The 115,700-nt window shown below is 36.7% G+C and overlaps 1 protein-coding gene across 1 annotated transcript; it reads right to left on the bottom strand.

Annotated features, from left to right (window-relative positions):
• Window positions 1-1,782: 1,782 nt before the first annotated feature.
• On the bottom strand, window positions 1,783-113,042 carry LOC127413725 (inactive heparanase-2-like). Its single transcript, XM_051651102.1, has 12 exons — window positions 112,619-113,042; window positions 109,009-109,163; window positions 107,575-107,736; window positions 59,411-59,584; window positions 54,938-55,109; window positions 48,467-48,514; window positions 29,855-29,948; window positions 26,739-26,845; window positions 26,538-26,652; window positions 15,460-15,605; window positions 11,233-11,379; window positions 1,783-4,100 (listed from the first exon to the last, which is right to left on the bottom strand). Exons 1-12 carry the CDS (start codon window positions 112,867-112,869, stop codon window positions 3,938-3,940), a joined length of 1,734 nt encoding a protein of 577 aa, XP_051507062.1. The 5' UTR covers window positions 112,870-113,042; the 3' UTR covers window positions 1,783-3,937.
• Window positions 113,043-115,700: the final 2,658 nt, after the last annotated feature.

The raw sequence follows: 115,700 nt of genomic DNA, 5'->3' as shown, positions 1-115,700 counted from the left end.
GTCGTAAGTTCTAACTATGTTCCCATTTTAACTTTGATTTCCCCTCTTGATGCGTTTGGGAGCTAAACCGTCATGAATAAGTGGCCAAATGACATACAATGTTCTACCCAAGTGCATATACTATGAGCAACTCGTTACATTTGAAATAAAACAGGATTTTCATTGCTAAACATGAACATGAGCCTGTCCTTTATCTTGATTAAATATCTGCTGTATGTTTTACACAAAGTACAAGAATTATCTTCAAATGTGGACTGACTTAAATAAAAGTATGTTTCCAAATATGTTTGTATATACAGGTGCATCTCAATAAATTAGAATGTCGTGGAAAAGTTCATTTATTTCAGTAATTCAACTCAAATTGTGAAACTCGTGTATTAAATAAATTCAATGCACACAGACTGAAGTAGTTTAAGTCTTTGGTTCTTTTAATTGTGATGATTTTGGCTCACATTTAACAAAAACCCACCAATTCACCATCTCAAAAAATTAGAATACATCATAAGACCAATAAAAAAAAACATTTTTAGTGAATTGTTGGCCTTCTGGAAAGTATGTTCATTTACTGTATATGTACTCAATACTTGGTAGGGGCTCCTTTTGCTTTAATTACGGCCTCAATTCGGCGTGGCATGGAGGTGATCAGTTTGTGGCACTGCTGAGGTGGTATGGAAGCCCAGGTTTCTTTGACAGTGGCCTTCAGCTCATCTGCATTTTTTGGTCTCTTGTTTCTCATTTTCCTCTTGACAATACCCCATAGATTCTCTATGGGGTTCAGGTCTGGTGAGTTTGCTGGCCAGTCAAGCACACCAACACCATGGTCATTTAACCAACTTTTGGTGCTTTTGGCAGTGTGGGCAGGTGCCAAATCCTGCTGGAAAATGAAATCAGCATCTTTAAAAAGCTGGTCAGCAGAAGGAAGCATGAAGTGCTCCAAAATTTCTTGGTAAACGACTTTGGTTTTCAAAAAACACAATGGACCAACACCAGTAGATGACACTGCACCCCAAATCATCACAGACTGTGGAAACTTAACACTGGACTTCAAGCAACTTGGGCTATGAGCTTCTCCACCCTTCCTCCAGACTCTAGGACCTTGGTTTCCAAATGAAATACAAAACTTGCTCTCATCTGAAAAGAGGACTTTGGAACATTGGGCAACAGTCCAGTTCTTCTTCTCCTTAGCCCAGGTAAGACGCCTCTGACGTTGTCTGTGGTTCAGGAGTGGCTTAACAAGAGGAATACGACAACTGTAGCCAAATTCCTTGACACATCTGTGTGTGGTGGCTTTTGATGCCTTGACCCCAGCCTCAGTCCATTCCTTGTGAAGTTCACCCAAATTCTTGAATCAGTTTTGCTTGACAATCATAAGGCTGCGGTTCTCTCGGTTGGTTGTGCATCTTTTTCTTACACACTTTTTCCTTCCACTCAACTTTCTGTTAACATGCTTGGATACAGCACTCTGTGAACAGCCAGCTTCTTTGGCAATGAATGTTTGTGGCTTACCCTCCTTGTGAAAGGTGTCAATGATTGTCTTCTGGACAACTGTCAGATCAGCAGTCTTCCCCATGATTGTGTAGCCTAGTGAACCAAACTGAGAGACCATTTTGAAGGCTCAGGAAACCTTTGCAGGTGTTTTGAGTTGATTAGCTGATTGGCATGTCACCATATTCTAATTTTTTGAGATAGTGAATTGGTGGGTTTTTGTTAAATGTGAGCCAAAATCATCACAATTAAAAGAACCAAAGACTTAAAGTACTTCAGTCTGTGTGCACTGAATTTATTTAATACACGAGTTTCACAATTTGAGTTGAATTACTGAAATAAATGAACTTTTCCATGACATTCTAATTTATTGAGATGCACCTGTATACTGTACACTCATAACCACACATATACAGTTATATAAATAATATTTATAATGTAAGGAAGCACACAACTTAAATCAAATATCAAAAATTAGTGTATGTACATTTATTAACACAACAAAATGGTTTGTATCGGTACAACAAAATTTGTCACTTATCATGCTTAATAGTAATTAATCAGCTAGCAGCACAAAGGAATCGCTGTACACATGATTTACAGTGGTCCCAAAAGTATTAAGACACTTATAAATGCAGATTTCATTGTATTAAATAACAAAATATCAAATTTAGCAATTACCTCATTTTTAGGGTGTGGTGGTGGCGTAGTGGGCTAAAGCACATAACTGGTAGTTCAATCCCCACAGCCATCACCATTGTGTCCTTGAGCAAGGCACTTAACTCCAGGTTGCTCCAGGGGGATTGTCCCTGTAATAAGTGCACTGTAAGTCGCTTTGGATAAAAGCATCTGCCAAATGCATAAATGTAAATGTAGTTGTTGACACTAAGTTCCACTAAGAGTCCAAATATTGTTTGTCTTCATTTTGAACAGTATATCTATTGTTTTATGTTTAAAATTTCTTTTGTGAAATGTTTTGCTTGAAAACTGTGCTTAAGCTATTATTCTTTACAATAAACACTTGATTTGATATTTTGTTATCTAATGCAATGACATTGATATATTTTAAGGGTGGTTTAAGTTTTCAAATAATTTTAGAGCCACTGTAGTTTTGAATATAGCAATGGAAGACATCTGGTTTAGAGATGTGAGCTCAGGAGTGGTGTACATTTGTGGCATGATGATGAAGTGGAGAACCAGATATTATGGACATGAAGGACACCAACGGACAGCAAATGAGAACATTTCCTGAGCTCCTCCACAAACTCCATATAATCCACAATTCTTCATAAACCGAAAATGGTACCTTCAGAAACTCATTGATCTTTCCTTTCAGCCTTCAATATCGTCTAAGCTAAAATGGGAAGTCAAACACTTAAACATGACAAAATAGAGCAGTACTTCTCAGCGCACCAATGAATATTGTATATTGTGTGTATTATATGATTCCTTTCAAATTAAGCAATGAAATATCAGGACGTTTTATTAAATAGTTGTGCCTTCCCGTAGTCTCTTCATTATCATACAGTTACATTTTATCAAGCAGCAACTAAAAAAAAAAAATAATAATAATTATATATATATATATATATATATATATATATATATATATATATATATATACACACACACACACACACACACACACACACACACACACACACACACACAAATAGCGTAGAGAACCCAAGATTATTCCACTGAAAGCTTCTTCCAGGGCTTGTTTTCAGTTTATAAAAAAATCTGCAAGTTATGATGATACAAATTTAGAAGTGGAGCTTAAGATTTACTATGCTGTGATGAAGAAGAGAGATTAGGGATCTAGATTGACCCTGTACCCTGTGAGTGGCTTTAGCCCTCAGTATCTTCCTGTGTAAAGAAAAGTACACTGCAGTTCAGATGTATTTGTGAAAGATCGGCACAATGCCATTCAGATGAATGGCCATCCTTTATTGGTCCCGTATTCCTAACTCCAACCCTAACCATTACCTAACTACAAATCCAAGGGAAATGATTGGTTGAAAAGAATTTTGTTCATGCCCCTACCTCAGCCCAGCGCTCAAATCTGATTGGTTGATAGGAATGTTACTTTAGGGCCAACATGGATCTGGATCCAGGAACATTGGCACTAGGTTTGTAGCTTACAATAACAAAATGAAATCAAAAGCAAAAAAAAAAAACAAACAAAAAACCCTCAAACGGCCACGACAGCAATAACAACACAAACAACTGACAGAAAATACATTCACTTTCCACAAGTCAAGCTTTTCTTGTAGAAAGAAAAAAGAAAAAAAAGAAAATAGGAGAAATGTTGTCGAAAGGCGATCAGTGCAACCCTTGCTTGAAAGAAGGGCGGGTCTTCTCCACATTTCCTTGGAATAATTAACAGAGAAGAATGCAACGAGGGGCTGATGCATTGAACAGAAGATCATCTGAGGTCGGTCAGTGTGTGTCATCTGCGGCAGGCATAAGCATTAATGTTCTTGATGACATAGAACCCAATGGACACGGGTGGCATAGCTATCGTTTGTCCTGCCCTGAGTGTCCGTGGTTTGAGCTCGGGGAACGTCTCATTGTCCACCATAAGCAAAGGTTCACCGTTCAGCTGCACAGACCTGCAGAGCAAAGGTATATGTCTTATGATCCTGGAGCAGAAGGGATGGACATCATATCAACACACTGTACCATCTGTCACACTGTCCACTTCGAACGCAATTCTCTATTCCTCATAAGATCTTAATGTTTTATTATTATTATTATTAGTATTGTAATTTTTATTAGTATTTTTAACAATGTCCACAACAAAAAAAGGACAGTTGTTGCATTGCTTACAGACCATGAAAGAAAAACACACAAAACAACAACAAAAAAACGTCAATGCTTCAAGTATGCATGAAAAAATTTGTATTTTTTGGCTTGTAGCTATACAAATAATTACGTTTAAATCAAATATCAGTCCAAGTCACATTCTGGCCAGACACTGGTTTCAGGGCACAGTTACATCAAGCACAATCTGGGGTGCTGTCATGTCTTTGCAGAAAGGATAACTCCCTGATCATGCACTAGAGGGCGCTACTGCAGAGATACCAGAGACTCATAGAATGAGACGGGGTCTATTATTTGTCAGAATGGAATATTAGCATACTAAGCAGTATACACTGTATGCTGTTCATGCTAAATTTTTCAAGAAGTAGTATGCTACATCGTTGTCACACAATCTTCACCTTTACTGTCACATGGCTTATTGTCTTGGATACAGTAAGTTGTTGTCTTGTATATAATGAGTTATTTTGAAGTCCACAAATAATGAGAAAAGACAAAAATGGTAAAAAATCATGGAGGATATTACTTCACACTGAAAATGGGAGGTCAATACATATTTTGACAAAGGTAGAACTGTAGGTAGAATCTGGGTATTCTATGCACACAGAAAATTTGCACACTATGCACAATATACTGTATATTATATAGCTACTGCAGAAATAGTAAGTGTAACATATACTGTATACAGCCATTGATTTTAATCATCAACATCTTCATCACCATCACTCTAAACGCCAAAGACAGCGGAAGAATAAACAACATTCCAATGCCATTGGTGTCAATGGCTCACAGAAATAAAAATATCTCACATGAAAGAGGTGTAAATAAACTACATGATTATCAATACAGTAAACAAGAACCTAAGCAAATGGTTAATATGCATATTGTTGTAACATATGAAGCCCTATCTGACACTGATTGTAGAAAGCAAAAAACGTAATTAGTTAAACTAGTCAAGCATTCCTTTAGAAAGAGTGGTTGGATACACTAAGCTACTGGCATAAAGTAGGCAGGTTAACTATATGTAGGGGGGAAATACCTTGCTAAATATAGCCTATAACTATCCAATTATAATCTAATCAGTGCTGTGTTTTTCTGGCACAAAAAAAAAACAAAAGAAAAACAAAAAGGGTTTTTGAATGAATGAAAAGTCTTAATTAGGGTAAGACTTAGGGCATTAAACTTGAACAGATCAATTTTGAATAGACTTTATAAAACTGAACTTAATTTATTGATTAATTTAAATATTAAAAAAAAAAAAAACCACAGTGATGAACAACAGCATTTGGCTATTACAAATAATATCTAAAATGCTGTGCAGAGAGTCAAATCAATGGACAATTTTTTAATCGGTTCCTTTACATGAACTGTCCGAACGAACGGATTCACCAATAATCAGACTTTCCATTGCCACACATGAGAGAGGGCGCTTTAGGAGAGCGCTTTTGAGATTATTACTGGTTACTGCTCGGTCGACAGTAAAACACAGCTGAACTACTGTCACATTTCTGCAAAATGTATTTAAGTTAGTTGCATCGCATTACTACCCAACACTGGATGAAACAGACTGAACTGATCAGGAAGCTGAGTTTGCTCTGGGCCTGAAAGCCTTCTGAACTAGAGAGTGACAGCAAGCAATAGACGCAACAGTGAGGAGGGATTGTTGATCCTCACGATCATCTTTTCCCCAAGGGAGGATTTATGCTCAGGAGTTCAAAGAGAGAGGTATGTTACAACACAGTCAGTGGTGTTTTGCTCTGGGCCTCTGCAGATCAAGATCTGCATTTCATTTAGATATCATGTAAATTAAATTAAAGTCTCCTGATAGTTCCATATGCTGCAGCCCCTGGTGTGTTAGAGATATGATGAATTGAAAAGGCAAACCTTCCAAGGCACTAAGAGATCACTGAACATCAGTGATGATCAAACAGTAGCTCTGGGTTTAAAAGGTTCTCGACCTTAGGTTCGAAACACAATACCTTCTCAGACTCAAATACTCCACTGAGATAAACTTTTACACAAAACAAATTGATAAGTGAATAGGCAAATAAATTGTACCTATGCATTAATTATTTTTTTATTTACAAAATATTAATGATAAACAATGAGTAGATGTGTCCAACCTTTGACTGGTAGTGTCTGTCCCTTTACTCTGAGCACACTTTGACTGAGCACATCTAAAATACACCAACTTTTGAGAAGACTTTGTGTAGAGGATTCTGTTGCTGGGGGTTATCAAGGGTTTAAAGGTGCTGTAAGCAATTTTAGCATTCTGAAGCTTTCACGTGACTGAGCCGTTGAATTAGCCACGGCCCCCTCATTCCAAAACCCCCCTCCAAAGATAATTTTGAGACCAAAACTGAGCAAAAGAGCAGCATTGTTTGTTCCTGTGAAAGTCAAATTCAACAGTGGCACAATAACGCCATCAACTGAAAAACATTATGAATCATAACTTCAGTGATCTGCTTCAAATACAACACTATGAGAACGAGCAAAATGATTGACAGGTGAAAAGCGTCAATGTCCGCAGTCCACAGACACATTTTTGTTTGCTGTTTACAAAGTCTACAGCTGTCACAGAGATCGGTGAGATATCTCAGGACACTTATTTCATTAATATCTTTAAGAGAGTAAGAAAATTGATTGCATACTTTTCCATGAAAAAATTCACTTACAGCACCTTTAAGTCAGTCAGCTATACTGTATGTTGGTTGTCCAGTGCCAACAGCACAAAAATGGGTTTACAGATAATGTAAAAGAAGCACATGACATTACCTCAGACATCAACAACATAGATTTAAATAGCAATATTCACACGATCTGACTGATCTGAATGTCTGTGGAGGCTGGTGGATCCTATTAGGTCAGAAGTATAAAAATCCAAGTACTATATACAATATTTGTAATGACTTCTAAGATAATGCAAATGTTCTGTCTCTCATACAGCAATAGTGTTTGAATTCAATGTATCTGATGCACAACCCTCTTTATTTTGCATTTCTCTTTATACATATTGTATGTTTGTATTGTTTAATGTGTTGATGTATGCTTTTTATATGTTCTATTTTGCTTTTACACTGTAAAACACCTTGAGAAGTTACCTTTAAAGGAACTGTACAAAAATCATTATAACTTAAGAATTTTGGCGAGATCCTTGCACACCAGCTTGAAAGTCACTTCAAAATTGAGATTTTGCTGTTCTGTTAAAACATCTAAGTTAAAATGTTATAATGAGCAGAGCTAAATGGTAATTTCATTAAAGCAGCAAAAAAGCAAAATATGCTACATGCCAACTTTGGAACTTTTTATTGCAGCACTTTTAATGTTACCATCTCCTTAGTATAAATCACTTATTGTAGCATTCCTCATTTAGATGAAAGCGCCTGCCAAATGGATAATGTCAGGTAAGTGTATGCTACCTAACCTTCTGAATACATCTCTCTCTCTCTCTTTCTCTTTGCATCACAATTATAGAAATGTGATGCAAAACTGAGACAAGGACAGATTTGCCAAAAATTGTGGGGAATATTATAACCTTGAAAACAGCAACTCTATACAGTCTGAGAGTGTTTAAGTGTGACCCCACAAAATGAGCATTTAATTTCCCAGCAAATGTGTTACAGAGGATTTAAGCATTTGTGTCATGTGTCATGAGTTAACATTATAGTCTGCCTGTATATGTTACTTACTGAATTTGGTCTGGAACACACTGATTCGGCCCATATGGAGCTTCGGGCATTTCTGAAGAGACAAATATTCTGCATTTTTCACCATTTCTGACTGCACAGAAAAATATATAGTGGTATTCACTTGACTAATTAACCTAATGACTGTAGTGACCATCTTGCTGAAATGAGAGCAAAGTAGTTGACAGAGTTTACGGAAAAATTACCAATGAGAAATGTGTGTATTCAGTGGGCTTTATGAGCACTTTTCTTTCAAACATTTCTTTGTAATCGGAAAAAGATGGAAGCGCCAAACACTTTCATAAATTAGTTTTCATAAATATCAAGCATGGCAAGTGGATGGTTTAAGATTATTAACCGTGGGAATGGGTCTGTCAAAACACACATGATTATGGGTTTGTTTTCATACTGGCCTATGATAGATTGCTCACTGTGATATAACTGGCAATTACTCTCTGCTTCTTCAGAATATTCCTTTCTATGTTTTTCTCTCTTTAGAAAAACAGAGACTTTTCAGTGTCAAATCATCAATCTGAAATAACGCCATATCTATTTTGGTTTATCAGCATTTGCTTTAGCAGAATCCTTCATTCAATTTTCCTCCTGTTGTGGAACGTAAGAATTTTAGTGCAGACTTATTCAAAGAGGTTCTATTTCACTGATCAACACCACGATCACAGTGTTTTCAAAGTGTTATGCTTAACTCCCAATAATAGACCTTAAGCTCATATAGAAGTGGCCCTCTGGATCCCAGAATTTCTCAAAAGAAAACTACGAGGAGAGAAAAAGTGGTTGAAATTCAAGCTGAAAGCTGCTGACAAAACTCTTGCCAACATCTGCCTCGAAGGAAGTTGCATTTCACTGTATGCTCCGTTCAAATTGGGTTTCAATAAACCAAGACAAGTTTATTACGCTAATTCAATTGGATTGTCCATATTTAATGGACGTTTTGATGTTTTGCTCTTGGCGTACAATTATCTCGAGTGGAAAACTCAAAACAGAACACTCGCTGGGTGTTTTTGTCTGCAGATATTGAAAAAGATGTGTTTCTTAACCGCTGAAACAGTAAAAATACAATCTGTGAAACATATAACAGTGAAATAACGTATTTCTGATCAGCAAGCAAAGTTTGAAACTTGAGTCACGCGTACTGAACAAGGAAACAACACATTTTTAAACATTATTAAATTTATTCCTGCAACAGGGTAACCTGTAGTTTATTAAAAAAAAAAAAAACTACAATCAAAAGGGACTTTGACTTAACTTGGACACTGTCAAAGGATTGTGAAGGAAATTATTCTAAAAAATGTTTGTTGTTGTTGTTTTGTTTAGGTTTTCACGTCTTGTGGTTTGAAGTTGTTTCACATGACAGCATGAAATATTACGAAATATGATGAAATATTATGTTAACCTGTCAAGAGTTACAAAATTTCAGATTTCTGTGATAAAGAGCCCCACAAATAGATACATCTGCTGTGATAATCTGATTTCGACTAAATAAAACAGGAACACATTAACAGCTGAAATCCTGGTTTATTTGACCAAAGGTGTAATGATAGGTGCTCAGGATGTGGACATTTTTGTTTCAGCTGTACTTTGGCTTTATCAGACAAGCGAACACCAATAAGATCTCTGTACAATGGTGAGAGAAAATCCTCATAGCCCACTTAAAAACCTGAGGGGATAAACGGACCATGTGCTGTGTTTTTATGACCCAGGTCTCTCTTTTGCCCTTTCCACAGACACTCAGCCAGTTAGGCTAGTGCCAGTGAAACGGGATCCTCCATTGGTGAAAGAGTTGAATATTTTGTTAGAAAACAGTTAGCTAAGCTCTTTGTGTAGATGGTCAAAGAGCAGCAGATTTATCTCTGAGTTAATATGTTTAGTAAAGTAACAACATTCCCATGTTTATTATTACAGTAAACCAAGAACAGAAGCGTCAACTGTATTCTTAGCAAGGTCAGAGATCTGTAATAGCTAGTATTATGTTTATAAAATTAATATATATATATATATATATATTCATTTTATAAACATAATACTAGCTATTACAGATCTCTGACCTTGCTATGAATACAGTTGATGCTTCTGTTAAATAGATCTAATTTAAATAGATTTGGGTTCAGGACCCAGATTTTACACTGGACATCAAATGGCAACACAATACGGAACAAAAATTGTTTACAAAAGTAACAAATATGACATTAAAATGAAGAAACACTGATTTGTATTTTTTATATATATATATATATATATATATATATATATATATATATACATATTGGAATATTGATAATAATAATATAGTATAAGTATAAAATATAATTAGTAGTCTTAATAATAGTAGAAGTAGTGGGGATTGTAGTAGTATTTCAATTTAACCATTATTATAATAATATTATAAAAAATATAAAAATAATACAAATCAGTGTTTCTTCATTTTAATGTCATATTTGTTACTTTTGTAAACAATTTTTGTTCCGTATTGTGTTGCCACTTGATGTCCAGTGTAAAATCTGGGTCCTGAACCCAAATCTATTTAAATAACATAATTATATGTTATATATAATATTACTATAAATTAATAACTAAAATATATATAAAAAATATTTTACTATTTAATATAATTATTATATATTTAATTATATTATAAAACAATAAAATGACAATTTTGTAAATGCATGAGCAACAACAGAACTGTGATTTATAAGACTATAGAATAAACGCTTCCATTGATATTTCATTAGTATAAGCCTTAAAATGAAGGGACAGATTAATTTAAGATAAAATACAGTAGAGTTTAATTGGATGCTCAGCCTTTGATGTGAACAACAAAAAAATGAAATACATTAAAAAGTTGATATTACTATTTATTTGAATAACCTAACTATGAACAATTATATGTTTTGTTGCATTTTATTGTTTACATTTAGCAGTGTTTTTGCCCTGTTGTCAATAACCCTATCAAAACATACAAACCCATTTGTAACCCCATTTTTGGGTCGCAAACCGCCAGTTGAGAACCACTGATAAAAATAATGCAACATGGAACCTTTCAGAAGAAGAGGTTGCATGCAAAATAACTGAACTACTCAAAATTAATTCTAATTCATCAGTTTCCCTCAACAAAGGCATTTGGAAATGATTGGAAATAGATTGTATACAGTTGTATCATATTGTATTCCAAATTTTGTGTCCACTCTTTTTGAATGTTTGTCAAATATAAATATGAACTTACATGGAGTGAAGTCCATCTGTGCCGAAGGGCTGTAACAGGTACTGGTGAACAGTTTTATTTCGTAACGTACCGGCCAGCTTGATTTTCTTTCGTGAACGATGCAGGTTGATGATGTAGATTGTTATAGATCCTCTGACATATTCGTGACTGCAATGAAAAGTGAAAAATTGAAGAGAAGAATCCATTAAAAATGTCCAACTCACCAACTTACTTAGCTTAAAGTACTCATATTATTTCAAATATTTTCATTACAACATTTTGAAAACAGTCAAAAATCTTAGAATAAACCATTTGTGCTATGCTTACATTTGTAAAAGGATTTAAAACCTTTCACAAACTTTTTATGCTCCTGTAGCTCATCTGGTGAAGCAGGGCGCAAGCAATGCCGATGCCATGGGTTCGATTCCCAAGTAATCCACATGCTGATAAAAGTATAGCCTGAATGTACTGTAAGTCACTTTGGATAAAGAAACTGCCAAATAAATAAATGTCAAATGATTATATGCTTTTGCATTACTACTGCTGGGTAAATCTCAAGAGTTTTAACTTCTTGCTGCTGATGCAATAGACTAAAATCACATTAGATCACAATCAAGACATTTGAAAGACATATTGGCAGACAGTGAAGCTGAAACGTGACTAAATTTCCTAATTAACCATCTGAATTTCAATATCCATTCTGTTTTCTCGCATAATCTGGATGATGTTGACAGAAACATCAAGTCTGTTCCAAGAATTCCATTTTCAAGAGACAGTGTGTTATATTTTGTAAGAGTCAAAAACCTCAGGTGATTTAATTTCAGTATACAACCAAATTATGAAGTATATACACTGGCGGCCAAAAGTTTGGAATAATGTAAAAATGTCGCTGTTTCAGAAGGAAACTGGTACTTTAATTCACCAAAGTGGCATTCAACTGATCACAAAGTATAGTCAGGACATTACTGATGTAAAAAACAGCAGCATCACTATTTGAAAAAAGTCATTTTTGATCAGATCTAGACAGGCCCCATTTCCAGCAGCCATCACTCCAACACCTTATCCTTGAGTAATCATGCTAAATTGCTATTTTGGTACTAGAAAATCACTTGCCATTATATCAAACACTGCTGAAAGCTATTTGGTTCAATAAATGAAGCTTAACATTGTCTTTGTGTTTGTTTTTGAGTTGCCACAGTATGCAATAGACTGGTATGTCTTAAGGTCAATATTAGGTCAAAAATGGCAAAAAAAAACCCAAAAAAAAAAAAAAACAGCTTTCTCTAGAAACTCATCAGTCAATCATTGATTTGAGGAATGAAGGCTATACAATGCTTGAAATTGCCAAAAAACTGAAGATTTCATACAAAGGTGTACACTACAGTCTTCAAAGACAAAGGACAAGTGGCTCTAACAAGGACAGAAAGAGATGTGGAAGTCCAGATGTACAACTAAACAAGAGGATAAGTACATCAGAGTCTCTAGTTTGAGAAATAGACACCTCACATGTCTTCAGCTGACAGCTTCATTGAATTCTACCTGCTCAACACCAGTTTCATGTACAAAGGTAAAGAGAAGACTCAGGGGTGCAGGCCTTATGGGAAGAATTGCAAAGAAAAAGCCACTTTTGAAACAGAAAAACAAAAAGAAAAGGTTAGAGTGGGCAAAGAAACACAGACATTGGACAACAGATAATTGGAAAATAGTGTTATAGAACTTAACCCCATTGAGCTTTTGTGAGATCAGCTAGACTGTAAGGTGTGTTAGAAGTGCCCAACAAGACAACCACATCTATGGCAAGTGCTACAGGAAGCGTGAGGTGAAATGTCAGTATCTGGACAAACTGACAGCTAGAATGCCAAGTATCTGCAAAGCTGTCATTGCTGGACATGGAGGATTTTTTGATGAAAACTCTTTGAAAAAGTTTTTTTTATTGTAATAGTACATTTTCACATTATTAATGTCCTGACTATACACTGTGATCAGCTGAATGCCACTGTGGTGAATAAAAGTATAAATGTCATTCCATAAAAGCAAATTCTGTACATTATTCCAAACGTTTGGCCATCAGTGTAAACAAGGGAGGCCCCAGGACTACGTCATTTAAAAGAGATTATTGTTTTAATATAACAACTGTAAAAGCATTACCTCCCACCCAAATTCACAAGGGTAACAAAAACTTATGTTACAGTGACTCCAACACACTGGTCCTTCTTTTCACGATAAAACTTCTGAAGAGCAGGCTTTAGAGAATATTAACTGAAGATAAGTGTCTGGCAACATGATTAGGCAAACATGATCAAATCCAATAAGGATTCTAATGCAAAGGCAAGGAAAACACAGCTGTAGTGAATACCACATGTTGTAAAGGGGCAACTGGGCAGGTCAGAGCTTGGCTTTTGTCAGAAAGGCCTGTTAGTAATCTCACCAATCACAAGCAACCCGGGCCATGTGCATCTTTACACCTTGGCATGCAGTGAATAGAGTTCAAGGAACTATAACAATCGTACAAACGGCAAAAACATAGGGTAAAACTGGGGAAAAGACAAGCCAGGTCTCTATAATGAAAACATCTCTCATGTCATGTGATACATATGTGGTGTCCCGGTTTGAATGGACTTTGGTAACTTGGGGAGATATTTTCCAGAAGGGCGCATTAGATCAGACGAAAAGATCGAAAAACGATAAACAATTTCCAAGGCTTTGAAACAATGCCTCTCCAGCATTCGCATGGGGAACGTAAACATGTAATCCTTTGTTTGATGTCAACGAATGGTCCTGGGGTAATGTGGAATGAAGAAACCACTCAAAGCACCAAAAAAAAGGAGGCCTGTTTTGTATAAGGGTGTTTTGATGGATTAGCAAAGATACAGAAAGCATGTTCATGACTTGTTTGACCAGCCGTCACTAATAGAACAAGAAACTTGTAAGAATCTGGAATGATGAGACCAGGATATTTGCACACTGATGCAAAAAATAAGACTTTGGAACTTAATTTCCTTTCTACACTGACACAGAGAAAGTTTGTGGAATCAAATTAAATTACTGTTGACATTACATTACAGGAGTCTAATGTTAATAAAATATGATCCTATTTAATGAAATCGCCTGTATATCAATAACGAAAATGTCAAAGCATGTTACCTTGCAACTAGACAAGCAAAGAAAATCCAATGAACTGCAGCAGTGTGCAGGAATTCTTGGTTATGCATTTAAAAATATATTGCCCTTTTAAATTGCTTTAAATGTAAATAGCTTGCCCTTTTTAATAGGGTAGCTTGACTATAGTTTAATAGCTTAGTATATAAGCTACTTAGCTTGTGGTTTGGGCAGTTACAGGACCAAAGTAGCTGTTTTCTTTCAAGGTTTTTTTTTTTTTTTTTCATTTCTGTTGTTTTGCTGGAAAATTGTCCTAATGGAGGAATCCTGAAGCCAGGGGCCTGTAGCACTGACACAGACCTGTAACTGAGCTGGGAGACATGACGATCAGTGGACCGTAAACCTACACTTCTGGTGAAAAGCTGGCAGGTCCCGCTCACATCATTCTGGGGTAATAGATAATCATCAAAGGGAATGATGGCACTTTTTATCTGGCTTGGGTACAGACCTTCCTATTGTCCCTTAGTTCTCCTCCCCCCCTGCCTAAAACAACCTTCTCACCTGCAGGAGCCTCTGGTGCCTTTCAACGCCTCTCAGACTGTAGAAAGAGACTCTGCACACTTGACAATTGATACTTGTTAAATTTTATGGGCTTTCACTCTGAAAGAGTGGCTGTCTGGACTCCCTAATTTATGATTTTGAGAATGAGGAGGTATGCCTAAAATCCTCCACTACTGGTGTGTTCTCAGATGATAATGCTCCAGGTCATTATGTCATACAGTATAAGACACAATTGACATACATTTGAACCTGTTATGGCATGGCACACATTAATACAATCAACATTCGCTCTGTCCTTGTGTGCATTACAGATCTGTTCCAAAACCAAGTAAGCATCATAAGGCATACAGTGTGCTAAGTATTTTTTTGATGATTTTTTGTGTATCATGTAGTTAGCTAAGCAACACACTAATGTCAAACTCTATTGGAATCATTTGTGAATCGAGTTTCCCAATGGATGGATGGATGAACTGATGGATGGATGAATGGATGGATGGAAGCAAGCATGAATGGATGGATGGATGGATGGATGGATGGATGGATGGAAGGAAGGAAGCATAAATGGATGGATGGATGGATGGAACCTACTTGTGAAAGCTGGTGCAGTGTGCATAGATGCGGAGTTTGTCTCGGATCACTCGTCCAGGGCGTGGTTTTCTCTGTAGGCCTGCAACGTGCACTGCAAGCACCCTGGGGCCCACCAGACGTTTAAAGAGCAGAGATAACCAGTAATCCTACAATACCAACACACAGAACATTACAAAATGTAACAAGATGTTACTAAAGTAAAGGAATTACTGAGCCATGTTTACTGGAAATGGGCCATGTCAACACGCATGTTAAGTTAAGCTATTCTGCCATGGAGTCCTGTTAGTGTAATGCACCTTTGCACAAGAAACATGATTGATGCAAGATGGTTCTGGTTTACATAAACAGGGCAGATGTGTCATTTCTTTGCCAGGAGAAATCAAATTGATTCCAGCGTCCCTCATCTTTCATAGGAGTTTTAATTTTAGACTTGTTTGTAGACATTACGTGCGTTACTTGTACCTGCCTTCACTTTTATAAGGATGATTATTATTTTTTTTTTTTTTTTTTTCAGAGGTAGAAACAATCCACATGGGCCTCTGTCTTTTATTGGGAGAGACATTTTCTTGGATGCTGGAATGGAGAAATATAACCATAGTCTTTCTTTGAAAGCATTTCCTGTTAAAACCGAAAAACAAAAAAGCAAACACTCTTTCTCCTCGACCAAAAAAAAAACTAAAAAAAAAAAAAAACTAAATGGCTCATACAATAGATTTGGGAGAAATACAATATAGTTTTTGCTTTTCTATACCCTGGGGAACACAGTGAATTTTCAGCCATGCTTCAATGTACATTTACAAAACAACAAAAATCTATGCTTTGCTAAATGCAACTAAGAAACTGCTTAAATATACAAGAAAACTTCAAAAATGTCAAAATAATGTTATAATTAAAGCTTCCTTTCAAGTATTCTCAGAACACCTGCTTTAAAGGAATATTCCAGGATCAATACAAGTTAAGCTCAATTGACAACATTTGTGGCATAATATTAATAACAACAAAAATGTATTTTGAAATCACAAATGGAGGTAAGAGTGAGGCACTCACAATGAAAGTGAATGTGGCCAATTTTTGGAGGTTTAAAGGCAGAAATTTGAAGCTTATATTTTTATAAAAGCACTTATATGAATTCTGTTAAAAAATTTATTATTTGAGCAGTAAAGTTGTTTAAATCGTAATTTTTACAGTCAATTTAGAGTTTTAGGGATAGTTGACATTACATGTTAAGGCAACAAAGTTGTAAAATTGGCTATAACTTTACACAGAAAAGGTTAATCAGCAATTTTATCACACTAATCATGTTTACATGCATACTGTTTATGTCTTGTGGCTATACTTTTGAAACAGTGAATATTTTAACGCACAAAAATTGGCCCCTATTCACTTCCATTGTCAGTGCCTCTCTTTAACACAGATTTTTGCTTTTTTTAAAGGAAAGGGGCAAGTCAAAATACATTTTTGTGGTAATCAGTATTATGCCACAAATGCTGTTGATTGAGCATATCTTGTATTGAACCTGGAATATTCCTTCACATCTTTTTGCTTTTAAATAAGTTTTGTACTCTTTGTAATCTAACATAATCTTAAAAGGGAAAGAATACCCAAAAATGAAAACTCTGTCATCATTTCCTTATCCTCATGTTGTTCCAACCCATAAGCCTTGCTTTCTCCCTTGGAACACAAGAGGAGAAGTTAGACGGAGTGCCAGCTTCAGTCACCATTTACTTTCATTGTATGGTAAAACAATAAAAATGCAATAAAAGCAAATGGAGACTGAATCTAACATACTGTAATACAGGTTTGGAACAACATGAGGGTGACTAAATGATAACAGAAACTTTGAACTATCCCTTTAAAGGAGCTAAATATGTTACTGACAAGAAATGTTATCATGTGTAGCACTGTGTAATCTGCATTGTGTTGAAATAACATTCTGAAAATTCTTGCCATCAAGTTCCCATTTATTGAATCTGGTCAACAAAGAAACATATATTTGATGGCTCTTGCATCATATGCACAGCCGTTGCAGCAATGCACAACGCGCTAAGAAAACTCATGCATACTGGGAAGAAGCGCATACCCCCCAAATCCGGCCAAATATGGTCATGGCAAGTGGAATCACAAAAGATTAATATAAATGTACACCTGATACACATGCAACATCTTCTGGTCCAAAAGTATTAGCATATCAAATCTAATATGATCCAGCAAAACCATAATCACTACACAAAGGAATGTGTAAACTACAAAGAAAAAAGTACGTACAGTACAATATGCATAATGAAACCAGCAAACTGTTGTTTTTGTGTTTACTGGTACAGTAAGTATTTTTTATTTGTATTTTTTTTGGTGCAGAATAACGTACAATGACGCTACCAGAATTTCGCTAGAAGGACTACTATAGATCACACCTAATACAATTCTAAAGTTAAATAATTCCTAAGTTCCTAAATTCAACACCTAATTGAACTGGTTCAAAACAGCATGTGTGCATCAGGAAGTTCCCATGCAATCCTGCATATGGCAGCATTTAAAGGCTTCTTTGCCAGGGAAACTTTAACTTAATTTGCTCCGGCAGTGTACATTGCGCAGCATCTGCTATAGGCAGTGGGAAAAAGAGACTCTGGGATGGGCGGGTTTCTTTCGACTGCAATTTTACAAAAAAACAAAAAAAACAACAAAAAAAAAAAACCTTAAAACATAAATCTGAAGCATTGTTAAAGTCAATGTGAAACCCTATTCACAAACCACTTGAAACAGGATATTGAATAAGATAAAAATGTAGTTCAGGGCAGGGATTTTATTCATCATGGATTGATTGGATTACAAAAAGTGGATGAGAGTGGAGCCAAACCTAATGAGAGTTTGCTAAAACGCTGCCTAAATCGCTTTTTGGCTATTGGTTAAACATTATCCACTAGCCTGTGTGGCCTTGGTAACATTAGCTGAAAAGTCATTTTATATGCAAATGAATAGTTGCATATTTTATTAACTCTACCACCTAACCCAAACCCCAACCCTAAACCTAACCGTCAGTGGAGCAAAAAAAAATAATAATAATTCTGTCGATTTCACACGATTCACACGATTTCTTGTGCAATTATGCTGACTGGGAGGGTACAGTCAACATGGTGATAAACCTCAAGAGTGCATCGCCAAGCTGCAGGCTACTTCCTTTCTCACAGAAGAACCCACACCAGATACCAGTAGAAAGTGTTTCACAGCCTGCCCAGTAAAACTGAAATCTGCAGTGACTGCAATGACTGAATACTTAAGAAGCCACTTAATAATGAATAAACTGAATAAGTCAAACCACTAAAGACTTGAGTAATCAAAGGATATGAGCAATAACTGGTCTGTAATACCAACAGGATATAAGCAAACTCAACCGTCCTGAAATGCCAGACAGACACAGACATTAACATAATGTGAGAGTATGCTATTAAACCACACAATATACTGGGAGCAATGAGAAGCCACCAATTCCAGTAACGTTTAAAGGTGAAGTGTGCAATTTCTGCACCACAAACCATAATTAAAAACAAAACAAAAAACAATGGAATCTTTCTAAACAGATTTTCCAATGGAATCTCTCTAAACAAATTTTCCAAACACTCCAATCACTAGAGCTGGAGTACTCGAGTTCGTACTTGGACTCGTGTCCAAGTCACGAATCCAATTTTAATGGACTTAGACTTTTCACGGACTCAGATGCATTTTTACACGGACTTGACTCGGACTTGAGCCTTTAGTCCAGCCGAGTCCATGGCATTTAATATGCAATGACAAACAAACAAGCAAACAAATAACATAACATAGGATGACCATACATCCTCTTTTTCCCGGACATGTCCTCTTTTTCAGACCTGAAAAAAGCATCCGGCCGGGATTTCAAAATTGCCTCTAAATGTCCGGGATTTGGTTTTGTCTTCATAATGATGTGCTCTCTACAGTTAGTACTATCATACATTCTGTGTATTTGATACTGCACATCAGTTTTCACACATTTATGTCCTTACGTGTGATTATTCTGGCTGAGAGTGGCAGCACACACGCTTTCAAAGTAGTTTCTCTCTCTAGACCCACGTGCATGCTGTATATGTGTGCACGAAAGAGATCACCACACATGCTCTGCCACTCTCATCCAGAAATATCAATAACATAAGTACACTTTTAAAAGTACGTTCCCCAACTCTGCAAATTATTAAATAGAACAGATGTTTTATCAGACACACGCTTCTACGCACAGCTATTTCTAACTGAAAATGTTGAGACAAATTCAAATATGCTACGTATTAGGGATATTCAAACTAATTTGATGGATGAAATAGACCATGGAAATTGTACAACTCAGTCCATTACATATTTGTAGTGCAACCTCTGCGTTTTACCTGTAAAGCTGGCACTTGCGTTTGGCAAAAAAATGGCAAAAAAGTCAGAAAATACAATGAAGAACAGAAGTGAGGGGAGAAGTCTCTATTCACCTATTATCCATACTAAATATAATGTGAAAAGAACAACACGTCAGCTCAAGGAGAGTTTGTCATTAAATGTTTTATCTTAACTTAAGGGAAGTAGGCAACACCTGGACACAGCAGGAGGACTGAAAAGTGTGAAGTGTAGTAGAATAAAAATACATTTCTAATGGTATCTGAACTTTTCTGTTTTTATTTTCTGTTTATTTTAATGGGCATTATTAAATTATTAAACACATTAAAGGTGCAATATGTAACATTTTTCATGTAATATTCACCTTTTTTTTATTCTTGCCAATGTGTGAATGGCTTGTAACGCAGCTTAAAAAATGAGCCCTTCCCGGACTTCCTAGGTTGCCTATTAAAGCCTGTAGACTGATTTTCATGAAGGGAGTGGGTCGTTTTTGCCGGGAAAATCCAAAGGATGTGACGTTTATGCGCGCTCCCGAGAGCCTTGCCTCAGACAGTAGCTTCTCTTCCGCTATTCAACAGCATCAACAGACAATCTGCAACACTAGGTAACGTTATCTTAGAGATGAAATCCAGCAAACGTCTGACTCCCAGCACAACACCGACTCCACACAAACTCTGAGTAAGACAAAAAAACAAAAACAAAACATTTATCTACTGAATCCTGTCTGGCTAAGCGGGAACGTGATCGTGGTCAAGTGTGGTCATGGAAAACTAGAGTGAACATCGGCAGGGCATTTGATTCCTGGAGGGACCTTCGTTCGGTTTTGGGGATCAAAACTGACCCTGAATTGGTGTTCTTCTTATTTGGACAGGTAAGCTTACATAACTGCAAAGCATGTGAAATATAGTGCCATAAGGATTGATCTGTGTAATTTTAGCTAACTTGATCTTGCCTGCTAACGCTGACAAATTGCATGCTACCTTGCTTCGTAACTTTCAAATTACGAAAGTGACTTTATACTAAAAGTCAGGTTAATGTCAATGTTAATCTGTAATTATTCAGCAAGGTAAACTACAATAATACATGAAATGAATGCTAGACAGTGTTCAAGATAATGCAAAAAGCTCCATTCATTAGTGTAACGTAACTTGGTTATACAGAAAATATATACATTCTATAATTATAAAACAATAGCGCAGATATATCAAAATGACAGTTGTGATGGAATCACATCAATACTGAATTGTGTCAACATATTTATAATGTACAGTCTATTTTATAAACAGTTACTGTCATCATCCACCAAATTTAGCTAACAGCTATTGATAAAGCTGGCTAGCTAGCTAACGCCAACATAGGCTATCGTATAAATGCAGTCAATGTATCATGCAAAGAAAAAGTGATTACTTCAATCTACAGTCTGGCATAGTCAGACCTATATCCACACTTTGTTTTAGCCCTGTTCCAGCACTGGAGAGTCAAATATAATATACAGTCTCAAATTTTGTAGTAAAACGATCATAACTGTGTAATTTTAATTATGCTACCTCATCTGTCAGCATGATTTCGGTGGATCATGTGCGCGCGAGCACGAGCAAAAGGTAACTGGCTGCAGTTCACTTAACGGCCACAGGTGTCATAAATAACAATGGTTTCTGAATCTTACATACTGCACCTTTAAATATATTTAATTAATTACATTACATGTATTTCACCCATATTTTTAGAGAAAACTAAACTAAATTGAATGGACAAATTGAAAATGAATAAAAAAAATAAATAAAATAAAACAAAAAAATAAATTAAAATTCAAAATAATCACAACTCTGGTTGTAATGACTAACGCAGCTTTCAATTTATTTAGTCTATGTTTGAGTGGAGGAGAAAAAGCAACAAATAATTGAAATGCCAACAGAACGCAATAAGAACTGTGTTGAAGGACAGTTTTGTCTTCATACACCTAAAGCATATGCTTTCATTCTGAAACCAATTCGAAGTTTGTTCAGCAGCATACTAATCATAAAATGTATATATGAAATGCAACAGAGGTGTTTTTGTTGCATTTATATTGACAAATTGTTTTTCTTAGTTGTGAAGGTTAAAATAAAATTGATGTTGAGTTTACAGTTGCAATTTTAAGTCAGATTCATGAACAGATTAATTTGGGCTTGGACTCGGACTGTTATGGACTCGGTCTTGAGTCCGACTCGGCCCAATTTGGACTTGGACTCGACTGTTTAAAGAATCAGGCTTGACTTGGACTTGACTAATGTGAACTCTAACCCAACACTACCAGTCACCCCCTTCTGGAACAGGAAGGTCTAAAATACCTTAAGAGAGCTTTCCGTTAGACTTCCCATTTATCTCAATTGCAGTCCTTAAAGGAATAGTTCACTGAAAAATGAAAATTCTCCCATCATTTTCTCACCCTCATGCCATCTCAGATGTGTGTGACTTTTTGTCTTCTGCAGAACACAAACAAAGATTTTTAGAAGAATATCTCAGCACTGGGGTTCCATTCAATGCAAGTAAATGGTGGCCAGAACTCTGAAGGTTCAAATATCACATAAAGGCATCATTAAAGTAATCCGTACAACTCCAGTGGTTTAATCAATGTCGTCTGAAGCGATCCAATCAGTTTTGGGTGAGAACAAACCCCCAAAAATGTAATTCTTTTTCACTGTATGTCTTGCCATTGCAGTCTTTAAGCATGATCATGATTTCAACATCAATTACATTTCCTAGTGCTTGATGGATGCGCAGAGCGCTAGATGGCGCTATAGCTTGAAATCACGATCGCCAAGGAGACTGCTGTCATGATTTATAGTGCAAAAGGAATTACATTTTGGTCTGTTCTCGCCTAAAACTTGGATTGCTTCAGAAGGCATTGATTAAACTACTGGAGTCATGTGGATTACTTTATGCTGCCTTTATGTGATATTTGTACCTTCAGAGTTTTGGCCACCATTCACTTGCATTGAATGGACCTACAGAGCTAAAATATTCTTCTAAAAATCTTCATTTGTGTTCTGCAGAAGAAAGAAAGTCATACACATCTGAGATGGCATGAGGGTGAATAAATAATGAGAGAATTTTCATTTTTGGGTGAACTCTCCCTTTAACTGGCGCATGCAGACCTGAAAGTATGCGCCCTGGATCCTGCCATTATTGCATCATTGATTTTTTTTTTTTTAAGAGCCTTCCAAATAAATCTGTGAGACATCTAATATAATATAATATAATATAATATAATATAATATAATATAATATAATATAATATAATATGTTTTTCAATGTTTATGTTGCTAAAAACTATTATTTCTTAAATTATTTTATTAATATTATTCTTAATATTTGAATATATGGATCTATTTGAATGGATGTCAATGAAGAAACATGCTTAAAAAAAAAAAAATACACAAAAATAACTACAGACTTCACCTTTGAGTTCTGAAAGGAGAATATTATTCAACAGATCTAATTATTATTTGCTAAAAGAGACTGGTGTGAAAACACAAGACAGATAACACAAGAAACAGAGACAGATGGAAAGAAGAAATGAGAAAAAAAAAAGAGATTTTGTGCTTAGGTGTCAAGGGATAGAAACTGGGACATGATTCAGTAAGGGATTAAAGAGAAAAGGTTGGACCATAAATTTTCCACGCAAGCTGACAGGTTGCGGCTGTTGCGAATTCTCACAGTGGGATGTCTGGCATTTCCCACAGACATCCAGCTATGTTTAAAGCATTGTGATCTCAGCAGGGGGCGATTGGTCCTTGGAATTACGAGAGATACTAAACGAAAAGTAGGAAAAAAAGATGACCGTTTCAAAATTTGTGAGGAGCATTTGACGAAACTGCAGCCCAAAGTGCATTTTATGGAAAGATGGTCATTCTGGCTTGTGCTGGTAGGAAGACTTCATGGTGAGATTTTGGCAGTGTTTTATAATCATTATATCTTTCTTTGTTTTAATGGCTTGCAATTGCTTAATGTTTTGCATTGTATTCCCATTGGAACAGGCCTGTTTAACAGCTTTACACAAAATAAGATATTCTCACATCTCTTAGCCTTCAATAAATCGTTTTTATATCTTGGCTGATGTCTTCTACTGACCGTACAATATCTACAGAGATATTGAACGTTCTGTGCTGTGCGTATGTTATCCTAGGCAGGTCAGTCTGGCTCTCCACTGCTGGTGAGCTATAAAGGAAAAGAGGCCAGGAGCATATAATGTATCTGTCAGCATCTAGAGTAAGGTTTGCATGCATGGATCTGACGGTAAGGCTGTATGCTAATAAACCTGACTGGCTTTCTGTCAAGGTTGAAAGCAGATTAAAGCTACTCAGAATTTGTGGAGTAAAAAGTTATTTTATCGACATAAAAAACAAAAAGGAACTATCCTGGTAAAAATTAATCTGTTAACAGTGTGGTTCAAATGTCCCCATAGAAAATCTGCAAAGATAAACAAGAAAATAAAAAGTTTTAGGACATACAAAAATGTATATTATGATTTAAAATAAAGAAGAAATACTTAAGATTCTGTACTATTTCTAGGTTACTAATCAAATAATCAAATTTTCGACATTAACCATGTTAACCCCTTGGTATGAAACATCAGATTTTCTTGCTTTCATTGAAGAGCACAAGATGCTCTTTGGAACATTCTCAAATCATTCCAGACAACATACTAAATACTGAAATTAATGTAACATTTTCACCTCAACTTTCGAATCAAATTGTTATGTTGCATTTTTTTTTACTAGTGGTCTCAGACTTTTGGACAGCATCAGATTTGTTAGATTTTCAAGCTCTCAATTTGTTGTCACAGAGGTGAAATACCTTGAGTGTTTCAAAGTCATAGTCGTGGCCTTGTCTGCGGGTTCTCAAATCAAACTGAAATTTAAAAGTCTTCTGTCTGTCATGTCTCTAGGTGTCTGACCTGTGGACACTGTGAAAGGTCTCTACTGAGGTCTACATAATTCAGGATAAAGTTGTCAGTGGTCGAGAGGGTGTGGCTACCTGTAGAGTGCCCTTGTCTCAGGTTAGAGTGATGTCAGCACACATGTAGAGGGGGTGGAAGACAGGTGACACTGTCCTGGGCTAGAATTTCAGTGCAGTTTGCCTCAAATGCCCATTATTCAACACCACTAAACACCTTTCATCTTGGCTAATAGGTCCCATGGGAAAAGCTGTAAGGTGCATGGGCTGCATGCTAAAGAGATTTACTAATTTTTTTGACCAAAGTTTTGAGTTATTTGCTTTCTTATGATGTGATCCTTTTAATGATAATTTGCATTGTGTTGTGCGTAACTAACCCCAAGTTTCTCAAGGTGAACTGTCAATGTCAGTAATATACTGTAAATCGTTTTAGATAAAAGCCTCAGCAAAATGTACATATTGCTATTACCAACGGACCGACCGACTGACGGCCGACAAACCGACAGACAGATAGATTGATATAGATGGACAGACAGACAGACAGAAAGACAGACAGATGGACAGATACTATAATTTAATATAATATAATACATAAGGAATGTAGGGTTTTATTACAAACTATTCAACTACAAGAAATAGCTAGAGTAAAATAGAAATGTGAAAAGAATCAAAGCATGTTCAAAAACACTTTAATTGAGGAATTCCTGGAATGTCAGATTAAAGTCCACTTCACAAGAAAAATAAAGTAAAATAAATTGAACGGCAAAGTATTTTTTTACTGAGGCATTTCCAGGGTTGGGAGGGTTACTTTTGAAATGTATTCCACTACAGATTACAGAATACATGCTGTAAAATGTCATTTGTAATGTATTCCGTTAGATTACTCAAGGTCAGTAACGTATTCTAAATACTTTGGATTACTTCTTCAGCACTGGTAGAGTTTTTCATTTGTTTTGACAATAAAAACTCTGCCAGTAAAATACATTCTCTGAAAAACCTAAATATCTTATGCAGTGTTGTTTCTAAAACAAGATGAATCAAATTGATCTTGTTTTAAGGATTTTTAGATATGTTTACAGGAAAACAATAAAAAATTATCAAGAATACGAATTCCAACATGAATTTTTTTGATAAAAAAAAATTATCATGCCTGGTAACGTGCATGTAAAATGGCTAGAAATAATATTTTAGCTTAGCATAAAGCTGACAATTTACACAAGTTTTATTTCTATTTCTTCTGCTCTAAACTTACTTCAAACTTACTTCTCTGTCTGTTCGTATGAACGTAACACATCATAAGAAAGTGTTTCACCACTGTTCAAATGCACTTTGGATCGCATCATTTATATGTATAAATGTTTTCCATCTGAAAGGACTAAATATTAAATGAAACAAATGACAATAAAATGCAAAGTAATCTCTTCAGTAATCAAACTACTTTTTGAATGTAACTCTATTCTAATTACCAGTGATTTAAACTGTAACTGTAGTGGAATACAGTTACTAATATTTTGTATTTTAAATACATAATCCTGTTACATGTATTCTGTTACTCCCCAACCCTGGGCATTTCAGGGTTAAGAACTAGGTAGTTTTCACAACAAGGTAACAAGCGAATGGTGTTATTTTGCATAACCTTTAGTGCATGTGTTGTATAATTTGAATATGTCTGCTAGTTATGTCTGACTGTGAAATAGCTTTGACTGATTTTGATTTGGTGACTGTTTACGTGTTTACATGTTTAAACTTACAGGTAAAGGGTTGAAATGCTGGTCGACAAGGTGACTGTATCCATAATCAAAAAAAGAATGTCGGAGTACAACATCAATCCCATGAGCTGCAGCAATACCAAGAGTGTTGAGCCACCTATAGCAAATCCAGAGATCAATCACTGTTGAACATTACCACAATAGCACTGTTTAGACTTGACCACATTAAGATGCTCTACTTACAGAAAACCAGCAGCAAACGTGTCTGACAAATTATTGGTGCCCCCTGCCCAAGAAGGACCAACTCCACCTAGCCACACACGCTTCTCAGGAGCGTGAGTTTGAACAATCTGAGAATGGAGAAAAACAATGATTTAAAAACATCAGTAACTGAGTGATGGACAGTTGTTCAGTTATTAGTCTTAAGTAAACAGACTTTTGACTATTGGCATAAAGTCTGGGGCTGGATTCACAAAAACATTCTTAAAGGGATAGTTCAACCAAAAATAAAAATGCCAGATGACATCCCAGATGTGCATGACTTTCTTCTACAGAACACACATTTTTATTTTTAGAAGAATAATTCAGCTCTGTAGGTCCATACAATGCACGTGAATGGGTGCCAAAATGTTGACGCTCCAAAAAGCACATTCAGTGGTTTAATCCATATTTTCAGAAGTGATATGATAGGTGTTGTTGAGATCAATATTTAAGTTCTTTTTTGCTAGAAATTCTTCTCCCTGCCCAGTATGGGGCAATATGCATGAAGAATATGAATCACCAAAAACACAAGAAGAAGGATGTGAAAGTGAATGTTGAAGTGAAGATTAACAGAGCATGGAGGAGAGTTTATAGAAAAAAGGGACTTAAATATTAATCTGTTTCTCAACCACACCTATCATATCACTTCTGAAGACATTGATTTAACTACTGGAGTCTTATGGATTACTTTTATGCTGACTTATGGGAGTTTTGGAGCTTCAAACTTTTGGCACCCATTCACTTTCATTGTATGGACCAAAAGAGCTGAGAAATTCTTCTAAAAATCTTCATTTGAGTTCAGCGGATGAAAGAAAGTCATACACATCTGGGATGGCATAAGGGTGAGTAAATGATGAGAGAATTTTCATTTTTGGGTGAACTATTCTTTTAAGAAACAAATAAAGAAAGTTCTTAGGATAAATGATAAAAAGTAAATCTGCAATCAGTTATAATTTTGAGAACAACTTGAAATGTGTAGTTGAAAATATACCTTGTTTACCTACAAATGTCTCAAATCAAATTTTGGTTATCTTTCAAAAATTCGACACCATGTTCATAGTAGCAGTCAGGAACCTTGTAAACACAACTTTGTTTCCCAGAATACACATACAACCCATGCTAAAACTCCTAACTCATTCAAGTTGACTAAATCAGCCATTTTTTGTGCAATATGCATCAGACTGAAGAAAACTATAGGTATGGACTGTATTGGAGCTTAGTCAAGATCCTAATTTAGCAGCACAATACACAACTGATTCATGCCCAGCTGCAGGGTCAGAGTCTGGCTGTAATAGAATAGGTGTTGAGTATATTAGGCGTATTTCATTATAAGCCAGAAAAGAGCTCTCCTCTCACATGTTGACACTGGTTCTAATTCTGACACATTCTGAACCTCAGCACCTGATTTTGCAAATGACTGCCAGAGAAACCAATGCTGACGCATGAATCAGCTTTCAGAATAAATCTGTAAACTGTCACAACCAGTGGGAGGGTACGTAAAGTATGCCGCCAAACCAACTGCAGACACCTGCATGTCCAAACAAAAAAAGAGAAAGATGTTCATTTGATCCCATCACATTACTTGCCAAAGAATGGTGTGAATCCTTTCATTTACTACTTTTTTTTTTTATTGTAGCCAGTGGGTTGTGAAGAAACAACACAGAATATAAAAATATCTTTAGGGGTTTTATTCTGACGGCTGTTGATGGGGCCGTGTAAAAAAAAAAAAAGGAAAAAAAAAAAAGAATAAAGACAATACAAAAAATGAAATACAGTAATGAAATGCGGCAGAGGCTAATATCCAAATGAAAATACACACAGGGCATTAGCCTACCCATATGCTTCAGCATACATCACCTTAATACATGCTTATATCATTCACAGCATTTTACACATTTAACACATGCTTAAATCACTCAAAGCATGTTATGCATTTTTAACCAGGCTTTAAGGACATGTATAACACCTTAAAACAATAGAATTCTCACAACACGTTTTCACATATAACACCTATTACACTTATTCACTAAACCGGAAAACACTGGGCTATAAATCATTAAATAAGAAATCATTAATTCAAAATGTACATACCCAGTCCTTGCATGTGCACCAAAACGTGGTCAAACTCCACACATGCAATCCATATGTATCCTTCAAAAATTATCCATAACAAACACTCAATTTTAACAAACAATTCTTCTGAACACATATTTAATGGAATTTATAAGATCTATATTTAAGTCATTTTTTGCTTGAAATTCTTCTCCCTGCCCAGTAGGGGGCGATATGCATGAAGAATGTGAATCACCAAAAACACAAGAAGAAGAATGAAAAAGTGATCTGTTTCTCACCCACACCTATCATATTGCTTCTGAAGACATGGATTAAACCACTGGATTACTTTTATGCAAATTTATGCAATTTTTGGAGCTTCAAAATTTTGGCACCCATTCACTTGCATTGTATAGCCCAAAACAGCTGAGAAATTCTTCTAAAAATCTTCATTTGAGTTCAGCAGATGAAAGAAAGTCATACACATCTGGGATGGCATAAGGGTGAGTAAATCATGAGAGAATTTTCATTTTTGGGTGAACTATTCCTTTAAGTGATAACCCTGCCCCCTTGATTGCCTTGTTTCATCAGTTACACCTGCCCTGGATATCATGATTAAAATATGATTACTGTTGTAAAAATATAGTAAATTTTGTGGTTATGATTTTACAACAAATACCGTAGTTGATCTATATGTAGCAAAACTATTGCAAATGTTGTTTTACTACACATACTATAGTTCAACTATGGTTACTGTAGTAAAATCATGGTTAATTTGTGTAAGGGATGGATAGAGCTACTGTGAAGGAACTCAAAATAATTGTGAGGGAAAGCGAAATTACTTATAAATTAAGTAGTTATATACAGTAAGTAGAAAATAAAAGTAGATAAGTAGAAAATAAATTCCCTCCCTGTCCTCTAAGGGGCTCCGTACAGTATTTTCCCATTGCGAGAGCAGAATAAAAAGAAAAAGCCATGAACATGCAACACAGCGCTTGGTAAGATTAAAAAAGCTCTTGGTTCAGAAGTTCTTGTGAAAATCTTACCTTTAACACCTTGGTAATCTGCTCAGACAGGGTGTCCAGAAGTCTTGTCTTCATAAAGTCTTCCACTTTGGTTACACGCCTGTCAATGTAGTAACTACACAGATAAGAGAACAGCTTTGTAAGTCTTTCGTTTAGCTTCAGGAACAAAAATGTCTTAAAATAAATAAAACATTGCTGTCCACACACTGAATTGGAATACTCGGAGTTAGCGGTGTGCTGAAACGTCTTCTCCTGTTGGTCTGGTTTTTAATTGACTTGCACTCTGCACTTTTTCAACATGCAATTTAAAAAATGATAAATAATGTATTTTTGCTGGACTTTTTGTAGACTGTTTTACTGTACTGTATTAACATTACAAAATTATATTTATAGTTTAGTAAATGAATGAACAACAGCAGAAGTGTGACTATCCAATCTAAAGCATCAAACAAAAACTGAGCCAAATATTGTATTTGGATTAGCTATATAGTGAATTTGTGCAACAACAAAAAAAGGAGTTTGACAGGATGCACAGACTTTGATGTCAAGAACAAAGATTTAACAAGAACATTTTCTCCTCTCTTGTAAAAGTTGATAAATCCATTTATTTTGCTATGCTGACTATGCATGATTAAGTGGTTAGTGGTTACACGATTAAGGTTCACGTGTTGACTCACGTGCTATGCTGAACTCGTACCCCAGTCTTCTGCGTTCAGAGCCCAACACTTTAGTTGATCTACCGCGCAAGTTAGTCATGTTGGAATAAGCCTGTAAATGTATGATACATTTACTGTAAATGATAGTTCACTAAGAAATGATCAATGACGCAATAATGGCAGGATCCAGGGTGCATACTTTCGGGTCTGCATGCACCAGTTAATAAGAGTTCACCCAAAAATAAAAATTCTCTCATCATTAGCTCACCTTCATGCCATCCCAGATGTGTATGACTTTCTTTCTTCTGCAGAAAACAAATTAAGATTTTTAGAAGAATATCTCAGCTCTGTAGGTCCATACAATGCAAGTGAATGGTGGCCAGAATTTTTAATCTCCAAAAATCACAGTCAGCATAAAAGTAATCCATAACACTACAGTAGTTAAATATATATCTTCTGAAGTGATATGGTAGGTTTGAGTGAGAAACTGATCAATACTAAAGTCCTATTTTACTATAAATCGCCACTTTCACTTTCACTTCAAAATTCTTCTTTTGTTTTTTGGTGATTCACATTCTTCATGCATATCACCCCCTATTGGTCGGGGCTGGTCAAAGGTGGAGATTATAGTAAAAATAGACTTCAATATTGATCTGTTTGTCACCCACACCTATCATATCGCTTAAGAAGACATGGATTTAACCACTAACCACTTGTATGGATTACTTTTATGCTGACTTTTGTGTGATTTTTAGAGATTTGAAATTCTGGCCACCATTTACTTGCACTGTATGGACATACAGAGCTGAGATATTCCTCTAAAAATCTTCCTTTGTGTTCTGCAGAAGAAAGAAAGTCAAGAAAAATAAGAATGAAAAATAGCTGTTTATGAACTATTAATCTGCCATTTTTACTTGTGATTTGTGTGCAAGTGAAAAGTCATGTTGCTGTTTCGTTTCTAGTGTTTATTTCACCAGAAAACTGCTGTGATATGTAGAACAAGGCACATACAACTCATTTTGCAAAAATGTAGTCATAGTAACATAATTTTATGGGACCAGGCTGACCCTAACAGAGCAGACTAGGAACCTATTGGGTAACAACCCATCAGTTGTTGTGACGCCAGCAATGCCAAGGTCTTTTTGACTCCCAGGAAACACAAGTGTTGTTTAAATGTACACATTGAAAGCACTTCATGTTGTGTTGGATTAAAGCATCTACCAAATCAGTTGTTGTAAATGTATTGAGAAGCTGAGACTTCGTATTTGAGCTATACTGATTCAACACCGCAATTCAACAACTGATTCTTAAAATTCCATCCAAACATTATTTCAATGTCAGTGACAAAATAGTTTCCCTTGAAACAAGGCCTAAGACTGGAAAAACATCAAACAAAAACAAACACCAAAAAGCCAAAAGCCATCAATCTTGATGTTACCAGTACAATATGAAATAACACTATCCATATTTTCACTACCCACTTCAGTGAACAAAATTCAAAAATATAAATTAAAGGTATAAAAGGTCAGACTTTAGGTTTATACACAAAATAACTACCAGATTTAGTCTGTGAATTATATTGAGATGTCAAAGAAGACAGCGTTGACAAGATGCAGAGCTCTTTTCGGTCAAAGAGTCGGCGCAGTGAGTGAGAAAGAGAGGAGCTAGAGATGAAGTAGCTGAGGGCTGGCCATCTGGAGGAGGGTGTGGGAAGAGGGAAGTGGAGGGCCCCAGTGAACTGCAGTGCTTTCAAGCAATATGTCTGCAGATCTTGACATATCTGAAGAAATGGTGGTTCTCTGTGGACACTGACCCTCAAAATTTATAGTCTCTCTGGGATTAAAGCTGCTCAAGTGTGGAGGCAACAAATCTTCATTATCCTTGGATCTTGATCAGCAGTCAACAACTCTCAAACTCCCTACCATTATATTGAGCTAATGGGTCTCCATTTGTGGTGTTTTAGCATCAATTTGTGAGGGACATTAGTGGTCTCAATAACTTCTGAATTTAGCATTCCATAAACAAAGGATATGTTTGGAGAACAGGAGAAGAGGGAGAAAGAGGAATTTTCTGTGGTGTTTCATTTCAGTAGCAATTTTGTTTCTTCTAAAATTCCTTAAATAAAAATAGAAGCAAAAGAGCTAAATTCTTGACACACAGTAAGATTTTGGAGCACATTTTAAAATTAAAGTGGATAGCATATAGCTCAGGTCATTTATGTTTAAACTGATATTGAAATCTCTGACTTCTGATTGTAGACTTTGGTATATTGGCAAATCTGGGCACAGTATGTGACATTGCTGAGATGTCTTCTAAAATTCTAGAGGAGAGACAAGTGAGATTTTTATTTTACTCTAGTTAACAATCCGAGAAGCAAAGATTTAAACAAAAGTCTTCACTTGTTGTCCAATTAAGACTAAAATGCCTCGGGTTTTTAATCACCTCTTTTACCTCATCCATTTTTTTGGAGTTATGCCCCCACTTCTGTAGTGTTCCTCAACCTTTCCCTCATGAATCGTCTAACAATAAAAAATGCCAAAACTGAAAACAAATAAATAAATAATAATAATAATAATTCTAACTGTTTAACTATCAAAAGTATATAGGGTTCCCTTTCGATGAAACATTGACGTTGCATATTTACGCAAATGGGACTACATCAGTGAGTCACATAGTCTAAAGCCTGTATACAATCATGCCAATTTACTGGCTGATGGCGCTGAAATGACACCCATAGTGAACCGTGTAGCAGAATCCATATAGGCAGATACTTGGCGCCATTTTGCCAGATTTTCTTATTTCAGTGCACAAATTTGTCTAAGCCTGTGTTGGTTAATAATAATTAATAACAATAATTCCTTACATTTATATAGTGCTTTTCTAGGCACTCAAAGCACTTTACATAGTATAGGGGAAATCTCCTCAACCACCAGTGTCCAGCATCCACCTGGATGATGCAACAACAGCCATAGTGCACCAGTACACTCACCACACACCAGCTATTGGTGGAGAGGAGAGAGTAGAGTTTTAGAGCCAATTAATGGATGAGGATTATTAGGAGGCCATGATAGGGGAAACAGGGGGAATTTGGCCAGGACACCAAGGTTACACCCCTATTCTTTATGAGAAGTGCCCTGGGATTTTTTATGACCACAGAGAGTCATAACCTCAGTTTAAAGTCTCATTTGAAAGATTGTGCCTTTTTACTGTATAGTGTCCCTGTCATTATACTGGGGAATTAGAACCCACACAGATGACAGGGAGAGCACACCCTGCTGGCCTCCCTAATACCTCTTCTAGCAGCAACCTTAGTTTCCCCTGGAGGTCTCCCATCCAGGTACTGGCCAGGCTCAACCCTGCTTAGCTATAGTGGGCAACCAGGCAAGAGCTACAGGGTGATATGGCTGCTGGCCATATGGAGGTTACGGGAGGTTACTAGCATCTCACACCGAAGCGAGGACTATGTTCTTCCTTTTGAGTGACAACACGTGAGGACGTCATTGGAAATGAGCAATTTGTGTGCGGATTCAACTGCATTGTTAAACAGGTCCAATGGTGCTTCATCGAGGCTCTGTCAAACCATGCGGTCTCTGAAAGGAGCCATATGAGCCTTGAGGCTTTGGCTCTTGTTAGAGCGCCATTACACGTCACTGTGATGAGGAGGAGGGCATGGCCGGGCTGTGAGGATACACGCCCGGTGCTGAATTGCCTAATCAGCAAGAGGGAGATAAGGGAAGAGCCGGGGATGCCAGAGAGAGAGAGAGACACATGCGGCCACTCTGTGTGTGTGTTTATGCTGCTGTGTTTTCAGTTTGATGGTTTGTTTGATTAAAGATTTGTTGATTGTTACTCCGGTTCCCACATCCTCCTTTCCCAAACTGTTAAACTAGTGCTGAAACCCGGAAGAGGAGGAAGAGCATGCTGTCCGGGAGAACTCGCAGCTGTTGTCTGCCAGGAGGATGAGCCATTGCTATCCACCAGGGGATGGAGTCGCTGCCGTCCACCAGGAGCTGGAGGAACCACTGCCATCCGCCAGGAAGTGGAGGAGTCGTTGCTGTCCGCCAGGGGATGGAGGAGTGGTTGTCGTCCGCCAGGGGGCAGAAGAATGGCTGAGGACCGGGTGGGAGGTGTGCCCGTGGGAGCCGAAGAAGAGCATTTCTTTTCTCTCTCACTCCTCTCTCTCTCTGTCTCTCCCACTTGCTCTTTATCTCTCCCCCTCCCTCCCCTCATCTCTCTTAGATTCTCAGGAGGCGGGGAGGACCATCGGGTGGCAGAACAGCCGGAAGGGCAGCGTCTCCCCTCCAGAGATGTGGGGGATAAGCCAGTCTGGATGGCACCCCGGTCTGAATCGGCCGGTGGAAGAGTGTGACGAGGAGGAGGGCATGGCCAGGCCGTGAGGATACATGCCCGGTGCTGAGTTGCCTAATCAGCAGGAGGGAGATAAGGGAAGAGCCAGGAATGCCAGAGAAAGTGAGAGAGAGAAAGAGAGAGACAGACATGCGGCCTCATCACACAGGCAGTTTTCCATCAAGGAAACGCTGGTTTGGAGGTGTTTCAACGTAGAAACGATGGAAAAGGTAGGCACTTGTTTAAAAATACCTAATTTCTTCTATTTTGTCACCCTAGAGAGTTCTCAGAAATGTAATGAGACACAGGGCGCAGCCCCAGCCTCTCTTTCTTTCTTTCCTGTTTTCGGAGCGCTGTTGTACGCTCCCGTGTGATTGGTGCTCAAGCCCGGGGACTTAAGAGGCTCAAAAAAAGAGCATTTTTCTCCATTACAATACTGTGAACCAATGCATGGGGTGCTTCGTCAGTGTCACATCAGGAGATGGCGAGTGTGTGGGCAAAAATGTTGGGTGAAGAGATGCAAATGCTATCTCTGTCCCTGTTCAATGGAGGCACGATTAGATGTGTTAGTTCTGTACTAATTGATTCTGCAGTCTTTCCGTTGTTAAGGAGTTGTGTTTTGAGTTCTCCATTGGTCACACTCTTGCTTCTCCTCGTGCGTGTCCACCGTTTGATACGCATCGGACACTTGAGATTTAGCGTGTATGAACGATCGAGTAGGCCATGATTTGTGTATGGAGGACCAAACATATCATAATTTATGTATGGATTGGATTATAGTTTCTGTTTAAGAAACCATTGGGTCATACTTAATATGGAGGCCAACTGGTATCAAAATCCTATGGAGGCCAATTGGTATCAAAATTTGCCTATTAAAGGTAGGTTAAGGCTCAGTTGACATTCTGTTTTCCCCGACACTTACGCTGGAGAGCGAGTTTAAAAAAAAATAATGTTAATTTTTTTCACATGTTCTCACATTCTTCCCTTTCTAATGATAGGGAAGATGGGCTATCTTGCATTCCCTGCTGTAAATACATTCAGATTGACCCATTTTTTATATTTGCCTGATTGAATTCGGCCTCTGTCCCCATGTCATGGGTCTTGGGACAGGCATAACGAAATTTGATGTATAATAAGCACAAGTATTCATGAATCACACACTCTTAAATGTCACACTCTGTTTCCCCCATAATAAATTCTGGGGCCATTGCGTCAAACCTGCTTGCTCTCAATTCCTCCCATGTTTGCACATTCTTCCCTGTTCTAATACTAGGGAAGATGGTTTATCTGGCGTCATCTGCTGTGAATACATTCAGAGTGACCCCTTTTTAGTCTTGTCCGATCAGATTCAGCCTCTGTCCCTATAGCCAAGGGTCTCGGGACAGGCATAACGAAATTCGATGTATAATAAGCTCAAGTGTTCACAAATCACACTTTCATAAATGTCAAACGCTTTTTCCCTCCATGTTTGCACATTCTTCCCCGCTTTATACTAGGGAAGATGGTTTATCTGGCGTCCTCTGCTGTAAATACATTCAGAGTGACATCTTTTTATAATTGCCTGTTCCATCCCTATGGCCAAGGGTTTCGGGACAGGCATAACAGTATTTGATGTAGAATTAGCACAAGTGCTCTCCCCCAATGTACATACATCCTTTCCCGTTCAAAACACCAGGAAAGAGATTTTTTTTTCTGTAAACATTCCTGTTGTAAGCACACTTCAGAATGACAGTCATTATGCCTAAATACAATTAAGGCAAACATTGTTAAACACCATTCAACCAGCCACAATGATGATGGCATGATTGTTTATTCCCTCCACTGTATCGCTGGTTGTAAGCCAGTCACCAAAGGTAAGCCAAGAGCGCCATCTAGTGGTTACTTGTTGCGCTGCAAAAGAGAGTCATGCATTAATTCCTTTGTCTGCCCATTTTACGGCTTGGCAGCAGTTATATGGTACTCCTAATTTGGTAATTCGAACGAGAGAGAATGCGCTTTTTTTTCTTACAGTATAATGTCACAAGTGCTGCCGGGGGACTGGTTTGTGACAACAGATTTGAAAGATGCTTATTTCCATATTCATATTACGCCAAGGCAGGCATTTTCCCAGGTTTGCTTTTGGGGGCAAAGCGTACCAATTTTGCATCCTTCTTTACGGACTTGCGTTAGCACCTCATACATTCACAAAATGCATGGATGCAGCACTGACACCCTTGAGGCATCATGGCATCCACATTTTGAATTATCTCAAAGATCCCCCACTGTGGTTGATAACATCTTAAATGCTAGAAATCCATCAACAAGAAGGGTGTATACATGTAAATGGTGTATTTTCGCCTCTTTGTGAGCAACGTGGAGTGAGGATCCAGTCCACTGCCCAGTTGGTTCAGTGCTGGATTTTTTTGTGAGAGCATTTGGGGGCCGGGGTTACCCCAGCAATGCTTAAAGTGTATGTAGCTGCTATAGCGGCTGAACATGTCCTGGTGAATGGAGTTTCTATTTGAAGACATCCTCTTGTCTCTCATTTTATGCGTGGTGCGCACAGGCTTATACATTTTCGTCTCGTCCGCGTCCCTTTATGAGGTTTATCTGTGGTGTTAGAGTCACTCTCAGGTGCTCCGTTCAAGCCTTTAGCATCAGAATCTAATAAATTTCGGACTCTTAAAATAGCCTGTTATTAGCATTGGCTTTGTTTAAGAGGGCTGGTGATTTGTATGCCCTGTCGATCAATCTCTTATGTATGGAATTTGCACCAGGGTTATCTAAGGTCATACTGAGACCTCGTTTGGGCTATTTGCCTAAAGTCATCTCTACGTACTTTCGCTCACAGATTGTTTATTTGAAGTCCTTTTGTCCTTCGCCATTTGAGTCGGAAGTGCAGAAAAGGTTGCATATGCTGTGCCCAGTACGGGTTCTGCAGGTTTATGATGACCTTACTAGCCAATGGCGTAAGTCAGACCAGGTGTTTGTATGCTTTGGTGGCCACAACAGGGGTGTTTCGGTTTCCAAGCAGAGACTGTCTCATTGGATTGTGGATGCAAATTCGAACGCTAAGAGGAGCATGGTTTGTGTTCGCCTTTGGGTATTCGAGCCCATTCTACGAGGAGTATGGCATCCCCTTGGGCATTGGCTAGATTTGTGCCTTTGGAAGACATTTGTATGGCGGCAGGAGGTCCTCTCCGCATTATTTTGTTAGGTTTTATAATTTGGACAAGAGTTTGACTCCTGCTTCCCAAGTTCTTTCTGTTCTTTCTTGAGATTTCCATGCTTGCCACATGGGCTTAGAGAGTTGGCAGCTACTGTTCGCATGGCGTGATTGTATCTCGTCCCATTTGCGTAATTACTAGGGATGTGCCCGAAGCCGAATACCTTATTCGGAAAGGCACAAATAATGACTTCAAAATCAATAACAGATTCATCTGAATAATATAAAAAATATTTGTATGACTGATTATCCAAAAAGCACAAGGATAAAGCATACATTTTAAATAAGCATATCCAAAATGACAAAAAATTTATGAATCTGGGCAACCAATATTTCTAAAGTGTAAACCTTATGAATGAAAATGCACATGGTGTGATTTCAGATCGGATGGGTGCGGTCATAACTCAGTTTGCAGTCTCTGTTAATTGTGCATGTCTGGAGATTGTCAAGTGTAACATTAATGTTTCACACATGATTCTCATGTATTTGTTTATAGCTTAAACCTGAGCATGATGTTAAATTCCTGACCTGAAGTGATTTATATTCACATCAACAATTAAGGTATTTAACTGGTTAAGACTTTATTCCAAAAAAAAAAAGTTTAAATGCTCCAAAAAGGTTTAAGTGCTCCACAGAGTATTCATCTATTAGGAATATTCCTCCTTATGTAAAACGAAGAAACTGAAACATGCTCAATCTTCTTCTTCTTCTTCTTTAAACTGTGTTAAATTTTAAAATGTTAAGTGTTCTTGAACTCTGGTAAAGCTCTTTATAAATTAAAAATTATTATTATTATTATTATTATTATTATTATTATTTAACTAAATAATGGTGTCCTATCATATAATTCCCTGATAGACTTATGGGACTTTCACCTGTTTGTAGGCTATATTGATTTTATTTTAAATTATTTTAATATTTGAATTTGTATTTATTATTCACTGCAAAAATGCATGCTTGATACCCCTTGCCTCCAGAATAATGTTGTTATACATGCACAGAAAAAAACGAAAATTCTGTTTCATGAATATATTAATATCTGAAATACCAGGAGAAAACATATTCCACAGTTAATGTAGCCTACAAATTCAGCTTCATCTGGTAAGAAAAAAAAAAGAATAAAATAAAATATTTTATTAATTCAATTTAATACATTTATTTTATTCTATTTATTTTTTTAAATAATAACTGTATAAAAATAAAACTACTACTACTACTACTACTTCTACTACTACTACTACTAATAATAATAATAATAATAATTATTATTATTATTATTATTAGGCTATTATTATGAAAAGGAATATACAAGGCATTTTTTATTAACAGAAACTATAAATGCAAGAGTAACACTTAAAAATGGGCGTTTCATTTAGTTTTGACGCACTTCCAGTTTAAGCCCTGCCCACACCTGGTTCTATCTGAATACAGAGACAGATACAGATAATTTTGTCATATGAACAGATACAGAAACAAATACAGATAATGGCTCCACTGCACACCCCTAGTAATTTCACAATGTTGATGTTTCATCAAAAGGGAACGTCTCTGTTATGAACGTAACCTTTATTCCCTGCGAGGGAACGAGACGTTGCGTAGCTAGCCATACTCTCTAGTTACTGCATAGGTTCGTGCCTCTTGCAGAAAATATGGCGAAATGGTGCCAAGCATCTGCCTATATGGATTCCGTGATGCAGTCCCTATGGGTGTCGCTTCAGCGCCATCAGCCAATGAACTGGCGTGATTATATACATGCTTCAGACCACGCAACTTACTGACGTAGACCCATTTGCATAATTACGCAACATCTCATTCCCTCTCAGGGAATCAAGGCTACGTTCGTAACCGAGGCGTTTTTAGTGACCCCGGCCGTGGTATGTAATAGTTTTGCAGTTATTTTTTCCACTTCTATAAATCATATTTTTATGATTATTTCATATCTACAGTATTTAAGTTTACTATCACAGGATATTTATTTATTTATATATTAAAAGACAAATGAGTGTCATTTTCATACAAATTGTAGTACTATACATATAAATACACCCACATTTAAGGGTTAATCTAATTGCTGTCTAGGAGAAACAAATGAGATATGAAAAAACCCATGAAATAAAAGTTTTATGTATTTCCTATTGAAAAAGGAATTTGGCTGGGACAAACGCAAGTGGTCTTTTTTTTTTTTTTTCTTACATCTTGCCTGTTCAACCGAGGAGAAAGAGAAACATCTGGATTTTGAATGAGTATTCTTAGGGTTTTTCCTAAGTTTAACCCCTAACTCAAACCTAAACCTAACCATAACATGTAAACCCTTTCCCAAACCCTAAACCGAACCATGCTTTTAATAGGAAGGTACAGTAACATTTGTTTTCTTACCACAGAAGAAGGAAACCATTGGAGTTTGGAACTAGATGAGGGAAGCGTACAAGTTATTGACATATTGTACATCAGTCATTTGTGTTGAATTAATAAATATGTAATTTGTTCACAAATTAAATATTTTCCTTTCTTAAAATAAAGTGTTAGATAGGGGGCTAGCTAAAATCTGATGCCTGTATTGCATCGATTTGATATTCTGTTTGTTGATTTATTGGTCAAAAAGTCATACCTTTTCATACGAGCCAAGTTGTATGATATATTATCATTTTGCCATATTGTACATATATGACATAACTTGCAACTTAACGGAAAAGTTCACACAAAAAATAAAAATGGAAAAATTACTTGTTTTAACTGCTACACAATGTTTAAACATAAGCTATTTTACATAATGTAAACAGAAATTTAAGAGGCATAATTCTACCATCTAACTTTTAAATGCCACATGAGCTTTTCACAGAGGTTGTGAGGGATATTATTCCTAGATTCCTCCTTTGTTGTAAAATGATAATTATGCGTCAGAGCGTGTGAGAACATATGGCTTGAGTTTGACTGAGTGGGTGGTGTTTTTGTTTAAATTCTCCTCTCTGACACGCTTTCTTACTTCCGTTTCCTTTAATTAGGGTTGACCTCTGGATTAATGAGTCTGCTCGGCCCACCCTCTCTCTGTACATGCAGGGGGGCTGCCTAATTGAGGGGGAAATGCAAACTTGTTTATGCCCTTATAACTTTTAATGACCGCAGCTATTGCATGCACTTGATAAAACACTTTGAGTTGCTCATTACTGAAATAATACAAAGCCGCTCAGCATGGAACTAATTAAAGTCATTGAAATCACATCCAGCCGTCATTGGGCTTAGAGATAAAAGAAAGGCTATTCATTAATGAGGTTGTTTTTGATTGTTAAATATTAATTCCTGCAAGGTTTGCCACATTGCACAATGGAGTGTTGAGCAAGTCAAGCTCTAAAATAAAAAAGACTCAACAAGAAAAATAAAATTTGACTTGCATTTCCAAAAGGAAATGTCAGTGCTTGCAGTGAAATAAAAGAATATTGTTAAATGGTACATTTTTTCTCTCATCTGCACACAAAAATATACTCTAATTAACTTATAAATGGTTAAATAAATGCAGGAAAGACCCATCACAATTCAGTATGCAAAGAGATTGAAAGAGGACCAATCGGAATTCAGCATTAAGCCAGCGCCACACTAGCCAATTTGTCCAGTGATTTTCAGGTGTGAGCTTCATTAACATAATCACTGGCTAGGCAGAGGGACATGAAGTGCATATAGCGTCTGCCAGCGGGAGGTCGTTTATCACTTGACCGTCGGGACTCCCTGCTGAGTTCATGGCTTCAAAAAAAAAAAAAACAATGTCTTGTTTTCTCCTCAAGTGACCAATGAGCTTCTTCTTTTACTGAAAAACTGACAAGACTTGAAGCTGATCTAAACATTTTCATCGCACTCAGCTGCATATCATCACAAACGCTGATTGTAATCCATAGTGATTCTGTCACCAAGCGTTTTTCCTGCCTTTCTTTCCTACACTTAAATAACATCAGAAAGGGGAGCCACAACAGTCTGTTTTTATTGAATGTAATAACTTTACTCACTGAAAGCTGCATATGGACATACGCGTTCTATGGCAAGCCTCGATGGAGATAAATACCCAATCAAACTCTTCGCAACGTAAAGTTACTCCATGAATCACATCCTAGGGGCGTTTTCACATCTGGCTCATTTGGAGCATTTGTTTCGGAACCTCGTGCCTTTTCTCCCTTGGTTTGATTCATAAAGCATATATGAACACGACAACTGCACTCGGATCTGCACCAAAACAATCGGTCTGAGACCACCTGGACAGAGAACAAATCTGTAGGTCAGCTCGTCACTGTACTTCATCATCAGAATGCGGACATGGCCTTTTGCCGGCTATAGATATACTGTAGGTAGATCTTTACGATCGCTTCTTTCTTTTATATAGCAGCAGAACAGACACAGGTAGGATGGTGTCAGCAACTTTTTAACAGATAAAAAAGTGGTTTCACTCGTTCTGTGTATGTGTGTGTGCAAGTGTGTGTGTGTTTGTGTGTATGTGTGAGAAGGAGAGAGTCTTTTCAATGAAGAAATATTGCAAAAGCAAATACCGCAAAAAGCAAATAATGACTGATAAATTAAACACAAAGGCAATTTTACAGGTTTGAAAATGTCCTAAATCACTCTATTGTAATTGTTTATGCTCACGTGATACACCTATTGTTATTTAGGTGAGTTCCACATGACAGGGTATCAGAGAAAGAGAGTTGCGGTGGGTTGGTATGTTTGTCACCCCTCCACCATTTTGTATCGTCAGGTTCGTCATACCTCGGCTGAAGAGAGTGTGATCTCAGCAAAATAGTCCACTTGTGTGACACCCTCTGCCAAAATCGTAATTGTTTGGAGTCTGATAGTGTGGCACCGGCTTTAGCTGGTTAAAGCTGGTCTTAACTGGTCTCCCCATTCCCAAAACCCATCTAAACAAAGCCAGCCAACTGACGAGGCTGGGAGACCTTTTAAATCACTCTCCTTTTTTTCAGCAGGGTAATATTAAATTTCTTAAAAGTATAAATTTGACATAAAATAGATGACAGTCCTAAGACTGAAATTATCTACAATACAAAAGTTTGAATGGAGTCTGTATGTTAAGTAGTTTGGGCAGAATTAATTGCAGACGTTTAATGTTTGGGGTTAGGGGTTTAAAAAAAAAAAAAATATCCGTAACCAGAATGTTTGAGGAATATCAACATAGTTCTGCCTTGCAAGCACTGTATAAAAACCGCCCTGCATATTTTGCTGAAGCTCTCTGAATGCAGCATCTGTGATTTCTCATGATATCACACAGGAAAACCTCTTGCTGACCTGCAAGTCTCTGGTTTGTTTGTCTCCAGCAGTCGGCAGTGATTGCTCGGGTTGGACTTGAGCTCGGTGCTGTGGTCACAGAGTGCACAGCAGAATCTTGTCTCCAGACAAGCTTGGAGCTTCACCTCCAGCTGACACCTGAAGAGCCAAGCATCAGCCATAGATACAGCCAGCTGTCCATGCTTCCAGCCAAATTCCATCTAAAAGACTGTATTCCATGCAATGCACAGTCAAGAGTCACCACTAGGGAGAGCTGTGTCAGACTGATCAGTGAAAATAAACTGGAGGAAGCTCCTCTGTTAACCCTGATAACAACTTCCTTTATCAAACAAATGACCTGGCAGTACACCATTTCCTCGTCTAATGCGTCAAAATGGGAAGTTGCGGCTCCTTAGAAGTGTAATTCTTCTGAACTGTTTTTATTGAACGTAATTTCTTTACTCACTGAAATCTGCATATAGGCATATGTGTTCTATGGCAAGCCTCGATGGGTATAAATACCCAATCAAACTCTTCGCAAGGTAAATTTACTCCATGAATCACATCCTAGGGGCGTTTTCACACCTAGCTCATTTGGAGCATTTGTTTCGGAACCTCGTGCCTTTTCTCCCTTGGTTCGATTAATAAAGGCATATATGAACATGACAATTGCTCTCGGATCTGCACCAAAACAATCGGTCTGAGACCACCTGGACAGAACATATCTGTAGGTCAGCTCGTCACTGTACTTCATCAAAATGCGGACATGGCTTTTGCTGGCTATAGATATAAGTAGATTTTCACGATCGCTTCTTTCTTTTAGATAGCGGCAGAACAGACACAGGTAGGATGGTGTCAGCAACTTTTTAACAGATAAAAAGGTGGTTTCACTCATTCTGTGTATGTGTGTGTGCAAGTGTGTCTGTGTTTGTGTGTATGCATGAAAGGGAGAGAGAGAGAGAGAGAGAGAGAGCTCCATGACGTGAGAACAGGTACTTTTCAATGCAGAAATACTGCAAAAGCAAATACTGCAAAAGCAACTAATGACTGATAAAAAATAACCACAAAGGCAATTTTACAGGTTTGGTCCATTTGAAAATATAATCTTGTGAAAGCCAACAGGACCATGAAGAAAATGCAACATTGTAACAATTTTATCCAAACCCACAATAAACATTTATGTAAGGGTTTAGGGGATCTTTTTGGACTGGTCTTTTAGTTTGTTCTTGCTTTAGTTAAAGAACCATTGATGAAGCACCACATCCATGTGTTCCTTCTCTCATTCTCCTTTTTCAGGTATTAACAACAAAACACACAGCAGACACACATTTCCCTAATGAGTATAGAGATGATTTAACATAATATTGATGGGTTATGAGCGTTTTAATGTTGGTTAATGTGTTATTAAGAGAGTTTTATGTGTTCAGTGTATCTAAGCACATGGTTAGCATGCATGTGCAGCAATTAGCACGCCATGCCGCAATATGCAATAAGTGGTGAAGATAAATGTGTAATTTTAATAAAAGTGAGTTTCAAATGTCTGTTGAGTGTAATATGTGATCCTAAACTTAGCCTACATATTCGGTGAGAATAACCATTTTATGCATGTGAACTGCGAGTTAAGTTTCATTGTGTTGTATTGAATGCAGTATGTGCCTTTTGAGTAACTTGAGTACTAAGAGCCGGTGGATTAAGAGTTTTACAATAAATGTTTAACTGGTCAAAATGGATTTATTTAGCTAAAAAACATACTTTAAATTTAATTTCACTAGAGAGAAAATGTGTTAATTGCTTGTGTCTTTCAAATGATATGCTTGAATTTCACATACAAGGTCAATGTTTAAACATGTTAAATTTATGCAATATTTGTTTTATGCATTTTTGTCATGTTATTGCGACATACGCTATTGTAAAATGTTTACATGTAATATCGAAATTCATTCCGATGTAAAGAACCACTGATGAAGCACCTGCAATAATTGTAATGCAAGTGCTTTTAAAAATTATAAGCTTCACATTTCTGTGTTTAAACCCTCCAAAAATTGGCCCCATTAGCTTCCATTGGAAGTGCCTCAATGGAACCCAGAATTTTTGCTTTTTTTAAAGGAGGAACGAGTCAAATTTTATTTTTGTGGTAATCAACATTATACCACAAATGCTGTAGATTAAACTTAACTTATAGTGAAACCGGAACATTCCTTTAAAACAGTACATAACCAATGCCTAAAATGCTGAATTCTCTGTAGAAATTAAATCATATGTTGAACAGAAAATTGTTAATTAATTTAAATGTTTCATTCACAATTATTTTCACAAACTGCCAAATCACACGCAGGATTGTAGGATATTTTAAGCAGTATTGTGGGATGTGTCAGCACTCAGGTATACTAGAACTCCTTGGTTATTTGTTTCTTTAAGTGAGTTTCTGGTTTAATAGTGTCTTGAAACTTAGTTTAGCTGGAGTCCATTTAAATACTTGTGATAAAACAGAACACCCAACCTAGGACCTATGTAAGAAAGACATGAGGAGAACATGAAACAAGAACTTCAAAATAAAACAAAACAGGACTATCACACTAAAAGACAGACGAGAATTAAACCAGAGGTTCCACGTCCCTTTTGCTCGAAACATACTTTACATGCAACACTTCAATACACTTCTAATCAAACCCATTTCACCCTCCAATGGACAAACACAACAGCAAAATACCCTCTCAAAGTCAGAAACTTAGCCCTCACCTCATAATAAATTAATAGGTTTTAGGGTTTTGACAGAAGAGGTGGTTTAGAGATTGTAACTATACTGCTCTAATCCCCTAAAAGAGTCTTTACCTTCTGCCTCACAGGTAGCTGGTAACTGATCTCACTTATTGAAACTCATTGCAGATGTTCGGAATAGCATACTACCATGCTATGTTTTCATTACGCAGTGTGTATACTCTGTACAATATGTGAATTTTCCAAAATACGCAGTAAACAACCGATGCTATGTTTGAATAGCATCATAACACTATTCTTACTATACTTGTAGTATATTGTATGTAGTATATAGTATTGACAGTATGCAAATTTTACGCATTCCTATTACAGTTGTTAAAATGTGCAGTGTTCCAAATTGCACACTGCAATGCGTATGACTTGACCTTCTGTTTCCACTGTAAAGAATGAACCGGAGATAATTACATCCATGTTTTTAACATCTCTTTTTTGACCAATGAAATGGTCAAACTTTTCCCTATAATATATATATATATATATATATATATATATATATATATATATATATATATATATTATACAAAATTGAAACAAACTGTCATTTTATTTCCTAGAAATATTCATTGTTGGATAATGTACTTAAAAACATTTATTCAGTGTTTACTGTGCAGTATCCAGTGAGCGCGCTAGTCATATTTAATTTAAACGTAGCCATCAACTCTCATAATTATGAAGCACTCATACATTTCTGGCAGAAGTTCACAGGATGAATAGATGTATAATACAAATGTTTTGGCTGATGGTGTGGAAAAAATGTTGATTGTTTTAATTCAAAGAAAAAAGTACTATATAATTAAACCAGCTGTTGACATCTTTTACAATGCTTTTCAGTAACGGTGCTTAACTACTAGATTAGAGGAAAAGGCTCAAATTAGAGGTCTGCATGTGTTTGCTGGGAGTGTAAATTTACCTTCCAGCGTATTATCCCACCTTACAGGTGTTAGAAATTAAGGCAGACATGGGGGAAAGCAGACATTAAGTTTGATAAACAACAGAACAGAAAGGCGGACAAAAGGTCTAATTTCCAATGGTTCTTGGATTATGTTTAAGGGGGGATGACTTTATGTGATGTAAAAACTAATCATATCGGTGGTTGACCAATATGATTTTTCAATGGCCCATGATGATATCTAGAGAGCAAGGTTGCTGATGGCCAGTATAAAGCAAATGCTGTATATGATATAGAATACCATTTATTATAGCAAATGAGATGTACACAAAATAGTTGAATGGTAAAATACAAATTTAATACTTTACACAATATATACTCTAAATTCCCTCAAAATGTTTTGGAACATTTACAAAAAATATCGGAAAATATGTATAATCCATTGACAAGGCTGTCGATTTTGGAAATGACACCTGGGTTAACTAGCACTTCACACTTATCGCCCATTGCCAAAAATCTTGAAATGGACAAATATCAAACAATTAATTGGCCTGGCCAATATATCAGTCTATCAATATTAAAAACTATTCTGCATAACAAATTAGATTATTTAATTTACTGATTCAGTTTATCAAAATGTAATTGTCCATCAACTATGACCAAGAGGATTTTGGCATTAAAATCAACATGAAATCAACACTTATTTATTGAAACTATTATTAATGTATGTTGCTGGTCTTATTGTGTATGATCCATTAGTGCACATCATTCCAAAAGACAAAATGTTTGTCTTCATAATCCTTTACGAAAATGTAATAACTTGCTCAGCCTCTGAAATGACTTTCCTTCTGGTATTACCATTCATGTATTACGACCAATTTTCACGGTCCAATCAATTCCTGATGGATCAAATCAAGCCCTGCCCTGTATTTTTTCTCTTTGAATGTCCTGTTTCACTCAGAAGTATGACAGATTACGATAACACTTTACAGTTAGGTTCCAGTTGTAAACATCAGTTAACAACATTAGTAAACATGAACTAACAATGAACAATACTTTTACAACATTTATTTATTAATCTTGGTTAATGTAATTAAAGCATATAATAATACATTTTTAAAATGAAAAGTTGTATATGTTGACATTAGTTAATGCACTATAACATGAACTAACAATGAACAATTGGATTTTTATTAACTAACATTAACAAAGATTTAAAAAATGCTGTAAAAATGTATTGTTCATTGTTAGTTAATGATATCTAATGTATTAACTAATGTTAACGAATGAAACTTTATTGTAAAGCGCAACTCAGATTACAGAAGTAAAATGGGTTTCGAATGCTATCTCATGTTGACTTTTAACATTCTGTTTTGAAATAGTTACTTAACTCCATACCACAAAAATGTTTACTTAATTCTTCAGAGAGATGATGTCAAAGTTTCCATAAACAATGGGGAATAATGAAAGGTTATAATGTAAAAAGGTAAAATACCTACTGTTGCCACGTTACTGCATCAACCACAGAACCACCGTTTTTTATGAACCTGTGAAGAAAAGAAAAATGTACTGTTGTTAAGTTGTTGGGGAGGACATTGCTTTGCAAAAACAAATTATTTACTGCAGCTATTTCAGACAGCTCCATCACCGTAAACAACTCTCAGCCAGCAGTGCAGCCAACAACACGACCACAGTGTTAACAAGAGGTGTCTGTTTATTTCGCTAGTGACACTGAACTATCAGGCTGTGTGTAAATTGGCACAGAGAGGACAGTTTAACCAGGGTCCTGTGTAATCACAATCAGATAGGGAACAGCACTACTTTTTAAGGAGTGAAATTTTGTCTAAAGAGAGTTTACAGTCTAAACGCTTATTCCTAAAAAGGCAAAGAAAAGTTCATCATAGAAAAACTGCGACCACCCTTTTTTTCTCCGAAACTCTTACAATTCCCCTTTCCCCTGTCTCTCTCTGTCCGTTGAGCTGAAACTGCATTTATCATTTCCATCTGAACTGAGACTGGTAGCAGCAAGGGGTGGCGTCTCTTTCTGAAGAAGACCTTCGACAGAGGACTTGTGGTTGCAATACCAAGTTTCATTTTAGCCTGCCAAAGTTATTACTACTCAAAACCCTGCAGGAAAACACTTGAAAGTCTTTAATGGAAAGTGGAATGGCACACCAAAACTACACACTACAAATCATACAGAGCAGAGAACCTGATGCCAAAAATATGGTAGATATTGTAAGAAATTGTAAGTCTCCTTTTGCCCAGGTTTTCCACCTTAAAATATAGTTTGAGGACATTTCAGGACGTCCTTGAGTACATTTGGAAAATCGATTCATAATGCAAACACTGCTTTTTAAAAACGTAACAAAAAAGCTCAATGTTTTCTATTAGGGTTAGTCTAGTTTTTTTTTTTTTTTTTTTTTTTTAAATAATAGAAGTCTATGGTACTTATTTACATAGCGAATTAAAGGGGTGGGACTACTGTAAGCTGCTGGTTGCCAGAATGTGAAAGCTCTGGTCACAGATGTGTCTGGCTCTGTCACACTGGAACTACAACCAATAAGTAACTGCTTACAAAACCCATTATCCCATAAAATAAGGCTTTGATGAACTCCACAAAAGCACAAAGAATGTTAAATGAATATTCACAAATAAAATCCAGAGGTAGCCTATTTTTGTCAGATGGTGTTTTGCATGCTTTTCAAAAACATAATTTGGCAAGTTAAAATAATTACAACTCACTACATTACAACAAATTCAAAATTAGAAAAACGTGGCCTTCATACTAAGCTCACGAATGTTGACAAAGTTAAAAGCACTTTAATGAGCTCCTGTCGTAAATATATACATGTGTACATGCATAAGGTTGGTAGTTTTACTTAATCACTCTTTTTAAGCCACTTATTAGACACTTTTATCATTTTGAAATGAAGTTTTGCCATACATTCAGTCATAGGATTTGCTGTTATTTACTTGTGAGTTGAGTGTCAAGAACTGGTTCTTAATCGGAACCAGTTCCATTTTGTAAAAACATTTCTGGGACTGACTGATTTTCATTAAATTCAGTTCCATTTTAGATCTTTCTCACAAGTACTATTAGAATCGTTAATATAGAAACATTTTAGAAATGTTCTTGATTCAATATAAATTAAGATGAATCAACAGCATTTGTGGCATTATGTTAATTATTACAAACAATTATATTTACTAAAAAATATATAAAAAAGAATTTATTAGTAATAAAATTAATAATAAACAATTCCAACCCTCATTTATTAAACAAATAAATAAATTGCGCTTATAGTAAGGTCCTAACACAATGGAAGTGGGGCCATAAACATTAATTCACACTGTTTCAAAAGTATAGCCACAAGACTTAAACATTATATGTGTTAACAAAATAATGTTGGTAATGATAATCATCATCATAATGATGATCAATGTGATAAATGCACTTGCTAAACTTATCTGTGTAAAATTATATTCAATATTACAACTAACGCCGGAAAACCCTGTAATCTGGTAAATGGCGTAACACAGGTTAATCCCTGATTTTATCACTCTAAAATCATGTTAACATATATACATTTTAAAGTCTTCCTTTCATGTTCCTTTACAGGAATGGGGTCCATGAAGGTATTATCCACTTGATAAATGACACATATAGACATTTCTTAAATATTATATAAAAGTATATATTTCTAAATGTATTTCTAAATGTGGTTAATTTGTTCTATAGACCATTCCAAGGATTATTCGTCAGTTTAAGGAAATTACGCCTTTGCCTGTTTAACATTTCCTGCTAGTTGTCAAACTCATTCAAAACAACAGCGGGAGACGCTTCATTCATAATGACTTTAATATGATTAACATTACTAGTGGTCGACCGATATCAGAATCAGAATCAGCTTTATTGCCAAGTATGCTTACACATACAAGGAATTTGTCTTGGTGACAATATCGCAGAGGCCGATAAAACGGCCGATATTCTGAATTTTTTAATTATCGGCATTAGCTGATAAATTTTCCCCATTTGTGGAAGCACACACCTTACCTCTGGTAGGTGACCAACATTTCTGCCAACTGTTTGTAAGTTTGAAAGACAAACTGAATATAGATCGTTCCCATTACAAAGAATGAAGCTCTCTGCTGAAGAAATAATTGTGAGCATCTAAATTATGATGCAATTTCATCACCTCTCTCGTGTAAACGCTCAGTATCAACAACACATCTGGATAAGTCACTTCAGGTAAACGTTTGTTGTTCTTTAAGAGAATATATTAACTCAGAGCCTTATTTAAAGGATCCTGTAATGATACCGGAAGTGTTCCCAGGCCAGTTGCGTTCTAATTCCTTTGTTGAAATCCTATAAATGTTCTATAGCATTATTTAAAACGTATGTTTGAAAGAAACCTCTCATATCACCTTATGTTGATTTGGTTACTTCTATAGATTGTAAAACCATCATTAATAGGATCCAACGGTGCTCATGGCACCCTTTAAGGAAGCTTTTTTCTGGTCCCAAAATATATCAAGGTAAAAAAATATATACTATATTTTTATTGAATATTGATATAGCAACATACTGTAATTTGTGTGAAAAGAAATAATAACGAAAGGTTGTTTAGAGTAAAATTTCGTTTTTTTAAAAAGGTGAGAGAGACTTTTACCCCACATTTGGGGTAAAAGGCTCCCTCACTTGGGTTAAAAAGGCCCCCAGGGAGTTTAAATTGATATTTTGTCGACACTGGGGCAATAGTGATAGGGCACAATCTGTCAGCTAATGCAAATAAACAGCAAGATGATTTTTTGAGTAACAAATTAAGATGATGCTTACTCAAAATAATTACTTCAGAAAAAAAGTCAACAATTTCCTGTTAATTTCAAACACATTTGGCCTTTTATTACATCTAAAGAATTCTATAAACAAACTAATCTCTATTATGATTAGATGAGTCAATGTGAGCCCTCTTTGAACATTTTTCATAGGAAATCTATTCCCCCTCTTAAGAAAACAGTGTGTTTAATAGGGGCCTTTACACTACAACAGGGGGACTGTTTACCCCAAATTCTATCCTTTTTTAATTGAATGACCTTAAACAAAACTGAAAATAATAAATAAGTATTTTGTCTCAAAAGAAGTGTGTTAATTTCAGGGATTTTCATTAGCTACATAACTTTGCATAATTTAAAAAAAAAAATGATAAAATTTTTATCAAATTGCCTCAAAATCAGCCTATAGACAGCACACGCAAAGATCTCATGGAACAGGAACATTTTCCAGTGCATAGTGACAAACAGGTGTTTAGGAAAGTGCTGTGGTAGTTTTTGTTGCTATTTAGTGTTTTGGGAGAAAATCAAAAGAGCCTTTTACCCTGCGGAGCCTGTAGCTCCATTGTACCCTAATATAAATCTCTCTGTCAGACAATAAATAAATCCAGGACATTTCAAAGGAAGTAAGGTAATTAACAGAGAAACTATGGCAATACTAGCATGATGTAATAATGTTTGATAATGTTACTACAGAAGATGTACAGTATTACTAAGAAAATAGCATATTTATATTAGGGGGTTCCTGGGTTGGCTGAGAGTCTGGGTCAGAAATGGTTGACAACCGGAATCAAAATCAAAACTGTTAAATTCCTAAGGATTCCCATACCTAATGTGAGTCATTCTGAAATTCCAGCAATAACAAAAGCTGAATCCCTCTTGTGTTTTTCTAGTAGGGTCGCATATTTTCAGTAACTTCAAGGACAAATTGAGAGCCACAGTATTAAAGCCTCTGCTCTATCTGTGCTCTTCCAGGAAAGAGAGAGGAACAGGCAGCATGCAGGTGGAACATTGCTCTGTCACGCCATTAATAGAGTGACACTTTATTTATCTGACAGTGCATTTCAATGGTGCTACAGGTCCCTGGACTAACATAAACACACCTCATGTACTCCTCTAGGCAGACAGACATCAGTACCATGCTTTCTTAAACAATCTCTCTTTCTTAAAGGAGATCTCTCCCGGCGAAGAGCCAGGAAAATGTAACACAAATCAGAAAACGCTCTTTTCACACTGTTTTCTACGCAGGTGCTAAGCGACAAGAGACAACTAATTTTTATGTCCACACTAACAGTGAAAATGCTACACATTGCGACATAATCACAGATCTAATCAGAAAATATTTGATGTTCCAGGTTCAATACAAGTTAAGCTCAATCGACAGCATTTGTGGCATAATGTTGATTACCACAAAAAATGATACAATATATATATATATATATATAAAGCAAAAATCACAGTTACTGTGAGGCACTTACAATGGAAGTGAAAGGGGCGAGTCCATAAACGTTAAAATACACATTGTTTCAAAAGTATAGCAACAATGTGTAAACATTATAGACATGTTAACATGATTTTAGTGTGATAAATTCACTTACTAACCTTATCAGGGTACGTTATATCCAACATTGCTCTGACGACAACACCAGAAAACGCTGTGAGCAATTTTATCACACTAAAACATGTTAACATGTATAATGGTTATGTTTTGTGGCTATACTCTTAAAACAGTGTGTATTTTAGTAAATCTGAAGATATTTGATGTTTAATATACAGTTATGTAGAGAAGGATTTCGGACAAACGAGTTTTCATAGTGAAACAGGGCTACCCACTACACAAATAGAAACCAAGCGATCTACGTGTCCTGGCACAGATGCGGCTTCTAACAAGAACATTTTAAAGGAGTAGTTCACCAAAAAATGAAATTTCTCTTATCATTTACTCACCCTCATGCCATCCCAGATGTGTATGACTTTCTTTCTTCTGCAGAACACAAACGAAGATTTTTGGAAGAATATTTCAGCTCTGTAGGTCCATACAGTGCAAGTAAATGGGTACCACAATTTTGAAGCTACAAAAAGCACATATAGCCATCATAAAAGTAATCCATTAGACTCCAGTGGATTCATTAATGTCAATTAAAACTAGGTGTGTGTAAGAAAAAGATAAATATTTAAAACTTTAACTATACATCTTCGCTTCCGGCAAGTTATAGTATGCACGTTCACTAGGGTCGAGGTTACGCTGACTCTCATGTGACATAAGCGCATTGGCAAGTTCAGGTGAGAATTGACGCGTGAAATACAAAAAATAAGGAAGTGCAGTGTTGTTTACAACAGAGGAGGAGGAATGTTATGCAGAAGCTGAATTGGTTTTGCTATAGATTTGAATTTCTATCCGTTTCTTTTTCAAAATGGTGCTTGTGTGTGCTTATCCTGGATGCCTCAACCTACTGAAAACATTAGATTATGTCCACTGGTATCATCGTAAGGGGAAAGACTAACTTTTCACAGATTTCCTATCAATGAACCTGAGTGACTGAAGCTATGGCTGCTCGCTGTTCACTGGGATATCAAAACACTCATTGAGTCACTCAAAATATTGGGCAGTGAACATTTTTCCTCTGCCAATTTCAGGCCAGCCTAGAGAACCGACGATATCGACATGACAACGCACTTCCATCACACGAGAGGCAGCTTGAACACGACCCTCTCATGAACGCACATAACACAGCTGGCTGGAAGCAAAGATTTATAGTAAAAAAGTTTAAAATATTGATCTATTTTTTTACACACACACCTAGCGTTTTGCTTCAGAAGACATTAATTAATCCACTGGAGTTGTATGGATTACTTTTATGATGGCTAGATGTGTTTTTTGGAGCTTCAATATTTTGGAACCCATTCACTTGTGTTGTATGGACCTACAGAGCTGAGATATTCTTCTAAAAATCTTCATTTGTGTTCTGCAGAAGACAGAAAGTCATACACATCTGGAATGGCATGAAGGTAAGTAAATGATGATAGAATTTTAATTTTAGGGTGAACTAATCCTTTAAATTGCACTTTATGTCAAAGAGGTTGCCAACCCCTGCTCTAATATATTTAAACTTTTACAATAAAACAGAGTTACTCACCCGTCTAGTAACAGGATTGCATTTTTACGAGGACGGCCGACGTTGGGTCCGTAGAGGTTTGCTCGGCTATAGAAACGCACCGACTGCAGTAACGTCCTCAGAAGAGTGTAATCCTGAGCCAATCTAGAGCTGTTGACTGATCCAGAAGCCATTGTGCGGTAACTGTTTGGCTCTGTGAAAGAATTAAGAAATGAGAGATGAGACTGTGGTTTTTTTAGTTACGAATGAGAGATTCATTCATTTTAGACCTTGTAAAGTGAGCTGGCAACAAATGACAAATGAATATGCAAACTTTCCTTGAGTTTTGACTTTTGTTGACATGAAATACTTTTGGGATGTTGACATGTTCTTAGGTATGCATGCTATAGTCCATTCAATACTATTTTAAACTAAATTTTGCTACTTCTAAAATGCCACATTTTTAGGACACTGTGTCAAGTCAAAAGTAGTGAAAACTTTGAAAATCCCATCTCAAGATTCCTGTATTTTGTTGTGATTTGTCCACCTGTTGTGCATCCTCTAAAGAGAGCAGTTCTTATTCTGTGGCTGCGCTGCTTGTGCTTGTTGAAGCGTGCCGTCACCTTCACTCGGTTCGCAAAAATAGATGTACTTCAAGCTTCAATTGCTCGTATGATACGAACATCTGTACTTTTATTGCAGAATTTAAATACGCATCAGGGGGCATGATTAATTGAGTTAATTTTTCTCTAAACATTATAAACATTTTTTATATAATAAATCACACTAAATTAATGCATTAAATCGACAGCCCAGCTCACTATACTTTTTGTGTATAGACAGTTAAAGTCAGAAGTTTACATACACCATAGCCAAATACATTTAAACTCAGTTTTTCACAATTCCTGACATTTAATCCTAAAAAACATTCCTTGTCTTAGGTTAGTTAGGATCACTACTTTATTTTATGAATGTGAAATGTCAGAATAATAGTAGAGATAATGATTTATTTCAGCTTTTATTTCTTTCATCACATTCCATGTGGGTCAGAAGTTTACATAAAATGTGTTAGTATTTGGTAGCATTGCCATTGTTTAACTTGGGACAAACATTTTGGGTAGCCTTCCGCAAGCTTCTCACAATAAGTTGCTGGAATTTTGGCCTATTCCTCCAGACAGAACTGGTGTAACTGAGTCAGGTTTGTGGGCCTCCTTGCTCGCACATGCTTTTTCAGTTCAGCCCACATATTTTCTATCGGATTGAGGTCAGGGCTTTGTGATGGTTACTCCAATACCTTGACTTTGTTGTTCTTAAGCCATTTTGCCACAACTTTCGAGGTCCATTTGGAACACCTATTTGCGACTGAGCTTTAACTTCCTGACTGATGTCTTGAGATGTTGCTTCAATATATCCACATCATTTTCCTTCCTCATGATGCCATCTATTTTGTGAAGTGCACCAGTCCCTCCTGCAGCAAAGCACCCCCACAACATGATGCTGCCACCCCCATGCTTCATGGTTGGGATGGTGTTCTTAGGCTTGCAATCCTCACCCTTTTTCCTCCAAACATAATGATGGTCATTATGGCCAAACAGTTAAATTTTTGTTTCATCAAACCAGAGGACATTTCCTCAAATAGTAAGATCTTTGTTCTCATGTGTACTTGCAAACTGTAGTCTGGCTTTTTTATGGCAGTTTTGGAGTAGTTACTTCTTCCTTGCTGAGCAGCCTTTCAGGTTATGTCGATATAGGACTCGTTTTACTGTGGATATAGATACTTATCTACCTGTTTCCTCCAGCATCTTCACAAGGTCCTTTGCTGTTGTTCTGGGATTGATTTGCACTTTTCGCACCAAACTACGTCCATCTCTAGGAGACAGAATGCGTCTCCTTCCTGAGCGGTATGATAGCTGCGTGGTCCCATGGTGTTTATACTTGTGTACTATTGTTTGTACAGATGAATGTGGTACCTTCAGGCATTTAGAAATTGCTCCCAAGTATGAACCAGACTTGTGGAGGTCCCCAAATGTTTTTTTTTTTTTTGTTTGTTTTTTTTTTTGTTTTGTTTTTTGAGGTCTTGGCTGATTTCTTTTGATTTTCCCATGATGTCTAGCAAAGAGGCACTGAGTTTGAAGGTAGGCCTTAAAATATATCCACAGGTACACCTCCAAGTCAGTACACCTCCTATCAGAAGCTAATTGGTTATTTGTCTAAAGGCTTGACATAATTTTAACGGAGTGGTGGTGGCATAGTGGGCTAAAGCACTGAACTGGTAAGCAGAAGGTTGTTGGTTCAATCCCCACAGCCATCACCACTGTGTCCTTGAGCAAGACACTTAACTCCAGGTTGCTCCAGGGGGACTGTCCCTGTATTAAGGGCACTGTAAGTCGCTATGGATAAAAGTGTCTGCCAAATGCATAAATGTAAATTTTCTGGAATTTTCCAAGCTGCTTAAAGGCATAGTTAACTTAGTGTATGTAAACTTCTGACCCACTGGAATTGTGTAAATAATTTTTGGAAAAATTACTCATGTCATGCACAAAGTAGACTTGCCAAAACTATAGTTTGCTAATATGAAATCTGTGGAGTGGTTAAAAAATGAGTTTTAATGACTTCAACCTAAGTGTACGTAAACTTCTGACTTCAACTGTAGCCTACCGTATATAGTATCATTCCACTACTGCTAACTTTTTACAGATTGTCCTATTTATTATCGTTTACTCCCTGCTAATGTTGTTATATGTCTGCACTGTGTTTCCTGAAGGAACTATATTTCTGTCTTAACCACTGCTCTGTAGTGTGTTAAAAATGCCAATAAACCTGACCTTGACTTTGACTAATATAGGGTACAACTGGGCTAAAGGCACCCCTTAAAATAATTTTGCTTTTTTCTTGTCACAAAATGTTTCAAGGTAAAAAAATTTTATTATTGTTATTGATGTAACAACATAATTTGTGTGAAAATAAATTGTTTCGGTTAAAATTCAGTAAAAAAAAAAAAAAAGGTGGTGAGGCAGCCTTTTACCCCACACTTGAGGAAAAGGCTCCTAAGGAGTTTAAAGTAATATTGTGTAGATACCGGGGCAATAATTTTAGGGCACAATTTGTCAACTAATGCAAATAATTTTGAGACAGCAAGATGCTTTTTGGGTAACAAATTAAGATGATGCTTACTCAAAATAACTACTTTGGCATTTTATTACATCTCAAGTATTTTATAAACAAATTAATCGCTATTATGACTAAATGAGTCAATGTGAGCCCATTTTGAACATTTTTCATAACAAATCTATTCCCCCCACTTAAGAAAAACAATGAGTTTAACTTTTTCATGAGTAGGGTCTAAATTCCCCTCAGTTCCCCTGGAGTGAGTTATTTTTGCACGTGACACTGCACAGCCGGTAGAGGGGGGCAGAGTGTAGACAAGTATTTTATAAATGTTATTATAATTTTTGATTTCTTGTCATAAAAAAATCAAATAAAATACTGTATAAAATAATATAGTAAACGTGAACAAATGGGTTATGTCTGCTGTACTGTATTTGTTTTATTTATTTCGTTTTTATAGCTGTAAAAAACAAATGAACAAATAATATCAGCAGTCCAGTTTGCCTATATGCGCTGTTTGACTCAGACATTGTGTGTGCGTGTGTGTAATAAGCACTAACGTAAACAGACTTGGCTGCGTGCATCAGATAATAACGCTCGATCAGCATGTTTTCACTGTGAGTATATGTGTTTTAAACTGTTATCATGGTGCTTTTGTGATAGTTTGACTGTCTGTTTCAGAAAACAAACATATTATATGCCTGAAAAGTTTGAGTTGCTGTTTGTTTAAATGAAAACCGCATCTGCACCTAATAAGTAGACGTAGCTGCGTGCATGGGAAGATTGCACATTTAGATGTGATGGCTGTGCAAATATAAGCTGTGAACTGTTATCGTGGTACTTTGGTGACAATTAGGTTGTTTTTTACATAAAATAAACATAGTTTGATGTATTGACTGTGCATATACTGTAAGAGCTGTAAACTTTTTATTTTGGTATTGTGGTGAGGAGTTGGATGTATGTATATAAAATAAACATATTCTAAGGTTTAAAAGACTGTGTAAATAACTGTTTGAGCAAATATAAATTACAAATGCTTGACCAGTGCAATCATGTATTTTCTGTCTCATTTAATGAAGAGAATCCACGTAAAGATCGCACTTGGTGCTGTTTTGATGTTCATAGATAGAACTTTTATCAATGGGAAAGTTCGTTGCATGTCTGGCAAAGAACAATTGATGAATGAGAGTTTAGAGTAGATTACCAGGCTACCAGGTGTCCTTTTGGATTCTGCTTTGTTAAAATTTCTCCTGACATAAGCCCTATCCGGACGGGATTCGTTTTAAAGGGCAAGGTGGAGTAATGCTAAAATTACCAGAGCTTTTAATCCTGTCCGAATCGACCAAATGTATGACAACTCAATAACTCAAATGATGATTTTTAAAATCTGCAGCAGGTAGGTCTCACCATTGCCGAGCTCCCAGGAGATGTTGTATTTTTTGCCGGCACTGTATTTGAGTAGACTCAGGGCACTGGATGTGTTCCATGAGTTGTCTGGATTTCTGTGTAAAGCGTTCAGTCCAAAGATCAGGTGCAGCCCCGCACAATCAGCAAAGTTGTACAGTTTGTCTAAAGACCTGGCTGGGAAAAAGCCAAACACAGCTGTAACTTAGATACTTTCACTTTCAATCATGTTTACCATTTTAACATTTCACTTTTTAATTCCTTTAAACTGTTTGAAGATATCTGAACTTTTGTAGATTTTATTTAATGTACATTTCAATTCCACTCAAGTTTAGTGTAGTCTAGTCTAGTGCGGAGTAATATTTCTCAAGTGTCTACAACAATGATTAATCTGTGTGTACAACAGCAAAAATCCTTCAAAAAGGGTTCCCACAAGTTTTGACCAATGAATTTCAATAACTCTTTCAGTTGTTCATGTTTACTGCTTAAAGGAATAGTTCACCAAAAAATTAAAATTCTCTCATGATTTACTCACCCACCTGGCATCCCAGATGTTTATGACTTTTTTTCTTCTGCAGAACACATTATAATTTTTAGAAGAATATCTCAGCTCTGAAGGTCTATACAATGCAAGTGAATGGGAGCCAAAATTTTGAAGCTCCATAATCCACATAAAGGGATCATAAAAGTAATCCATATGACTCCAGTGGTTCAATCCATGTGTTCAGACACAATATGATAGGTGTGGGTGAGAAACAGATCAATATTTAAGTCATTTGTATGCACAAAGAAAGAGAATCACCAAAAACAGAAGGAGAGAGTGAAAGTGAAGGAAAAATGACTTAAATATTGATCTGTTTCTCACCCACACCTATCATACTGCTTCAGAAGATATGGATTTAAACACCAGAGTCATCTAGAGTAATTTTATGTTGCCCTTATGTGGATTTTGGAGCTTCAAATTAATGGCACCCTATCACTTGCATTGTATGGACCTACAGAGCTGAGATATTCTTTTAAAAATCTTCATTTGAGTTCAGCAGATGAAAGAAAGTCATACACATCTGGGATGGCATGAGGGTGAGTAAATGACAAGAGAATTTTCATTTTTCAAAATAATTTATGATTGTACCCACAAAGAGCAATTTCTATCCAATTAAAGGTTGTAGAGCTGAGTATAAGTACCAGTAGATTTTTATTTATTTATTTACTTTTCCATGCCAGAAAATAACAATTCTAAAAATCCCTGATATTTCCAGGTTTTCCATAACAGTGGAAACCCTGTTCAAAGTTATTATGCATTATGTACTGTAGATACAGTTAACTTGTATTTAGATATGAATTAAGTAATTGGACACATTTTCACTAGGAAGAACCACTTGATTTAATATATATATATATATATATATATATATATATACAGTATATATATAATTTCTCAAAAATCATGCATAAAAAACAAGTCTCAAGTCTCAAACAATAAAATTAGGTCATTGTGACAAGGAGGAGGGCGGGGCCGTGACTACGCATGCCCGGCCCCCAATCGGGCTAATTAGCCTCCTCCTTTCCACTGAAACCTGTTACATTGGTGCTGAAGCCCGGGAAGGAGGAGGGATGTGCGGTCGCAGAGTCCTTGCCACTACCGTCCACCCCAAAGGAGCAGCCACGGCCATCCGCCGGAGGACGGAGGAGTTGCTACCGGCTGCCTGGACATGGAGGAACGGCCGCCATCCGCGAGGGGAGGAGGGGCTCACTGTCAGCCGCCTGGAGTGGTAGAGCCGCTGCCAGGGGCGGAGGAGTTCCCTACCAGTTGCCAAAACACAGAGGGGCATTCCGTCCACCAGGGGACAGAGGACTGGCTCCGGTCCACCCGGGGAGGAGCGGCAGTTGTCCGCCAGAGGGTGGAGGAGTGATCGAGGACCAGGCGACGGCGTGTCTGGGAACCGGCAAGTAAGTTTTTCCTCTCTCTCACTGTCGCTCTGCATTGGCCTTTCCCTCTCTCTTTTTGTTGTTTTGTTTTTCCCTCCCCATGTCTCACTCCCAGGTCGCAGAAGGCGGGGAAGGCCTGCTGGCAGGCGGGGGATGTACATCATGCCTCCTGAGGCAAAGGAGGGAGGAGTGTGACAAGGAAGAGGGTGGGGCCGGGTGACTATGCATGCCCGGCCCCCAATCAGGCTAAGCAGCCGAGGAGAGGTATAGTTGCAGCGAGATGCGGCAGTTCGGGAGAGAGAGAGCTACAGGCAGCTGCCCTGTATGCATTTATGTTTGTGTGTCTTTGTGTTTAAGTTTATTAAAAATATTACTTTGATGCTTCGTCCGGTTCCCACCTCCTCCTTTCCATTGAACCCTGTTACAGTCATATTAAATAGTCTTAAAACATATCAATGGGATTGAGAAAACTTCTGTAGCAGTACCTTGTATTGACTATGACCTGCAGGACAACAGTAATTCATTCTCGACACAATGTACAAACAGAGCAGCTTAAGGAATGAAAAACAGAAATGTCAAGGAAAGTTTTTTAAACTTCAAATCTGCCTGACAGTCATGTTAAATCTGATTTTGCCCAATAGACAGCCATTGGCTCGTGTTTGGAAATTCTATCGGTTAAGAGCGGTAACAATAAACACAAATATTTCACTACCCTTTGACTTCATTTCCTGTGTTTAAAAGGAAGCAGATGAAACCAAGAGAGACACAGGGGAGCCCCATCTTGACAATGATGATACATTCTGTGCTCAGGGTCATTCATATGAAGTGGGTACTGGGTACCCACAGTAATTTCTGTGTCTAATGTCAATGTCAAGTCAAATGTCATATTTATGAGTCATATTTGTATAGATACATTTTATTTAGCTTTAGATACAATATTTAAAAATGCATTTTAGAGAAAAAATAAATGATATGGCGCCTTTAAAAAAGCCAACCTGAACAAAGGGGTATACGCAGCAAAAATTGCAGTACCAAGTCTTGATACTGCATCAGTCCAAAAATCACATGCACTCTGGAAGTATTTATGTGACATTTTATGTTAAATGAACATATCTTCTGTTTCTCTAATGAACATTTTATGGGTGGATAAATCCTCAAGTGAAAAGCAGACAAAAATTGCAAATTCAACTCAACAAACAGAAAAGGCAGATAACCAGTCAACATAACAAGTAATTCAAATAAAGACAGATGTGCACCTTGGCATGAATTCTAAACTTCGGTTTTCATTGCGTAGGCATCTTTATAGCTTTCATTGCAGTTTAAAACATCAACAACTTGATTATATATTCTACGAAAATATTTAAATCAAAGTCTCGTAAAAAGATCCAAAGCGCAACTTACCTGGGTACCCAACTATAAAAGCTGGTCTTTTAAATCAGCACTTTAAAAGAGCAGGGAAATATTCCAATTACAGACTCGTTAAAATATTACCATAATGAGGTCAAGACTACGTTTACTTCAAACAAGCAGTGAACGTACCAATGACGGACCTTTCATCACTCTTACTTTTAGATATCAAACAAATGCCGTTAGTCGGACTTGTTTACTACACTTAGAAGGATTTTATACAGTAAGCACGTCATATTTGTATAACGCTGACTTAAGTTTTCTTTTTTGGCACCATGGTTGGACACCGTGTCATGCCAGCGGAGTATTGTGGGAGTTTTGCCTGTTGTGCAGCCTTTAGCACTGTGGGGTGACTAAAACAATGCAGTATATCAAAGACAGGTGGATGGAAAGCAGGACTGTGCTGTCAGGGAAGAGGGGGAAACACATCCAGATATCTAAGGTAACCCACAACCTCCCTTATCGGACTCTGGACCAGGCAAAGCACTGTAAAGGAATCATGCTGAATGCGCCAAACATTTCAAGGAACAGGCCTAGTTCACATAAAAATGGAAATTCTGTCAACATCCTCATGTCTTTCTAAACACATGACTCCATGACTTTGTTTTCTTCTGTGAAGTTATTTGTGGCAGAATGTCCAAGCTGCAATGAAAGTGAATGCTGACCACAGATGTCAAGCAAGAATAATGACTTAAATTTCAGTCTGTTCATCATATAAAGCTATCATATGGCTTCATAAGACATGAAATATAGTGCATGAGTCATATAGGCTTCTTTTATTGTGTTTTTTGTCCTTTTCAGAGCTTCACAGCCTATTGTCCCCATTAACTTTCATTGTATGGAAGAGAGCAGCTCGGACATTCTGCTAAACTTCTCCTTTGGAGTTCCATGGAAGAAAGTTTTGAAATAACAAAGGTGGATAAATAAATAATTTTTCTTTTTTACTATCTATCTATCTATCTATCTATCTATCTGTCTGTCTGTCTGTCTGTCTGACAGACAAATAGATAGATACACACGTATGTACGTTACTGAAGGTGCAATAGTAAAGGGGAAGGTTGTGTGTGTGAGTGTGTGTGTGTGTGTGTGTGTGTGTGTGTGTGTGTATGTGTACTATTTTCATTTTTGGGATGAATTATTAAGGTTTGTGAGTAAATGTCTAGTAATTGAATATTCAATTTAGAAAAAATATATAGTACTATATATATTATTTATGAATATATCTGATTTTAAACAGTGATTAGATAGAGATATCGGCAACATTCTTATGCTATAGTTTTTGTCTTATATTTCTCGCACACAGTTGGAACTGTGCAGAAGTAGGTTGACATTTTCTCCAAGGAGTATTCTCATGCATAGAACAGCTAGTTTTCCTAAAAGCAGCTAGTTTGATCAGTTCCATGTTGCAGAGGTACAGTAATAAGGTCATTAGTGTGTGAGCAGCACCCTGAGCCAAATGCTCCCTAGAGCTCTGGACAGACAAAGAACAACAGGGAACTCTCTCTCTCTCTCTCTCTCTCTCTCTCTCTCTCTCTCTCTCTCTCTCTCTCTCTCTCTGTCTCACTCTCTCTCTCTCTCTCTCTCTCTCTCTCTCTCTCTCTCTCTCTCTCTCTCTCTCTCTCTCTCTCTCTCTCTCTCTCTCGTCATTGTTCCTCAATTTACTCTATTTCTTACTTTCTCTGGCTCTCTTGTTCTTTGTTATTCTCTTTTACTTTCCCTCATTCTCCATATGAAATAATGCCAAATGACAAGACATTTGTGTTAAAAAGCCAAAGACTCCTTGTAAGTATTGCAAAATAATGTTGTATAATTTGGAAAACCTTGAAGTTTCTCTCTCAGGTTAGCATTTCCTTCTGTAATTGATTTGTATCATTTTGTCAGTAAATTAGAATGTAGGTTACTGCTAACTGTGTTCTTTTTTACTCGCAAAGACATTAAAACTCTGAAGAAGACCATCATGTTTTGAATTACAGTGCAAACACTCTGGCTCTGTGGTGCTTTCAAAACATTTCTCTGTTTGACTGAGAATCCCGATCAGCCCGACACAGCAACAGTGGCTCAATAAGTGCCGTGAGTTTGGGGACGTGACTGTATGTTTGTCTGACCAATTGAAGGTTTGAGAAACCTGTTTGAAAACAATGTTTATTTTTGCAATTCTGTTTGGTGTCTCTAAAGCTGCAGAAATAACACACTTCACCTTTAATGTTTGACTTGATTTGCTCAATGAGGAATTGTTTTTTTGTGTTAGTCCCAAAAAAAACAACAAAAAAAAAAATCTTGTTTTATAGAAATCAAACAAAATTTAGTGGGGTTTATGATTACTTTTCTACCCCACTGGCCATAGTTTTTTCTTGTTATAAGCATAAATGTTACATTTTGTTAAAGTTCTCTGAAAACAATACAAAAATTCATTTTGCTTCTCAAGTAGGCCTACATTTATCTTACTTAAAGGAAGTTTAGGTATTTTCTCTGGTGAACGAGACAAAAAAATATTATTTACATACAAAAGGGGTATTTACATCACTTCATGTCTTTTTACTGATGGGAGTGCTATGAATAGCTTTGGACACATGGATGTAAAAAACGGAAACACTAACTAGTATATGAGGCCAAAATAGTGTTTGAAAGAAACTCTCGATTCTCAAACTTTCAACGCATAATTTCTCTGCCTCCCAACCATCATGACAGTGAACTCGGAAAAGCAGATTGGATTTACATCAATTTTGCAAAGACACATTTATGTTGCCAAGTAGGCTAAATGGAATTTGCATACCAATCTGATACATCTGATGTATATTCGATCAGTTAAGGACCATGAATTTCAAAGTGCTACTAAGATGCTCTTCAGTAAGTTTGGCTAGTGTAACACAAGGACTATAAATGCATGATGTATTAGCAAAAGCAGTGTCTTTGAACTCTCTCGGAGATGACTGCGTGAACTTTTGTAGCAGGTTCAGCAGATGCAGAACCCAATGGGTAGAGCAGAAACTCCTGCATGCCTCCCCCACCCCTTTCCCGGTGTAATGGAAACAGTAGGGGTCTGGATATTGTCAGGGTAGCTATCTGATCACAGACATAATACTCCCATAACAAGCTGGACTGCACCAGAGCGCTACGGCTCATTTCTGAACCAGCATATTTCCATTTATGACACGTGATTACCTACAGCAACTAACAAGACATGTACACCCAAATTCCAAAAAAGACTTCAAAGCACTTCCATTCTAGGAAAACATCTCGAAATCCACTTCCATGGCTCTTTCCATGGACATTGTTTTCAAGAAGAGGGAGCAAAGTGCAGGTTAAAGGGATAGTTTCAAACCTGTATGACATTCTTCTGTGGAACACAAGAGACGTTTTGACATATGAACGTTGTTCTTTTTTCCATGTGATAAAAGTGAATAGTGACATAAGATGTCAGTCCTTAACATTCTGCCTAACATTTCCTTTTGTGTTCCACAGATGAAAGAAAGTCATATGGGTATATCAGTGATGTGCACAGACCTTAGCAGGGACAGGCGCTGAAGGAAATGGAGAGAGTGGGAAGAGAAATCGGTCCAGGATTTGAATTAGAAACCGACCCAAAAGTTGTTGGGGGTTGGGGGGGCTGTCAGCGGGGGATTGTGCTGTAGCACGCGCTCTTAAAGGCACCCCCACTTAAATCTCCCCTCGACCAAAAGGGCACCTTTAGATTTGTGAAGGGCACCTGTAGATTTGGGAATGAAAGGGGCCCCTGTTCTGTGCATGTCAGTTCTTTAAATGCTACACAGTATGTTTGAAGACAAACTCCATGCAGCCCAAATCTAAAGTAGGAGCAGATTTATTTGCTTCTTATTCGCTCTCATAATCATATGCCACATGCACATGCTGTTCACATTTCTCATCATGTAATCAATTCTAATTGCACACAAGCCCCTCTCTAAGAATCCCATTACATAGGATGCAATTATATTCATTACATGGGATGCAATCTTCATCGTTCATATCAAAAGGACAGTGTAGAAGTCCTTGTGCTTCATGTGTTACACCTAAACAAAGGATATGCTTAATCTACTCTATACTTCAGAGCAAGAGCAAATGATGAATCTGGTTTTAAAGTGAGAGGCGCCAAAAGACTGATGAAAGCGATGCTGCAAAAGTTCATTTGTGCACCACGAGTTTTACAATTGCCAAACTACTGTTCTGGCTACAGTGAACATTTATAAATGTAGATTGTGGTTGTACAGTAGCCAAAGAAAACCAGACAAACCACAGTGCAACTTAAAATTTGTGTGCTTTAAAAACCAAAAATGATCAATCTGTTCAAATTAAAGCTTCTATGACAAGATTCAATTTAGTTATAATCTACCTAAAGCAAGTGACAAGTTTATGAATTTAGGCACATGAATTTACACTTCACATATTTTTAAATGTGTGCCATAGATAGAGAATACACAGTCTTACAACCAGGAATACAGCAAGTAGCCTATATATCACTACATGAGTGGTGCTAAAAGAGAGTTTTCCCAAAAAGATGAGGTTTTTAAGGTTAATTGACTGTCAAGTTTTAAATCAAAACTTAAAACTGATAGGCAGTGACATAAAAAGCAAATGTGAGATGAAAAGCACAATTCCTGAAGCAACCACGTCATTTTGTGGTGCTTCTGTGACTCTTTTGTCAGATTCAGGTCTACAAGTGCAACGCTTTAGCAGTTGAGCTGCTACACAATTTAATCGCACTTGAAAAGCTTGTATATGTAGTTGATTATGTAATGCAAACTTTAAAATGTATCACTTTAGAAGTGATGCGTTATAGTAAACGTATTTTGACGTCATAATATAGCATTGTGTGAGGAACAGAGCTAAAAGTAAGTGTTTATGAACTGATAACCTGCCCTTTGATTTGTGATTTGAGTTAAAGAGAATAGAAGTCTTTGTTGCAGCGCCTTTAGTGTTCATTTCAAGTGCGCCAGGAAAGTGCAACGCCACATAAAAATCATTTTACAAAAATGTAGGTGGTACTAAACACTGCACACTGACTGTGAGAGACGTTTCTAGTCAGTGAAAGGTAATGCTATGATTTAGCCTATTCTAATTCCCAGCTCTCTTTAAAGTAATTTCAAGTAAAGTATTTGTTCAATTGCAGCAGAATAATAACCATGGCTAATTATGACTAATGAGTACAGATGCCGGAGAAATCCTCTGTTTCTGAAGCGGACGAATAGCATCCTGACCCTCCTTCAACGCTCATTTCTAGCAAGAGAAAACAAAATGTCCCAATGTGCATTAGTTCAAGCTAATTTTTTGTAGGAGTACACTTTAAAACCATTACAACAGAGGCCTCTGTAACCTCTCGTTCAGATCATTGTTGGACTAAATAACTAAAACATTAAACAACATGTAATATCCCATAATGAATGGCAGATTTTATCTGCAGCCAGACGGAAGCAACTTAAACTCCTTAAACGGGGTGGCTGGAATCAGCCAGAATTGACTGGACCATCTTCACTGACCTGACCTTGTACAAATAAGTTTAATCATGCAAGGTCGTGCCTGCAATTTTGCTGCACACTTTAACAATGCCCTTCAATCTATTTTTATTTTTGAGATTGAGTGACCCGTACCAACTGATAAAAGAAAACGTAAACGTAACAGATTCAATAAAACAAGAATAAAACATTTTCATGAAGGTGTTGTCAACATTAAAACTTCGAAGCTTACGATAAAACTACATGCACTGATGGGCTTTTCTGCATACAGCATCTACATGAGACTCAAAGGTCAGCTTGTCATCAATTTCAATGCCAAGATATTTATACTGCCACACGACCTCAACAGCCTGATCATTAATTACTACGGGAGAGATGACCATAGGATTCTTCCTAAAATCTATTGACATCTCTTTAGTTTTAGACACATTCATGTCCAAAAAGGATGACTTACACCAGTAAGTGAATTCTGACATTACAAGACCATTATCAGGATCATCACTGCTGAGGAGAGACACGATCACCGAATCGTCAGCAGACTTGATGATATGATGCCTCTCATATTAGCTCTGGCACTCATTAGTATACAACACAAATAAAAGAGGTGAAAGGACACACCCTTGGGGCAATCTGGTGGAGGAAAAAAGAACATCTGATAGGACACCGTTAACCTTCATACGTTGCAACCTTATGGTAAAGAAATCAGCCAGCATATCAGGCCAGGATCAGCATTGTGTATGCTCTTTAGTCTTTCTGCTAAAATGTGAGGCAGGATACAATTAAAAGCTGAGGAAAAATCAATAAAACTAATCGTACAAAGGTCTTTGCACCCTCAAGGTGCATCAAAATCTTGTTTAATAGGGTGCCCGTTGCATCATCCACACCCCTGCCTGACCTGTAGGCAAATTGGAACGGGTCCAAATTTGCCTGCACTGTATTCAGAAGCACGTCCTTCACAATCTTCTCAAATGATTTCATAACCAGAGTGGTAAGCACTACAGGCCTATAATCATTTAGTGACTTAGAAACATTATTTTTTGGCACAGGTACAATGATGGAATCCTTCCAAAGACAAGGTACCCTAATGGAAGTGGAGTGACAATTCAAAGATAAAACAGAATATATCAGTTTTTAAGAATGCGACCTCCAATGCCATCGGGACCAGGACTTTTCCTTTCCTTTACACCCCGGAAAAGTTTCAAGACCTTGCCCTTATCAACAAGTACACTGTTGTGTCCAGTAACAGCATTTTTGAAGACCGACAGTTCCTCACTAAAATTCTAAATATTAAAACAATTGTAAAAAGTGTTCAGTTCATTAGAAAGATCAAAAACCCGCTTGCCATCAAGGGAAATTTGACATTTCTTAGACTGCATTCCCATCATTGTCTTCACCCCCACCCATGCTGGGCATGAATTACCAGTACTGAGCATGTACTCAACTTTATCCTTGTAGTTATGCTTAGCACTCTTAAGATCTTTTTTAACTTGTTTCTGTAATTCCCTGAACTGTGTTACATCCTCTTGATTAAAACTAATAGTTCTCTGGATGATTGTATTTTTGACAGATATGGAAACCTATGGTTTATTATTTGGATAAACAGAAATTGATTTCCTGGGGATAACCAAATCTTTGCAAAAGGTGATATATGCTGACACGGTCTCTGTAAGTTCATCCAGATCGACACAGGCATTTTTAAACACATCCCAGTCTGTGCAACTATAACAGTCCTGGAGACATTTAATAGACACTTCTGACCACACCGGAACTAATCGTCGTTCCAGCTCATTTCTCTTCAGGACCGATTTATAGGACGGAACCAAATACACAACGTTGTGGTCAGACATGCCAAGTGGAGCTCTACTCAGGGATTTATATGCACCTGGTTTGTTATGGATCCATAACAAATGTCCAGGCATTCTGTGAGTCTTGTGGGACAAGTCACATACTGGTAAAAACTACACAAGGATTTTCCCAACTTATTAAAATCACCCATAATAAAGTTCGGCACATCTGGTGCAATCCCTTGAAGTTGGTGCACTGTTTTTACAATAGCCCGAGTTGCCATGTCAACATAAGCCTTCAGGTAAATAACTGGAAAATTCCTTGGTAAATAAAAGGGTCGTAGAGATATAGACAAGAGTTCAATGTCAGGTGTACATAATGTCTCCCTAACAACCACTGTGTTACACCAGTTTTTGCTAACATAGAGACACAGTCCTCCACCAATTGATTCACCGGTCACTGTGGAGTCTCTGTCCAGGCAAAAGGGTATCCCGAAACCATCAATTTCCAGATCGGATTGAGAGTCTTGTTCTTCGAGCCATGTTTCCGTTAGTGCAAGAAGACAATCGCTGTTGTACTCTGTCAGGAACTTAACATTTGCACGAATCTCATCAACTTTGTTACAGAGTAACTGAACATTAGCCAGGATAATTGTGGGAAGGGGTATCTGACGGTGGCCTTGTCTCTTGAGCCTCTGATGCACATCGCCACGTCTCCCCCTTTTCTTCACACCCATCGGCTTGGATGCCCCGCTCCGATTCCTTTCTGAAGGATCCGACCAGAAGATCTTCACGGGGAGAGCTGCGGAGGGGTCCGTTATGCCCACACCGGAGTTGCGCAGTAACAGGAGGACTTCACGGCTATACTGTAGAGGCTCCCGGTGCCCACAAAGTCCACTTCAAATGTGACATAAGAACATCAAAAGGAGGAAGAAGCCCATCAAATTAAGGTGAATCATTGTTGCTTCTATCACCCGCAGATCAGTTGAACAATATGTTAGTAATGACGATAAAACAAATTAAAACAGGTTAAAAACTGCACAGTACACACTACACACTGCTGCTGCATGTCGCCATTACCAGTGCCATTTAGAATCATTCTTGGCAGCCTTATTCATAATGCCTCCAGGCTACTATTTTCTAGTCATACAAGTACAGCTCCAATCTACTTGAACAGGGAGAGACCAAAATCTCTTAAAACGATTGGTCAATATTATGTTTAAATAAAATATTTCAAATCAGCAATAAAATCTAACAACAACGACATCACAAATTGTGCTTTTTTTTTTTTTTTTTAACTCAAATCATGCAAAAATAATAATAATAATAAAAATGTAAGCTGGTCTGGCTAATGCACATAAACAGGCATGCAATGTCTCCATCTAAAAGGTGATTGGCTCTTTGAACTGTAAAGCAGGACATTACATCCATTCCTACAGCCGCCAAATTTAGCATTACGATTTCTCCCATTCATAAGTGGCAAAAATACCATCAAAAGGGACAAAAATGTCCCACATACTTAAAATATGTAGCCAATTCCTCTCATTTGATATATTTTATAATGTTAATTTATTTTTATATAATAAAATGTAAACATTTTGATATAATAAAAAATTTGAAATAAAACTACACTGAAAACGAATGTGAAAAACACTCCCCACAACGTAAAATGGATTATTACGGGTTTTAACGATTTAAACAACTTTACAGCTCAAATAATGCATGAGTTTTAACAGAAGAATTAATGTCAGTGCTTTCATAAAATTATATGCTTCACATTTCTGCCTTTAAACCCTCCAAATATTGGCCCCATTCTCTTCCATTGTAAGTGCCTCACTGTAACCTTGATTTTTGCTTTTTTTAAAGAAAAGGAGGGATGAGACAAAATATATATTTTTTGATAATCAACATTATGCCACAAATGCTGTCGACAGCTTAACTTGTATTGAACCCGGAATATTCCTTTAAATACATCTAAATCTACAGTGACAGACAGTAGAGTGCTGTTTAAGATAGGGTAATATAAGATAGGGACCAACAGATTGTTTATTGTGTGTCTTGTGCTTTATTAATTTTTGTATTTGTTTTGATTTTAAAATGAATGGCCACAATTGTTCCCATTCATTTATTAAATTGAAGCATTTGAAATAAATGGAAGACACATTTCTTATACATGTAATGTATGCTGGAACTGGCAATGACGAAGACAATGATGAGATAAAGAACCCAAGTGCAGTTTATGTACAAACGTTAAACATGACTATGACTTGACTACAAACATGACTTGACTATAAACATAGCCATTCACATTCAATACTAGCCAACTAAACAATGCAAACATGAGGGCTTAAATACAAGACATGGGAGAACATAAACCAATAAAAAAACAGAACTCATAACAAGCTAATTAAACAATAACCCAATGAAAACATGACACAAGAACATGGAGGGAAAACAGAAATCACATGACAAGGGAAACAGGAACACATGACATGAACCAGGAACTAGAATTTCAAAATAAAAGACATGAATCAACAGAATACCCATGACAATACACTACCGGTCAAAAGTTTTGAAACACTTGACTGAAATGTTTCCCATGATCTTAAAAATCTTTTGATCTGAAGGCGTATGTTTAAATGTTTGAAATTAGTTTTGTAGACAAAAATATAATTGTGCCACCATATTAATTTATTTCATTATAAAACAAAAATTTATTTAAAATAAAAAAAAAATTTGAAATTGATGATTTGGACCAAATAATAAAGAAAAGCAGCCAATAAGTGCCCAACATATAGATGAGAACTCCTTCTATACTGTTTAAAAAGCATTCCAGGGTGATACCTCAAGAAGTTGGTTGAGAAAATGTCAAGAGTACATGTCTGCAAATTCTAGGCAAAGGGTGACTGCTTTGAAGATACTAAAATATAACACAGTTTTGAATTATTTTGGATTTTGTTTAGTCACAACATAATTCCCATAATTCCATTTATTTTATTCCATAGTTTTAATGACATTACTATTATTCTAAATGTGAAAAAAAAATATATATAATAAAGAATGAGTAAGTGTTTCAAAACTTTTGTGTAGTGTATATACTATCTATCTATCTATCTATCTATCTATCTATATATATATATATATATATATATATATATATATATATATATATATATATATATACTGTATATACGGTTCTAATAAATACTCTCATAAAGCTAGAAAATGCCCATGAAAATCAATTCCAGGGGGCAAGGATTGCCCCATAAAAAAATCCTGAAACTGGAATGAATGCAATCAAATCTCTTGGTGACTATTGATGATGGATAATTTGCATCTTTGCATGCCCCTGGTCAAACTAATTAAAAAAAAAATAATAATACAACAGTGCATTTCTAATAACTTGCCTTTAGGGAGCAGCTTATATTCTTCACATTTCTTGCAGCAGCCAAAAGGGATAAAAGCATGAACGAAACACTGATGCTGGCATCTTCTCTGCCATTACTTGGTATGATGCAAAACTTGGGTTCAGACCAAGCAATTGAACCAAGTGTGAAAACAGCCTCGGAGACCTCCTCATATTTTCCCTGTGATATGCTTCATAAGGGTGTCCCGTTCAAAATAAATGCCAGGAAAGGGTAAAAACATGGTTTCAATACTTTCTCTATGCCTGTGGTAGTCTGCAGTACACAGTGCATGTCACACAAACCCAAGTGCACTTGTGTTTATAAATACAGAATTACACTGGGACCCTGGTTTGATAGGGCTCAAAACACACTACAAACGGTACAGGTCAAATCACTTTTGTGTTCGGCAAGAATGCAAACTATGAAGACACCTGTTTTTAATTCGGTATGGCCAGCTTTGACTCTATGTCTGTATTTTTGGCCATTTTTTTTTTTTTTTTTTTTTTTTTTACAGCAAGTGTGTAAATAAGTGTGTACTGGTGCAGCATGCATGCAGAAGTCCAGGAAAACATTATTTAGTGTGGTTGTGTTTGTGAGTCTGTTTGCGAGCCTATGCATATGTGTACATATATGCATGCATGCTTGTGTGTGTATGTGTACATGTGTCTGACCATGTGGTTGGCAGTGAAGGAGAGCAAGAGCTGACTGATATGTTAACATCTCAGAACACACTCTGGTGTATAAACATCCACACACATTTGTGTACACTAATTAATCTTCCCCTATGAGGCTGCCTTATTCACAAGCACATGGCTCAGCCAGCGCAGGACTGCCGAGCTGGACTTTGATTTCCTGCTAGTGTCAACAGTCCTGGGTGCAGGACTGATTGGAGCTGCATTTGATGAAGTCAAAGACATGCGTGTGTGCCAAATTACATCAACCGCTTTAAAATGTCTTATATAAGATCCAAATTCAAACCAAAACCACTTGTGAGGGCAAAGTTGACCACAAGACTGTATACGTTTCTAAACATGTCCTTCAAGTATTGCTGTTGAAAAGCAATATTGTGACATGAAATCAGACTTGTGATAAGAATCACGTGCTGAAACCTCTAAAATGTAAATATCTTGTCTTCCAATTTGAATCTTTCATAATGAGATAATTTTTGAATGTGAAATTTGCTGTGCTGCCTTCAAGCCCTCCTGGGAAGTTCGGAAGTCGTAATTACAATGCGATGTGTGTTAAAGTGGAAAAAATTTATGTATTGGGCAATTTAAAGTATCTCTCTCCATCTCTCTCTCTCTCTCTCTCTCTCTCTCTCTCTCTCTCTCTCTCTCTTTAGCTAAGTGACAAATACAGGAAGCTTTTTAGCATTTATTCCACAAAATGAAGACCAAAGGATGCACACTAGGTGTGAAATTGATGCTTTATCTGTATACAGCAGCAACAGCAATTTGATAAAAAAAATAAAAAAAATAAAAAAAACACTAATGATCAATAAGCAACAGTCAAATTTATCACTGGGACAATTTTGACCCAAGTTGTTTTTTTTGTTTTTTTTGTTTTTTTTATAAAAATGGTTTCCTTAATCTGAGCAAGCTGAGCTTAATCAAGGCTCTACAAGACTTGATTCGATGAGTCTTGGAGGTTTTATCGAACAGTCCCCCGTTCGTACTGTTCAGGTCAAATTTGACACGCCATAGGAAATGAATGGGTGTAACTATAACACAGAGCCATTTTTTTTATTTGTCAAATACAAATCAATAAATCAGACACAATGCAGAACAAACACACACACACACACACAAATGAAGGGGTGAGACTATAAAACATCCATAATGCAGAACACACACACATATATACAGTACACACACATGTACACATGTACTCATGCCCCAAGTACAAACATAAAGAAATTAAAGAGCAATTTTGTTTTTATTTTCTCAAATAAAAATCATTCTGCCACAATGCAGAACTCAAACCCACACATTCAAGGTCAAATCATTGTCTTAGTCTGACCCCACTGTGGGAAAGTTCACATTAGGTGCAGGAGCTGCATACCATGGTCAGGTTTGACTTCAACACAAGTGGTTAAACAAATGCCACAGTTTTACAAATAATTGACTATTATAATATCTAAATATACTGTATATCCAATGCATATATTATGATAATATCACAGAAATTAATTATAAATTATAATAAAAATTAAGTTTGTTACAACATTGGCTTATAGATATCAGCCAATGCATGGAGCACTGAAGCCATCTACTGGCCATAGTTGTCATTTCATGTAATTGTTATTTTCATTCCAGCAGATGTCACCAGAGACCCCCAATGTAACACATATTTTGGTGTTTTGACAATCTTTCAGTTTACTGAAATGAGTGTGTATATAACATAAAATTTGTATATTTTATATGAATATGAATGGAGTAATTGAGTAATTTAACTCAATATAAAATCCCAAAATAAATGCATGACTTTAGTGTTATTACTTTAGCAAAGATGTGTTATTTCTTTGAAAAAAACTACTTCCTCCATTATTCTTCGACTTGAAATCGCCCCAACTCTGAAAACCAGGCTTAAAAATATCAAGAGTTTCCCCACTGGTAATTCAAAAATGTTGGTGTTCTACATGTACATTCATTAAGACAGGATTTGAAAGCAGCATCATTCTTATCACAGATCTTCAACGAAGACAGAATTTCAAGCAGAATACCAAATATGTCACCAGCTGAATGTTTTATAGAGATTGCGTTTGTTTGAAATGTCAGGGAGACATGATAAGTATGGAGACGTGAAGATCTGTCTTAACTTTTTCACTTTAATCTCTGGGAGGAATAATGAGTTTTGCAATGACCAGCCATTGGCAACCACTAGTACTTTAAACACTTAAAGGTGCAGTATGTAAGATTCAGAAACCCTTGTTATTAATGACACCTGTGGCCTTTAAGGGAACTGTAGCCAGCTACCTGTTGCTGGTGCTGGAGCTGGTGCACACACTCCATAGGGACCAGAGCGAACCAGCATCGACCAAAACAATGACATAATGTACAAAGAAACTGAACGCAACCAAAACAATGACATAATGTACAAAGAGACTGAACATGATTCACCGGCATCATGCTGACAGATGAGGTAGCATAATTAAAATTACACAGTTATGATTGTTTTACTACAAACTTTGAGACTGTATATTATATTTGACTCTCCAATGCTGGAACAGGGCTAAAACAAAGTGTGGATATAGGTCTGACTATGCCAGACTGTAGATTGAAGTAATCACTTTTTCTTTGCATGATACATTGACTACATTTATATGATAGACTATATTGGCATTAGCTAGCTAGCCAGCTTTATCAATAGCTGTTAGCTAAATTTGGTGGATGATGACAGTAGCTGTTTATAAAACAGACTGTACATTATAAATATGTTGACACAATTCAGTATTGATGTGATTACATCACAACTGTTATTTTGATATATCGATGCGCTATTGTTTTATAATTATAGAATGTATATATTTTCTGTATAACCAAGTTACGTTACACTAGTGAATGGGTCTTTTTGCAGTATCTTGAACATTGTCTAGCATTCATTTCATGTGTTATTGTAGTTTAGCTAAAATTACACAGATCAATCCTTATGGCACTAGATTTCACATGCTTTGCAGTTATGTAAGCTTACCTGTCCAATAAGAAGAACGCCAATTCAGGGTCAGTTTTGATCCCCAAAACTGAACGAAGGTCCCTCCAAGAATCAAATGCCCTGCCGATGTTCACTCTAGTTTTCGCTCGACCACGATCACGTTCCCGCTTAGTCAGATGGGATTCAGGAGATAAAAGGTTTTTTTTGGCTTACTCTGAGTTTGTGTAGGAGTCGATATTGTGCTGGGAGCCGGACATTTGCTGGATTCCATCTCTAAGATAATGTTACCTAGTGTTGCAGTTTGTTGTCACTGTTAAATAGCGGAAGAGAAGCACTGAGGCAAGGCTCTCGGGAGCGCGCATAAACATCACATCCTTTGGATTTTCCCAGCAAAAACCCGCTCACTTCGCATGAAAATCAGTCTACAGGCTTTAAAAGGCAAAGTAGGAAGTCCGGGAAGGGCTCATTTTTTAAGATGCGTTACAAGCCGCTCACACATTGGCAAAAAAAAGGCGAATATTACATGAAAATTATTACATATTGCACCTTTAAGACAACTGCTGCGCAATGTTTCTACACTTTAAATGTATAGTTCACCCAAAATTGAAAATGTTATCATTATATCCCACCTTGATGGTATTGGGTTAACAGCCTCAGGTCATCATTCACTTTCAAACTTTTCCTTTAAGCACATTCAGATGATGACATATTATCTGTTACTGGAAAAAGATACAATTAAATTTATAGGTTCACCCAAAAATTATAATTCTCTTTTCATTTCCTCACCCCTATGACGTCTCAAACTCAAATGACTTTCTTTTTCCGCGAAACACAAATAAAGATATTTTGAAGGAGATATGATCCTTAACACGCTAGGAAGTGTAATTGAACTTGTAATCATGATCGCCAAGGAGACTGCTGATGTTAAGATTTTGTCACGGTGAGGAAAGAAAGAACCCAAAAGCAGAGGTGAAACAGTTTAAAAGGATTTATCAACAGAAACAGTTCTTGTTCAAACACAAAGTCACACCCAGGCAACAGTCTCCCCTGAACGCGGTTGGAGACAAGGAATCCTCCTCCACGGGAATACTGGGCACCGAACTGACGAGGGCGGCGGTCAACGAGCACAGAAGGTACTCCACTTCTGAAACTAACTGCAGCTAGCTCCAACTGCACAAAGAGCACAGTTAATCATAACAGTAACAGCTACAAACACCACAGGAACAGTTACACACACAACCTTCACGTTAACAATGATGCCATGGTCCTCCACAGGTGAACACACAACCTGGCAAGGTGCCATGACTGTGACATCACTGGAGCAAATCGCACACAGCGATAACCCATCGCCAGACCTGTGCGCCCACACAAAACACGAACACGAAACACAAACAGACAGGGGACGACAACGCCATGGTCCTCCACAGGCGAACACCCAACCTGGCAAGATGCCATGACCATGACATCATCGGAGAGCGCACGGCGGTCTCAAACAACCGGAGTCATGCACTCGCACAATGGGGGAACACAAAACACAAAGGCTGATACTGCCACGGTCCCATCAGGTAGAATCTCAACCTGACAAGGTGACTGGACCGTGAAAGATTTATAGTGAAAAAGGAGTTACATTTGGTCTGTTCTCACCCAAAACTGATTGGATCACTTCAGAAGACATGGATTGAACCACTTGAGTCATATGGATTACCTTTATGCTGCTCTTTATGTACTTTTTGGAGCTTGGAATTTTGTACCCCATTGACTTGCATTGTATAGATACTGTATATTCACATCAAAATATCTTCATTTGTGCTCCACGGAAGAAGTCGTACGAGTCTGAGATGTTTTCCTGTACAAATATCTAAAAATCCTTAAAACAAGATCAATTAGATTGATCTTGTTTTAGAAACAACACTGCATAAGGAATTTAGGTTTTTCAGAGAATGTATTTTTAAGATGTGTTTTTTGTCTTACTGTACTGGCAGAGTTTTTATAGTCAAAACAAGTGGAAAAAACTCTACCAGTGCTGAAGAAGTAATCCAAAGTATTTAGAATACGTTACTGACCTTGAGTAATCTAACAGAATACGTTACAAATTCCATTTTATAGAATGTATTCTGTAATCTGTAGTGGAATACATTTCAAAAGTAACCTTCCCAACCCTGTATTTATGTATATATATATATATATATATATATATATATATATTCAGAGAACAACAGAGTGTTTAATCATTAGCCTACATCCAAGGTAATTTGAATGGGGTAGATATCTACCTCTTGTTGTTACTGTAAAAAAGTGAAATAATACAGACCTATGGCTGACTGAAACAACAGCCGCTTTTACCCATTTTGTAAGTGTGTTGCATGTCTTGGCTGTTTGATAATATTTATTATAATTATATTTCACTTTCTCTTGCACATTTGTACTAGTGTTGAATGAAAATATAGTGAGCTTTGTATGTACAACACACATTCTGTTCCTAATTGTTTACATCAGTCTGGATTGCTTGAGTTAGCATGCCACCTCATTTTTTTATATTTCTATCAAAATTCTGGATAGTCTAATATGTATATTTGTAGACTACTGATGATTTGTCAGTGTCTTATTTATTATGTTTATTTTCAGGCAGACCATACCTTCATGATAATACAAAGCTGGCTCCATCTATGTACTTTAGAGAAGTGTTCTGTAAGATGTGCATTTGCATTGTACCTCTTACTAAAATTAGACAGCAGTATTCCATTATAGTTTCTTTTGTTTTGCATGTAATGCATGCGTGAAAGATCAAAAATGATCATTACACGAGTCATTTAACCTTAAATGTCAGTCTTTTTCTTTCTCACATTTTCACAAGTATTAACACACACACACACACACACACACACACACACACAACATATTAATAATAATACAGAGGCCTATAAAGTTTTCTTTGTAATTTCCTGTAGCTGTTATTAATCAGGTATTATTATATTAATTTCCTAAACACTCAATTCATGCATATACCAAAAATAAAAAAATAAAAAATAAGAAAAGAATTCCCGGTAATGCATGAGCATTGTTACATGTGACATCACTGTATGATCACGATGCCTTCGTGAACAAAATTTCATTTACTTTCAGACAGTATGCTGCGCGGGATGCGACAAAAAGCCAGCAAAAGTTTTGTTTCTATTATAAATCTTGAAAAAGTGATACTGCTGTTTACTTACCAGAGCCAACATTTTATTTTTCTTTCATTAAAGTTTTATCTTTCAGGTGACATGGCTTCATTTCACCCAAGTCAAGCAGCGATGAAGGGGGAGAACAGTTATAACACTTATATGTTTCTGCTTTAGTTAGACATTTCGGTTATCTGTGTATCAAATACAGTATATATGTTCATATGTTCATTCATGCATATAAGTTCATAACACCCAGACTATGGTATGTCATGACTGTAACACATAATAATAATAATAATAATAATAATAATAATAATAATAATAATAAAAGCACTATAATGTCAATTTATAGTATTATATTTTTTATATGTATATACTAATGTTGGTCAATAAACAACACATAAGATTATGAAGCACATACTTTATTCACACCGCCAGACTACAATGTAAACATTAGTCATAAACACTGCATCGGTTGCTTTCGCTTTCGTGTGTTCTTCAAGAGTTAAAAGCAGCTCTTACATTCATACAGACCTTATCATCGCATACGTTTTGTAATTAACCAGACCACAAAACAACACAAAAACATTTGAAACTTATTAATGAGATATGTTTACGGTGATGTACCGCTGAGACTGGCCGGTGTTATAGATCAACTGGGGATCGTGTTATCTGAGCATGTATGCGTGCACGTGAATATTTGTATTTGCCTTTTCAGCAGATTCGTTCAATGTGAATTGCCAAGGAGCAAAGAAAAGACGTTTTGCACATTATTAAAAATTTTGGCTATATATATTCACTGCTATATATGTATAATATACTGTATATATTCATTAATTCATTTAAAATTACTTTTTTTTTTTTTAGCTGTTTCCATCGCTTTGCCATTTTCCAAGAGAGAGATGGATTACATCGACGCTCGATTGCTCTTCCTTGCATACCCGGATGTCATCCTCAAATTTTGCCAGCTGAATGTTTTCAAATATTTAAAATGAACAGCAAATATTTTTGATGACATCAAATTTCACCCTGTCTTTTCAAATTCAAATTCAAGTTCTGGCGATATAAAAATGACGCCATAGACATCGAAATCATCAACGACATTGACGATTTCGCCATGAGAGTGTGTTGGACGAGACACGAGCATGTAGTTAACTCAAGCTTTACTGTAAGCTTACCTTAATAATAGGGAGCGTGAACAGAATACAGAGAGTGAAAGCGAAAGTAACTTTCGCACGGGAGGTCGAATATTACCAAGTGCCGCTAGATTTTAAATGTGTGTGTGTTTTTTTTTTTTTTTTTTTTTTTTTTTTTTAATCACATTCTTTATGGTTATATCAGAAATTCCAGCTTTCCTTCATGCCAATAGTGTTTAACACTGCTTAACACGTGGTGAATTATTGCATTATGGGACGTTAACAGGTGTTGTGCTCGTGATGGAGCATTAGTGGAGCGCACTTGGAGCGAGAGAAAACAATGACGCTCCGATTGTTTAAAACCCGCTTCTCGCTCCTTGCTCCTTGCTCCACTGCTCACTCCACTTCGCTCGTTCCGCCACACAAAGTAGTTTTTACAGTAGCAATTTGAATCCCACACAAACAGAAACAATATCAAAAGAAAAAAGTGGCCATGTCAGTTTGTTCATTTATACAGGTCAAAGCAGCCAGCCAATTGTGGTAAAAAAAAAAGTATTTCATTGGCCATTCACTTCTCATTACAGTGGATCGAGCAGCTCATTCACATACCTGCAGGAATTATCCACCCAAATCTTGATTTCCTGCTAATGCCCTAATTACACCATGGTCACTTTTTAAAGAGTGAGTCCAAATAAGAAGGGTGAGGCTACACTGAAAAGCCCTTGAGCTGTTTTACAGCACCTCTTCAAAGAATTTCCTGCTTCAGACAACAGAATCAGTGCAGCCCATCCTTCACTGATAACACAATGCACACCAGCATCGGCATTCACTGTGGCTTTATCTGTGTTTTAGTAAATGGTTTCATTTACACGTGAGCCACTCACACTCGTTTGTTTTTGTTTTTCAGCTTAGAGTGTCAGGCTGTTTCATGAGTCGTCTCTTGGCAGTAAATCATATCGTCTGGGAATGTAAGTGCTTGCAATGATGTAAAGTAAATATGGATTTGAGGAAAAAATAAATGAACATCTGTCCAACTGAGATTATATCAGCCATCCAACGCTCTCTTGTTTGCATTGGCCATTGAAAAATCCATATCGGTTGCCCATTAAAGAAATAGTTCACCCAAAAATTAAGATTCTGTCATAATTTACTCACCCTCATGCAGTTCCCATTTGACTTCCTGTCTTATGAGAAACACAAAATTAGATGCTTTTATGAACAGTGGAAATTTAAATCTTAAAAAAGGAGCCAAAACTATTATAAAAGTAGTCCACGTGGCTTGGGCATCATATTCTTCAAGTCTTCTGAAGACATACGATAGGTTTTGGCTAAAAACACTTGAAAAATTACGGTTTTGGCTAAAAACATTTTTCTCGTATTCTCATATCGTATTTCTTCATGACTTGGAAAATGACACACATGATATGAGCTAAATGTATGATTTACATTTTGGTGCTGTTTTAAGCTTTAAAATGGGTCACTATCAGCTGCCACTGTGTTTTCGATATTCATTAAAAACATCTATATTTGTGTTCCGCATAAGAAACAAAGTCATATGGGGTTGGAACAACATGATGGTGAGTAAATTATGACAGAATTAATTTTTGAGTGAACTGTTCCTTTAATGGTCAGTGCCTATATGCCCCTAGTGGTTGCAGCTTGCACAGTGTTAAAACACCAATCAGAAAAAACCACCAGCACTAGCTGTCAAATGTGGCATTCATTTTCTAGAATGAATCCTCCATGTACTCTGAAGACATTAAAATGGCGGGTCACATTAATGATTCATTTCATTGTGATGGCATGAGATGAAGTCTCTCAGGACACAGTTCTGCCACTGGCCCAGACTCTGTCAGAGCGACATGTTCACATGGTAGGTCAGCATGTTGTTTCCAACAGTTCCAGTACACTAGGATTGGCCACATTATGGCAACTCACTGACAAGTGCCATCTCCTATCAGCCATTTTTGCATCGGCTCTGCCTGGTTACCTTCCTTTGTAGAGTGACCAGAAGTGTTTTGCGTCAGCAGCGTGGTAGACCCGGGTTCAGATCTAGCGTTGAAACCAGGAAGCAATCACGTTTGCATAATCAGTGACAAGTGTGATTCAACAGTTGCATTTTTCCTTCTTACATTACAGGTTCCCTCCAACAATGGATAGGTTTAGGTTTGGGTTGGGGGGTACAGTTTATAAAATATGCATTAGTCTTCACTGTATTGCAGTCTGTACAGATAAAAACAACTGTCTTCACTATTCACTTTTGGTGCACCTCCATGGACATTTCACTGGGAAGATGGTGCTCAAACTTATCCCTAAACCCATCAAAAGTTACCACTTTGGCCACTGGGGGCAGTATTTCTCATTTCACTAGGCACAGACTGATTTCAGCTAAAGAAAAGTCAACTTACTGTTTCTGATTTCACTGAGATCAGTCTGGTCAGAGGTACAGATGCACAGAGCACTTAGGTCTGTGTAGTAACAGCATCTTACAGAGCTGGAAGAGACTTCAGTGCTGTGTCGCATGTTTCGACCAGATGCTTTCTGAAAAGAACAGAGCATTTTCCCAAACATTCACCTCAGTAAATACCTTCCAAAGATACAAACCATCAAACATTAGTCTTGGGTTCCCATTGTAAGCCAGGGCTTTGACTGTAAATTTTCAAGGTGACAGGTCACGCTTAGCCGAGTCAAACATCTTGTACGAATTATTACGAGTGAGACTACTGTATGTTAGATTAAACTTACAAAGAGAAGTTTCTAGCTTGCGAAAGATTTTAGAACTGAGCATAAACAGAAAATATTGTATTCACTATCATTTATTACAGATTACTTTTTAAGTTGTTATTAATTTTATATTAAAACCAGGCCTGAAAATCTCCATTTTAAAATTCACTGGTATTTCCAGGTTTTCCATTACCGTCGACCCTGTATATTTTTAAAATGTATGATGCTACAAATACTTATAAATACTAATGATATCATGCTGGTGATGTGCAGTAATAATTCTTCAATGTTTAGCACTGTGGGAGGCTGCTAACTGTGCTAATAACTTTTAGGCTTGTGGGGCATCAGACATCAGAGGTGCTCCAATGGCCTTATGCTGTGTCCAGTCAACAACCCTCACCATCTACATTTGCTTAGAGCTGTCAGGTCCTGTCACTCAAGTTTAAAGTGAAAAATTAAAGCCATCTCCACTTGAATTGATTTTGCAACTCTGTAACATGCCACAGAATATTCTATTTTATTTTTCATTACATGTTTATGGACTCTTAAAATTCCTTGCAGAATATAGCTTTTTTTTTCACATGCAGTGTCATAAACATACAGCATCTGGGAAGGACAGAAGTCTTAGCACTGCTGTAGCACTTCTGAAATGCATCCACAGATTTTTCTTTCATTGAATTTAAAGCCTGAGAGATTTCACCAACATTTTAATGATCTTCGCTGAAAGGAAGCATATAGTCAACCAACCAACCATCACACCCCTGCAAATGTGTTTAGATTTATGGGCCGGTCACATAAAGTTTCTAGTTTCAGTCTGCAAAAGCAGTTGATTCATGAGTCGCCATTCAGTCCCCATTCATATTGTTCCTGTTGAGAGTTTACTGAATGCTGTTTATAAAATGTACAGTGTATGGCGAAATAACCACTTACAATTGTTCCTGCACTATTCTAGTCCTCTGTTAGAATTTACCATGCTAGTACTATTGTGTATTATGGTGTACTCTTTTCTCCCTTGGATTAAACACTTCTATTTATATAATTCTCATTTGTAGGTTGCTTTGGATAAACGTGTCTACTAAATTAAAACATTTAATAAAAATAAAAAAAAATAGTACATTAACCAGTTATAATGTATGCCATGTGACATGTTTTTTTTTTTTTTTTTTTTTTAAACCTTGTGACAACAGAATGGGGAATCTATTGATTGAAGTTAATCGTATTCATTTTATGAATTTATTTATTCAGTTACCAGGAATAATATACTAAATTTATTGGTAAAACTCTAATAAGTCCAGCTTCTAGGGTTTAAATCAATATTCAACATTTAGCTTTACATGAATGTATAAAATGTTATTGCCTTAAAATATCTTGGGTATAAGTACATTTTTCTGACATCATATAAAACATTTTGTATAAATCCATGTCCTTGCCAAAACAACTTGACTTAAATTTACTGAACATACACTGAATAAAACAGGTTTTGTGCAATAATTTGTTATTTACTCATTAGTCATAATGTGACATAGTACATACTCTTGAGAAACAGCTTTTATTGTAGATCTTTTGAACTTTTAGGAACACACACACACACACACACCCGAACAAACAATTCTGTTTGTATAGTTACAGTCTGAGCAGCAATAGTTCTGCATTCCACATGTCAACAGTCAGACTTGTGGCAAATGCTCTAGATTTACAAATAAACAAATAGCCGGGCAAGAATGAGAGATATTGGACACTGGGAATTAATTTTATTTCTTGTACTTTCTCTTTCAACTAAGAATCAACTTATAATTTCTAACAGTGCATGCAGCAATGTATACAATATTATTTGCCATCCAGCATTCTGTGCACACACCAAGATTCCAAAATTTTCATGAAAAAACAAACAAACAAAAAAACCCTTTTGGCTGTTTTGCACTCCAGGTCCAAGATTTCCAAACATACGTTTTGCATTTCACTCTCTAAGAAACTATAAACAGTGTCAAAGAGGAAAACTTTGGAAACTTTTATGGAGGGACATCTTGCTGTTATCCTTAACAATGATGATATCGAGGAAGTGCAATGACCTCATATGGCCTTGGCCCACTACTGTCAGGCTGTTAAGCATTGTCTCAGTCTCAGACACCCACAGTCTGTTTAACATGCTGACTGTGACTGTGCTATTAATGGACTGTCTGATGAATACTGCACACAAAAATGGCAATGGACAGTAGAAAATCGGTGCTTCCAATCTGATTGGCTGGCTTAACGTCTGGGACTTGGGACGCCTGGAAACAAAGTCGTGTTTGCAAGGTATCGCATTTAAGCAACAACTAATCACTGTGTTTGCCTAATCTTATTAAAGATACACATTGTTTTGTTTGAAGCAATTAGTAGAACGTAAACTAGATATACAATGTGTATTCCACTCTGTAATGTTGTTAAAAAAAAATCTGTACTTACAGTATTACTTTTAGCTGAACAGAGATTTTGATTACAAAGTCTACAAACATTTCCAGCCATTTCTTCTGTGTTTTCTGTAGCAGACGTTGCTGTGCAATAATTTGAACAAGTTTTTCCTTGCCGGTTTATTACTGTGTTATCAACTATTTCAGATAAAGCCATAACTAAATGGCATGTAAAAACAAAATAAATTGTGGTTGATTACTTGTGACGTTAGTGAGGCAGATCCTTGGTAAGAGTAAGCTGCAAAACCAACCAGACTTTATACCGAGAGTCAAAAGTCTGGGTTGTGAGCGACTAGGTTAAGGATTGTCAGACTTATTTCATAGAAGGGTGACAAACAGATTCTGAACTGGACAATGCAATAAAGAATTGTCCCACAACAAACCTTTTAGCTAGGAAGCTAAAAAGGAAGGTAAATATATGTACAGTATATACAGTATATGCCTTCCTTCAATTACATGTAGTATTGATCCAAATGCTATAAGAAACACTCTTGTCTCTAAGCTAACTGTTTTGATCACTATGGTGAACAGTGTTAGGTTTTCTGCAAATTACTCAAGCTAATTGTTTTTCCATGTATTTCACATGTGGAATCTCAAAGTGAGAAAGGCTGCCCAGTTCACTTTGTACAAAAGTGATTTTATAAACAAGCATTTTGGTATGTTTTGGTCTTGCATCCAATTTGATTGTGATTTTTGTTTTGCATTTTTTCTTGTGGTTGAGCAGCTGAGTCATAATTGTGGCTTGGACCTCAGTATTGATCTTGGGAATAATTGAGAATTTCAGTAAAAAAAAAATGAAAGCACTGGGAAGCAATCGAATGATTAATAAGCCCTGACAGGTATTACAGGAGCAGAGCAAATACAAATGAATAATACCCTCTTCATAGGTGGTAACGTCCATATCCTGCCAGCTCCTCACATATCTTTGGGAAGTTTTAATAGATTTCCACAGCCCACTGTGCTTGGTATCTCTGTACAGTCTGTACAGGCCAGGGAGGAGTTCAGCAGCTGTGAGATTCAAAAATAGTCCAAAAGAAAAGAGTAACCCTATACACTTTGGAGTGAGAATGCTGATCAGAAGAGACTTTCATGAGCCACAAATCTCTCCTGTGTTTTAAAACACATCACAGAACAGGAGAGTACTAGAAGCATGTGATCAGCCAGATTATGAGCATGCTTAACTCAACCAACCGACAGAGAGGTAGGTACATATGTAGGTAGGTAGGTTGGTCCATAGATGGATGGATGGATGGATGGATGGATAGTAGGAGTGTAAAAAATATATTAATGCATTGTACAGTACGATTTTACGCTCACTATACAATACCATTTGTATCATACTATAAAGCTGCTTTGAAACTGTGTATTGTGAAAGTATACAAATATTAATTACTTGAGTATAGACAAACTTATTTTCTCAAGAAAAACATGAAAATTGTGAGTTCATTTGAGTTTTTCTCAACAATCAAACTAAATAAATGCAGTTCTGTTGTTTAAGTTACTTTGAGCTCTGCTTTTTGTTGCCAATGTCAGACACTTTTGTGGCATTTATGATTTAAAAGACATTTATGTCAAATCCTTGAATAAGTTTGAGTGAAACATTTGTGGGTGCTCGTATTGTATTGTAGCTATCGCATCGCATTGTGAGGCTATGCATCGTATCGTATATCGTATCATGAAATTTGTGTATCGTTACATGCCTGATAGATAGATAGATAGATAGATAGATAGATAGATAGAAGAGCGGCACTATTAATCGTTAAAAGATCGCGATCTCGATTCAGACACCCATGCGATCTCATTTCTAAATTACAATGATTCTGCCATGTACATTAACGTTCCAGTGGCATGCATTTGTAAGGCGGTCAATTTTAAATTCAAAATTCACTTCAAGATGTGTTTTTAAATTTTGATAAACTTTATATGGCTTATACAGCGCTCCTGCACGAGACACTGAATAAACTAAAACGCAACGGCCAAAGACGTTTGTCCAGCACAGTGCTTTACAAACTGCAGGGTGCAGCCACGATTAGCTAGGAGTGTGACAGAATCTCTGTTCAGTTCAATATTTTAATAGCCACCGATGCTACAAAAATACCGGCATTACCAAGATCTGACTAAATTTGCTGCCTGTGAGCTGTTTGATTGCAGCCGGTGTCCTGAAAATATATGCAACATATCAGGATGTGCTACCAACGCTATATTCGCATAGCTTTAAGGCTGGGGTTGGGGTTAGGGTTTGGGGTAGGGTTAGGTTTAAGGTTTCGTACAGCCTCACACCATATCACATTATCTCATAGTTATCCTGATAGGTAGCCTATCTGTCTGACAAGATGTGCTACCTAGATTTTTAACCTTTCATGCTGTTGTAGTACATACTGACACTGTTTTTACTGCTGGTAGCACATACTGAGCAGATAGCACAGATTGTCAGAACACCGGCTGCTTTCAAATGCTCACATACGTGTGTCTGCCCGTGCACTTGTGTCTTGTGATGAATGCAGCACTCCTGCATCAGACTCTGCGCTGTTTTTAATCAAAATACCCCTCTTTAGGTGATATTAATGTAAACACAACTGTAAATGAATTACCAGTGTAAACAGATGGGATTAATTCTGCGCTGTCTTGACGAGATACTAAAGCAAACACAGCCGTTAATATAAGCAGATGGGACAAATTCTACAAAGTTTTAGATTTGTGCGATGTCTAAATGTATATAAGCTGCATGCTGTCTGTTATAGGCATTCAGGCATTCTTACTGCATAAAATCAGTATTAATGTAGATCTATCACACAGTATAGAGTGTCAAATATTTAAGTACTTTCATTTGCATTAAATTACCTTTTTTAATGTTTTCATATTATAATTTTTTAATTGTTTAATTACTACTGTTGCTAAAAAACTTAAAGCACTGTTTACTCTGTTCTCTATTTAATTACTGGCTCTTTAATAATTCCTTTACAAGCTAGGAGCAAGTTTTACAAGAGAGACACTGAAGATCTCATTGTTTTAATTTAAATTGTTAATATTTTTTTTTTAAACTTTACTAAAATAACAGTGTTTTATTGCATATTTGCTTACAAGTGCAATACCAAGTTAACAAAGAACTGTTAATGAAGCTTTTTTTCTGCTCGTTTTGCTTTTTTTTATTTTATTTATTTATTTATTTTTTTGCAATAATCACAAGGTACTGTTTGGTTGAGAATGTATTCGTTGCGTCCTCTTGTGGACTTTTACATTTATGTATTTGGTTTACAACTTTATTGTATTTTTGCATAGATTGAAGCAGAGAACATTTTGTCAGAACCTCTAGTAAATTATATGTTACTTTGTTTAATACCCTTATGTCCAGGTTTTGTAAATCACTGAAATAAGCATTTTTCTTCAGAATCATGAAAGAATCATGATCTTTATTCTAATTACTCAGAATCATGCAGTGATAGATAAATAGAAAGAAAGAAAGAAAGAAAGAAGGGGGTTAGCACCCTGCTCCAGAGCAGAATTAGCCCCGCATTTGTGAGGTTAACCCTGTGTTGTGGTGCCAAAAGTATACAGTATGAAACGATACGGTATTATGTTTCAGAAAGTTGTTTAGCAACAGACAACCAATCATATAAAGCCTAAGTAGGCTACTTCCCTCATTAAATATTCATGCACTTTGTACCGTCGCTGAAACTTTCAAGCGCTGTTTATGTTCTCCGTCTGAGGGAAACCGGTTAAGTGTCGGACAGTGGTGACAAACGTGCTAACTGGCATGATGAAGAGACAGTATTCCATGTTTCGTGGCAGATTTCAGAAAACGTACAACAAACAGAGCTGATTTGCTTGCCAGCATTTCCACAGAAGAGCAGCTCCATTGACAGGCTGTGTGTCCGTCACGATCTGTATTCATCCAATCATCGAGATTGCAACTATGCAAATAAGAACGTTAACCCGGGGTTTACGAATGTACAGTGTGAAACATCGGAACATGAATACCCAGGATTAATTATTAATCCAGAGTAAAGTATGAACAGTGTGAAACATGAAACTGGATAACCCAGGATTCCGTTTACCCAGGGTTTATAATAACCCAGGGTTAATGATTTCAAGTGTGAAATGCCCTGAAGTGAAGAACTTTGCCATGAGTATACCGGGGCATTTAAAGAGCCCATATTTTGCTAATTTACAGGTTCATGATTTTATTTTGGGGGTCTACTAGAATAGGTTTACATGCTTTTAAAAAAATGTATTTTTTTTAAAATGTTAAAAAAATACATAATTTTTCTCATACTGTACATTTCTGCTAAAATTATTTTCATCCTTTGGCTCAAACGCTCTGATTTAGGTCCTGTGTCTTTAAAGCCCCCCTTTCCAAAAAGCCCAGTCTGCTCTGATTGGTTAGCTGGCCTAGTCTGTTGTGATTGGTCAACCGTATAGAGGGTGAGTCTGTAATGCCCCTTACCATAACTGAGTTTCAGGCTTCCTTAACAATGGTGTCGGTTTTTAATGTACCAGTTCGAGTCCGATAATGAAGTTTGGAAGAACAAGTTGATCGACCAGAACTACCTTCGCAAGCACGACTTGAGCAGGACGTTTCACAGTGGTAAGTTTTACTTTTGTAGCTTTCTTACAAGTACAATGTTGATTACTGTAAACCTAACAAAGCTTCAAGTAAAAGACACGTAGTGCATCTAAGTTAGTCATCTTTTGCTGGAATGGGTGTAGCCGAACTTTTTTCACCCAAGCTATGAACGGAGAACAGAGGCTTACTCCTGGCTGGACATTACCGGCGGTATTAGAGAGTTCATGAGCAAGTAAGCCTTGGACTACCATGGATAGCGTCTGTAACATTACAGCTTGTAATTATATAATTATATATGACTCTTGAGATCGACCATTTTGTTACACAGTTTTAGGTAAAAGCTGGCCCACAACTGAATATTAAACCCTTAACAAAACAATAACATAACATAGCAAGTTAGCTGAGCACTACCGTGGATTGCAGATGTAAAATTACAGTTTGTAAAAATAATCTCCACACTTGATCACTATTCATGATAGTAAGAACGACAAACAACCTGCATAATTCTACACAACTGTAGGTAAAATTGGGCATGCAGCTGATTAGCAAAACTATTTCAACACTGTGCACTGGGTGTACACCATAGCTACAACACAAAACTCCGCATTTGAACCCTCGGTAGCAAATAAATCCACAAATAATCAAGCATACTTACAGGTTGTGATTCTGAAGTGCCAGATTATCCCAACAAAGTGGTAACTGCACCATCTTTCAGGCTTAACGGTCTTGAACGTCCGACATTGGTTGTGGTTGTACTGCTAAATATTTAAAATACATTTTAACCACTGACTCTTCAAATCATCTGCCTTTGGAAGTCCAAACAAAGAGGTTTTTCTATCGCAGTGAAGAAAACAACGTCTTCTCGACATGGCAACAACACTAACCCAACTCATCCTGGCCTCTGCTATAACTACGTTTGTTGAGGGGGGGCCAAAGTAACCCTTAGGTCGGCATTATGCAAATATGTTACATAGTGACGTAGATACTATACGGAAGAAATGACTGGACTACAAACAGCCCTTTTCTTGTAGTTCTTGAGCAGTGTTGTCTGTGGGAGAGAATAACTCCCTTTTGTGTGGACTTTGTGCTTTGTAACTTTGCAGACATTTTACATGCACAGACAGCTATATTACATACTAAAGGAAAGGTAAAATCCCAAAAAGCATAATAGGCCCTCTTTAAAGGCATTCTCACTTCAATTCTGAATGCCGCACAACCCTAACTTGAATGTGCATTTAATTCTTCCGGAGAAAGTTCAACACAAAGGGCAAATTTGTGGTCGAGCCAGATGGTCCTTGGAACATTAAAACTAGTTAAATCAATGTCCAAACAGGCTGGGGTCACTGAAGCTGCCAGGTGAAATCACCTCTGCAATATATAATCAGACCCAGCCATGGCCCGTGCATTTTAAGTCTAGGCATTCAGTGCGATTCGTGCCATTAAGAAAACACAGTTTCACAATGAATAAGACACCGTATGCCCATCATACATTACATGGCAGTCAACTAATAATACCAACTGACATTTTAAAAACACGTCCACGCACGAAAGCCAGAACCAAGGAGGTCTAATACCAAGAAAAAGCTCTCTAATAATATTTGCGATTTAAATGTTGCTTGCAATAAATTTTTTTTGTATGGGTACACAGTATGGGTTTCAAAACTTCAACCGACACTGAATGCTCAAGCAGCCTAATTTACACTAAGAAAACTCCTGATGTTGCTATAGCAATGCAAAAAGCACTTACCAATTTGCTTGAAGTGAAAATCAGCCCTCATTTCCTGTTAATTAATAAATCGCATGATCATGCAGAACAGCTCAGGTTTTTAAATCCAGAAGGATCTCTTTCTCAATGGCAATAACAGCAGTGATGACAACCGAGTCGTCAGCAAGATCTCGCGCTCTTTGCTTTCAAATTATAAACATCACTTAAAGCATGACTGCGTCACTCAAGGCCAGCTAGAAGACCTGGACTGGGACATATCCTAAAGACCACACCCACCAAGAACAAATAAATCAATCTGATTGGCTGATGAATCTGACAATCTGACTTTAAATGCCTGTTCATTGCAGTGATGAGGGATTCTGCAGAAATTCTGAAGGCCTGACGGGGTGGAGCTCAGACTCACATGCTGCTTTGGCTTCGGGCATGCGATTTGTGAAACAGTTGCCACACTTAGCTTGTAAGCATCAAGGAATAAATTCTGATTGGATAAACTTTTTGTTTTTTGCTATTCGTTTGTTGATGAATGAGTGGAAAGCGATTGGAAATACATAGGCAAAAAGATAAATGAGAATGAAAGTATGAAAGAATATTTATTTATTAGGCATGTTATGCCAGCAGAGAAGGCTTTGCTGGCCCTGAGAAATCGCCACTGGTCAGACCTCACCTCATATAACACCAGGTTGCCACAATAATCTCTTCCTGTTGTGTGAAGTGATCCTTGTGATGTTGGCTATTAACAAAATGTCCAACAGTGCTAATTCCTTAAAAAAAAAAAAAAATAGATAATATAATTGTGCTCCAGGGTGAACTTGTGAATATTTACTGACAGCTTAAGAGTCAAATTAGGGAAATGCTACACACCTGCAAGTAATGAAGGATGTATGTTTTGACCAAAGAACTGAAGACTCAATTTTAGCAAGTGCAAGTCTGGTTGTTAAAGCAACAATAACAACAATAACAATAAATGTTAGATTTATTGTAACTTCACATTGTAAGAAAAAAGGAAGTGAGATTCTGTGATTGTTCCGGTGCTTTCATCTAAACAGATTGCCAGCATTGCTTGCTTTATTGATTTTTAATACAGGTTTTAGTTGTGTCAGCACTTAGAACGCATGTGGTTAGATGTCTTTCTGAATTGTAGCTGTTCAGTATTTGTTTATACAGTGGTGTTTAAATGACCTACAGCTGCTGCAGTGCACTTATCATTCACAATGAGTGCTATTCTGAGGACTCATATAAAGACCACTATCAAATGAATGAATTGAATGAAAAGGAAATTTTACAGACAAAAACTTAGTCATGGATAATAGCAATCACACCAAAATTAAATCTTTAGCTGGGATTATCTTGGATAATTATTTGGTATTTAGTGTTGCATGGTAAAGTCTGACAACTAACTCCAATGTGTGTGACATGGTAAAACTACTAAAGAGATGTGGATTGATGTATATTGTTATATTAATTTTTCTAAATGTTGATGCTAAAAGGAACTGCTGGAAGCGAAAGTGTAAAACTTGCCCTGTACAAATCTGATAACTTTCCTAGATCAGAATTTGGCTACCAGTGACATACTGTAAAATCTCCAAAACAAAACTGACACATAATCTCTCGGCCCACCTCATACTTCCAAAAACAGGCATTGAATAAAATTAAATTCTCCATCCATAATCAGGTCATAGGGACATGAAAGAAAAGACTATACTATGTCACAATGTCATCTTATGTAATGTCAGTGAACTTATGCATTCAAAAGCAACATGGCAGCTGCAAGCTTTGGTAAATGTGCATTACTTGATGTTTGGTAAAATAAAATATATTTTTTATCAGCTATGGCTCAGCAATTAATCATCACAATATTACAAAGTTCTTACAAGATCAATTGAATAAAAAAAGAGATTTAGGCAATTTGCAAAAAAAAAAAAAAAAAGGATAAAGCATTTAATGAATTCTTTATTTATTTTACCTGTAATAAAATCAACAAAGTGGGTGCAGGCCATCTTATAAGTTTTGTCAGAGGGAAGGCCCATTGTTTAATATGTGATGTGGTTAATATTCTAGGCATTTAAGATCTGATACTCCAGTTTCAACACATCAGGCAATTTTCATGCTAATATCAATATTGGATTGAGTTTGTGTACCCAGTTGGGAATTTTAGCTCCTTCCAAGCATTGCAAAAATCTTTGTTCTTTCAACATTTAGTCGTAGTTTATTTTCATTATTTTGAAAATTGTAAATACGCTCCTAATTTCTATCTGTTTCTACTAGCAAATTCATTTGAAGGATAGTTTATCACTTAATTTGGCAAATTGAACCCAAATATCTAGCAAAGACTGAGTCATGCAGTCTGACAGTTTCTCGTTACATTTACGAGATGTTTAGGGCCCACTCGGTCTTCATAACCTTCTGTTGTGGCACATTTTATTTTTCCAGTGCAGTTGTGGTTTTATGGTCATTTAAATGAGCAAGGCCGACACTGATGGAAACATTCTGAGGAGTCTGTTATACGCATTAGTGTCCCATATATTTACAGTTGTGTTAACTCAGGCCTAACTCTGATCTGAGATTATAAATGTCCATGTCACATTTGCCAGCATTTCTGCCTCCAACCCTTTTAGAACAACACAAAATAATAATAAGTGATGAGGGGAAAGTAAAATAATGAATAAAGCTGAACACATAATGAGGAGAAAATGGGAGGTTATTGGAGGTTGTAAGCCATGTTGGGATGATTTCTTAGATTTATCTGTCAAATATTGGGATATCGGTTTCATACTTTGAACATTCAGCCTGGAACTGAAACACTGGCTTAATTTGTTTTGTTTGTATTGTAGTCCCAACCGTTTTATCTTGTGGTCACGGTGGGCGGCTGGCACGGCATGCTGTATTTTATTGCTTGATATAACTGTGCATTACATTGTTTTGATTTGGTTAAGTCTAATCATGGAGATTCTAGGATTTCAATCGGGGGGGGGGGGGGGGGGCTCAGCACCCAATGACACTATAAGATATGCACATTTAATGTATTCCACTCTGTTCTATAGATAGTGTTTTGTTTTTAAACTGTGTTTACATGAATCAAGCTAGCTAATATTAATTAATTTCCATTTCATTTTCAATAATAAGCACTTATTAAGTTGTACAAAACTAACTAGAAAGTTATACAACTAACTAAAACAGCTTGAAGAATAAAGACAAACCATATATTTTCAAAACTGTCTATTTATTGTCAACACGTTTCATCTGTCAAATCATTCCTTTTTTTTTCTCCATTTATAAACCAAAATTATAGAATATTAATCAATAATTTTGCAACTTCTGAAGTTTAAAGTTAGCCAATATTAAACACCACAAAAACCTATAACTGCAATAAATGTTACATTTAGCTTGGTCATTATTTAGTGGACTGAATTAACTCCAGATTATGTTTCTCTGTCATTAACTCGTGACTCAAGCCTTTTGAATTCGTTCACCAAAAAGATAAGTTGGAGCCCTCCTAACTATGACCTATCTAAGTCCACGAGTCTAATTAAGTTGATAGGATTCATTTGGATTTTAAGGATCATGATTATGCTGCCTTCGAAGAAACTTTTAACTGCGACAAGCCCAGTGGAATTTTTTATTATCAAAGATGGCAGACAAAATGACAATTCTAATTAAAAATATTTCAATCCCGAAAAATTTGGGGGGAAAAAAACAGTGACTATATTACACTGTTATTTTAAAAAACACTTACTATTTAATACAATATACTGTGCGCACGATGTATTTTTTAGCTATTTCGAGTATTGCGTTGTTAGCATAGCAACATGCTAGCAGCAAACTCTTCTAAACTATAGAAGTCTCTGTGCGCTTTGTGTAAGGAGAGACATTTTTGAAATGCACATTGTTGTTTATATAGAGTATAAGAAATCGGTCACTTATAAGGTTCCATTTCAGCGTATACAGTAAGGCAGCTCACAAGGTTTTGGAAAAGAGCCACTGCATTGTTTGCAATGAATGAACAACAGAGGCTGGTAATTTTGATGTCAGATACTCAGATCATGCTTCTGGAGAATATTGTGCATGTGTTTGAGTGTATTTTGTGGACCAAAGGCATGAAGAGGTAGACGCATATGTATGTGTTTGTGTGTGCCACAATACACAGTGATCTGGAGCAGTCCTGACCTGTTCAATGTCTCAGATATAGAAAAAAAAAATCATGTTTCTCTTTCACATGCAAAAACATCTGTCAGTGCCTCAGATCTATCATTAGCACACTATTCTACGTGCACTCACTATGTTTGTGTTGAGTGCACACATGTGTGTTTTCTCTGCGGCGGGGGGGTGGGTGGAAATACTCCAAACTCTTTGCGTCAATTTAAGCAAAAGCCTGACAAGAAGAGAGAAGAGGGTAGGAAGACCATTTGATGACTGGCAAATTAAATTCTGCCATGCGGTATTCATCAAAATTCTCCAACAATCGTTTCAATGAAATAACCACCCAATGCTGGAGCAAACACTTTCAACAGGACAAAAATTTGGAGCCAGGAGCCAAAAAAAAAAAAAATACAATTCTGAACAGCATCAACATAACATGGGATGTTAGCATGTGAACTACACTTATAAAGTACAAAAATATGACAGAGAGGCCTACAGTGTTGTGAAACAGCACATTATCACTCCAGCTAGCATCTGGTCATGAGCCATTTAATTTACACAGGAAGTTTACAGGAGGTTTTCCCACCTCCTGATAAACAGAGCAGGTTTTTGGCACAGCATTGTCCAACCCACTCACAAAAAATAAATAAATAAATAAATGAAATTAAAGCTGAAGAGTGTAATTTATTTTCAAAGTTAAAATACTTCCATCTATCCCCTCTTAACATACAGAAACATTTATAAGTAAGCAATTTGTAGGTTGATTATCTCCCCACTTTGACTCTGTTTGGTTTAGTACCCTGACAAGCCTGACACAGTGGCTAAATGGCTTTGGTTTGGGGTGGAACTATCTGTTTGATCAACCAATTTCCCACAGGACGAGTGTTCGGTAAACCAGTTTTGATAATGAAAACAATCATTATTTTTGAAAATCCGTTTTTGGTGATTCTAGTGGCCAGGATTGGGGCGTAACGGAATACATGTAACGGGATTACGTATTTAAAATACAAAATATAAGTAACTGTATTCCACTACAGTTACAGTTTAAATCATTGGTAATTAGAATACAGTTACATTCAAAAAGTATTTTGATTACTGAAGAGATTACTTTGCATTTTATTGTCATTTGTTTCATTTAATATTTAGTCCTTTCAGATGGAAAACATTTATACATATAAATGATGCGATCCAAAGTGCATTTGAACAGCGGTGAAACACTTTCTTATGATGTGTTTATTCATATGAGCAGACAGAGAAGTAAGTTTGAAGTAAGTTTGGAGCAGAAGAAATAGAAATAAACCTTGTGTAAATTGTCAGCTTTATGATAAGCTAAAATGCTATTTCTAGCCATTTTACATGCACACGTTACCAGGCACAATCATGTTTTTTTATAAAGAATATTCACGTTGGATCATAATTTCTTTTTTTCTAGTAAGACCTTTGATATTAGGGCAAAAATCATAATCTTGATAATAATTTTTGTATTGTTTTCCTGTAAAAATATTCTTAAATCTTTAAAACAAGATCAATTTGATTTATCCTGTTTTAGAAACAACACTGCATAAGATATTTAGGTTTTTCAGAGAATGTATTTTTAACATGTGTATTTTGTCTTACTGTACTGGCAGAGTTTTTATAGTCAAAACAAGTGAAAAAATCTACCAGTGCTGAAGAAGTAATCCAAAGTATTTAGAATACATTACTGACCTTGAGTAATCTAACAGAATACGTTACAAATGACATTTTACAGCATGCATTCTGTAATCTGTAGTGGAATACATTTCAAAAGTAACCCTCCCAACCCTACTAGTGGCACAGAAATTACTCACTTCAGCTTTAAGGACCTTTTAATGAACATTTGGAGGACAAAAATGCAGAATCTGCTGTCAAAGAAAATGAGAGTCTAAAGGCTAACTGTTAGCTAATACCCCATCTGCCCTTACTGAACAACTTCCTGTCATTTGTCTTAGCGCAATAAGGCAAAAAGGCAGGAAATAGCATTGACAATAGCAAACATTGCAGCATACAATGCTGCATTTGATTGCATTTTAACACTAACACATCCTAGCATGGCACAGAATGATTTCTGCCTCATCTCTTGAAGTGGAAGTGGGTAGTTGACGCATAAAATATCTATAAAATATATGGTAATATATAAAGAAAAATATATATTTAAAGGAATAGTTCACCCAAAAATGAAAATTCTTTCATCATTTACTCACCCTTATGCCATCCCAGATGTGTATGACTTTCTTTCTTCAGCAGAACACAAATGAAGATTTTAGAAGAATTTCTCAGCTCTTTTGGTCCATACAGTGCAAGTGAAGGGGTGCCAAAATTTTGAAGCTCCAAAAATCACACAAGTCAGCATAAAAGTAATCCATATGACTCCAGTGCTTAAATCAATGTCTCCAGAAGCAATTTGATAGGTGTGGGTGAGAAACAGTTCAATAATTAAGTCCACTATAAATTCTCCTCCATGCTTAGTCAGGCTGCACTTTAAGGCTGCGTCCGAAACCAGGAAAATGCTGCTTCCGGAGGCTGTATAAGGAAGTAGGAAGGGACCAAGGGACCAATCCAATGTTTGTGTCACATCCTGTCTACTGACCTTCATCTGATCGATTTTTGAAGGCAGCATAGATGTATCCTTCGCTGCCTATGAAATCCCACAATACTGTGCGCGCGAGAATTTTTTCCACTTTTTCCAACTTTTCATTCCATTTCTAGCGAGAAATTAGTATTATAGTTATGAAATATACACTTGGTTTTCGCCAAAACTCTCTTGATTTTGGTCTAGATTATTAGACCATTGTGGTTCGATTGGATGAATGAAGTAGATGCGTTACCTTTAGTGGACACCAGATGGCGATAATCAGCTGGTATCCTAGAAACAATGTGACATTATACTGCCTCAGTAGCCTGTTGGAATCCAGTTTCTGGAGGTACCTTCATACACCAACTGTCTGTTGAGTCATTGACTGCCAGGGCAGTGAGGCAACAAGACAGCTACCTTTGGTTTTGGACACAGCCAAACTTTCACTTTCACATTCTTCTTCTTGTGTTTTTGGTGATTTACATTCTTCATGCATATGCCCCCTACTGGGCAGGAAGAACAATTTCAAGCAAAAATTGACTTAAAAATGGATGTTTCTATCCCACAGGGCTACACCTATAAAATCACTTCAGAAGATATGGATTTAACCGCTGGAGTCATATGGATTACCTTTATGCTGCCTTTATGTGATTTTTGGAGTGTCCAAATTTTGGCACCCATTCACTTGTATTCTATGGACCTACAGAGCTGAGATATTCTTCTAAATATCTTAATTTGTGTTCTGCAGTAAGTAAATGATGAGAGAATTTTCATTTTTGGTTTCACAATTCTTTTAAGTGCTGTGCCTTCTCACCATTTTAACCATCTTTTTCCCTTCCCTTCAGTTTACATGGTCTTGTAGGGTGACAAATGAATGTTTAAAAGTATGAATATTTCACGTGGTCATTACATTTGCATGCACAATACTTTAATTACAAAATAATTAGCTAAATGCTTTTCGAAATAGTTTTAAGTAGCATATGAAACCGCAGGACATGTCAACTTGCTAAAAGTATCTCAATCCCAACTAACCATGAATCTATTGCCAGAACCATTGTGAGCAGAGGGAGAAAACATGAAGAAAATGCAATCTCAAAATTCATGTGAGTGAAAGGGACAGCAGTTTATGATAAATGCTGCTCTCTTGAGAGTCTGGAAAACCAGTTCCAGGACTTCGAACTGATCCAAGATGTCCACCGTGAACTATGACATGCCGAGAATCAAACGATGACAACTATAAAGCCCTTTAAACCAGATCTTTGAGCGCATGATGGAATTTACCTTCATCACATTTGGCCACATATCAGTTGACACTTGATGATGGATGGATGTGGCAGAGAGAAATTTCCAGGAACAAGATACGAACAAAGTGTGCATAAGTCATTTTCCAATGTGTGCAGTGAATATTTATCATACTAAATATGTCTATATTATGTATGTCTATATAAAATATATGACTATATTATGCTTTGTGTTATTTTACCCTGGCATTTATAAAAAAAAATAAAAAAATAATGCAATGGGGTTTCAAATACAGCTGCTGATGGAGTGACTGTAAATTTGGCACCTTTCTACTTTCTGACTGCCATAATCAATCTCTCTAAATTTGTTTCCTCTTTTGGAATGTGGTGGAACAGTAAATGTGGATTACTTCCTTTGCTGTTGGAGTGAATGGGAACACATACTTCCACATTCCAAACCTGGAAATGTGACCATTTTGGCCCAGTGTATGTTGCATATTATATCACACTTCTTCTGTTTATACATTTCCAAAAATGTATATTTTTCAATTTAGACTAGGTCATGTTAATCATTTAGTATGTTGTAAGGCCCATGTATGGTAATATTAAAGGAATAGCTCACCCAAAAATTTAAATTCTCATCATTTGCTCACCCTCATGCCAACCCAGATGTGTATGACTTTTTTTCTTCGCAGAACACACACAAAGTTTTTAGAAAAATATCTCAGCTCTGTAGGTTCATACAATACAAGTGAATGAAGACCATACCTTTGTAGCTCCAAAAATCACATAAAGGAAACATAGAAGTAACTCATAAGACTCCAGTGTTTAAATCCATATCTTCAGAAGTGATATAATAGATGTGGGTGAGAAACAGATCAAAATGTAAGTCCTTTTGTTACTCTAAATCTCCACTTTCTCTTTTACATCTGAAAGTCACATGTGGTGCCTGTTTAGTTTCACTTTCACATCTGAAAGTGAAAGTAAAAGGGGAGATTAAGGGTAAAAATAGACTGAAATATTGTTCTGTTTCTCACCCACACCTATTATATTGCTTCTGGAGATATGGATTTAAACACTAGAGTCATATGGATTACTTTTATGTTTCCTTTATGTGATTTTTGGAGCTACGAAGGTCTGATCACCATTGACTTGCATTGTATGGACCTACAGAGCTGAGATATTTTTCTAAAAATCTTCATTTGTGTTCTAGCACGAGGGTGAGAAAATTATAAGAGATTTTTTATTATTTGGTGAACTATCCCTTTAATAAATTTCATGTTAAATTCTAAAGACACTTTTGTTACCTTTAATCGGTTTTGGTTGTCCAATGTAAAGTCTGGGTCTTGAAACAAAACCTCTGTTATAAACCACTGCATCAGTCTTTAAGCACCCATTTATATATAATGCAACATTTAACTGTAACAAAGTAACAATAATTTAATTCTGACAATGCACTGAAAGAGGAGCTCAAACAAGAGGCAGCACTGCAGAACATAAAAACAGAATGGAACTGTAGCAATTTTGAGAGCACCCCGTCCTCGACTTGTCTCAGAAGGTTTGCTTTACTTAAACGGGATTAAACTGTAGCGAGTGCAGAGGTGAAAGCTAACATGACATTAGGGTTATCTCACCACGGTTTGTTTTAACTGGCAGAGGGGTTTTCGCACCTATTACAGATAGCTCTAATGAGAAAGGGTCAGAAAAGCTGATCTGTGAAGAGTGGAAATAGATGGGGCAATGCTCTCTTAACTGCAATTCCCTTGCCACCTGCCAGTGACTGAGCAGGGGGCATCCTGATTGCTAACAGACCTGTCTGCCCTTCTGCACCCAGGTGTCTTCATTCTCACCAATCAGTCATGCACACGACAGGCTTTTTGCTGCAGAACACATGCTGAGATCCAGAGGGAGAGATTCCTTTCCAAAGCCATGTTTCACCTCCTATGTGTTTAGTCCTAATGTCTGTTACAGCCGCCCTGCCAAACGCAGATGTGTCTAAAAACAGAGTATGTTTGAAAAACAGGGGTGAAAGTTAGAAGAGTGCTTTGTGCCGAATTTGGCAAGAATTAGATAACAATTTTGATATGAATTTGATGCCAACAGCCATTCTGATATTCTTATCTGATACTCAGAGTTCCTATATCAAAAATAAAGAGAAAATGTGCTGCGTGACCTGCGTTAGAACTCACGCAGTGTCTGACATAAAATTTAGTACAATCTTTCCACAGTAAATCTGCTTTAAACAAATAAACGCCCTTCGGCTGGCCGTACCTGATGGTCTGCTTTCAGTTTACACTGAGATTACCACATCGATTGTAATAATAAAACAATGGCGTTTACACAAAAACAGCAGACCTGTCAAGGAAAACCTCAAATTGTTTCTTAATTCCCCTCACGGTTTTCAGCAGAGTGTTGGATCTAAGCTGCTTCAAGGGGCGCATGGGGAGAATTCAATTAACAACAACTGTGTCTCGGCAACAGAAATCACTACAAAATCCTAACGGAACCCATCAGCCAATGATCCAAACAAAATAGCACACCTGATCCAAACAAAACCTACACACTCTCAAGGAGAAATTGTAAGGATTCAGATGACTTTTCTAAATTTGGCTAATTTGTATGATATCGTACAACTGCACTCGTATGAACTCGTACGACTTTCACTACAGCCAATGAAGTCGCTGGACATCGTTTCCATCTAATACGCAACAATTACTTGCTTCTGTCACACACAACAGCTTCCTATCATGTTTAACACTCTACTGATTGGTTAGGTTTAGACAAGGGGTTGGGTAAGGGCATAATATTAATAAGCGTGTCCTTAACGCCTCATGCACGAAACTCGCACTTACTTCCGCATTAGACATCCGGGCATTTGCACATGATGAAATCATAAACAAATTTATGCGAACAAACTCATACGAAATCATACAAAATAGCCTTGTAAAATATGTACGAATTTTTATGAGACTGGGTTGAACAAAACAGTTATTCAATATGTATTTAGCAACTTACTCTCATACTTACACACAGAATACACTACTGAGCTGATTCCATGTATTGCACACTGCTAAAAAGAGCTCTGCTGTTTAAAGAACTGTAACAAGTGCTGTTACAAAGTGTCATTTTCTAAATCACTGTCAGCTGTTTTCTCAACTGGCCCTTTTTTCCATGTCACCGTTTAGCTTGATCTGACACTTTCGGTACTACAAAGACAAACCCTCAGAGACTTCTGTCTTTCAAACAATTATTCCCCCTAAAGTGATCTGAACGTTTGGGACAGTATGTGTGTGGAACTCTGAAATCTGAAATTGGACACTGGATTTACAAACAGGCAAAGCACAGCTGTTGAAAATGATCAATAAAACCAGATGCTTGGCTGATTGAGCACTGGACCGTCCTGTCTCTCATGATTTCAAACCTATCCCTTTTTGGAATGAGCAACTAAAAATTACATCACTGCATCTGTTGGGATACATGTGGCAACAAAATGGCAACAGAAACATAACTGAAGTGATGGATCTGATCAGTTCATATCGTTATGCCAGCTTGGTCCAGGTTAGCGAGATGAAACAAGTCATCATAGTTCATAAAACCTCAAACAACATAATACTGAATCCTAAACACTGAAGACATCCAAGAAAACAGAATGCCAGTGCCTGCGCTCCACGTGATGAAATAACACATCACTACAGAATCTGAAAATCACTCTGTTTACAGTACTGCAGATATTCCCACTGGACTATAATAATCTTATTTTATGATCATTTCTCAAAATCTACAGCTTTTCTACATCAGCATTATCACTGAGAATCAGCATCATTCAACACGTGTTGTTAGTGTTTAACAACAGAATCAGAATCGGAATGAGCTTTATTGCCAAGTGTTCTCACGTACACAAGGAATTATTTTTTTTGTGATAGGAGAAACAAGTGCACACAGAACATTACAGTGAGACACAGAATATAAAACAAGGTAAGAGTATAAATAGACATACAAATAATAGGACATGCAATGTAGTATGTGCAAGGTAGGGGTATGTACCGTTATTGAATTAAATATGTGAATTTACATATGTACATGAGATATGTATGTTCACTTCCTGGTGAAGGAAGTACAACCTCTGCTGAGCCTTCAATGGAGTCTATGTGGGTGTCCCACTTCAGGTTCAGATGGTAGAGCCCAGGAACCTGAAAGACTCCACTGCTGCCACAGTGCTGTTCAGGATGGTGGGGGGTGGGGAGAGTGCAGGGGGATTTCTCCTGACATCCACTATCATCACTGTTTTGAGCGTGTTCAGCTCAAGGTTGTTGTGACTGCACCAGACAGCCAGCTGATCAACCTCCCATATGTTTTCAGACTTGTCACTGTCACGAATGAGGCCAGTGACCGTGGTGTCATTTCCAAACTTCAGGAGCTTGACAGTGGGGTCTTTTGTAGTGCAGTCATTTGTGTACAGGGAGAAGAGTAGTGGAGAGAGAATGCATCCCTGAGGAGAACCAGTGCTAGTGAGGGTCCGGGATGTGAGTTTCCCCAGTCTCACTAGCTGCTGCCTATCTGTCAGAAAACTGGTGATCCATCGACAGATTGGGGTGGGCACGGAAAGCTGGGTCAGTTTGGTTGAGAGAAGATCAGGCATGATGGTACTGAAGGCTGAACTGAAGTCCACAAATAGGATCCTTGCATAAGTCCCAGGTATGTCGCGGTGTTACAGGATATAATGCAGTCCCATATTGACAGCATCATCCACAGAACTGTTTGCTCAGTAAGCAAACTGAAGGGGGTCCAGCAGGGGTCCCGTGATGTCCTTCAGGTAGGCCAAAACCAGTCTCTCAAATGGCTTCATGACCACAGACGTGAGAGCGACAGGTCTGTAGTCATTAAGTCCTGTGATTTGGGGTTTTTTGGGGACCATAATGATGGTGGAGCATTTGAAGCATCAGGGAACTTCACAATGCTCCAGTGATCTATTGAAGATCTGTGTGAAGATGGGGGCCAGTTGGTCAGTGCAGACTTTCAGACAGGCTGGAGAAACACCATCTGGACCTGAAGCTTTCCTAGTCTTTTGTTTCTGAAAGACCCGGCACACATCTCCTCACAGATCATAAGAGCAGATTGAGTAGCAGGAGGGGGGAGGAGGGGTGTTCCAGGAGGTATTGGTGTGTGTGTGTGAAGTGAAGATCAGAGTGGGGGAGGGGTGTGAGACTGGGCTTTTCAAACCTGCAATAAAACACATTCAGTTCATCAGCCATTAGTTGACTCTCTACAAAGTGAGGGCGAGGTGTCTTGTACTTGGTGATGCTTTTCAGGCCTTTCAACACAGATGCAGGATCGTTGGCTGAAAACTGTTTTTTCAGCTTTTCAGAGTAGCTTCTTTTAGCCACTCTGATTTCCTTAGTCAATGTGTTCTTGGCCTGGTTGTACAATGTTTTATCCCCACTTCTGTAAGCATCCTCCTTGGCATGACAAAGTTGTCTGAGTTTTCCTCTAAACCATGGTTTATCATTATTGAATGATAAAAATGTCCTAGTAGGGATGCACATATCCTCACAGAAACTGATATATAATGTCACAGTATCTGTGAGCTCATCCAGGTCTGTGGTTGCAGCCTCAAAAACACACCAATCAGTGCAGTCAAAGAGTCTTGTAGTTCCAGCTCTGCTTCATTGGTCCATCTATTTATAGTCCTTACTACAGTCTTAGCTGATTTTAGTTTCTGCTTGTAGGTCGGGAGAAGATGAACCAGACAGTGATCAGAGAGTCCTAAAGCTGCACGTGGGACAGAGCGATATGCATCATTTACAGTGGTGTAGTAGTGGTCCAGTATATTTCTTTCTCTGGTTGGGCATGTGATGTGTTGTTTGTATTTTGGCAGTTCAGGGGTGAGGTTAGCTTTATTCAAATCTCCCAGAGTAATGATAAGAGAGTCCAGGTGTTGTTGCTCCATGTCTGTGATGTGATCAGCCAGCTGTTGCAATACTGCATTCATGCATGCTTGTGGGGATATAAACACTTACCAGAATGAACGAAGAAAACTCCTGCGGCGAGTAGAAAGGCTTACAGTTGATGAAGAGCACCTCTAAATTAGGACAGGACATCTTTTTCAATGCTGTTACATCTGTACACCAACCTTTCATTTATATAAAAGCACCGATCAGACCGCCTCTCATTTTCCCGATAACTCCGCGATGCGATCCGCTCTGAACAGCTGAAAGCCAAGCAGATATAATGCGCTGTCCGGGATGGCTTCACTCAGCCAGGTTTTCGTGAAACACAGAGCAGTGGAGTTAGAAAAGTTCTTATTGGTTTGAGTGAGCAGAAGCAGTTCGTCCGTTTTGTTGACGAAGCTTCACAAGCACGCCGGCTCGCTTCCCTTGCGTGCGTCTTTTGGATCGCTTGTAGAGCACCGCTGCGACTCCAACTAAGATGTCTAATAAAACGTCAGAATAATCAAACACCGGCAAAAAATTATCAGGTATGCTGTGCCGAAAATTCAGCAGTTCATCCCTGGTGAAACTGATCGTGAAGGAGTGACAGAAAAACATGACAAACAAACAAAAGTAACAAAAATGCTAGAGAGCTCCCATCAGAGAAGCAGCCATCTGCGGCACCATTTTTCTTACTAACATGCACAAATTAAAAACCTGTTTGTATGTTTATCAGCTATGTACCATTATATTTTAAGTTGGATTCCAAGGTGGAAAACACATTGTTTAACCACTACATACATTGTTCTTACGCTTCACAGAATTAGCTCAGCATCTGCATGTTGTTGTAATCTCCTACCTGTTATTGTAACGTCGCTGTAGATGTTGGAGAGCTGTTCTTTTAGCAAAACCTGCTGCATCTGAGCCGCTTTCTCTCTCTGCAGTTCCAGCATCATGTCTGGGTGGCTGGCCAGCTTGCAGCCCTTCTGTTTGTCCAGGGCGAAGTCACTGCGCACTATGTCTGCGTACAAACCACAGGAATTTAAACTTAAATCCACATAAAAAAAAATAAATAAAAAAAATAATTTGTCTATTTATTGTCTATCCCATGGGGATTGAAAATTTTCTTTGACGAAAAGTCTCAGTAAAACAATACATACATTACTTTAAAAACACATAAATTACATACATACATACACTAAAAATCCCAAAGGGCACGGTACATATAAATAATAAAGAATGAGTCAAGTATGAGTATAAAAGCACTGTGACTTAAAAATCTCATCTTGGCTGCTTATTTAAAATACTAATAGCAGTTGGGATAAAAGTCTTTCTGTACAAGTTCATTTTCACCATAGGTACCATGTACCATCTCCCAGATGGAAGTAGTTCAAATGAGTCATGGAGGGGGTGTGAAAGATCCATTGCAATAATGGAAGATTTCCTTTTGACACAAGCAAGTAATTGTCACGTATTAGATGGAAATGATGTCCAGCGACGTCATTGGCTGTAGTGAAAGTCATAGGTATTCAAAGGAGTGCAGTCGCCCAATATTATACGAATTAGCCAAATTTAGAAAAGTCGTACAAATCCTGGCGATTTCGCCGTGAAATTGTGTTGCTTCTGTAAGAGACTTGCTGTGTGCCTGTTATCTTACTTGCCTGATTTGTAATACTTGAAAGCCTGCTTTACATTTAACTGAAAGAGAATTAAACCAGGATGATATATTGAAGGTGAGCACAGATTCAATGAGTGATTTGTACACAGTTGTTAAAATGTCCTTGCAGATATTAAAACTCTGCAGCTTTTAAAGAAGGCCTAGGCACTGTTGAGCCTGCATGCTTGGCAAAGGTGAGATGGTGGTCAATCTCTGTACCAAGGTATTGAAAAATGTTTTTGTAGTTATTTGTGTATATCATTGCGATGAAAAGAAACTGCACCACTAAAAGAGCAAATGTGCCTTCATGTGGTTTGTATTGTGGATTCTACAAGATATTAAAATTACACTTTTACAGTTAATACTGGAAATAAAAAGTCTGATTAATAAGCATTGTTTCTACAGACTTCTAAGTTACATGCACTACATAATGGAATGGAAAATTTTGTCTAAAATGCATGTATATTTTTGTCCACATAGAAGGTGGTTAATTATTATGAGTCTGAACATTTAGCTTTCTTTTATAAAGTTTCTTAAAACAACTCATGAACTACTAAAATATTTGTTGCCACCTGAATCAACAGCATTTGGAAAATACCTGTCTAATTGAAACTGAAAAAAAAAAAAAAAACTCACCATCTTCATAGTTTTTGAGGTAATAGTCCGGTCCAGGCCCTCTAAACTTTGCGAGATTCTTCAGGTTATGAAACTGCAGGAAGTCAGTCCGTTTGCCCCCAAATCTCAAATAAGCTGGAGAAAGTCCCCGGGCCAGAGTGACTAACCTCTTGGAGCTGTGGATTCAGACAGATGTAGATCACTGTTGTGCATACTATCAGAGAAACCGCTGAGCTACCAAAAACACTACTGAACTGTCAAGGGAAAATTTTCCATTTAGGAGGTAATTCTACCAGATCTGACCCTAAGAAATTATTTTCACTGGTGCAACCTAATGTAGTCATGTTGATTCAGTAATATTTAATAATATTTAGCCTACCAATTATTTAAGTTACCTGAATTTTTTTACAGTGTATAAAAATGACATTTCTTTGTGACTTTACACCACTAAAGATGGACAATAAATTGAACAATTGACTATTTTCCTTTTCCTTTTTATGCTTTTTTCACCTTCCCAATTTTTCAAAACCATAATATTTGTTCTGAACCATTTCAAATAAACCCATAGCATGTTGTTAACAGTAAAATAAATAAAAGATCAAATAAAATGTTAACCTAAAAACGTGCTTCATGTGGTTACATCTTAATTAACTGGTTTTATTCTAGACAATATATATATATATATATATATTATTTAATGTCACTTAATTAACCTGATTACATTAGGTTACAAAGCTTTACAGTGTAAAACCATGGGAATTATTCTAAAATAATCCCTGTATTTTAAAGGAAACACACACATTAGTATATTTTAGCATAGTAGCTAATAGTGTCACTTTTTTAATGTATTGGTGTTAGGAGGCTGTATGTCTTGTTTCATTTTACGATTTGATCATTGAAATGCCGACACACTGATGCGCTGTTTGTTTGTGGCTCATGCGGTGATCATTTTTGAACAGTACAAAGTTATTAAATCTCAAGATTAAATCTGTTTGCACAACTTGATTTTATTTATTTTATTGCACTTTAATAATTATTTTTATTGAGTTTTACTTCAGTCATTTTCTATTTGTTTTTAGTGACTTGTGCATCTAGAAGCCATAGATGCGCTTTAACTTTATTTTTGTTTTTGTTTTTGTTTTTTGTTTTTTCGCAAAATCACAGCAGGACTAAAGTTCGTGAGATTCAGTCTAATATGATTCTGTTTAAGGCCGCAGAGTTTTCTCAGCTTTTCACACACTAAACACCAGATTATTTCACGCCGAGCTGCAGTCTTCGGTGCAACAGTCTCTTATCGTTTCTTATCGTGTTTTCCTAAATAATAAGCGATAATAAAGCAAAAAAAAAAAAAAAAAAAAAAAAAAAGGAAACTATAAAACGCACATATTTAAGGACTATGTTGGGCACATATTTTGAATGTCTGAGATAATAATAAAAAATCATAAAATAAGGCATGAGTTATTTTGAATAGCTTTGTAAAAATAGCAAAATGGGATCTTTGTAAATTATCGTGAAGCCCGTGTTATGCTCGCAGCAAGGCCGAAACTAATTTTTAGAAAATAAATGTAGGTGACAGTCAAAAAAATCGAAGCAAATAGAGGCATACTTCACATGTCGCAAATCTGATGTAGCCTAATGCACACGTAGAATGGGAAATGTATTATTTAAAGAGACTAAGCATGAAGTGTAAATGTATGTAACATCACGTAATTTTATTTTAGGAGAGTGTGAAATGACAAGTCATAAAATGACAACAATGATAGATCATATAGGCAATAAACAACTTACCACAAAAAAAATGAATGTATAATATATATATATATATATATATATATATATATATATATATATATATATATATATATATATATATATATATACATTAGGCTATAAGTGCAACTTGCAGCAGAATATATATATATATATATATATATATATATATATATATATATATATATATATATATATATATATATATTCTGCTATTCTGCTGCAAGTTGCACTTATAGCCTAATGTATATATATATATATATATATATATATATATATATATATATATATATATATATATATATATATATAGGCTATTAGTGCAACTTGCAGCAGAATAATAGCGATATTAATTACACTAAATATAGCAATGATTGCAGCATTATCCTTATTATATTAATGGCGTAATCATTATTGGGATCAGAGTATAAGCATTATCATTATACCCATGCAGAAATATGATATATAGCAATATATGTAAAACACATTTAATTTATATCGTTTTATATAAGAATATTAGAAAAAAATTGCAGGTTTCATATATGGAACATATGATCTCAAAATAATAGTTTATATGTGATCATATGATTTTGATAGCCTATACCCAAATATATGAACTATAACTTAAATTATTATGATGATTATATGTATCATAATATTTCTGTATGGGTGGAACTGAAGTCTGCGAACATCATTAGCTAAACATTGCAAACATCACTCTAAGGGCCTACTTTCCAAAACAAAACAGAAAACGGTGGAACAATACCAGAAACCGTCCTGTTGTTGGTAGGCGTATTTGTCGTAGCAAAAGTAGGCTATGTCTGTTATTCTGCATTTATTCCGTGCTGTTCTCAATCCATTTAGTACAACGAAGAGATGCTGGGAAAATGAAAAACACGCAAACACCTATTTCTTTTATAACACAACATGCACTGTGCACCACAGAAAACTAACAAATGCAGTCTAAATGACGGGACAGCAGGTTTTGGGTTCAAACTGAGGTGAGTTTGTCACTCACTCTTGAGTATAAAAATACTTATTCGAAACAATACATCGAAACATACTGAATCCTGTGCGGGGCAATACGAGACACTTCCAATATATGTCGGTTCTCTCCGTGTGGTTTTGTGTCTTTTCTCCTCTGGGGGCTGGAACAATCCAATTCACTTCCAGGTCAAGCCCTGGTGTGCAATTTACCACAGCAATTCAAATCTGTGCGTCGGGGTTCATGCTCGAACATGGTATACAATATTTGTGAAGTCCAAGTTCGCATGCCGAGTACACTAGATATAGATCCTCAACCATATACAACCCAGTTTTCTCTGCGATAAAACATACGTCATTCACAACACAACACAACGCAACAGAACACAACACACCACACATGTTGTGCAGTTGTGAGCATTTCGACTCACCAAGTTGAATTAACGCCAGTTTGAACTTTACGCGTAAAATAAAATCCAAAACCCAAAGTGTGAGAATAAATAGTTGTTTTATAGTTGTTTCATTGAATATGTTACACATGAGACAATTGTATTCTGCGCAAAAAGGCCATCTTATATCTGATACACACAAAAATGATTTCAGGTCTCCAAAGAGTGCAGACAAATACAGCGCGTATGAAACGCGTTTGTGAAAATTGTGAAAATATAAGATTAAAAGCCCATAAGAGCAAAATAGTTCAGTGGTACATTAGAAAAATATGGGATTATGTACTGAAGAGTGAGGTCGATACTCGACATGATAAAATAAGATATCAGTATTAGGTGCTGAGTATCGATTTTGGCTAACCCCATCTAATGCAACACAAACGCATCAGCATCACCAAACGCCTCTTCACTAGAAGTTAAAACTGTAATACCTTAAAAAGTCCAGCCAGCCATCCTTTATGATCGATGGATCCAACTGCAACGAGAGGAAGTTGTCATTCAAAACCTTCACCGGACTTCGAGTATTCACGTCTAGTAAAATCAAGGTTCTCTCCAGAAAGCTCTGTCTCTTCCCCCCGGACACAGGTCTCTTGTAGGCAGCGGCGGAGGAGATGAGAGACTGGAGTATCAGTGCCAACCACAGAGACGAGACGAACACTGGGCAGAGGAACTGCCTGGGCATCTTCTGTCCTCAAGCACCGGGCGGAGCGCAGTGAGGGAGATCCAGCAGAGATCTCCTTAGAAAAACCGATTCAAGAGCACCTGAAGTGTGTTTATGCCCCTCCTTGAGCGAGGATTCTCGTGTCTATGGTTCTGATCGCTGGTGTCTCTTTCAGCCCCCCTTTCCTGAGCTGTTTCGGAGTTAGTTAGGGTAAACTCACGCCCCAGGGCCAGCCTCCATCACACCGCTGCCACTGCACCGCCCTCTGGACTAACGCAACGGCTCTTAAAGGAAAGATTACTTTTTTAACTGAAGGGTCTTCTCGTGATGGGGGTGTCTGAGGGGGATGTTCACACATTATGGGAGGAAAACTATATTAGATTTTGGGAAACAAGCTGCAGCTTCCTTGAAATGTTTACAATAAGCTAGTTTTGTGCTGTGCACTTCTGTAATTTCTCTATTTCTAAAAGACCTTTGGACATCAAGACTGCATTGCTAAATAGTAGGCCAATAATTTTCGTTTAAGTGTGTATAAAGACAAATGAAAGGAACGGTCCATATGATCATAAGTAGGCTATGGTATCAACCTTATTTCAAATTTCAGTCCTGTGTTACTGTTATTGTTATTATTGAGGCATTCTGTTTTTGCGCGCAAATGGCAAAATGCGTAGCAAAATAATGCACTTTTGATTTTTGTAACTTATTTTCTTTTACACCGTTATTGGAGTTATTTCTGAGAGAACCGTTTTTAGAATACTTGTGAGAAGAGAATTAATAATTGATTGTATCCGACGATTTTCTGGTGTCTGGTTCAAACTAACCTCTACAATTATTAGGGAAAAATGTGTCGGAGATGAACATCCTGCAGACTTAAATTTGAATTTGAGAAACTGTTTTATGTTATTTCGTCTCCACTGACTATGAATAGCTAATAATAACATTTACAAGTTCAGGGTTATTTTAAATATTAGTCTTAAGTCTTCTTCTTAAAAATAAATAAATAAGCACGGGAAATCGATGAAATACATAGGCTATATATATATATATATATATATATATATATATATATATATATATATATATATATATATATATATATGAATATATTTATGTATATTTATTTATATATTTATTTATTTATTTATTTATTTATTTATTCACATTATGCGTGATTTTGAGACAATATACACAGATAAAAGTTCAATAATGGGCCTTCAAATAAAAATCAAACAAAGTTGAATAAAGGTTCAGATCTATTTTAGGAAACATAGCCTATTATAATTCTTAATTTTTAGTCTTAGGAGAAGAAATTATTTTTCACTTTGAATTAATTTTTTCAAATTATTAATTTAACATTTAAAAAACAATACTAAAATAAATAAATAAATAAATAACAAATTTAATCGTTTGCAAAGTTCAATATTATCAAAAAGGTTTTTTTCTTCACATTTTAATAAGATCAAAAACACATTCGATCAAGTAACAGTAGATACAGTAAACGATTGACAGGTTATTTTTATTTATTTATTTATTTATTTATTTATTTATTTTGAAAGTAATGTTAAATTTCCAGATGTCCAGAGGAACACAATGCCGACGCTGTTCTTTGTTCTTTCGTCTTCGTCTAATGCATTGAATCGCTTTGCTATGAACTGTAGGCTATGGAGTTTATTTGTTCAGCTTTTGGGTTAGCCTAGGGTGCATCTTTTTGCATGACATGCCAGACAAAGCTTTGAAACTTTAGAATCATCTTAATGGGTGATTGACATATGACATGCGCTGGTGAAGCCTGACTTCATCTTTGATCAAGTGTTAGAAAATAATTCAATTCTATCACCTGACCTGACAGTGTTGTCTAATAACAGGAACTTAACAGGATTAAACGATTTCCCCCCCTTCTCTATGAGACTCAGGCCTAACATTCCGGGTTTGCTGCGATATTGAATCCCCTTCTTGCAGAGAAAGAAAATAAAATCTAAAGCAGTAACAGAAGAAGACGCTTTTCTGCTTTTTACAATATATTTCCTGATAGTGAACCAGACAGGGCGCCTCTCTTCAACCTCAGTTTTATGAATAGATTTATCAGTTTTTAATATGAGGATTTTTTCGAAATGTATTTTTAGCTTTCCAAAGCGGTTTATCGTTTCCGAGACTACTGAGTACTAGAAATAATTCACATCAGGAGTATAAACCTCGCAAGAAGTTTATGATGTGAAACAAAACAGCATAGCAGCCCAGACTGTCAACTGTTGCTATTCCCCTCTTGTTAAAAAATACATTAAAATAATCTAGCTAATTTATCCCTCCTTTTATTTAGTAAAGACAAAAGTAACAATACATTTGTATATGGGTCAAATTATTTGCCCTCTTGAGTAGGCCTTATAGATACGGAATATAAATATTTGAGTTCTTAATATAATTATCTTTAAAAAATAGTAAAAAAAAACAAATGTTCGTTTATACATTAATAAACTCACTGTATTAGCTGCATGACGACCCACTTTAAAAATTCGTTTTTTTTTTTTTTTTTTTTTTTTGTGTGTGTGTTTTGTTTTTTAATCAAAGGAATAATATTATTACACATATAATTATAAAATAAAATTGTGTTGATGATATTCGAAAAAACTTTAAAGTAAATGACATAACGTTATGCGCGCTATTAGTTAGTCTATATAAAATATTAATAGATTTCTGTTTTTTATGGATTTATTTTTATTTACAAGTTGTCACTTGTCAAAGGTCACATTCGTAACATACACGAAAACAATAGCAAAGTGGACCACTTTGTCGAATAATAAATATCCACTAATCTGTTTCAAGGGTAGCCCAAAGTGTAAATCACATTTAATAAA

This window comes from Myxocyprinus asiaticus, chromosome 23, assembly GCF_019703515.2.
Source record: "Myxocyprinus asiaticus isolate MX2 ecotype Aquarium Trade chromosome 23, UBuf_Myxa_2, whole genome shotgun sequence".
Classification (NCBI taxonomy): Eukaryota; Metazoa; Chordata; class Actinopteri; order Cypriniformes; family Catostomidae; genus Myxocyprinus; species Myxocyprinus asiaticus.
The sequence above is the reverse complement of the archived record's forward strand: the minus strand, read 5'-3'. Positions and strand labels throughout refer to the sequence as shown.

Excerpts from the sequence above, each read along its gene's own strand:
- LOC127413725 (XM_051651102.1), bottom strand. The coding sequence starts at position 112,869 with ATGCCCAGGCAGTTCCTCTGCCCAGTGTTCGTCTCGTCTCTGTGGTTG. Across the intron at positions 48,515-54,937 it reads GCAATCCTGTTACTAGACGG|GTTCATAAAAAACGGTGGTT; the intron begins GTGAGTAACTCT and ends TTTTCTTCACAG. Across the intron at positions 26,653-26,738 it reads ACGTTTGCTGCTGGTTTTCT|GTGGCTCAACACTCTTGGTA; the intron begins GTAAGTAGAGCA and ends GATTTGCTATAG.